The 144,179-nt window shown below is 42.3% G+C and overlaps 5 protein-coding genes and 1 long non-coding RNA gene across 13 annotated transcripts in view; 3 read left to right on the forward strand and 3 right to left on the reverse strand.

The window, feature by feature from the left end:
- LOC115208502 (peroxisome assembly factor 2) overlaps nt 1–4,361 on the forward strand; it is a 15,769-nt gene extending 11,408 nt beyond the window's left edge. Inside the window, exons 13-17 of the mRNA XM_029776615.1 lie at nt 449–557; nt 1,044–1,160; nt 1,374–1,451; nt 1,640–1,779; nt 2,680–4,361. Coding sequence (XP_029632475.1) covers nt 449–557; nt 1,044–1,160; nt 1,374–1,451; nt 1,640–1,779; nt 2,680–2,816 — 581 coding nt within the window. The 3' untranslated portion in view covers nt 2,817–4,361. The remainder of the gene's footprint in view (nt 1–448; nt 558–1,043; nt 1,161–1,373; nt 1,452–1,639; nt 1,780–2,679) is intronic.
- A 743-nt stretch (nt 4,362–5,104) lies between these two features.
- Nucleotides 5,105–12,348, reverse strand: LOC115208503 (uncharacterized). Of its 3 annotated transcripts, none has more exons than XR_003881184.1 (3): nt 12,116–12,348; nt 7,517–7,664; nt 5,105–5,332 (listed from the first exon to the last, which is right to left on the reverse strand). It is a non-coding gene; the product is annotated as an uncharacterized LOC115208503 (long non-coding RNA). The 3 variants fall into 3 exon arrangements; XR_003881186.1 differs by lacking the exon at nt 12,116–12,348 and adding an exon at nt 12,059–12,097; XR_003881185.1 differs by lacking the exon at nt 12,116–12,348 and adding an exon at nt 10,570–10,727.
- An 8,818-nt stretch (nt 12,349–21,166) lies between these two features.
- On the reverse strand, nt 21,167–87,644 carry LOC115208504 (potassium voltage-gated channel subfamily H member 1-like). The gene is made up of 12 exons (XM_029776616.1): nt 87,213–87,644; nt 84,237–84,360; nt 83,126–83,232; nt 82,877–83,005; nt 82,227–82,345; nt 80,549–80,716; nt 79,960–80,184; nt 76,492–76,921; nt 62,589–62,788; nt 55,801–56,053; nt 34,743–34,939; nt 21,167–23,619 (listed from the first exon to the last, which is right to left on the reverse strand). Exons 1-12 carry the CDS (start codon nt 87,283–87,285, stop codon nt 22,732–22,734), a joined length of 2,913 nt encoding a protein of 970 aa, XP_029632476.1. The 5' UTR covers nt 87,286–87,644; the 3' UTR covers nt 21,167–22,731.
- Nucleotides 87,645–90,034: 2,390 nt separating this feature from the next.
- On the forward strand, nt 90,035–111,828 carry LOC115208505 (REST corepressor 3). Of its 2 annotated transcripts, none has more exons than XM_029776618.1 (12): nt 90,035–90,318; nt 90,436–90,492; nt 90,886–90,963; nt 91,072–91,124; nt 91,533–91,694; nt 91,998–92,122; nt 92,207–92,285; nt 98,476–98,697; nt 103,865–103,942; nt 105,548–105,605; nt 105,710–105,777; nt 110,551–111,828. In XM_029776618.1, exons 1-12 carry the CDS (start codon nt 90,195–90,197, stop codon nt 110,920–110,922), a joined length of 1,476 nt encoding a protein of 491 aa, XP_029632478.1. In that variant the 5' UTR covers nt 90,035–90,194; the 3' UTR covers nt 110,923–111,828. The 2 variants fall into 2 exon arrangements, with proteins under 2 accessions (XP_029632478.1, XP_029632477.1); XM_029776617.1 differs by having other exon boundaries at nt 90,038–90,318; nt 105,710–105,954.
- A 3,364-nt stretch (nt 111,829–115,192) lies between these two features.
- On the forward strand, nt 115,193–127,399 carry LOC115208506 (TNF receptor-associated factor 5). 5 transcript variants are annotated; one of them, XM_029776620.1, is made up of 11 exons: nt 115,193–115,350; nt 116,871–117,164; nt 118,604–118,667; nt 118,983–119,084; nt 119,258–119,422; nt 122,004–122,081; nt 122,929–123,003; nt 124,303–124,395; nt 124,758–124,898; nt 125,396–125,567; nt 125,999–127,399. In XM_029776620.1, the coding sequence occupies exons 2-11, from the start codon at nt 116,938–116,940 to the stop codon at nt 126,598–126,600; spliced, it is 1,719 nt and encodes a 572-aa protein (XP_029632480.1). In that variant the 5' UTR covers nt 115,193–115,350; nt 116,871–116,937; the 3' UTR covers nt 126,601–127,399. The 5 variants fall into 5 exon arrangements, with proteins under 5 accessions (XP_029632480.1, XP_029632481.1, XP_029632479.1 ...); XM_029776621.1 differs by having other exon boundaries at nt 116,887–117,164; XM_029776619.1 differs by having other exon boundaries at nt 116,925–117,164.
- Nucleotides 127,400–127,600: 201 nt separating this feature from the next.
- LOC115208507 (nuclear factor 7, brain-like) lies at nt 127,601–130,397 on the reverse strand. The gene has a single exon (XM_029776625.1). It carries the CDS (start codon nt 130,178–130,180, stop codon nt 128,816–128,818), a length of 1,365 nt encoding a protein of 454 aa, XP_029632485.1. The 5' UTR covers nt 130,181–130,397; the 3' UTR covers nt 127,601–128,815.
- Between the last annotated feature and the right edge of the window lie 13,782 nt (nt 130,398–144,179).

Raw genomic sequence — 144,179 nt, forward strand, 5'->3', positions numbered from 1 at the left:
AAGGCTAATTGATCATTAGAAAACCCTTTTGCAATTATGCTAGCACAGCTGAAAACTGTTGTGCTGATTTAAAGAAGCAATAAAACTGGCTGCCTTTAGACTAGTTGAGTATCTGGAGCATCAGCATTTGTGAGTTCGATTACAGGCTCAAAATGTCCAGAAACAAACACCTTCCTTCTGAAACTCGTCAGTCTATTCTTGTTCTATATTCCATTCAAAATATTACATTCAAATTGTAGCCGTTTCCAGCTACAATAGTCATTCACAACATTAACAATGTCTACACTGTATTTCTGATCAATTTGATGTTATTTTAATGGACAACAAATGTGCTTTTCTTTTTAAAAACAAGGGCATTTCTAAGTGACCCCAAACCTTTGAACGGTAGTGTACATTTTGTGAGAGCCAATGCCCTATGATGTGACTGTTGTTCCTCTCTCTCGTTCAGTGTTCTCCAAAGCTCGAGCGGCGGCCCCTTGTATCATCTTCTTTGACGAGCTGGATTCTCTAGCTCCCAACAGAGGGCGCAGTGGAGACTCTGGTGGAGTCATGGACAGGTGGGTGGGATTGATTTTTGGACAATACACCACTGAAAATGTATCATTATGATTATTTTTTTAAAATCATTTCGACAAAGCAGTTAGATCACGTCATAAAATATTATGCGACAAACAGGTTATTTTGGAGATCCAGAGTCACCCTTGTTTGACAAACATTTTCCGTAGGCGAAACTGGGCCTTTTACATTCCATTTCTCTCATTGAGGCCAATGAAAGTGTGTGGCTATTGAATAATCTTAGTACTGACACACTGTCATTTTGTGGAGTGTTAAAATATCATGAAGGTGTTTTGCGTGTTCAGAAGATCAGTGACTGTCTTTTCTTGTAAAACCCTGCTTCCCTCCATTTTATATAGGATCAGTTTACCCTCCCCAAATTCTGACCTTAATCGTTGGGGGGAAACAACAGAAAACTGATCATAGCTCAGTGCCTAAGGACAACTTCATCCTCTTCCTTGTTTGAACCTGATCTCTGTTAACTGTAGGGTGGTCTCTCAGCTCCTGGCTGAGCTCGACGGACTTCACTCCTCTGGGGACGTGTTTGTGATTGGCGCCACCAACCGGCCAGACCTGCTCGATCAATCATTGCTCAGACCTGGCAGGTGAGATTCAAATTACGGTTTGTCTAGTCAATCAGTGTGAGTCTCCTCACAAAGCAAATGTTTATGTAGTATACACCTACAGGCATGTACCTTCTGAAAAAGTCAACATTTAGATGTTGGACAAGTCTGTACTTTATTGTTCTAAAAGCCTCTTTTTTTTCTGTCTTTTCCATTATGTTTTTGACCTTATGGTTTCCTCTGCTGCTTTTTCAGGTTTGACAAATTGGTGTATGTTGGGATCAATGAAGACAAAGAGTCTCAGCTGCAAGTTCTGAAGGCCATAGTCAGAAAGTATGTGTGTCCTGCCTGATTATCATTTACTGTCAAACATGAACAGCAAAAAGCTGGTAAAACTACTGGTGTTTTTTTCAATAGTTATCCTCGCAGAATCAAGGTTAAAGTGCAGAAGTGTGTTACAGCACAAATACCATATGTTTGAATGTGAATTGCTATGCGTGTCTGTGTTTCTGTGCTCTCAGGTTCAAGGTGGACCCCAGCGTCAGTCTCCAGGATGTAGTGGAACGCTGCCCACCTCAGCTCACAGGGGCGGACATATATGCTCTCTGCTCCGACGCCATGACGTCTGCCATTAAGAGGAAGATTGCACGTGTCACTGATGGTACGTTTGGCCGTCACAAATGGAGACATGTACATTTTCCTTGTAAAGTTTGGTTAAAAATCCTCCTTCAGGTGTAAAAACAAACGTTGGTCTTAAATACAGGAATTTGAAAGCCTGCCTGAAACAGAAGAATGGAAAACTGGGATGTATGATTGCCTCAGTACCTCACTGTTCACATGAGTGGGCTAAACAAACGGTCAAATCATTTGAAAATACAACAGTTCCACTTTTAATATTTAAATGTAAATACAATGGTGAATCTTCAATGGTATCTTTATCTTGTCCATTTATTAAAAAACATACCTTTTGGCGTTTTTAAAATAAAATCAATGTGGACAATCTACCCAAATAATGTGCTTATAAAATCCATAGTCTCATTGCTATAAACCCATTTTGTTTATCAGCTGAATTCTTGCGTTTGTCCCGTTTATCCCTACAACCTCCTCGTATCATGTACTGTAGAAACCAACCATAAAATGAATATCTTATTTTGACAACACATGGACACATTACGAGATCATTCAGAGTCATGTTCAGAAGTTTTTACTACAGTGTAGAATTTGTGGCAATTATGTTTCTCTATGAATTTTTCATTCCACAAAAACTTAAACCATTATAAATGTTGTACTGGAAAATATATAAAATACCATTCTTTCATATCATCCCTTTCTAAATAATAATCTCATTTACTGTTAATAGTATTTTAAGAGATGACCGTCTCAGTTCCTAGAGCCCTATGGCAACCTCGAGCGTTAGTAACAAGTGCATTAGGGACTTATTTATCTCTTTCACACTCTCCTTTCTCTCCACGACCCCCTTCTACTCTGCTATATTCTCTACCCCCGTTTTATTGTTTCCACTGCCCCTCCATTTCTCTCTCTCTCCCTCTTTCACTCTCAGGTCTGGACACAGAGGATACTCCTCTCATACTCTCTGCTGAAGACTTTAACCAAGCGTTGGATTGCCTCAAACCGTCCGTCTCTGAACAAGAGCTGCTCAAATATAAACTCATTCAGCAGAAACTCACTGCAAAATAACCAAGCCACCCAAGCCTAGTGCCGCTCAATTATGACGCTAAGCTATTCTCTTCTGCATGCACTACATTACCCCAAATCCTCTACCGCAAGCGTGTATTCCTCAAGAGTGTTGGCTCTGCAAAAAACTGGGGTTGTGAAATTCTCTTCCTTTTCTCTGCACTAAGAGTGAATGAGCAGTGTCGTTTAGTCCAAGGGACCAAACTAGTACACAACCTAATTAATGCACAATATTGGATGTGGACCACATTTGTACAGTTTGCAAAATCAATCTGAACAGTCAACTTAAGGTTTGTGTTGTATATTTGTAACCACTAGTTTCTGACTTGAGCTTAAGCATCTGAACTTGGCAGTGTTCATGGCAGCAACAAATGCATATGAGTTGTTCAAATGAAAACTAGTATATCCATGGACCTCCTAGGAGTAAAGTTGGGACATCACTTTCCTATATCCTCAAAGTGACACTAGTGCTGCTGTTCTGTTTAGTTTCTCTATTCTCACTGGAGTTACTAGCCATATGTTGTCCAATTTAAGTCCATTAATTGCAAAGTTCTCTCTTACTGAGTCTTGCATTTCAACAGGATGTTCCAAATTTCGAGTGGTTTATTATTCCAATGCTTCCCCAACCTGAACTATTTTGAATGCTGGTTTCTTTTACAAGCCATCCTTTCAGAGACTTGTTTGAGCAACAAAAGACCCAGCCAAGCCATCAACAGTTCAAATAAAAACAATTAATATAATGGGTTGATGGAAAACCAGCATACTCAAGTTCTCCTTGACCAAGTTTTGGGTAACACTGGTTGGTGCAGAGTTTCCCCTTCCGCCCTGTAGATAATTTGCATAAAATAAATTCAGTAATACAAAATTCACAATTATGAAACATTTTAAAAATATGAATCACTTAAGTACAGTTTAGAACAAATACATATTGAAACAAAGCTACCGCATTAATCCATGAGAATGTATCCGGTCACACTTTATATTAAGTTGGCAGTTTATTGTTTTAAGAAATAATTTGTTACAGCATGAGTAAATATGAGTAACAAAGCTGATGATCCTCTGAGTGATGCATTGTTGGAGGAATTTCAATGTGTATGGTTCAAACCAAAGTTGAGCTTGAACTAGAGTTTAGTAATTATCTACGTTAATTTTGACTATTCCAATTTTGTCATTTGAAGATTGTGTAACGGAAGTTAAAGTATTTACATGTGAAATGGGACAACTTAGTGTAAAGTGTAACCATGAAAAATGAATAATTTATAATATTCAAAGATTGCTATCAATGTGAAAAACGATACTTATATTTTTGTATGGTGAGACATTGTGCTTCCCATCTCATGGTAGCAAAAATGACAATATGATTACAAAAGTAAGACAAACAAATCTATAAATTGTTAATTGTGTTAACTATAACTTTCAAATGGTGCAAACTTTTTTTGCTAGCGAGGTTAAGTGATTGTAATGTTTATGTAATTTATGATCTGATTTAAAAAAAAAAAAAAAAAAAAGTGTATTACTTGGGATGGTAAAATAAACTTTACCAAATTATTAACTTGCTTTACTTGAAACCTTGCCAATACATTGCAGTGTCATATATATTTTAAGTGCTTTGTTATTTCATGATACCTGATTTTGTGAAAGCTTGCCATTCACCTAAATACAATAGGCAATATTAGATAATGTAGTAAAAAAATAAACAAAATGTTAATTGCCAAACAGATTTTCTGTCTTGTCCATGGCACTGTAAAAGTAGACTTTATGATTTGAGTGTGAAAGTGTTGCCTAGAATTGTTACCTATTTGTAAAGGAATACAAGCATTTCGCCCCACCTGCAATAACATCTGCAAAATATGTGTATGTGACCCATACAATTTGATCAGATTTTTGAATGTTTACCTCAAGGTTTAACCTCTTCTCGCTCTGTTTTTCCCCTTTCAAGCCACTTGGATGGTTTATGTAAAATAAGGAAAAATGATGGGTCAGATTGTTAATGGCGACTCTTTCACTGGCCCAGAGTTGCATTAATCGTGTGTACCTACTGTGGTTTAGATATTTGCACCTGCTTGCCATGGAGAGGCACTATTTTCTTATTCACCCACTCAAACACAAATTTGTTTATGTGAAACAACAAATCATTCTCTGACTGGAAAATATCTATCCTAAGAACACAGCGATAGTCAGTTCTGTTAAACTAAATGTATGCCACTGGATGTAAATAATGTACAAGTCACACTCATTATACTATAATGAACCATAACAAATTTGGATTTGAAGAGATATACAAATGGGCGTGTAGGAGAAGATCTCGATTTAATCAGGGGGTCTAGATCTCTGTTGCAGATCCCTTGTTTTCACAAAAGACGCTAAACCCCTTTTCTGTTTGCTTTGGCTTTTAGTTCGTTGCTTCGACAAAGATTCAAAACGTAGTTCTTCCATGTCTTCGTCTTTCATATCTAACTCCGGTGGGGAGATCCTCTTTGCCAAGACCTCAAGTGAAATGCGGCATTCGATTGCAGGTTCTATAAGACAAAGAACATGTGTTTTTCAATTTGATCATCATTTGTATTTTGACAAATGAACTGACTAATTGCTACAACAGGCCTATATAGTTCAATATTAATTTAGATATGGCAACGATAATATATCAAGATAATGGAAAAAAACAAAAGGCACACTTTGGTTACTTAGGCAATTGTAAAGTATACAATTGATCCAGGTTGAAATATGCTGACTGCTTCCAATGGGAAATGATGAATACAGAGGCAAGATGCCCACTAGGAAACAGGCCAGAGCATTAGCATGCCACTAGCATCGGAGGTTATGCTGCTGGTGGGAATTTAGTTTTTAAGAGGCTGATTTGGTCCTGTATATTAGATCTTATTGCCAACCAGAAGTCTGACATGTAGGTTGAGGGGGTACTGACCTTTTTGAAGCCTTCAAATTGATTTTACTTAACTTCTACACCCCATCTTCATTATGCAAGTGCATGTAGTGTTATCCTATCCTAGAGACTATGGCTGTAGAATGAGACTATGGCTCAGAATTACATAGTATGTTTAGCTGCAGTGTACAAAGTATGCAGGGTAGTATGTTTGTTTAAGTATGGTTGACAGACCAGGATGTCATACAACATTTGCCCCAAAATTGAATAACAGCAAGGAATGTCTGATTTTTATGTAAGAATTACAGCTCTCAAAATTAGATATATTTTCTACCACTGAGGTCGCACAGATGAGTGCAGTACCAGAGACTCTAGCAGCAGAGGGCACACATCAAGAGTACAAGATGAATATGGGGATCTATGGAGTTTCTCCGATTTTTAAACGTTTTTGTAAGCGCTTACATAGTTAAGTTAAAATGTTTATGGCAACCGGGGCTCAAATGTAGATATGACACTGTAACAATGTTTAGATTTAGCCATGAATCGGTCTATTTCCCATTTGTATGTTGTAAAACTTGCCACTAGTGGGACACATCAAACGAGTGGAAAACTGAATGCGGTACAATGGAGGAAAACCTATAAAAAAAAATTTTCATGTTATGGCTAAATCAAAGTGGCTATTTTATTGTATGAGATCACTGTACACTATCACAGGAATGTTTATTTCTATCCCAGAAGGCATTACTGGAGGAAGGGGTTGTGGCTAACACCAAAGATATGCCCCTATTTGTCTCAGATCTGATTGACATATTTAGCAGCCAACACTTATCCTTTAATGAGTGATGCGATAGTTTGATTTCAAACATCAGAATACTGTCATGACAATGGGAAGGTAGCTGTAGCCCAAGCTAGCCTACTGGCAAGGTACTAACTCAAGATAACTCTATGGTAAAATGACAATATTCTTGTCAAGAGTTTGGGACCTCTAGGTGTTGGATTAGCATTTGCAATCCCGCCTAGAATACCTGCCCATATTCACTACCGGATGTAGTATGTTTAGTACAATGTGCATGCTCATGTCGTATGCAAGTATTTTAGCAAGTAGTTCCCCATTCTGAACATAGCCTATGGTCATGTTGAGTGCCATTTGGCATAGTAAACTGTGGTCTGTCGTTGGGGGTAAGATTGGAACCTCTGCTGGGTAGTCATTCTACTGAATTTTGAGGACAGGAAAGTGTGCTGTGCGCAATTGCTCTTGAGTCCTTCCTCTTTTCTTGACTGGCTTTGAAACCCGACAGGTAGGCATCACAGAACTCTAATTATTAAGCCGAATATTAACCATCAACTTTAGTGTACAGTTAATATTTTATCTAGTTACACTTTACATCAACAGGTATAACACGTTATGCAAAACTAATCAGAAGCATGTTTGGCCTCCTTATGTCTTATATAATCTAGTAATGATCCTGACTACATTTTGTCACTTTGAAGATTTGATTAGACATATTGCAAGCCTTATAATAAGACATCTCGAAGGCTCCTACCTGCTTATAACAAGTTATAAAGAATTTTCACTGTCAGCTTTAAATAAAGTGTTACTGTTTATTCCTTTACAGTAGGCATTATTCATTTATGATTAGAATTTACGGTTTCTATTAAGTGTTGGAAGACTACACACAACACACACCAATTTCCTTAGACCAATAACTGTTCCTCAATCTCAACTGTTGGGTTTGGGTGTCTCTTGTGACGGGTATAGTTATTTAAGAATCATCCGTTTTGAGGGGAGTTTATTCTTACATGCAACACTAGCCATATTTACCGCTTACGTGGCCTTTGCTACTTTTGTGCGCTTCATCCTTTTCCTCCGCATGAGGGTCACCTGAGGCCTTTTCAACCCCGCGATGAGCAAGAGCAGTCTGGGCCGGGACTTGGTGAGCCAGCTTCTCAGTAGCGTCCCCTTGGGAAACCTGGGGGAATGGTAACAGCTTAATCCACTAGTTTATACAGCACCATTTTATATAAGCACGGTGTACATTATATGACCGCTAACTTGACTGTTACTGCATGACTGACTATCTGCACAAGAGGTTGTCCATTGTTTTAGTAATTGTATATGAAGGCGAGGAAAAATAATCTCATGCAGTCATGCATGTAATTTCTCTTGGAAGCTTGTGTCTGTTACTGGTTCCACATTTAACATGAGGTCAATACTTTTAGGCTTGAGGCTTGGAGGTGAAATACTTGTTTTCTTTCTTTTAGGCAGTATTGACCTAGATAATTGCACAGATAAAATGTGCAATCATTCATAAGTACAATGTCAATAATAACTTGGCCCCAATTTGGCAATCAAATACGATATTTACTTAATCATTCATCCTGAGTAAAGGCCCTGCTGCCAGTTAATGGATTTGAAATGACCATTATTGAATCTCCTTTCACGTAATCATATTGCTGTCCTGAAAGCTTACTAATGTTGAGAAGTAACACCACTTTGTCAATTATCTGAAGCCCTTCAGGTGAGACTATACAGCAAGCAGCTAACTTGCAATTTTGATCAAGATCTGATCTCAAGCTAAATATACGGTTGGTCTGATTTAACTATATATATATATATGTGTGTATATATATATATATCCACACACACACACACTTAGGTTGGAGTCATTAAAACTCGTTTTTCAACCACAAATTTCTTGACATCTACTTTGTGCGTGACACAAGTAATTTTTCCAACAATTCTTTACAGACATATTATTTCACTTATAATTCACTGATTCACAATTCCAGTGGGTCAGAAGTTGACTGTGCCTTTTAAACAGTTTGGAAAATTCCAGAAAATTATGTCATGGCTTTAGAAGCTTCTGATAGGCTAATTGACATAATATGAGTCAATTGGAGGTGTACCTGTGGATGTATTTCAAGGCCTACCTTCAAACTCAGTGACTCTTTGCTTGACATCATGGGAAATTCAAGAAATTAGCCAAGACCTCACCAAAAAAATTATAGACCTCCACAAGTCTAGTTCATCCTTGGGAGCAATTTCCAAATGCCTGAAGGTACCACGTTCATCTGTACAAACAATAGTACGCAAGTATTAACACCATGGGACCACACAGCCGTCATACTGCTCAGGAAGGAGACGCGTTCTGTCTCCTAGAGATGAACGTACTTTGGTACGAAAAGTGCAAATCAATCCCAGAACAACAGCAAAGGACCTTGTGAAGATGCAGGAGGAAGCAGGTAAAGTTATCTATATTCACAGTAAAACGAGTCCTATATCGACAACCTGAAAGGCCGCTCAGCAAGGAAGAAGCCACTGCTCCAAAACCGCCATAAAAAAGCCAGACTAAGGTTTGCAACTGCACATGGGGACAAAGATCATACTTTTTGGAGAAATGTCCTCTGGCGAGATGAAACAAAAATATAACTTTTTGGCCATAAGGACCATCGTTATGTTTGGAGGAAAAAGGGGGAGCTTGCAAGCCGAAGAACACCATCCCAACCGTGAAGCACGGGGGTGGCAGCATCATGTTGTGGGGGTGCTTTGCTGCAGGAGGGACTGGTGCACTTCACAAAATAGATGGCATCATGAGATAGGAAAATTAGGTGGATATATTGAAGCAACATCTTAAGATATCAGTCAGGAAGTTGAAGCTTGGTCGCAAATGGGTCTTCAAAATGGACAATGACCCCAAGCATGCTTCTAAAGTTGTGGCAAAATGGCTTAAGGACAACAAAGTCAAGGCATTGGAGTGGCCATCACAAAACCCTGACTTCAATCCTGTAGAAAATTTGTGGGCAGAACTGAAAAGGCGTGTGAGCGCAAGGAGGCCTACAAACCTGACTCAGTTACACCAGCTCTGTCAGGAGGAATGGGCCAAAATTCACCCAACTTATTGTGGGAAGCTTGTGAAAGGCTACCCAAAACGTTTGACCCAAGTAAAAAAATTTAAAGGCACTGCTACCAAATACTAATTGAGTGTATGTAAACTTCTGACCCACTGGGAATGTGATGAAAGCTGAAATTAATTATTCTCTCTACTATTATTCTGATATTTCACATTCTTCAAATAAAGTGTTCATCCTAACTGACCTAAGACGGGGAATTTTTACTAGGGTTAAATGTCAGGAATTGTGAAACTGAGTTTAAATGTATTTGGCTAAGGTGTACTGTATGTAAACTTCTGACTTCAACTGTGTGTATATATAATATATGTATTTGCTAGGCTGCAAAGTTTGGGTGTCCCTTGCCCAATTCTGTGTTGTACTTGTTTAGTTGCCCTCAATTAACTTGTTTTTGCATGTGAATATGCAAAGCACATGCTAAAAACAATGTGGCTGACAACCTCAACTATTGACCTTTTATGTGACCAACACTCTTGGGTTTACCGTAAAGTTCTGGACTGCCAATGCGCACACATCAATCTCATCTCCTCTGATACCTATATCACCAGCATTTTTTCTGTATGTATTTTAGACCTAATGCAATATTCTTGCCTTGCTTATCCTTAAAGCATGCACAGTTTAAACACCTGAATACTTGGAGGAAACAATTTGTTACTATGGTTGCTGACAAGGGCACACAGCCACACGCTACTGAGAGAGCCGTACATACAGAACGTGTATGTATCTTAAAAATGTATGGCTGCAATTTCCACCCTAACCTATATGGCGTCAAACTACTGAATAAACTTCATCCACTTTGTCGCACACTCTGTCGCATGAGGATATGTGGAACGACAACTAGGCCGGGACAATGGATTACACTAACAGAAATGGCTTTGAATCACACCTAATCAAATGGCATCTAAATTGCACTCACTTGTGGCAGGCTTCCATAAAGTAAACCTGAAAAAGAAACCAGAACAGTACCTCAACCAGTAACAGTCCTCACCGAAGCACCATAGCAACCTTCTTACACCGAGCTCACATTCTTTGCTATTGCACAGCGGCAGACGTGCGAGCAGTCTGCACCACGGGCGAGCCTTTTAGCCCTTACATATGTCCGACCCCGCGCAGCCCCACCGAGTTCTGACTGCTGAGCACGATGGAAAATATAAAACCTTCAATTGTTCAACTTTTGCTGGTCGAGCGCGGCTAAACTGACCAGAGAGAAATCTAGCAATGTTTAGATGTGGTATGGCCTTGCTGAAGCCATTGTTGTCCCTCTGCGGGCTTGATGTTAAATGTACCGAGGGCAACATTGTTTGTTCAGTGCATCCATCCCCACTCCCTCTTCCCCCTCATCATTGCCATTTTTCATTAGCTTTATGGAAAGAGGTCAGGATAGATTTCCAGTTTCTCTGTCCTCTCAAGTGGTACAAGGTTAGGAGTAGGGTGTTTTCAATTCAAAATGTGTTTTATTTTGTACCTTAATCAATGTCCTAAAGCTTTAGGAGCCTCTTTAGATATCATGTTTGATTGAAGCCTAGGTGTGAACCCTCTGAATTGTTCTTGACCTCTTGCTGACCTCTTCATGACATCTAGGTTAAAGTAAGTGTCTGGTCGTTTTCAAGTAGTTGTTCAATTAATGTCATAGTCCTTGCTCATAGTGTCGGAAATCCGAAACATTTCACCAAGTGCCAAAAATATTTTCCTCTTCCATTAGTTTCTTCACTTAGAACATTCCTTGTTGATAATGGATATTTCCACACCCTTGTATTTCCACATTATACATCCAGGTTGTTCTTTTCTGCTCTGATAGTGCCCCCTCTCAACTTGCGAGAGTGAGAAGATTGCTATTATGCAGTTTACAATTCCAGCCCCCAACCTGAGAGCTGAAATCTTGCCATTTTGTTACTGACCAGTCCCCTTAGTCAGGTAAGACAGATAACAGACATTTTTCTCTCCTGTCCATCCTGCTAGTTGCTACAGGATGGACAGGAGAGAAAAATGTCTTAGCTGGCTTACCTGAGCTTAGTGTCTGTGCAAATCTTAAAGCATTTACCTAATCACCAACCAGGCATACACTCACTCATAGCAAATGTTCTTCAATAGCATTACAAATGTTCCTCATTGGTAGCTAAAGATTCCAAACACTGATAAGAGTTCAAATATAGTTATAGCCGAATGGTGGCCCTAAAATATCCATTGAGAATAACTTTTCAAAGTAGAACATACCGTAGTCTGTGTTTGGCATGAAAACTACCAAGATACCACAATTACTTTCTTACAAGTTATTAGCACTTGCCTTAAATACATCAGGAGTTGAGAGGGTCTTACTCCTGAGCAATAGTTTAGAGTTCAAGTATTAAAATGGAGGTGAGGAACTCCAATTGCTGCCATTAGTATATCCACACCCAAGCTACCCCTCTTAAAGCCACACAGTCAACTTCCACTCTTCTTTCGGCACACGACTTACAGTACTCGCCTAAAGTTCCTACCTCTGGAGGAATAACAAACGCAAAGCAGTCCTTACCAATTGACCCCACACATTTGTTAGGTTATGCCCCCCGCGTCCCTGCAAAGGCACATATATGATCCTGATCGTTTTTTTTCTTCCTTTCACACTAGAAGGTTCAACCAGGATGCAAAAACAAATCTGCTAAATAATAGGAGGCCATGAAGTCCACGGGGGAGGCAGGGAGGGGGCTTTAAAAAGGAGGGTCCACTCAGCAATTCTCACTGCAAACCGCAACGGATGATCCTGGCCAGCCAGCCAATCAGGGTGTCGACTTGCCCCGTTGCCATGACATCCGGCACTTGACCAATATAAAAAACACAACCATTGGACAATGTAGAAAGAGGTCAGCCAAACTGTCATGTCCCCACAATAAGTGGGCACATAGGTGATCCAACTAACTTAAGTTCACTTACATCCCAGTCTTTGCTTTTCTGGTGGAAGAATATCTGGCTATTAATTTCCAATACCTTTTATTATGCTGTGCCTTGCACTGTCACTACATTCTTTTAACTGCGGGAAATATTTGACTAAAATGTGCTCTACTGGCTCAAAAGCGACACAACTTGAACAGACACAGCATATTTAGAACCCACCATGCTCAGAAATGTATCATTTTCCAATCATACACTCACTATCAGCTGTGAAACCTTTGGTTAGTACACCTTGTGCATTTTGTAATAGAAGCAGCTTTAATTTTAGTGGCTACCTAGTGCTCTCTAGATGGAGCTGTGGCTTCAGCCAATACTTCATGAGATGCAGGAAATGTGTCCTCAGCCCAGGCAGGAGTGGGAGGAGTAGGACTGTAATGGCATGCTTAGTTGCCAGTCTGCACAACTCAGGATAGCCCCCCTGTTTGGGCACTGCAAAGATTGCCCAAGAAGAAAAAGGGGAAGGAGGAGGGTGGAAGGCCTGGCACTGCATTGCAGATCATCAAATGAGAGGGAGGGAGGGGATTTCCGGAGGGATGCTGTGTGATTCCCTGTTGTAAGTCTGCAGAATATCAAATATGCCAGGCTAATGGCTCCTCTTACTCACTGCAGTTTAGTGTGTTAGGGTATGAATTTCAATTTGTCTTTAATATTACAATTGATGTAATTTTATAATGATTTGTAGTAATATTTTTGATTGACTCATTTCCCTTCAATTATCCAGAGTAATTACCCTGATTTCTAATGGAACCTTGACTGCTTGGTTGCTTGAGAACCATACATTCTGATCATTATACTCTTCACACCTGGTTAAATAAAGTGTGAAACCTTTATACAGTTTATTCGGAAAGTATTCAGACCCCTTGAAATTTCACATTTTATGTTATAGCCTTATTCTAAAATGTGTAAATAAAAAAACGTATTTAAATAAGTATTCAGATCCTTTGCTTTGAGACTCAAAATTGAGCTCAGGTGCATTTTCTTTCCATTAATCGTCCTTGAGATGTTTCTACAACTTGATTGGAGTCCACCTGTGGTCAATTCAATTGATTGGACATGATTTGGAAAGATACACACCTGTCTATATAATGTCCCACAGTTGACAGTGCATATCAGCGCAAAAACCAAGCCATGAGGTCGAAGGAATTGTCCATAGAGCTCCGAGACAGGATTGTGTCGAGGCACAGATCTGGAGAAGAGTACCAAAAAATGTCTGCAGCGTTGAAGGTCCCCAAGAACACAGTGGCCTCCATCATTCTTAAATGGAAGAAGTTTGGAACCACCAAGACTCTTCCTAGAGCTGGCCGCCCGGCCAAACTGAGCAATCGGGGGAGAAGGACATTGGTCAGGGAGGTGACCAAGAACCCGATTGTCACTGACAGAGCTCCAGAGTTCCTGTGTGGAGATGAGAGAACTTTCCAGGAGGAAAACTATCTCTGCAGCACTCCAATCAGGCCTTTATGGTAGTGGCCAGACGGAAGCCACTCCTCAGTAAAAGGCACATGACAGCCCGCTTGGAGTTTTCCAAAAGGCACCTGAAGGACTCTCAGACAATGAGAAACAAGATGCTCTGATCTAATGAATCCAAGCTTGAACTCTTTGGCCTGAATGCCAAGCGTCACGTCTGGAGGAAACCTGGCAACCATCCCTATGGTGAGGAATGGTGGTGGCAGCATCATGCTGTGGGGATGTTTTCAGCGGCAGGAACTGGGAGACTAGTCAGGATCAAGGGGAAGATGAACAGAGCAAAGTACTGAGAGATCCTTGATGAAACCCTGCTTCAGAGCGCTCAGACCTCAGACTGGGGCGACAGTTCACCTTCAAACAGGACACCGACCCTAAGCACACAGCCAAGACAACGCAGGAGTGTCTTCGGGACAAGTCTCTGAATGTCCTTGAGGGGCCCGGCCAGAGCCCGGACTTGAACCCGATCAAACATCTCTGGAGAGACCTGAAAATAGCTGTGCAGCGACGCTCCCCATCCAACCTGACAGAGGTTACAGGTGTGCCAAGGTTGTAGCGCCCTACCCAAGAACACTCAAGGCTGTAATCCCTGCCAAAGGTGCTTCAACAAAGTACTGAGTAAAGGGTCTGAATACTTACGTAAATGTGATATTTCCAAAGTGTCTAAACTGTTTTTGCTTTGCCATTATGGGGTATTGTGTGTAGATTGATTGAATACATACAAAAATATCAATTTTAGAATAAGGCTGTAACGTAACAAAATGTAGGAAAGTGAATACTTTCTGAATGCACTGTGTAGTGTAGGTTTGTTACTTATGCTCTGCTGTTGTAGTTGAATGTCTGATACTAATCAAGTATCTGATGTAGAGTGCCCAAAGGACCAGAGTATCTCTACAGATCTAATCAGATTAGAGAGGCTATCAGTGAAAACAAACCAATCTAATGCCCATGGTTCAAGGGGACTCAAAGCCCCAATTGCACCATACTGAGTGTGCTGTGGGATCTGGCGATCCTGGTATTCATAGTTGGTTCAGTCCACATAAGTAGCAGATTCACAAACCACAATCTTTGCTGTGTTGCTTTTCAACTAAAGGCTTGCACACATCGCACCGACTGTGGATCTAGCATTCATCTGGTTCAGCACTCTGTTTTAGGGACCACTCGCAGTAGACGTCAGACTGCCGATTCTACATACGCACTCTGTTCGCAAATTACGTTCAGAGGTGCCAAGTACTCTCAGCCAGCAAACGCTATTGGTGTTTCTGAGCCCTAAGACTTGTTTGGGTGGGTATTTAGAGGGGTTCTAGCCTATAGTTACATATAGCTTACCATAACTATATATAGTATATTATAAATTGAGTGTACAAAACAGGAACACCTTCCAAATATTGAGTTGTACCCCCTTTTGCCCTCAGAACAGCCTCAATTCGTCAGGGCATGGACTCTACAAGGTGTCAAGCGTTCCACAGGGATGCTGGCCCATGTTGACTCCAATGCTTCCCACAGTTGTCAAGTTGGCTGGATGTCCTTTGGGTGGTGGACCATTCTTGATTCACACGGGAAACTGTTGAGCGTGGTGCTATAGGCCAAATAAGAGCTTTATAAGAGCTAATTTCAGTAGCAAACCTCCTTGGTGCTCACAGTAACGAACGAGACTTGAAATAAATGATAATCTAGTGTTTACAAGGTTATCTAGGGAAGTTATTGCAAAGGGAAATCCTTTTCCACTTGTGGTTGAATGTATTTATAAGTCCTACCAAATTCGAAAATGCATCCAAAGTACAAAATAATTTAATATGAACATTATACACTTTTTACAAATACTCATCTTTGTGACAGTATGTGAATAGAATAACATGTACAGTGCCTTTAGAAAGTATTCATACACCTTTAATCTTTCCACATTTTGTTACAAAGTGGGATTAAAATGGATTTCATTGTCATTTCTTGTCAACAATATACCCAAAATACTCTTAAGTATAAGAAAAATTCTAACATTTGTGAATAAAGATGAAACGCATATCTTGATTAAATAAGTATTCAACCACCTGAGTCAATACATGTTGAGAGCTTCAAGTTCCTTGGTGTCCACATCACCAACAAACTATCATGGTCCAAACACACCAAGACAGTCGTGAAGAGGGCACGACAAAGCCTATACCCCCTCAGCAGACTGAAAAGATTTGGCATGGGTCCTCAGATCCTCAAAATGTTCTATAGCTGCACCATCGAAAGCATCCTGACTGGTTGCATCACTGGCTGGTATGGCAACTGCTTGGCCTCCGACCACAAGGCACTACAGAGGGTAGTGCGTACGGCCCAGTACATCATTGGGGCCAAGCTTCCTACTATTCAGGACCTCTCTAGCAGGCGGTGTCAGAGGAAGGCCCTAAAAATTGTCACAGACTCCAGCCACCCTAGTCATAGACTGTTCTCTCTACTACCGCACGGCAAGCGGTACTGGAGCGCCAAGTCTAGGTCCAAAAGGCTTCTTAACAGCTTCTACCCCCAAGCCATAAGACTCCTGAACAGCTAATCAAATGGCTACCCCCAGACTATTTGCATTGCGCCCCCCCGCCCCCCCGCCCCCCCCACCCCCGTTACGCTGCTGCTACTCTGTTTATTATCTATACATAGTCACTAACTCTACCTACATGTACATTTTACCTCGACTAACCTGTGCCCCCGCACGTTGTCTCTGTACTGGTACCCCCTGTATATAGTTTCACTACTGTTATTTTACTGCTGCTCTTTAATTATTTGTTATATAAAAATTTACTTATCTATTTTTTACTTAACTGCATTGTTGGTTAAGGGCTTGTAATAAGCATTTCACTGTAAGGTCTACACCTGTTGTATTCGACATACAATTTGATTTGACGTTAGAATCACAATTTTGGCAGCGATTACAGCAGTGAGTATTTCTGGGTAAGTCTCTCAGAGCTGTCCACACCTGGATTGTGCAATTTCCCATTTTATTATTTTCAAAAATGTTCAAGTTCTGTCAAATTGGTTGTTGATTATTGCTAGACAACCATGTTCAGGTCTTGCCATAGGTTTTTCAAGCAGATTTAAGTCAAAACTGTAAATTGGCCACTCAGGAACATTCACTGGCAACTCCTCTGTAGATTTGGCCTTGTGGATTAGGTTATTGTCCTGCTGAAAGGTGAATTCATCTCCCCGTGTCTGGTGGAAAGCAGACTGAACCAGGTTTTCCTCTAGGATTTTGCCTGTGCTTAGCTCCTTCCATTTATTTCTTGTTCTGAAAAATTCCCCAGTCTTTAACGATTACACGCATACCTATATTACGATGCAGCCACCACTATGCTTGAAAATACGTAGAGTGCTACTCAGTAACACTTTGTATTCAGGACAAAATGTGCCACATTTTTTGCAGTATTACTTTTGCAATATTTACTTTACTGCATGTTTTGGAATGTTTTTTTGTTGTTGTTCTGTGCAAGCTTTTGTCTTCACTCTGTAGTTATTCCACAGTAATAACCTAATTGACAATGTTGTTGATCCATCCTCCGTTGTTTTCTCCTATCACAGCCATTAAACTCTAACTGTTTTAAAGTCACCATTGGCCTCATGGTGAAATCCCTGAGTGGTTTCCTTCCTCTCCGGCAACTGAGTTAGGAAGGACGCCTGTATCTTTGTAGTGACTGGGTGTATTGATACAACATTAAAAAAAATGTAATTAATAACTTGACCATGCTCAAAGGGATATTCATGGTCTGGTTTTTGTTTGTTTTACCCATCTACTAATAGGTGCCCTTTGCGAGGCATTGCAAAACCTCTTCTTTGTGGTTGAAATTCACAGCTTCAACTGAGTGATCTTACAGATAATTGTAAGTGTGGGGTACAGAGGTAGTCCTTCAAAAATCATGTTTAAAAACTATTATTGAACACCGTGACATAAGCACATTTTTACTCCTGAACTTTTTTAGGCGTGCCATAACAAAGGGGTTGAATACTTATTGGCTCAAGACATTTAAGCTTTTCATTTTTGTAAACATGTCTAAAAACATAATTCCACACTTTGTGTCTAGACCAGTGACAAAAAAATCTAAATATAATACATTTTAAATTCAGGCTGTAACACAAAATATGTAAAAAGGCAAGGGGTGTGAAAACTTTCCTTACTATTCATTATTAGTCCTTACAATTCATTATTAGTATTCCTCCAAATCTGACATTTTAGAACAGTGCATACATTGTCATTACAGTTTTAAGGTCAAGTACAAACATTGTGGTGCAACATGTGCACAACAAACAAGGCTGCAGGAAAGACATAGACGATGCAAATCCAGGGTTAAATGAGTTGAATCCAATTTGTTTTCTAATTTTAATTATTGGTGTTATTCCATGAATAACAAATGTGTAGAAAGGGAGTGTCAAGGGCCAGCAATGGGAGATACTGATTCATTTTCAATGTCTTTTTATAATTGCTCAAGGAAAATACAAATTCAGATGCAGTTCTCATGCATAGACTACAATGTTTCTTTAAATGGCAAAAGTGCAACTATTTCCTGATTTTATATTCCTTATACATTATATGCAAAATTATTAGCACCCTTGATAAAGATAAGCAAAAAAGACGGTATACCGTGCATTCGGAAACTATTCAGACTCTATTCCACATTTTGGATTCAGACCTTTTGCTATTAGACCCAATTGAGCTCAGGTGCATCCTGTTTCCATTGATCATCCTTGAGATGTTTCTACAACTTGATTGGTGTCCACCTGTGGTAAATTCAATTGATTGGACATGATTTGAAAAGGCACACTAATGTCTATATATAAGGTCCCACAGTTGACAGTGCATGTCAGAGCAAAAATCAAGCCATGAGGTCGAATACATTTTCGGTGGTCCTCAGAGACAGGATTGTGTCGAGGCACAGATCTGGGGAAGGGTACAAAAACATTTCTGCAGCATTGAAACTGCAGAAATGAACACGGTGGTCTCCATCATTCTTAAACGGAAGAAGTTTAGAACCCCCAAGACTCTTCCTAGAGCTGGCCGCCCGGCCAAACTGAGCAATCGGGGGAGAAGGGCGTTGGTCAGGGAGGTGACCAAGAACCCGATGGTCACTCTGACGGAGCTCCAGAGTTCCTCTGTAGAGATGGGAGAGCCTTCCAGAAGGAAAACTATCTCTGCAGCACTCTACCAATCAGGCCTTTTATGGTAGTGGCCAGACGGAAGCCACTCCTCCAGTAAAAGGTACATGACAGCCCACTTGGAGTTTTGCCAAAAGGCACCTAAAGGACTCTCAGACCATGAGAAACAAGATTCTCTGGTCTGATTAAACCAAGCTTGAACTCTTTGGCCAAATGCCAAGTGTCACGTCTGGAGGAAACCTGGCACCATCCCTATGGTGAAGCATGGTGGTGGCAGCATCATGTTGTGGGGATGTTTTTCAGCGGCAGGGACTGGGAGACTAGTCAGGATCGAGGCAAAAATGAACAGAGCAAAGTACAGAGATCCTTAATGAAAACCTGCTCCAGAGCACTCAGGACCAATCTAACATCTTGGGAGAGACCTGAAAATAGCTGTGCAGCGGTGCTACCCATCTCAGCTTGAGAGAATCTGCAGAGAAAAATGGGAGAAGACTCAAGGCAGTAATCGCTGCAAAAGGTGCTTCAACAAAGTACTGCGTTAAGGGTCTGAATACTTATGTAAATGTAATATTTCAGTTGTTGTTTTATACATTTGCAAACATTTCTAAAAACCTGTTTCTGCTTTGTCATTATGGGGTATTGTGTGTAGATTGATGAGGGGAAAAAAACAATTTAATCCATTTTAGAATAAGGTTGTAATGAAATGTAGAAAAAGTCAAAGGGTCTGAATACTTTCCGAACGCACTGTAAATACAAATGCTGAGCTATAATGTATGCTAAAATTTTTACATTATTTTATACTAATACAATTGCTCAGAGAAATAATATATCTCAAAAAGATAAATGGCACCCCGAAAGATTCTTATGAAAACAAACAATCTGCATTAACATTCTACTTTTTTAAATTAATCTCACCTTAAATAACTGTATTGTGGTCTTCCATGGCTCCCTGTTTTACTGGAGTATAAAAATTAGGTAACACGCATGTAAATGTATCATCCATCACCATGGGAAAAGGCGAAGAACTCACAATGAGTACAAAAAAATTACCACTTACCACTATTATGCCAACAATTAGGAGGTTTAAAACTTCTGGAACAGTGATAAACCTGCCTGATATTGGAAGCATGTGTATCTTGTCCCCACACACAGTAAGGAAGATGGTTTGGGATGTAAAGAAAAATCTAGAGCCAAATTTGGAGAATTACAGAACATCTTCGGGTCACCAAGTAAGTCTTCAAATCTATTAGACTCCATGCCAATAGGCTTTTTGGAAGGGTTGCCAGAAAAAAACTTAATTGAGAACAACACACAAGGGAAACGCTTGGGAGTTTGCATTGGCACTTGGATTTGAACCTGAGGATGGTCAGATTACATAAGTAGAGCTCTTTGGCCATGCACAGGAGTGGTGGGTTTGGCATCAAAAGAATGCATATGCAGAAAAGAAAATAACCTCATACCTACTTTATGGTGGTGGATCTTTTGATGTTATGAGCTATTTTGCTTCCTCTGGTCCTGGGGCCCTTGTTAATGTCAACGGCATCATGAACTTTACCAAGTACTAGGGCATTTTATCCCAAAAACCTGGTTGCCTCTCCCAAGAGGATGAAACTTGGCCGCAAGTGGCTCTTCCAGCAAGACAATAACCCCAAGCGCATATCAAAATACACAAAGGAAATGGTTAATTGACCACAAAATCAATATTTTGCAATGGCCATCTGTCTATGGACTTGAACCCCAATGAATACTGTGGTTTGAATTGAAGACGGCAGTCCATAAGCGCAGACAAAGGATATCAAGGATCTGGAAAGATTCCATATAGAGGAATGGTCTAAGATCCCTCCCAATGTGTTCTCCAATCTCATAAAACATTTCAGAAAAGGCTCAGTGCCATTATCCTCGAAAGGGGGAGGGTGCCAGAGTATTAAAAACGGGGGTGCCAATCATTTTGACCCCTATCTTTTTTTTTGTCAAACAAAATCTCTTTCTCTGAGCAATGGTATTAGTATAAAATATATAATTTTCCCAAATTTTGTTTGGCATACAATATAGCTCAGTATGTATTATTTATTTTTCCTCATCTTTATCAAGGGTTCCAATAATTCTGGACCTGTCTGTACAAGTATCTCATTTTACTCCTTTAACATTGCAATAGAAATGCTACAGACACAATATAAATGGCAATACTTTGCATATTATAATCAACAGTGATGTCCAGAAATGCACAAAGGTTTCATAGTCGAGATTTGACTTCTTCCCATGACAATTTAGGATGGACGTTGGTTGAAAAGGTGCCATGGTTTCCACCATACACTGACAGTTCACAATCCATGATTTTTCCCTCATTTTAATACAAAGAGAGAGCAATGGCGTAAATAACAAGCCACACTGCTTTCAAGGTATTTTTGTGTAAATTTGCGTTACTAAACAAGTTTGCAGTTATTGCAAATGCGTGCTTTGAGCTAGCATAGCAAACATTTGTTTGGTTGTTGACTGGACAAAACCAAATAACATAACAGTTGGATGGGGTGAAAACGCCTACTTTAGAAATGGCTCAAACATGTATTTTTGGTGTAACTTAAATTTTGCAATATACCGTATTATAATGACCAAACATGTTATCATGCGAGGACATTTAACACACACAAAAATTCTAAATATCCAGCTTTCCCAATGAAATTATACCACACATGGTACACTTTCATATTGTGCAACTGTGCTCATGTACTGTACATGTACCCGATGGATATCCAACATAACAATCTATCATTATTTACAAGATTCTACTTCATCCCAGTAATGCATTAACCGTTGACAAACTATAACGAAAGCAAATCCATTTATGGACAATGCCATTTTAGATATGTGCATCCTCGCTGTTGCTCCACACTGTTCATGTTATCATGGCCACAACACCCCCTGCAAAGTGAAGCGCTTTGAGACCTGGTGAAAAACTATATAAATGCAATAAAATATTATTGCTAATTTCAATTATGAGTGCACAGATTTTATGAAAACCTCAAGGGTTTAGTCATTTTACCATGAGAAATGTGTGACCAAGTTAAAACTAAACCGAGTCCAATTGAAAAGAAATTCGACAACAAATGTGTTATTTATGTTGTTTACAGTTTGAACCCCTACAAAAGTAGATCCATGGAATATCACACAGTATGTACCTCAAGGTGCAGAGATAATCCAGATGTGCATTTTTTAAAATCCAGATTACCCTTATATCTAATAATAATAATAATAAAAAAAGGGTAAGAAAATCCCTCATTACTCATCTGTACTAATTTGGTAACATCTTATTGCCCAAGTCTTCACAAAACCTCTTTCAGATTTTTGCGACACCGCAGCCAGCTCCTGGATGAACTCTAGGATGTATTCACTTCAAGTCCCATAGACCAATGTTTCACAACTCCAGTTTGAGTACCGCCAACAGCACACATTTTTGGTGTAGCACCGGACAAACTCACCTGATTCAACTCATTGAGGGCTTGATAATTAACAAGTTGAATCAGGTGTGCTTGTCTGGGGCTACAACAAAAAAGTGTATTGTTGGGGGTAATCAGGGACTGGAGTTGGGAAACACTGCATAGACTGCCAAAACATGCAGTGTCAAGATTGTGAGAAGCTGTCGTCCTTATCGGAATCGGGGGATGCCGGTCGTGACATCTCAAAGAAACTGGATGAGCGAGAGGGCTTTCTCGAACTAGAGGCCTTTTTCGATTTTAGCAGTTGAAGCATCTCGGCCAGCTGTGCCTCCACCACCGCCATGCGGCCATTAAGAGACCCGATGTCTCCCCTAAGTTCCTGCTTCAGCTCCAGGAAAGAGGCGTGCATGGTCTGTACGGGTATAGGACAGACAACCAGCTTCCCTTTTGACTGCACAGGGCTCCGGTCCTGTGGAGTGCGGGCGTCACCCACGTTATCTAAGCGCAGGTCGCTCTTAGTAATACCGCTGTCACAAGAGTCCGTCTTCTTGAGAGACATCTCGTTATGGGACTTAGTCCTGTCCGGCAAGGTCTCCATGGACTCGGCCTTAGAAACGCTGCTCCATGACTCTGCTTTCACAACGGACTCCTTGAAACGACCCCAGCCCTTTTTGGTCTTTGGCGCAGGCTCTGCGGACTTGCAGCCTACGAGGTTGCCATTTTGGATGGCAGGGGCATGAAGCATGACTCGGCTAGAGGGCTTGGAGGACAAAGATGACAATGTGGACGAAGCTGTGGGAGTGGCAGGGCTCTCGGTCACCATGATGATGCTGGTGGAGGCGAGGACCTCATGGATCTTGGTTTGCTCCAGGTGGATTGTGCCCTTCTCCACGTCTGGTGGCTCCCCCTGACTAGCTCGCTCTGCTGCTAGTCGCGCCTCCCTCTGCTGCCGGAAGCGCTGGAAGAGGCGACGGACAGGGTGGTCCGGAGGAAGGTTCAGAGGGGCCTCATTATTCCTCTTGAGCATCTCCTCTTCCTCACGTTTCACATCACTGATCTTCCGGAACACGATCTGTAACAAGAAATCAGAACATCAGGTTGGGATCAAGCCCATCAAATTCTTTGGGTCCAAAATGACATTTGCTGCATTACATCTAAATGCGATACCCTTTAAATATTTAACTTTAAGTATTTCTTTGGACACTTATGACTTAAACCAGGGCTGCCCAACCCTCTTCCTGGAGATCCACCGTCCTGTGGGTTTTCAGTGCAACCCTAATTTAACACACCTGATTCTATTAATTAGCTGCTCAACAAGACCTTAACTAGCTGAATCAGATATGCTAAATTAGGGTTGGACTGAAAACCTACAGGACAGTAGATCTCCAGGAAGAGGGTTGGGCAGCACTGACTTAAACGTTTCTAAACTAAAGGAAAATAGCATAATGTCCCTCAGCCTCCAAACATACACTACATGACCAAAAGTATGCTCGTCGAATATCTCATTCCAAAATCATGGGCATTAATATGGAGTTGGTCCCCCTTTGCTGCTATAACAGCCTCCACACTTTTGGGAAGGCTTTCCACTAGTTGTTGGAACATTGCTGTGGGAACTTGCTTCAATTCAGCCACACGAGCATTAGTGAGGTCGGGCACTGATGTTGGGCAATTAGGACTGGCTCGCAGTCGGCGTTCCAAAGTTTGATGGGGTCTGTGCAGGCCAGTCAAGTTCTTCCACATCGATCTCGACAAACCATTTCTGTATGGACCTCGCTTTGTGCACAGGGGCATTGTCATGCTGAAACAGGAAGGGGCCTTCCCCAAACTGTTGCCACAAAGTTGAAAGACGAATGTGAATTGATTGCCCCTCATCTATCTTCAGAGTTCGTTCTGTTAGGTGACCTAAACTGGGATATGCTTAACACCTCGGCAGTCCTACAATCTAAGCTAGATGCCCTCAATCTCACACAAATTATCAAGGAACCCACCAGGTACAACCCAAAATCTGTAAACATGGTCACCCTCATAGATATCATCCTGACTAATTTGCCCTCCAAATACACTTCTGCTGTTTTCAATCAGGATCTCAGTGATCACTGCCTCATTGCCTGCATCTGCTATGGATCCACGGTCAAACGACCACCCCTCATCACTGTCAAACACTCCCTAAAACACTTCTGCGAGCAGGCCTTTCTAATCGACCTGGCCCGGGAATCCTGGAAGGATATTGACCTCATCCCGTCAGTCGAGGATGCCTGGTCGTTCTTTAAAAGTAATTTCCTCACCATCTTAAATAAGCATGCCCCTTTCAAAAAATGTAGAACTAAGAACAGATATAGCCCTTGGTTCACTCCAGACCTGACTGCCCTCGACCAGCACAAAAACATCCAGTGGCAGACTGCAATAGCATCAAATAGTCCCCGCGATATGCAAGTGTTCAGGGAAGTCAGGAACCAATACACGCAGTCAATCAGAAAAGCAAAGGCTAGCTTTTTCAAACAGAAATTTGCATCCTGTAGCTCTTACTCCAAAAAGTTTTGGGACACTGTAAAGTCCATGGAGAACAAGAGCACCTCCTCCCAGCTGCCCACTGCACTGAGGCTAGGTAACACTGTCACTACTGATAAATCCACAATAATCGAGAATTTCAATAAGCATTTCTCTACGGCTGGCCATACTTTCCTCCTGGCTACCTCAACCTCGGCCAACAGCTCCGCACCCCCCGCAGCTACTTGCCCAAGCCTCCCCAGCTTCTCCTTCACCCAAATCCAGATAGCAGATGTTCTGACAGAGCTGCAAAACCTGGACCCGTACAAATCAGCTGGGCTAGACAATCTGGACCCTCTCTTTCTAAAATTATCCGCCGCCATTGTTGCAACCCCTATTACCAGTCTGTTCAACTTCTCTTTTGTATCGTCCGAGATTCCTAAAGATTGGAAAGCTGCCGCAGTCATCCCCCTCTTCAAAGGGGGTGACACTCTAGACCCAAACTGTCATAGACCTATATCCATCCTGCCCTGCCTTTCTAAAGTCTTCGAAAGCTAAGTTAACATACAGATCACTGACCATTTCGAATCTCACCGTACCTTCTTCGCTGTGCAATCCGGTTTCCGAGCTGGTCACCGGTGCACCTCAGCCATGCTCAAGGTACTAAACGATATCATAACTGCCATCGATAAAAGATTGTACAGTACAGTCGTCTTCATCGACCTGGCTAAGGCTTTCGACTCTGTCAATCACCGCATTCTTATCGGCATACTCAACAGCCTTGGTTTCTCAAATGACTGCCTCGCCTGGTTCACCAACTACTTCTCAGACAGAGTTCAGTGTGTCAAATCGGAGGGCCTGTTGTCCGGACCTCTGGCAGTCTCTATGGGGGTACCACAAGGTTCAATTCTCTTTTCTCTGTATATATCAACGATGTCGCTCTTGCTGCGGGTGATTCCCTGATCCACCTCTAGGCAGATACAATTCTATATACATCTGGCCCTTCTTTGGACACTGTGTTAACAAACCTTCAAACGAGCTTCAATGCCATACAACACTCCTTCCGTGGCCTCCAACTGCTCTTAAACGCTAGTAAAACTAAATGCATGCTTTTCAACCGTTCGCTGCCCGCACCCGCCCGCCCGCCCGCCCGACTAGCATCACTACTCTGGACGGTTCTGACTTAGAATATGTGGACAACTACAAATACCTAGGTGTCTGGCTAGACTGCAAACTCTCCTTCCAGACTCATATTAAACATCTTCAATCCAAAATTAAATCTAGAATCGGCTTTCTATTCAGCAACAAAGCCTCCTTGACTCATGCCGCCAAACATACCCTAGTAAAACTGACTATCCTAACGATCCTCGACTTCGGCGATGTCATTTACAAAATAGCCTCCAACACTCTACTCAGCAAACTGGATGCAGTCTGTCACAGTGCCGTTTTGTCACCAAAGCCCCATATACCACCCACCACTGCGACCTGTATGCTCTAATCGGCTGGCCCTCGCTACATATTCGTCACCAGACCCACTGGCTCCAGGTCATCTATAAGTCTTTGCTAGGTAAAGCTCCGCCTTATCTCAGCTCACTGGTCACAATAACAACACCCACCCGTGGCACGCGCTCCAGCAGGTATATCTCACTGGTCATCCCCAAAGCCAACACCTCCTTTGGCCGCCTTTCCTTCCAGTTCTCTGCTGCCAGTGACTGGAATGAATTGCAAAAATCGCTGAAGCTGGAGACTTATATTTCCCTCACTAACTTTAAACATCAGCTATCTGAGCAGCTAACTGATCACTGCAGCTGTACATAGTCCATCTGTAAATAGCCCACCCAGTCTACCTACTTCATCCCCATATTGTTTTTATTTACTTTTCTGCTCTTTTGCACACCAGTATCTCTACTTTCACATCATCATCTACTCATTTATCACTCCAGTGTTAATCTGCTAAATTGTAATAACTTCGCTACTATGGCCTATTTATTGCCTACCTCCTCACGCCATTTGCACACACTGTATATAGACTTTCTTTTTTTCTATTGTGTAATTGACTGTACGCTTGTTTATTCCATGTGTAACTCTGTGTTGTTGTTTGTGTCACACTGCTTTGCTTTATCTTGGCCAGGTCGCAGTTGTAAATGAGAACTTGTTCTCAACTAGCCTACCTGGTTAAATAAAGGTGATTTCTTTTATTTTTTATAAATAAAAGCACAGAATCATCTAAAATGTAATTGTATGCTGTAGCGTTAAGATTTCCCTTTTTACTGGAACCTAAAGGGCCTAGAGCCCGAACCATGAAAAACAGCCCCATTTTTCTATAATGTTATTTGACATGGAGGGTCAGATGGTGGTGATGTGCTAAGAAAGAGGTACAGTAATTCTTTCATGAAACAAAAGTGTTGGAACAATAAAGTGTTGGCATTTGGGAATAGTTAATGCCTCATAGGGGAAGTTGGCACTGACTAACCAGGTTTGACTGTAATTCAAATCTCAATCGTGGAGAGTTTGGAAGTGGTAATGTTTAATTAGATAAAATGTAGGTAATATTGTGCAACATCATTATTATAAATATGTAGAACTAGCACGTTATCGTCGAGGACACAACTGCTCACTGCCCTAAAAATATCAGTGCGGGTTTTGTTTGTCTCATTTATTTATTTATTACATTTTGAATTGCCAGCTGGAAGCTCACGGGAAAAAGAAGTCTGCATTGTGTTTATGTACCACAGTGGTCTTTATTTAGCTGCGCTCAGCACAAACACAAAGCAATAGCAGCAAAAAGTAAAGCAGCTTCCCCTCACCATAGTTATATATCAAGGCAGTGGAAATGCAATGTGTGGCCCCTTTTAAAATGGATGAATATATTGAACCACATTGAAATCATGGCAGGTGACACATAAAATAATACAAACGCATAAATAAGTAATGTTGGGGATAGGAAACGTAATCAAAAGGATAAATCTTATATCGGTCTGCTAATACAAGAATATTAAAGGCCCAGTGCACTAGTTTTGTAAATATCTATATAATAATAAAGATTTTTCAAGGGTTGCTGCAGCACCCCTACTTCCTGTGGCTATGAGTACATGTATGGTTTTGGGAGCATTTATTTGAAACCATGAAATTGTATTAGTTTAACCAAGTAACTGACATTAATTGGTTCTCGTCGCATCAGATATTTTAGAGTGAAGTGGGTGAGGTTAACATTGACCCAATGCCTATCTAAATGTTTTAAGCAATGCTTTTTTCCCCAAACTTGCCAGATTTAGGCAAAGCACTGGTCACAATCAAAACCCAACAACTTTCTGTCTCAAAGCCTGCAAATGCATCTTTAGCTGTCCATTCAAACAGAGGCTGTCCATGACTAATACACATTCAGACTCTTCTCCAAAGGCTGCTCCAAAAGGCAGAGACTATCCCACAGTGCAAATTACATTTATGTATTCATAAAGCACAATCCCCTGAACAGCCAATCAGATCTTTTGTATTTTCGGCAGACCAGAGAGCTGAGAATTGCTTGACCTGAGGAATGATTCAGTATGGCTAAAAGGTAGTGCTGAGCAATTAACCAACGTCGGTTCAATTATTTTAATTCCATTTCATTTTTTTTCTTCTGTGAGCTCAATGTGCACATTGCACAGTTTCTCTACAGATAAATCATATCTCGGCTGAACTGTGCGATGGCAGTAGGGAGTTATAGTTTCCAACAGGCCAATATTTGAAAATAATACATTGGCAAATATTGTACAATCCAGGTGTGCAAAGCTCTGCCAAAGGTGATTCTAACATATTGACCCAGGGGTGTGAATACTTATGGAAATTAGATTTATGTATTTCATTTTCAATAAATTTGCTCAACATGTTTTCACTTTGTCATTATGGGTTATTGTGTGTAGATTGGTGAGAAATCAATGTAATAAATGTTGAATTAAGGCTGTAACACAACACAAAATGTCAAGGGGTATGAATACTTTCTGAAGGCACTGTATCTACTTCTCCAGTATCCCTGCACATGTATTGGAACTGACCCAGTATATAGCTAGCTTACATCTCATGTTCTTATTTTGTTTGTATTAATGTTATTTTAGTACTACATTTGATATTGATTACTGCATTGTTGGGTTTAGAGCTTGCAAGAAAGGCATTTCACCGTACTTAACTTTTATTTGAAGTAACTTTTATTTTCATGACGGTCTTCATCCATAACCCTTCGGTTATACGGTAATTATGCCAGCACTACAGCTGAAGTGTTCCAGCTCCACCATCTTCAGTAAATTACACCTGTAATATGTCGTCTTATCATGGCTACAAGAAGTCGCCGCATTGCCCATAACTGTCTCCATCTTTATCCGTCTCTAGGAATGTGACAGATTCATTCAGTTAATATTAATTTGTTCATGACCATGAGACTATTTGAGATGCAGTATGGCTAACAATCAAATGTGTCCATCAATCTGTGTCTTGTGTTAGTAATAAGACCTTTCTCAGATCATGATTAAATGTGGTCATGCAGACTGCAGAGGCTTTCCCAAAATCATTCTGGCATTAACCACGTAATCAATATCTTTATTACCCTAGTCGTGGGGTTTTCATTTAGTCATTTCATCTGGTGAAATTGAATCGTGACAATGGATTAATATGTGGGTCAGGGGAATTTTAAAAGTTCTTGGTGGTCGTATAATAAAACATAGACGAAGAACAAGAGAGTAGTTAGTACAAAATGCTTTAGAGTGGATTATTGTTGCTAGTTGTTTAATGTTATATGAAACGGCTGGTCATGAAATCATGTAGATCACTGTGTTATTAGGAAATACAGCACAAATACTGTAGTCCATCACATTATTGTATTAGACTTAGATTAGATTTAGACCTTTATCCCAGACCTGTATCCCACATTTCTCACAAGATCAGTAATATGGGCTGAAACTTGTCCAGCAACCTTTCCATAGGGTTTCTTAATACAGATATCTTCGATTGGTGAAAAAGACATAAGAACCTTATAGAGTAGAGGGATTTATTTTTGTAAATCCAGATGTGTAATGTAAAAAGATCTGTCTTGTGAAGTGACTGCAGAGGATGCAGTATGGGCTATTGCAGGTGGAAGACGGGCATTGTGCCTACTCAAGCGAGTCAGGGTCATTTCTCACACAGGAGATCATTATTGCACAGTGCGGCAGAATGGGTCCCATGCAGCAGGGCTGGGTTTCAGATCGATCAGGGGAAGGGAGAGGCTGTGAGAGGGGTGGAGAGACAACAAAAGGGTAATAAAGAGAAAGAGATAATGGGAAGAAGATGGCGAGAGAGACTGGTGATGACAGACAATACCCACCTAGTGTTTAATCAGCCTAGGGTGGAGAGGTGGTACACATAGGATTCAATGGAGGCTGCTGAGGAGAGGACAGCTCATTATATTGGCTGAACGGAGCGAATGGAATGGCATCAACCATGCGTTTGATACTATTCCACTGATACTGCTCCAGCCATTACCACGAGCCTGTCCTCCCCGAATAAGGTGCCACCAACCTCCTGTGATAGGATTTGTCTTTTGATCAAAAAGTTGGTGTTACTTATCTTGTTAATAGTTATGTACTTTGTAGTAGTCATCGTAGCACAACATGGAAGTGGTGGTATGTGGTAGTAGGTACTGTATTGTAGTAGTAAAGTATTGCCCAATACTATACAATGAGGGAATATGATTGTAGTGTGTTTTATCCCTTTTGGCTGGCTTCCACCATGATGTCCTGGCAACATTGCTAGGCTCTGCTTTGACTTTGCCTTTTAGAGGATAATTGTCTGGCATTGGTGGTTAATATTATGAATCCTGAACTATCTGATCAGCCAGTCAGAGAAGTATGGGTTTACCTATCTAGGGTCTAGTTCTTCTCAAGGTTTTTCTTTACTCCAGTCGCCTTTTGCTCTTTGTGGATTTGAGGCCCATGCTTTTTTTCCCCGACCACTTCATTTGTAAAAAGTGATATACACATGAAAATTAATTGATTGAATGACTGATTACGAATTGAAATTCTTGGCACATGGACAGTGATCGAACTAGTGACTGTCTCTCTGTAACATTATATTCCCAGAGCTCGTGCGTTAATCTATTAATCACTTTTTGTGCAAAGCCCCTTGCTGCTGTACTCAACTGCAATACTGGAGGTCTTTCACACTTCCTGTTTCTAACCTTGACCTTCTGAATTCTGGTACAGAAGGGAATAATTTAAAAACAAATCTGTTTCATGGTAAAGCCGAAGAGGATCTGACCATTGCCCTGAAGGAGTCCCCCCCACTCACCTCCTAGGTTACTTCCCCTTCTGAAATGTCATGTTTTTTTACTTTATGCAAATCTCAAGGGCCTTGGTTTGTGCAATGAGATTTGGAAACAATTAACATCAGTAAGGGGCAGTATTTCTAACTTTAGATCTGTGGGTTTGACAAACATTTTCCTGCAAGTCTCCCATTCACATCAATGAATGATTCACGTGAAAGTAATGCATGCTTTCCCATACTTGGAATGGGACCCCAACTATCTAGATAAAGCATTTATGAATTGGTAAGTTGATAGGACTGCGAAACGTTACAGGGGCGAGGAGTGGGGTTGAATGAGTCATCCATAACTATTTAATTAATATGATGTAACAGTTAAATAAAGGTGATATCAAAGATTCATACATATTTGACATCCATCTTGCAGGCACTCTAAGACAAGTTGAAAGCAGCTCTCTTGTCAAATGTAGAAAATGTATGCACTCACTGTACTGTATGTCGCTTTGGATAAAAGTGACATTTATATATACTATGCATTTCCACTTCTCTCACCTCAGATTATGCTGCAATGTCAATAGTTGCATTGCCATTTACTTTTTAAAACTAGTAATCGACAGCCTTGGAGACATTTGATCATGTGTCATTTAATTTGGTTTAGAAACTGGCATGAAATTAAGTTTCCAAAATAAATTCAGATTGCATATCTCAGTAGCTCTGCTAAGAAAGAGCTCATTTCATTTTGTAAAGATAGATCCACAATGGATATGTTCCTAATTATTCCCTTTTCACAACCGATCTGAGTAAACCACCCAACAAAAATAAACTACACAAGTAGGAAGCTATTTAAATTCTTGTTGGTGAATCTGGTCCAGTCTCTCCAGAGTGTATGGTTCATTCATTAAACATAAACCACGTTTCCAACCACGGTTTCTATGCAAGTCATACTGTGTAAAAAAAAACACAAAAAAAACATGAGAGCTGTGATGGAAACAGGAAGTTTCGGTACAATTTTATACATGGCAACAGATAATTTGTTTGTTTGACATGGTTGGATCTTTTTGTGTTAGTAAAATTAATTATGCGAGAAATGGCTGTGGAAATGCTTTTATGCGCAAATATTGATATAATAACCATATCAAAGTAAACTTGGAGTCGCGATGACATGGTGTGTGGTCCTCCCACTACAACTTAAATGCGATGGAAACACATTAGACATATTTTTATTCATTACATCTAAACTTAAGTGAAGAGTACATTTTGTGTGCACTACGTCATCACACACACATTTTTATCTGCAACAAGTCACTTTGGTGGAAAATTTGCATATTTTTGAATATTCTCATGAAAATCTGTCACCAATTAGATGGAAACCTATCTACTGTGTCAATTATGCAATCAATTTATTTCTGAAATCAATATGACTTATTATACTCATCAATATTTGACCTTATCGACATTCACTGTCTAAATGCCTAATCAGCTCGCGTTAATGCAAAAGGACTATGAAAAATGGCGCTTGTCGACAGACATCAAAAGCTATCATAATGGTTCTCCAGAATTGGCCCATCAACTGGTGTGTTACTGATTTCCATGGGCATAACCTACAGAAATGGGCCTCACGACCCTATGGCGGAACCAGGGTCGTGTTCATTAGGGCACACGATAGAAAACAACAATGAGCGTTTCTAATTGGACAGGTCCAGGTAGTTCTTCAATTTGGTGCCTAATGATCACTGCCCTGTATCATACCTAACAGCAGGTTATAGCATTAGCCAAATCAATCCCTCTGGTTGCCTAAACTGAAAAGGACGGTGGATCAGTGGTTGCCTAAAGAGGCTTATGCACCTGAAAGCTTTTCTAGACTAAACAAAGCAATAACCTTGATGACAGCGAGAAACCGCATGCACCACGGCTAAGGGTGCAGATTGTGACTAACCATAATAGGATATGCTGTAAAAGTGAGCCATCGTATTAGTCAACATGACCTCTATTGCCTCTATACTCAAGTTTGAATTGGATGATGACGTCAAGGACAGAGGATTGCATCTTGATGAAGCAACAGCACCTTCTGATGAATAAGTTATGTCCTCCTCGTGAATATGCTGTGTTTTCTCCAGCGAAGTTGAATCAATTTCAGTACTTGATTTTTTTTTATAGAAAATGCTGTGGGTTTTCAGTGATGTTCTTGGTTTACAAGTTTGAGGTTCTGAGTGTTTGAGTGGGTGTAAAGAGTCAATGAAGAAACGCTCTCATTGCTACCATGGTTAAAGTCTAGAAGCTTAAGACATAGCGGGCCATTTGTTAAAAAATGCAACATTGAAAAATGATCTATGAATCTGCATCATTAATAATAATCTGTCAAATTATGCATTTGTAATATACTATTCAAACACCATGATGATTGTCATATTGTAACGATCCTCGCTAATGAGCCCACCTTACAAGTCCCCCTAAGTGAGCTAACCCTATTGGAGCAATGCGTAGCGTGTCTTTAATACAAGCGACCTGGGTTCTATAATACTTTGACAAGGCTGATGGAGCATAGTGTAGTTGATACTTTGTTTAGAGGCCTTGTATTTTTACAGGTAAGGAACAAGTCAGTAACAGGTTAAATTACAGACAAACAAAAGAGAGACAAGGACATTTTGATAAAAATGGAGGACAAGGTGAATCCATTATTAAGAAATTATTCAACATTTGTCAAATATCACTTTGTGCAATTACTTGTCCCTGGAAGGAAATATTAAGACCGGGAACTGGCCACTTCCTCTTGGTCCAAGAAAGTTCTTTTAAGACACATTCCACAGAGAATCAATTATGGTTTAACCTCGTCCCCAGATATTGCGAGCATTGGCCGGATGTGTCTGGGAAAGAGATTAACTATGGTGAAACAGCAAGCCCAGCGTCACAAATGAAGCGTGGAACACCCAGTACAACTGACTCGGCATGATGAAGGTACACTCAGCAATGACATCAGTTTTGGCAGATTGTTGTTGTTTATGCCTGTAAGGCAGAAGTCATTTCATTTATGCTGCTGTTGATGTCTAGACAAAAGTTACCCCACTCTGTTTGATGATGAAATATTGCTGAGTCTATCTTTTAAGCAGTTCCCATAAAGATAAGGTGCCACACCCACCAAAAAAGCAATCTTTGAGAAAGATCAATTGAGGTTGACGCGTCAGCTTTTTTTATATAAATAAGAGCACTATTCATTGAGGGAGATGCCATCACCTTTCCTTTTATTAACTACAGGACACAGAGAGATCTCTGTCCCAATATTCTTAAATAGTTCTCGTTTCCCTCCAGACCACTGTTCGGAAAGGACTGGATAGGTGAAAAATAAATAACTTAGGAGTCTATCCAATCTTTTTTGCCAATCAATAAGCTATTGGAGACTATTGAGACACAGAGAGAGAGCAATGCTCCCGGGCAGCTTACCCTCTTTCTGAGGTTATAGGTGAGCAGCAGGTTGCGGGAGAAGTGGTTGGAGAAGGCCGTGTAGAACTCCAGAACTTTCTGCAGAGCTTCACGCTTGATGACGTGGAGGTCGCAGTAAGTCAAGGCCCGAACGTTGGCGCAAGCCTGGGCTAGGGTCACCTCCTTCCAGAAGACGTCCCCAAACACATCTCCCTTTCCTGTGAAGATACAAAATGGGGGATAGAACGGGGAGAGATAAGTAGTGAGGTGAATGATAACAAGGGAAACCCCATCCACAATGATATGAATCTAACTGCCATGAAGCTAATCTTGCAGCCTTTCATGGTAATACAAAGTCAAAAGCCCAAGGTCATACTTCTATGCTGAAATGTTCTTCAATGCAAACTGCCTGTACAATGTGAACACACACAAAAAAAAGAACATTGTAAATGTTGTAAATGAGTGCGTTACGTAACTGGTATTTAAAAAATATCTAGTTTGAGACCAACAGGGGAAAATGATACACAGTGCATTTGCGATACCAATTGTAGAAGCCTTGTCACCTACAAGGCAAACAGACGCTGTACTGAATTGTAAACAACATATTCCAGCTCTTACTAATGAAAAGTTGCATCCCTCACTTCACTGAGCTTCTACTTTTCTGGAAACAGATCTAAAAAATATTAGCTAAGACTCCATAAGCCATGGTTATTAACACATATGCAGACTTTTTGGTTTTCACACATGAAAATGCAAATCTGTCCCTTTCCAGTGTCCAAATTGGATTGATGAAATGCATCAGACAGCTTATGGGAGCTTTTGGAGTTACAGTGCAGCTTTGTGAATAAAATAGACTGGGGGGGAAAAAATATACTGAACAAAAATATAAATGCAACATGTAAAGTGTTGGTCCCATGTTTCATAAGCTGAGATAAAAGATCCCAGAAATTTTCCATACACACAAAAAGCTTATTTCTATCAAATGTTGTGCACACATTTGTTTATATACCTATTAATGAGCATTTCTCCTTTGCCAAGATAGTCCATACACCTGACAGGTGCAACTTGTGGTGGACAATAAAAGGCCACTATAAAATGTGCAGTTCTGTCACACAACACAATGTCACAAATGTCTCAAGTTTTGAGGGAGTGTGCAATTTGCATGCTGACTGCAGGAATGTCCACCAGAGCTGTTGCAAGATAATTGAATGTTTATTTCTCTACCATAAGCCGCCTCCAACATTGTTTGAGAATTTGTCAGTACATTCAACCAGCCACACAACTACAGGCCACGTGTAACCACGCCAGCCTAGGACATCCACATCCAACTTCTTCACCTGCGGGATCGTCTGAGACCAGCCACTCGGATAGCTGATAAAACGGAGGAGTATTGCTGTCTGTAAAACGGCCCTTTTGTGGGGGAAAACTCAATCTGATTGGCTGATGGTAATGGCTCACATCCACACCATTATCCCAGAAACCCTAGACCCACTCCAATTTGCATACCGCCCAAACAGATCCACAGATGATGCAATCTCTATCGCACCCCACACTGCTCTTTCCCACCTGGACAAAAGGAACACTTATGTGAGAATGCTATTCATTGACTAAAGCTCAGCGTTCAACACCATAGTACCCTCAAAGCTCATCACTAAGCTAAGGATCCTGGGACTAAACACCTCCCTCTGCAACTGGATCCTGGACTTCCTGACAGGCCGCCCCCAGATGGGTAGGTAGCAACACATCTGCCACGCTGATCCTCAACACTGAAGCTCCCCAGGGGTGCGTGCTCAGTCCCCTTCTGTATTCCCTGTTCACCCAGGACTGCATGGCCAGGCACGACTCCAACACCATCATTAAGTTTGCAGACGACACAACAGTGGTAGGCCTGATCACCGACAATGACGAGACAGCCTATAGGGAGGAGGTCAGAGACCTGGCCGGGTGGTGCCAGAATAACAACATATCCCTCAACATAACCAAGACTAAGGAGATGATTGTGGACTACAGGAAAAGGAGGACCAAGCACGCCCCCATTCTCATCGACGGGCAGTAGTGGAGCAGGTTGAGAGCTTCAAGTTCCTTGGTGTCCACATCAACAACAAACTAGAATGGTCCAAACACACCAAGACAGTTGTGAAGAGGGCACGACAAAGCCTATTCCTCCTCAGGAAACTAAAAAGATTTGGCATTGGTCCTGAGATCCTCAAAAGATTCTACAGCTGCAACATCGAGAGCATCCTAACTGGTTGCATCACTGCCTGGTACGGCAATTGCTTGGCCTCTGACCGCAAGGCACTACAGAGGGTAGTGCGTACGGCCCAGTACATCACTGGGGATAAGCTGCCTGCCATCCAGGACCTCTACACCAGGTGGTGTCAGAGGAAGGCCCTAAAAATTGTCAAAGACCCCAGCCACCCCAGTCATAGACTGTTCTCTCTACTACCGCATGGGAAGCGGTGCCGGAGTGCCAAGTCTAGGACAAAAAGGCTTCTCAACAGTTTTTACCCCCAAGCCATAAGACTCCGGAACAGGTAATCAAATGGCTACCCGGACTATTTGCATTGTGTGCCCCCCAACCCCTCTTTTTTACGCTGCTGGTACTCTCTGTTTATCATATATGCATAGTCACTTTAACTATACATTCATGTACATACTACCTCAATTGGGCCGACCAACCAGTGCTCCCGCACATTGGCTAACCGGGCTATCTGCATTGTGTCCCACCCTCCACCCGCCAATCCCCTCTTTTACGCTACTGCTACTCTCTGTTCATCATATATGCATAGTCACTTTAACCATATCTACATGTACATACTACCTCAATCAGCCCGACTAACCGGTGTCTGTATGTAGCCTCGCTACTGTATATAGCCTGACTTTTTACTGTTGTTTTATTTCTTTACCTACCTATTGTTCACCTAATACCTTTTTTGCATTATTGGTTAGAGCCTGTAAGTAAGAATTTCACTGTAAGGTCTACACCTGTTGTATTCGGCGCACGTGACAAACTTTGATTTGATCTACCCGCTCCAAAGTGGGTAGGCCTGTGCAAACCATACATTAGGGCCTTATGCATTTATTTCAATTGACTGATTTCCTTATATTAACTAACAGTAAAAATCATTTAAATTGTTGCATGTTGTGTTTATATTTTTGTTCAGTATAGATAGTACTTTTTATTTTAAAAACATGATATTTATGATTGAAGTTTACTGTTTGGGACCAACCGGTCACTCACTCACCACAAACTGTATACAGCTTTCAACGATGTTTGAACATTAAGGGTTATTTGCATGTGGAAATGTTGCTTAATGCCTGCTAGTTGTATGTATTTTGGTGCTTCTACACCTCCATTGCTTGCTGTTTGGGTTTTTAGGCTGGGTTTCTGTACAGCACTTTGAGATATCAGCTGATGTAAGAAGGGCTATTTAAATAAATTTGATTTGATGTAGATTTCCGCCTAAATAAATAATTACTTTTGGGTAAGTCCTTCATGAGATGGCCAAAAACAATAAGTAGTAATGCTCCAAGAAAGATCAAAATCTCACCTTTTCTAGTAAAAATGTATTGCTGAGGTGTACTCACTTTTGAAGACACAAGCTCAATTACATGAAAATATGGAATATTATATGATTTAGTTCCTATTCAACAAACTTAATGAATAGGGCTTGAAATGACTTACATGCTTTCTTAATATAGTAACAACCAATTTAGAAAAACGACTACTAAGAGTTCACCTTATAACTGTTAAATGGATATGATCATATTTAGTGACACCATTTGGAACCATTTCATAGAACTGGCGACAGAAAATGTTCTGCCCTGTGTCCTCTGAGAGACGCAGAGAGACGCCATTCACACACCAGCCGACTCGTTACAACTTTAGCTTTAATATTTAGTCTGTCTGTGATGAACACAAAGTGGGTATGTTTCACATCTACAAGTAATGTTTGTTTTTCATTAAACACGAAATAGAACCATTTGTGTTTGTCGAAGAGCAATTGGAATACTTTCTTTCAGCACGGAATCTTCTTAGCTCTCCAGTGGTATATGGCATGTCAGAGTGCGACGGCACGGTACTTATACTCCCGCCACCGCAAGAAGCAGGCCTTTAGCCGAGTGTATGGTGTCTACAGGTAGATTTATAAGTGAAAATGGCGGTCGGAAGCAGTACCAGAACCACGATACTCCCAACTTTAGGGGAGTTTACATCCAAGAGTTAACGCGTCAATCAGCTGTAGAAACAATAACAAAGTGACCTCCCCTCCCGTTTCGGTAAAAATCTGAGAGATGGGGCTGGAGAAATGTTACCACTCAAATTCATAGACAAGCTATGGATGCAAGGACTGACCATCCATGATATAACACGTATAGTTTTAACCATGGTTAGAGGCTATATAGTGTTTGTTTGGATTTACTTTGTTTACAAACATTGAACTTAAACAAGCTTATATTTTGGGCGTGACAGTTGAACTAAGCTCATGAAGCATTTCTAAGTTATATTCTTCAAGAATAAATGGGTACATATCATTGATTTATAAGTCCAAAACTGAATGTAGCAACTTCTGATTGTTCCATTAAAGGGACATTTCACTCATAAATTAAAGTTGTCAGATGTTTTCAGGCCTTGAAAGTAATGTCAAGATGAAATAACCCACAATATCGGTTAATGGAAAAGATAAGCACTGTCTCATTTCCTGGTTTCATTCGGTGCTTGACTTTTCCATTCATTTGGGGTGGAGGAATACAGCTGGATGTACACACCCGACGTTGTCACGTGGTTTCATCTTGACATTAGATTACTTTAGAGGTCTGAAAACATTTCACAAACTTTGATTTGAAAATGACATTCATGTTCCTTTTAGATTAATTAACAGACAAACAGTTTGTAATTATATCACCATGGCTTGCTTTTTGGGAGACTTTCTGTCCTTGGATGATATTTGAGGGGATATGTAGAAAAATGAGTATGACAAGTCAAATTTAATCGACTCAAGCCATATCTGGCACAAATTGCTTTAATGACAGGTTACTCATCTTTCGCCAATCCGCTCCTCAGACTCTCCATCTCTCGTAGTGGGAATAGGACTAGTGTTAATATTCACAGTGTCAATAAGACTATGTTAATCTCCTCTTCCCATTGGGTTAGTATATCTACGTTTCAATTCACATTACATCCTTGCCTTACCTTTCGTTGTGGCTGGCAATGCAACATTCTTGGTCGACAGCTCAAATATACCGTAAATATCACAGTAGCACTTGCCAGTAAGCACAAACTATTTAACAATCAGAGCAACTTTTCTTCTAAAACAAACTGCAATGTTGAATAATGCTACAATCCACAAGCATGTGCGGACAAAGGATTTATTTTCTCATCCGTACACATTAAATTAGCTGACAATACAGAGCGAACTCCTGCTAACTAACATTAACATGCTCCATGATCAAGTAACGTTAGCATTAGAATAATGAAAGTTTACCCCTCCCAAACGAATATAAAAGTAAAGTAACGTTATCATACAGTGTCATTCATATTATAATATAGGCTACACAGCTAGATAACATTAGCTAAGTAAACAAAATAATTTCTGCACTCTTACAAACGTGCTGGCAATAGCGGAACGCTGACGTTTAGCTGAACCATAGCTAGATAGGAGCTCTTAGGCTTACACTAGCTACCATATTAAAAATACCTTAGAACAAACCAGGCTTAATTTGATCAATATTATGGAAGTCATTATATTAGGTGTTTGGCCGAAGCCGAAAAAACGTGAACTTTATCAATCCCTGTTGAGGGATGATCAGATTATTTTGTATATGACCGTAAAACATTTTTATGATGACTATAACATTTGTTGGCACCTTCAATTCTTGCATATTTTCTCAAATGAAGTATATTTCACCATTCTGTCTGCTCAGGCAAATTTGCCGAAATGCTAAACATGGAACCAAATCAGAACTCCCGTACATACCCCTTGTGATGACGGCAGCCAATGGCCTGCATCTATCTACGATGTAAACACAGCCTCTGGTGAAAACACGAGCTGCTGTCTGACGAAGAGGAACATAGCTCCCAAATACTGAAATAAGATAAATATCTATTTAAGTGCACTTGAAATATGCAAAATGCAATATGAGTTGTCTTGATCGTATAAAGAGGTAACTCCGTTGACCATTTAGCCAATTTATTGAAAGCTAGCCAGTGTTACAGTTTGACTAGCCTAGCCAGCTACTGTAAATTCCCATTTGTGTTTCATTAGCTATCTCTCTGTCAGTGAATTCAATTTTTCAATCAAGGTTTGGCCTGATTATATGTCTAATTTCATATTACTAGCTGCATGCTCAAAGAAACATTTACTGTGCGTAGAAACCCAAATAAAAGCATGCAGATAGAAAGATGTGTGTGTGTGTGTGTAACGGCTTGTCTGTGGTGTGGCGGAAAGAAGCGCAGGAAGCAGCGAACACTGTGTGGTAATTTTAATAAAACCACATGTACAAAATAAAAGGTCTCCCAACAACAGGGAAAATACAATCGACAAGCGCAGTCGACACACAGAAGGACAATCCCGCACAATAGGGAGCGGGCCAGCTGAACTAAATAGCCCTCTTAATTGACTAACTCAGGGCAGGTGAGAAAACATAAAAAAAGGGAAAAACAAAAAGGGAATCGGTGGTAGCTAATAGGCCGGTGACGACGACCGCCGAGCGCCACCCGAGCAGGAGGGGGCGCCACCGTCGGTAGGAATCGTGACAGTGTGTCATGTATGCTAGAATGGAGATTTTAAAAAAGGACAGCTGCATATGCATATTAACCAAATACATATAGCATAGCCTACACACATAGCATACCTTGCAATACAATCTTCTCTAAAAACAGTTGTGCTCTGCAATAATATTCCTTAAACCAGACGAGTTCTCAAATAGCTGCTGCCCAATACCATGGTGGGCATGCATAATGTTGGATGCATTGGAATAATATAAGGTATGAACAATGATTTGTTTTAAATGTTTTTTATTTAACATTTATTTAACTAGGCAAGTCAGTTAAGAACAAATTCTGATTCACAATGAAGGCCTACCTGATAAAGAGCCTATAGGCTTATAGGAAATGAATGTTTGTTTCAAATACTAAAATGTCATGTGAACATCAGTATATTTAGGTGGTTTAAAGTATTAACTTTTCTACTAACCTTCTAAAGGTTGACCATGCCAAAATCTCCCCAATCCATCCATTATTCTACTAACTATGAGTGTGAGACATGTTTTCCATTATCTAAGTTTCATGCATATACTGTACATATGAACAAAGACTACCATTACAAATAGTGTTTCACCATTTATTGAGTACGGAGACAAATAGCAAATGTGTCTCAGGCCATATTTGAAGTATCTAAATATAGTGTAACCTACCAATCAAGTGACGTAGAGGTAACAGTCTTACAATGTTGCAGTCCAAAAATTAAAGCTTTACCATCTATGCCAAAAGTCTGGACCTCTGATGGAGACCATAGAACTGTCATCATGGCATGCTTCAGTATTCCCCCTTCTCTCTAGGAGCATTTGTTCGCCCAGGCCCCATAGGCGTATCGAAAGGATCCCACCCTGTCACCAATGTACAGTTGAAGTCGAAAGTTTACATACACCTTAGCCAAAAACATTTCATCTCAGTTTTTCACAATTCCTAACATTTAATCCTAGTAAAAATTACCTGTCTTAGGTCAGTTAGGATCACCACTTTATTTTAACAATGTCAAATGTCAGAATAATAGTAGAGCGAATTATTTATTTCAGATTTAATTTCTTTCATCACAATCCCAGTGGGTCAGAAGTTTACATACACTCAATTAGTATTTGGTAGCATTGCGTTTAACTTGGGTCAAACGTTTCAGGTAGCCTTCCACAAGCTTCCCACAATAAGTTGGGTGAATTTTGGCCCATTCCTCCTGACAGAGCTGGTGTAACTGAGTCAGATTTGTAGGCCTCCTTGCTCGCAAACGCTTTTTCAGTTCTGCCAACACAATTTCTATAGGATTGAGGTCAGGGCTTTGTGATGGCCTCTCCAATACCTTGACTTTGTTGTCCTTAAGCCATTTTGCCACAACTTTGGAAATATGCTTGGGGTCATTGTCCATTTGGAAGAACCATTTCCAACCAAGCTTTAACTTCCTGACCGATGTCTTGAGATGTTTCTTCAATATATCCACATAATTTTCTCTCCTCATGATGCCATCTATTTTGTGAAGTGCACCAGTCCCTCCTGCAGCAAAGCACCCCCACAACATGATGCAGCCACCCCCGTGCTTCACGGTTGGGATGGTGTTCTTCGGCTTGCAAGCATCCCCTTTTTCCTCCATAACGTAACGATAACATAACATAACGATGGTCCTTATGGCCAAACAGTTCTATTTTTGTTTTATCAGACCAGAGGACATTTGTCCCAAAAGTATGATCTTTGTCCCCATGTGCAGTTGCAAACCGTAGTCTGGCTTTTTATGGCGGTTTTGGAGCAGTGGCTTCTTCCTTGCTGAGCGACCTTTCAGGTTATGTTGATATAGGACTCATTTTACTGTGGATATAGATACTTTGTACCTGTTTCCTCCAGCATCTTCACAAGGTCCTTTTCTGTTGTTCTGGGATTGATTTGCACTTTTCGCACCAAAGTACGTTCATCTCTAGGAGACAGAATGCGTCTCCTTCCTGAGCGGTATCACGGCTGCGTGGTCCCATGGTGTTTATACTTGCGTACTCTTGTTTGTACGGACAAACGTGGTACCTTCAGGCGTTTGGAAATTGCTCCCAAGGATAAACCAGACTTGTGGAGGTCTACAATTAGTTTTTCTGAGGTCTTGGCTGATTTCTTTTGAGTTTCCCATGATGTCAAGCAAAGAGGCACTGAGTTTGAAGGTAGGCCTTGAAATACATCCACAGGTACACCTCCAATTGACTGAAATGATGTCAATTAGCCTATCAGAAGCTTATAATGCACAAAGTAGATGTCCTAACCGACTTGCCAAAACTATAGTTTGTTAACAAGAAATTTGTGGAGTGGCTGAAAAACAAGTTTTAATGACACCAACCTAAATGTATGTAAACTTCTGACTTCAACTGTAGCTGACGGATGTAGAGAGAGACAAGTGCCTTAGCAGAATGCACTCTAAAGCTTGTGTGGTCCAGAGACGAGAACTCTACCATCTATGGGGAAAGCCTGGGCTCCTGACTGGGGAAATAGAATTCTCCCCACTGCATGTTACAATATTAATCTATTTGTCACCTGTTAAACTGAATCTAAACTGAGATGTTCTAACAAGCACGTGTATCTGTAGTTGGTGTTCTTTAACTCTGAAATGCACTACACTGTGTAAGACAAAACCCACAAAGTAAAGACAACAGGCAAATGCATATGCGGTCTCAATGTCTAAATAGTGACAGCAAGGCTAGTTCAAACTGCAGTAGGATAGTTCTCCTCACAGGTGAGTGAATCCGCCCATGCTTGGTGAATGGCACGTGGTTGATCTCTTAGAGCAGGAAACAGGATAGCTGAGTAAATCATGTGAGACAAAAGTGAGAGACAAGAATGAATAAAACAAATCACAGCAAAGGAATGTAGTTTGTGAGCTAGAAAATAAACATCTTGACAGTCTGAGGCAGGGTGCTCTGCATTCATCCTCCAACTATTGACAGGGATAATGTGGCATTTCTTATTAATCAGTATGAATTAAATTAGTGGGTCCTGCCTTGATGACTGTATTAAATTTACACTACTAGTCCTATAGATTTTTGTAGTCTTAAATTATTACTTGAAATAAACTGATAGCTAAAATGCTCCTCATCTCAGAATGACATGCTAGCTAGTGATACAGCTATCTGCTTCTGCTAGCTAGCAACATATCTACTTGTTGTAACTAGCTAGCTAACTAGCAAGCTAGCTACATTACTAATGTTTCTGTGTTCTAAATTGGGAGTAATTTTACAGCTTGCATTGATGGTATCGTGTTTCTATAACTAAATAGTTCGATTTCAAAAAACACTTTACCTGATAGCAGTTTGTCGGACAGCGATCTCCCTCGAGCATTCACCATCCTTGGGTCAAGATGGTTTTCCAAGATGGCGTAGCAGTTCAGACGTCCTTTGTCCTCCTCTTGTCGTGTCCAGTGTATATATATTTACATATTTTCTTCTCATGTCTTTTTACATTTTTTTTTTTCTTCTAAAACCTCAACCTCAAAACACTCTCCTGCAACCCGCCTCACCAATTATTTAAAAAAATATATTATTTACCTCAATTCTGAAATCCACAACAGAAGCTAGCCAGAGGTTAGCCAGTTTTTGTACAGCGCGACTCAAACCAGAGCATACCGGACCTATTCTCTCTCCATATCCCCGGATTTCTACCGCTGGCTCTGGACATTTACACCTGGATCTTGCAGCTAGCTAGCTACCTGAGTGACTATTGGCAACGTCGGTCCTGGAGTTAACATAAATTATTCCGGAGCTAGCCAGCTGAAGCGTTCCATCAGCCACTCCTCCACTCCTGGGCTATTCCGGAGCTAGCCAGCTGAAGAGTTCCATCAGCCTCTCCTGGGCTACAATCACCTATCCGGACCCGTTTTACTGCCGATGCGGAGCCCCATCAGGCCTTCACGACTGGACCACCGACGTTATCTGCCCGAGAGAGTTATCCAACTGGCCCCTCCGTCGCAACATAACCTGAATGCCCATCTGCGGCCCGCTAATTGTTAGCTGTCTTATCGGCTGCTACCGGAATAGGTCTATCGGACAATTTTCTTGGGCCACTATAACTAACTATTTTGCCAATTGGACTGGTCCCCCCTACCACACGGAACCCCACTAATCTACAGACGGAGACGCACGAGGTGGCTAAAAACAGACCTCTCTCCATCTTCTACCAGCTTGCTACCTATGGCTCGGCTAGCTATCTAATTCTCACTGGACCCTTTGATCACTCGGCTAAGCATGCCTCTCCTTAATGTCAATATGCCTTGTCCATTGCTGTTCTGGTTAGTGTTTATTGGCTTATTTCACTGTAGAGCCTCTAGCCCTGCTCATTATACCTTATCCAACCTCTCAGTTCCTCCACCCACACATGCTATGACATCTTCTGGTTTCAATTATGTTTCTAGAGACAATATCTCTCTCATCATCACTAAATGCCTAGGTTTACCTCCACTGTATTCACATCCTACCATACCTTTGTCTGTACATTATACCTTGAAGCTATTTTATCGCCCCCAGAAACCTGCTCCTTTTTCTCTCTATTCCGGACGTCACAGACGACCAATTGTTATAGCTTTTAGCCGTAACCTTATCCTCATCCTTCTCTGTTCCCATGGTGATGTAGAGGTGAATCCAGGCCCTGCAGTGCCAAGCTCCACTCCTACTCCCCAGGCGCTCTCTTTTGATGACTTCTGTAACCGTAATAGCCTTGGTTTCATGCATGTTAACATTAGAAGCCTCCTCCCTAATTTTGTTTTATTCACTGCTTTAGCACACTCTGCCAACCCGGATGTCCTAGCCGTGTCTGAATCCTGGCTTAGGAAGTCCACCAAAAACTCTGAAATCTTCATCCCTAACTACAACGTTTTCAGACAAGATAGAACGGCCAAAGGGGGCGGTGTTGCAATCTACTGCAGAGATAGCCTGCAGAGTTCTGTCCTACTATCCAGGTCTGTACCCAAACAATTTGAACTTCTACTTTTAAAAATCCATCTCTCTAAAAACAAGTCTCTCACCGTTGCCGCCTGCTATAGACCACCCTCGGCCCCCAGCTGTGCTCTGGACACCATATGTGAACTGATTGCCCCCCATCTATCTTCAGAGCTCATGCTACTAGGTGACCTAAACTGGGACATGCTTAACACCCCAGCCATCCTACAATCCAAGCTTGACGCCCTCAATCTCACACAAATTATTAATGAACCCACCAGGTACCACCCCAAAGCCGTAAACACTGGCACCCTCATAGATATCCTAACCAACTTGCCCTCTAAATACACCTCTGCTGTTTTCAACCAAGATCTCAGCGATCACTGCCTCATTGCCTGCATCCGTAATGGGTCAGCGGTCAAACGACCTCCACTCATCACTGTCAAACGCTCCCTGAAACATTTCAGCAAGCAAGCCTTTCTAATCGACCTGGCCCTGGTATCCTGGAAGGATATTGACCTCATCCCGTCAGTAGAGGATGCCTGGTTATTTAAAAAAAAAAAGCCTTCCTCACCATCTGTAACGCCCTGGCCATAGAGAGGGGTTTTTGTTCTTTATTTTGGTTAGGCCAGGGTGTTACATTGGGTGGGCGTTCTATGTACATTTTTCTATGTTGGTTTGTTTAATTGATTTTGGCCGTGTGGCTTCCAATCAGGCACAGCTGTAGAGTGTTGTTGCTGATTGGGAGTCACACATAAGTGCCTGTTTTTCCGTTGGGGTTTTGTGGGTAATTGTTTCTGTTTAGTGTTTTGCACCTGACAGGACTGTTTGGCTGTCGGTTTTCTTGTTTTGTTTTGTATAGTGTTCTTTCTGTTATTAAATTCAATGATGAACACTAACTCCGCTGCGCCTTGGTCTACTCTCTCTCCCGACAGCCATTACACCATCTTAAATAAGCATGCCCCATTCAAGAAATTTAGAACCAGGAACAGATATAGCCCTTGGTTCTCCCCAGACCTGACTGCCCTTAACCAACACAAAAACATCCTATGACGTTCTGCATTAGCATCGAACAGCCCCCGTGATATGCAACTTTTAGGGAAGTTACAAACCAATATACACAGGCAGTTAGAAAAGCCAAGGCTAGCTTTTTCAAGCAGAAATTTCCTTCCTGCAACCCAAACTCAAAAAAGTTCTGGGACATTGTAAAGTCCATGGAGTATAAGAACACCTCCTCCCAACTGCCCACTGCACTGAGGATAGGAAACTCTGTCACCACCGATAAACCCACTATAATTGAGAATTTCAAGAAGCATTTTTCTACGGCTGGCCATGCTTTCCACCTGGCTACCCCTATTGCAGTCAACAGCACTGCACCCCCCACAGCTACTCGCCCAAGCCTTCCCCATTTCTCCTTCTCCCAAATCCATTCAGCTGATGTTCTGAAAGAGCTGCAAAATCTGGACCCCTACAAATCAGCCGGGCTAGACAATCTGGACCCTTTCTTTCTAAAATTATCTGCCGAAATTATTGCAACCCCTATTACTAGCCTGTTCAACCTCTCTTTCGTGTCGTCTGAGATTCCCATAGATTGGAAAGCAGCTGCTGTCATCCCCCTCTTCAAAGGAGGGGACACTCTTGACCCAAATTGCTACAGACCTATATCCATCCTACCCTGCCTTTCTAAGGTCTTCGAAAGTCAAGTCAACAAACAGATTACCGACCATTTCAAATCCCACCGCACCTTCTCCGCTATGCAATCTGGTTTCAGAGCTGGTCATGGGTGCACCTCAGCCACGCTCAAGGTCCTAAACGATATCGTAACCGCCATCGATAAGAAACAATACTGTGCTGCCGTATTCATTGACCTGGCCAAAGCTTTCGACTCTGTCAATCACCACATCCTCATTGGCAGACTCAACAGCCTTGGTTTCTCTAATGATTGCATCGCCTGGTTCACCAACTACTTCTCTGATAGAGTTCAGTGTGTCAAATCGGAGGGCCTGTTGTCCGGACCTCTGGCAGTCTCTATGGGGGTGCCACAGGGTTCAATTCTTGGACCAACTCTTTTCTCTGGATACATCAATGATGTCGCTCTTGCTGCTGGTGAGTCTCTGATCCACCTCTACGCAGACGACACCATTCTGTATACTTCTGGCCCTTCTTTGGACACTGTGTTAACTAACCTCCAGACGAGCTTCAATGCCATACAACTCTCCTTCCGTGGCCTCCAACTGCTCCTAAATACAAGTAAAACTAAATGCATGCTCTTCAACAGATCGCTGCCTGCACCTGCCCGCCTGTCCAGCATCACTACTCTGGACGGTTCTGACTTAGAATATGTGGACAACTACAAATACCTAGGTGTCTGGTTAGACTGTAAACTCTTCTTCCAGACTCACATCAAACATATCCAATCCAAAGTTAAATCTAGAATTGGCTTCCTATTTCGCAACAAAGCATCCTTCACTCATGCTGCCAAACATACCCTCGTAAAACTGACCATCCTACCGATCCTCGACTTCGGCGATGTCATTTACAAAATAGCCTCCAATACCCTACTCAACAAACTGGATGCAGCCTATTACAGTGCCATCCGTTTTGTCACCAAAGCCCCATATACTACCCACCACTGCGACCTGTACGCTCTCGTTGGCTGGCCTTCGCTACATAATCGTCGTCAAACCCACTGGCTCCAGGTCATCTACAAGACCCTGCTAGGTAAAGTCCCCCCTTATCTCCGCTCACTGGTCACCATAGCAGCACCCACCTGTAGCACGCACTCCAGCAGGTATATCTCTCTGGTCACCCCCAAAGCCAATTCCTCCTTTGGCCGTCTCTCCTTCCAGTTCTCTGCTGCCTATGACTGGAACGAACTACAAAAATCTCTGAAACTGGAAACACTTATCTCCCTCACTAGCTTTAAGCACCAGCTGTCAGAGCAGCTCACAGATCACTGCACCTGTACATAGGCCATCTATAATTTAGCCCAAACAACTACCTCTTCTACTACTGTATATATTTATTTTATTTATTTTTGCTCCTTTGCACCCCGTTATTTCTATTTCTACTTTGCACTTTCTTCTACTACAAATCTACCATTCCAGTGTTTTTACTTGCTATATTGTATTTACTTTGCCAGCATGACCATTTTTGCCTTTACCTCCCTTATCTCACCTCATTTGCTCACATTGTACATAGACTTATTTTTCTACTGTATTATTGACTGTATGTTTGTTTTACTCCATGTGTAACTGTGTTGTTGTATGTTGACGAACTGCTTTGCTTTATCTTGGCCAGGTCTCAATTGTAAATGAGAACTTGTTCTCAACTTGCCTACCTGTTTAAATAAAGGGGAAATAAAAATAAAATAAATAAAATCAGTTTACTACCTTTAGATACGGACAACGTGATTGGCTGACATGATCAGCAGAGAGAGTACACAAGTTTTCATTCGTTTACAGTTTAGTACTCGTGATGTTTGCCTATCCAGCTAGCGAACATAAAAGTATTTTTTTTTTTAAATGTGCAAGAATTTACATTACCAACCAACAGAATATATAAAAACCAGCTCCTGCCTCAACAGTTTCGATCATTTCGAAAACTAAATCATAGCTTGCTACAGCCCACCACCTATATGAGGTAAAAGAAAATTGCGACTGAAAACGATAATTCCCTGGGGAGTTACTTCTTGCCTGGACCTCGGTGCAGTCAAGCAAAAAAACAAAACACTTGAGATTTAAAGGCACGGCTGTTCCTACAATTTCAATTTCAGGTAAAAAAAAAAATAGATAAAACAAGTGTAAAAAAAAGAAGGAAATTGTATGTACATTTCAGCCGTTTCAAAAACATTGCTATTACAATTTTGCTGTAAGAGTGTTGGCTCAACGAGACAATTCTGTTTACATTACAGTGCTTAGAGCAGTCGAAACGTGACAAGCTCGCAAGTTTACATTCCGGTATACGTGTAGCTGAGTGTATTACTGCAAAAAGTCTAGTGAAAAGTCTAGTGAAGACCCTCTTAGTGCGGGATATTCTCCTGCTCATTTCTTGATGGTTAAGTCCCAGCTAGAGGGAGAGAGCAATCCAAATATTTATCCCTCGCGTAAATATGAGCTCCATCGTGATAACCAGTCTTCTCGCTTGACGATTTGGAGGAAAAAACAATCACCGAAAGGATGCAGAGAGCAGCCCTAGAGTATTGTAAATTCATCATCCCACTTCCTACCAGCGTTTTTCTGTCACAGTGACACAGCTAATCTCTGTGAGGATGAGTTATCAGACCATCATGCGTCTGACAGAGGTCTGACTCAAGAGTCCCCCTTCTCCTCCCCCACTTTGTCTGAAGGAACCAAGAAAAAGGTTCTCTGTGTTGTAAGTCTATTTGGAAGACACTACATGAACACAGCATAACACCTGCAAAAGCAATTTATATATTTTTTAAATGCTTATATCACACAAGCATTTGAAAATAATATCAACCACTACAGGTTGACACAAATATGGCATGTTTGTTCCTATATAGTGGGCGGCTAAGCTGAAAAACTTTGACTCAATGGTAATAGAGCAGGGGTTTCAAATCTGGTCCGGGACCTCCCTAAACTGAAACTATTTTTCCTAGCCCAAAACTATAATACCTGATTTACCTAATCAACTAGTCATCGAGCCCTTGTGGTTGGGATTTGGTGCGGTAGTGTTGGGATAGAACAAAACCTGTGCAGCCAGTCTGGGATGACCCAAGTAGCTAAATTGAAAGCAAAGTGAAAATGAGTGCAAAGCTGCCTGTTATGAGTGCAATGAGTTCCAACGCAACCTATCATAAACATAAAGCCCCCAGCTACTATCCAATCAAAGCCACATTGACCTTATCCCACCCCTGGTTACCCAATATTGGCTTAAAAGGCCAAACGTAACACAATATCTCCAATTCATTTCCAGCGATTTTACCCGTCTGTCTGTTTGATGCGCACGTTTGTCTATCACTCCATAGTAGTGATGGGTCGTTCACGAACGAGTCGGCTCTAAGAGCCGGCTCTTGTAGGTGAACGTTGGGAGCCGGCTCGCATATCAGAAGAGCCGAATCTATTTATTAAAAAAAATAAAAAATTAAGATATGAATAATCAAAAGATTTAAATGAATAGAATTAACTAATTCAAAGAACGAAAAAAGAAATAAAATAATATAGGCCTAAATGCTCAAGCGCACACATTCGTTCTGACTGTCTGCTCAGACTAACAGCCTCACCTGTTGTTCCTGTCAATCAGACACGCAGTGTCAACCAATGAACCAAAGATGCGTGAGGGAGGGCCAAGCCACCTCACTCACAGTCACACACTTAGCAGCCGAGGAGAGAGAGGAAGGACAGCTGTGAAAACAACAGCTGGAAAATTAGTCAGAAGCACAGTAGCATTTGGATGCATTTTAATAATGTAGACAATGTTAGAGCACAGTGTAGAATTTGCCAAAACAAAATCTCATATAAAGCCGGTTCTACGCACAACCTACACCGGCATATTCAAACTGTGCACCCAACTGTGACGCTAGCTGTAGCGGAGCTTGGAGAAACTAGCGGGCCTACTAGTGATAGTGGTGGAGCCAGCACCTCCACACGTGGAGATGTATCCACTCAGTCAAGTAGGCCTACTCCGCGACCCACAGCAACGCAGTCTTCTATGGACCAGTTTATGCCAAAGTCTATGTCTGTAGCAAAACAAGGCCAAATTGATATGGCATTGGTTAAAATGATTGCCACCGATTTCCAGCCATTTTCGATTACGGAGGACAGAGGTTTTAGAAATTATAGCAATAGTCTAAATCCAATGTACACAATTCCAAGTAGGAAAACCCTTTCAAAATCACTTATTCCTAAACTGTACGAGAGCACACAGGCTTCAGTGCGGGAAAGAGTTCAAAAAGCTACTGCAGTTTGCCTTACCACTGACTGCTGGACATCAAGGGTAACCACTTCTTACATGTCGGTAACACGCCACTTCAATGAAGATTTTTTTTAAATGTCTAGCTGTCTTCTGGACTGCTTTGAGTTCAGCGACAGATACACCTCAGAGAACTTGGTAGAGGAACTGTTGAGAGTGGCCAGAGAATGGCAAGTAGATTGAAAAGTGGTCTGTTTTGTTAACGACAATGCAGCTAACATAACCAATGCCATGAACATTTTAAAATGGACCCATCATCCATGTCTTGCCCACACAATCAACCTTATTGTAAGAGATGCTCTGAAGGTGATGAAGCCCACTGTGGACAAAGAGAAAGCAGCTGTGGAATACTTCCACAGGAGCACAGTAGGTGCTGAAAAACTAGTCTACACAATGCCAGATGGGGATGCCTGAGCTGAGGCCTAAACAAGACTGCACTACAAGGTGGAATTCAACATTTTATATGTTGAAGCGGTTTCTTGAGTCAAAGGATGCCATCATCTCTACCCTGGCCGTTGTCAATGCACCTGTTGATGCTCTGACCCAAGAGGAATGGGAGGTGGTGGAGGAGGTGTGCAGTCATGGAACCCTTTGAGCAGGTCACTGTGGAGTTCAGTGGAGAGAGGTACAGTAAGCAGTTATTACTACATCATTATTTAATCCAGTATTATATAGGTATATGAGCAGTAGATGAGAATGTAGTATCAGTAGACAAAACATGAACCTGAACTAATAAGTTACTGTTCTCTCTTTTCAGCTATGTGACAGCCTCAAAAATGACACTACTGTGTAAGGGTCTGCAGCGAATCACAGCCAACTACCAGAGAGAAGCAAATGTAACCACAGGACATGTGACAGAGTTGATGGACACCCTATGTTCATCAATGGACAGAACGTTCCACAGAATGGAATATAATCACGTGCTATCAGAAACCGCTGCAATTACACAGTAGTGTGCTAGAGCGATTGATGCCAGAGCGATTGATGTGGCTCTTCAAAGAATAACCTCATCAAAAGGGAGGGACAGCCCCAGCAGTCAGCTGGCTCAGGTACCAGGGCAACAAGAAGAAGAGGGATCAGATGGAGCAGAAGCACCAGCAGTAGTGCCACAAACGTCTGCTGTTTGACGAGAGAGCAACTGGGGATGCAGCACGAAGGAATCCCTCAGCAGATGCCATAATGGAGGTCCGATCCTGTTTGGAGGAGCCCCTCAAAGATCTGCAGATCCTCTGAGCTGGTGGAAGAACAAGGCCTCTGTCTACCCACGGCTTACTAAAGTCATGACAGGGAGACTGCATATTGGCCACATCCGTTCTCAAAAACGGGACAAATAATTACTGAGAGAAGAAACCGCATCAGCCCCTCAAAAGTGAGGCAGCTTGCATTTCTGAATGCAAATCTCTCATAAAAGCAAAATATGGTCAGCATTGCTGTGTGCTGCTGGTTATAACATGGCAATAAAGAACAAAAAAACAGACCCGGAAGTGTTTAAAGTATCAAAACATATGTCATTTTCTTAACCCATTTAGTGACTAAATGACAGCATAGGTTTCAAGTATCATGCTAGCTAGACTTGCGTTTTAGCCCGGGAGAAGTTACAGGAGAGACAGGTGGGACGAAAGTAACACAATGTAAACTGATGAGCACATGCCATGGTCTCCTCTAGTTCATATTGCTTTTATAGTGTTAGCAAAGTACAGTATAAACAAGTGACCATATAATTATATATGACATTAGAATTATGCCTTAATCAATTGACTTGATGTATCAGTTAAAAACAGTGGTCAAAAATATCTTTATGATTCTGGTGGTCAATTACCTTATGTCAAGCCATGGAAATGCATGATGAATTTGCAGTTTGTGAAGAGAATAAAGACATTTATTCTATCACGAGGAGCGTGCATGACAAGGATTACTGGAGCGCACCTGATTGGAAGGGCTAATTTTGAACATGTATAAACAATTGTGAAAATTGTGAAAAAAATCATTTTAAAGTGAGATGAGAAAATATGGTTAATATAGCTATTATGTAATCAATTTTTGTCCAATTTAATATTGTAAGGCAAAATATTGTGGTGGCGCAAAATTGCGATGTTGTTTTTTCATTTATTTCCATTTTGATGTAATAAAAAACAAAAAAGTAGTTCTCATGCTAGAAAAGGTTGGAGAATCCTGCTGTACACCTACAGTGCCTTTTAAATGAAAATGTGACCAAGTTCTCTTCACATCAGGTTCCAGTCTCAAAGTATCATTTCAGAAAGTGTCCTTTTGTCTTCATTTGACTTCTCATGTGGTTGAACATAACACATATAGGATCTTAATTATTATTATTTGTTTTATTGTTACATACTGTACACCGGAGAGGTGCAGTGAAATGTGTTGTTTTTACAGGGTCAGACATAGTAGTACGGTGCCCCTGGTGCAAATTATGTTTAAGTGCATTGCTCAAGGGCACCTCAACTGTTTTTTTTAACTTTTCAGTTACTGGCCCAACGCTCTAACCACTAAGCTACCCGCCGCCCTGTTTGACCACCCTGTTGCAGGAGAACTTTCCTGCAATGCGGATATTTTTTACTTGTAGCATATGAGGTTTAAAAAAGGCTTCTGAAGTTTGTAAATTCCACTTTCAAATTTCAGACTCAATTTTCAGACTGGATTACATCATAATCTACATAATAATTCACATTTCCTGTTGCTGCAGGATTATTTTCCTGCTGTAGCAAATTGAAACTGGCTCAAATTAAGATCCTACATCTGTACGTCACCTCCCAAGATTCACACAAAGCTGATTTTGTTTATTACAGTTAGGACTACTACTGTTTGCTTGGACACTGCTAATTTTCACAACATTTGTTTCCGCATAATAACGGATTCACGAGAATCGCCCTAAGGGGTTGCATAGATATTGTCATGGCTCTTATCAAAAAATGACTTCATGCATAAAAATAGAGTTTGCTCCAATATAGGCCCTTGAGCATACTTCCTGAACAGATTGTATAGAGAATAGGAACGCTTTTATTCACTTTTCATTAAAAAGAAGCACAGATGTAATTTGCTACTTTGAGGCTGGTTTACACTTTAAAGCAGCAGACGTGAACCCACATCAAGGGGTGGATCTCGGCAGTCAGAGTCTCCAGTGTCGTCTTGAATACTAATGTGATGCAATACCTTACAGCCAGGTGTACACAAACAGGAAACAAATGTTTTTCAGCACAATCCACTTTACTCTGACCTCAATTTCACCAAATGAGCAATAATCCAGGTCCATCAATGCTCTATGCATTTAAAGGTCACTAAGCGTAATATGGACATGAAAACATACCATTTTAGTATGCAATTGTTTTCGAGTGTCAGATTTTGACTATACATACAGATACCAAAGATGGCCTCTTGGCCATGTCTCCCTCTTGTCTTCTGGCCTCAATGGCACTTCCTGGATAAATTAAGGTTTAAAAATTAAGAATAAATAAACCCTCACCTAATATGGCCACAACCTCATCGTCCTGGATGACCTCCAAGGACCCGGACACCACAAAGCAGAGGCTGTCTACGCTTTCGCCCGCGTGGTAGATGAGGTCTCCGGGGGCACTGTGGATGGTCTGGAACTCCATGGCCAGGGCCCGTAGGCACCCGTCACTCGCCAGTCGGAAGGCTGGGTGCTCCTTGAACACCTTTCTGTTAAGATGGACGCAAATGTCCGCCCGCATGTCCTTGGGGCAGATCTGCAACACCTGCGCAATACAAAGTTTACTTATACATATTCACGAATTGGTTGTGGTATTTTCCTCATGGAGTTGATTAACCTCAACAAATAGGGCACTGACAGCTGTCAGTGTAGCTAGTTAGCATGCTAAACTTATCTAGCTATCTTGCTAACCTTGTCTAACTAGCTAATGTTATTGTGTTGCATTTTATTTTATTGAATTTTTTTACTACATCATATTCAAAAGATTACCCAGCTGGCTCTATGGCTGGTTCTGGAGCTGGATTTGTCATAAGCATTTATTTAGGGAAAAGTTTGCCACAGATGGAAGCCACTGCCCTATCTTTGACTTCGCCATATATTGTTATCTACAAAGTTTTGGCATCGTTCATAAATTGCGGCCGCAAATCCACCTTATAAATAGATGAAATGATAAGGTGACGCTCCAGTAATATGGTTAACTATTGAAAGATAGCTGATATGCGTTTTTATACATTGTAATGGACATGGTGCAATCTTTGGCAGGAAGGTTTCTCGCAGGCTTTGCCTGCGGTACAGCAAAGCCAAGTCAGCCTGGGCTCACAGGGGAAGTGAAATTATAGCCTACAATGACTGCTCATGATCATGCACGCCGCAACGACATGTTCAGTTGAAGTCGGAAGTTTAAATACACTTAGGTTGGAGTCATTAAAACAAATTTTTCAACCACTCCACAAATTTGTTGTTCATTAACAAACTATAGTTTTGGCAAGTCGGTTAGGACATCTACTTTGTGCATAACACAAGTAATTTTTCCAACAATTGTTTACAGACAGATTATTTTACTTATAATTCACTGTATCACAATTCCAGTCGGTCAGAAGTTTACATACACTAAGTTGACTGTGCCTTTAAACAGTTTGGAAAATTCCAGAAAATGATGTCATGGCTTTAGAAGCTTCTGTTAGGCTAATTGACATAATTTGAGTCAATTGGAGGTGTACCTGTGGATGTATTTCAAGGTCTACATTCAAACTCAGTGCCTCTTTGCTTGACATCATGGGAAAATCAAAAGAAATCAGCCAAGACCTCAGAAGAAAATGTAGACCTCCACAAGTCTGGTTCATCCTTGGGAGCAATTTCCAAATGCCTGAAAGTACCACGTTCAGCTGCACAAACAATAGTACGCAAGTATAAACACCATGGGACCATGCAGCCGACATACCGCTCAGGAAGGAGACGCGTTCTGTCTCCTAGAGATGAACGTACTTTGGTGCGAAAAGTGCAAATCAATCCCAGAACAACAGCAAAGGAACTTGTGAAGATGCTGGAGGAAACAGGTACAAAAGTATCTATATCCATAGTAAAATGAGTCCTATATCAACATAACCTGAAAGTCTGCTCAACAAGGAAGAAGCCACTGCTCCAAAACCGCCATTAAAAAGCCAGACTACGGTTTACAACTACACATGGGGACAAAGATCGTACTTTTTGGAGAAATGTCCTCTGGTTTGATGAAACAAAAATAGAACTGTTTGACCATAATGACCATCGTTATTTTTGGAGGAAAAAGGGGGAGGCTTGCAAGCCAAAGAACACCATGCCATCCGTGAAGCACGGGGGTGGCAGCATCATGTTGTGGGGGTGCTTTGCTGCAAGGGGACTGGTGCACTTCACAAAATAGATGGCATCATGAGGAAAGAAAATTATGTGGACAGATTGAAGCAACATCTCAAGACATCAGTCAGGAAGTTAAAGCTTGGTCGCAAATGGGTCTTCCAAATGGACAATGACAACAAGCATACTTCCAAAGTTGTGGCAAAATGGCTTAAGGACAACAACGTCAAGGCATTGAAGTGGCCATCACAAAGCCCTGACCTCAATGCCATAGAAAATTTGTGGGCAGAACTGAAAAAGCGTATGCGAGCAAGGAAGCTTATAAACCTGACTCAGTTACACCAGCTCTGTCAGGAGGAATGGGCCAAAATTCACCCAACTTATTGTGGGAAGCTACCCAAAACGTTTGACCCAAGTTAAACAATTTAAAGGCAATGCTACCAAATACTAATTGAGTGTATGTTAACTTCTGACCCACTGGGAATGTGATGAAAGAAATAAAAGCTGAAATAAATCACATTTCACATTCTTAAAATAAAGTGGTGATCCTAACTGACCTAAGACAGCGATTTTTTACTAGGATTAAATGTCAGGAATTGTGAAAAACTGAGTTTAAATGTATTTGGCTAAGGTGTATGTAAACTTCCGACTTCAGCTGTAACTATAAGTTCCTCAAATTTTCTTTTGCGGGTGCCTTTTCATTATCTGGATAGAAACGTGTGGTTTCTAGCTAACGCTACACCGATCAAAGCAGTGGAGCGTGTAGTAAAGCAAAACTTTAGTGGTCAAAAACATTGATCTTGGGGCAACAGGGGGAGCGGGTTTGCAAAATGCTATCATACAGTATCATGCAATTACACTGTTTTTATAAAATGGTCCCGTATATATTTTTTTAATACAGACTAGCTAAATAAAAAGTGGAGGTGAAAAAACAGAAGTTTGCACCCCCTGTTTTAATTTGCTCCATGGCTCAGGCAGCCAATTGGTCACAAGACTGTTTGGATCATCTCAGTAGCGAAGAGTAATAACTTTGCAGCTGTTTCTGATTAATAAACAATGTCATGTTGGTGGGTGGTAACATTAAAATAAAATCCAGCCCTGAAACATAGGCTGACAATAATGTTTATGTCATATCATAGGAAAAGACACCGCATTCACACAGATGGGCAGTTCGAATTTGTCACTTCAAGCCCAAAGATATCATACTTTGACCGAAATTATGACTTATTGACTTAAATCGTTGTGCAACATAATGGGTAAGCTCTGGCCATAGTATTTCAGCTCAAAAAAGTGGATTTCTACTGGTGTGGGCATTTAAAAAAGGTTTGAATGAAACGACAACAAGTCGAAAATAAGCTAAAACTTCCCCCCAAGAAGAATGATCCATTTAACATCAACTTCAAAGGGGTGAATCTTTGCAAATGTCTCTCCCTGTTCTGGGAATAGGGGGCCAATTGCACATGATTACCTCTGCACCTCTTATTGTGTCAAATGTTAAGAGGTCATACCCAACAGGCGTTTGCAGGACCAGGTCAGGAATAATTATAATTTAGGATGAGCGAGAAGACAATTAGGACCGGTAATGTTGAAATATGACAGTAGATGACAGAACATCAGATTGTATTTGTAGTTCAGTATGAATCTATTCCCTTTTGATATAATAGAATAATAATAATACATTCTAGCAATGTGCATCATTCCCTTTCAAGACGATTCGATGCGTATCTAGATGCGTGGGCTCTGATATGATACAGGAACACTAAGTTTTATTTTGAAACGATTTGGTGCGATTCGGGTGAATTAGAGAATGAATCGATGCGATATGATTCGATGCACTAATATTTGTTGCATAAACACATTCATTTTCCATTCTAAATTAAAATCTGCTGCTGATGGAGCTCTTGAGCTGGATCTGTCTGAGTTGATGTGTACATGTGGGTGTGGAAATGATGCTATGGTGTATACCAGGGCTGCCCAACCCTCTTCCTGGAGATCTACCGTCCTGTGGGTTTACAGTCCAACCCTAATTTAACACACCCGATTCTACTAATTAGCTGCTCAACAAGACCTTAACTAGCTGAATCAGATATTCTAAATTAGGGTTGGACTGAAAACCTACAGGACAGTAGATCTCCAGGAAGAGGGTTGGGCAGCCCTGGTGTATACTATGTAGGCACCTAATCTGAGCCATAAAGGAGACTTGCCATCTACCACCCCACTATCAGATTATCACCCACTAATTAACTTGTCATTTTTGCAGATTAAGTGTTTGAGCTAGTAATGTAAATGTATCAATATTTATCATTTACAAATTAGCTATGACATAGCCAATGAATATATAGCACAATTTTGGATCATACCATCTCAAAATTGAATGGTTTTGACCGTTTGGAAGTGTAGTGAGTTTATTTTCTCCTCCCACTTTAGCCATGCTTAGTGCACCTCCCAAAAGTGATTCCTCGTTATGAAATGATGAACTTTAACCTGTATGTCTAAAAATGACCATATACACTGATTGTTTAAAGTAAAACTAACCACACTATTGCTGATGGGTTTTGTGCAGCAAAACTATTGCTAAACAATCTAAATCAAATCTATTGTAAACCCCGCTCAGCGGGTACAGTGGCTTGCGAAAGTATTCACGCCCCTTGGCATTTTTCCTATTTTGTTGCCTTACAACCTGGAATTAAAATGTATTTTTTGGGGGGTTGTATCATTTGATTTACACAACATGCCTACCACTTTGAAGATGCAAAATATTTTTTTGTGAAACAAACAAGAAATAAGACAAAAAAACAGAAAACTTGAGCGTGCATAACTATTCACCCTTCCCAAAGTCAATACTTTTTGCAGCAATTACAGCTGCAAGTCCGTATGTCTCTATAAGCTTGGCACATCTAGCCACTGGGATTTTTGCCCATTCTTCAAGGCAAAACTGCTCCAGCTCCTTCAAGTTGGATGGGTTCCGCTGGTGTACAGCAATCTTTAAGTCATACCACAGATTCTCAATTGGATTGAGATCTAGGATTTGACTAGGCCATTCCAAGACATTTAAATGTTTCCCCTTAAACCACTCGAGTATTGCTTTAGCAGTATGCTTATGGTCATTGTCCTGCTGGAAGGTGAACCTCTGTCCCTGTTTCAAATCTCTGGAAGACTGAAACAGGTTTCCCTCAAGAATTTCCCTGTATTTAGCGCCATCCATCATTCCTTCAATTCTGACCAGTTTCCTAGTCCCTGCCAATGAAAAATATCCCCACAGCATGTTGCTGCCACCACCATGCTTCACTGTGGGGATGGTGTTCTCGGGTTGATGAGAAATGTTGGGTTTGCGCCAGACATTTTCCTTGATGGCCAAAAAGCTTATTTTTAGTCTCATTTGACCAGAGCACCTCCCACATGACTTTTGGCGAACACCAAACGTGTTTGCTTATTTTTTTTTTAAGCAATGGATTTTTTTCTGGCCACTCTTCCGTATATCCCAGCTCTGTGGAGTCTACGGCTTCAAGTGGTCCTATGGACAGATACTCCAATCTCCACTGTGGAACGTTGCAGCTCCTTCAGGGTTATCTTTGGTCTCTTTGTTGCCTCTCTGATTAATGCCCTCCTTGCCTGGTCCGTGAGTTTTGGTGGGCGGCCCTCTCTTGGCAGGTTTGTTGTGGTGCCATAGTCTTTCTATTTTTTTTATAATAAATTGAATGGTACTCCGTGGGATGTTCAAAGTTTCGGATATTTTTTTTATAAACCAACCCTGATCTGTACTTCTCCACAACTTTGTCCCTGTTTGGAGAGCTCCTTGGTCTTCATGGTGCCGCTTGCTTGGTGGTGCCCCTTGCTTAGTGGTGTTGCAGACTCTGGGGCCTTTCAGAACTGATGTATATATACTGAGATCATGTGACAGATCATGTGACACTTAGATTGCACACAGGTGGACTTTATTTAACTAATTATGTGACTTCTGAAGGAAATTGGTTGTGCCAGATCTTATTTAGGGGCTTCATAGCAAAGGGGGTGAATACATATGCACGCACCACCTTTCCGTTTTAAATTTTTTAGAATTTTTGGAACGTTTTTTTTATTTATTTCACTTCACCAATTTGGACTATTTACATGAAATCCAAATAAAAATCTATTGAAATTACAGGTTATAATGCAACAAAATAGGAAAAACGCCAAGTGGGATGAATACTTTTGCAAGGCACTGTATACCTAGATGAGAGTTGTGTTTCTGGTAGCTTACTTTTATTCTGGTTAAAACACAATTTTCAACAGTGCATTGATCACAATAACCTAGCAAATGACATAGGTTGTCACTCAACTAATAAACCCTAATTTCACCCAAACCATTTTAGCATTCGAACACAGATGTGCAAGATCAGGAACAGGCCTTCTACCTCGCTTTGGTCAGCGCACGAAGCTGGGCACAGTGTGCAGTTTGACTACGCTACTGATATTCCCTGGGGTTGTTCGGCATGCAAAATGACTTGTAGATCAATGACTGTCAACAGTTACATGCTTTTATTTTGACACTGAAGGAGAGGACACATCAGTTGTCACAAAATATGAGGTCGTTTTGGAAGGTAAAAAGAAAGTAATATGAGAAAAAAATGTTAGGGAATCGGGAATCGTAACGTTTGAATTGATTTTCTGACCAATGCATGATACATTTGGATCGGTATGGGGTCCGAGGACTGATGCAGTCATATCTTAAACATTTGAATCGGGGCCGATGAGTATCGGTAAATTGTTTCATCCCTAATAAATTATATCAATATAATAATCATTATAATAAATGTATAATAATGGTATAACAACGATATTATAATACCACCAACACATACTAGTAATATCCATGGTGATGCATAACTTTTGCTTCCTCTCACAGACCAACTTAGCCATAAAATAAAGATGCATACTGTGAGATGGTAACAAAATGGTATGGAAGATTTGTGCAACGTTTGCGTTACCTTGTCTGTATCGATGCCTCTAGACATGGACCATGTGGAGACAATGTAGTCCATGACGCGTTCGCTGAGGCCCTTGGGCACCTGGTAGAGCTTGAGGAAGTCGCGGACGCTGTTGAGCATCTCGTGGTAGCGGTTGGTGTTGGCGTACATCTGCTGGAAGATGGTAGTCACGTTACCGAAGATGGTGGCGTACAGGAGTGCTGGAAAAAAAACAAGAAAGAGTGTGGTCAATGTACTGGCAAATATGGCATACTGTAGATGTGTCAACAAAAGGATTCTAGCAAACGCTCCAAGGGACCCTTAAAATGATGAGCTGGTGAGAATAATGGTTCGAGTTTATTAGCATTTTTCCACTGACAAGACTGTTCAGTGTATTATTAATTGTGAAAGAACAGAGCACTAGAGACCCAAAGGAACCATCCTTGATGTTTTCTTTTGGCAGACAACAGTCTGTAAATCTATCACAATAATATCCCCATATTCACAGTCATTGGAAACATCATTATGCGCCCTTGCAAATGCAGCGATGTGTGTAACAAAACAATAGTGGCATGTTACATTCATCATATCTTCTTTTCCATGGACATTATCCCTCCATTGGTCATAATGGGCTTTTGGAGATGGTCTGTAAACACAAATGGTGTCATGCTCTCTCTCACTTCCCACTGACTGCTAACCAATCAGCAATCGCTCATTCTGTGTCTCAATCCCGCAGCTAGCCAATCAATATTGGCTCTCACAATTCATACCCAAGTCAGCACTTTGCCTGAGAATGTGTCACCCTATTCCCCTTCCAGTGTCCCACTCCTCCACAGCAGGGTCAGAGAAATCGATAGAGGTTCTGTCAACAATTAGTGATGACACTGGTGGCATCCATTTTCAAGGGAAGTGAAACATAGTGCTTGTTTTCATTCGTTCAGGTGGCACACCATAATCACTGGCTTTATTATAACCAAGGGGTCATCATAATCGTTATAGGGGATATTGTGCAACCTTGCAAAGGACGTTTTAGAAGGTGGATGACATGACTATATTATTGAAGCTGCGGTGTTGTTGTTGACGCAATCGGTCCTCACAGAGGCGGCGAGCGAGCACAACAGGTAAACAGTCAGGGGGACGAGAGAGGGCCTGTCAGATACACAATGGGGCAACGCTCAGAACCATTAGGCTGGGCTAAAAACGTCTGTGTAATTTTTCCAGCACAGCAGTCATGAGTGACGGGCCAAATAGACCTGTCTGATCAAGTCACACAACTGAATTATGGGTAGCAGCCTGGGATAAAAATGCAACAGTATACTGTTGACTCCTGTTACATGCAACAGCTTGGGACTGTCTTGGCAACCTACACTAAGCTGGATCATTCAGTTATCAGAAGCAATGTCAAGGATCTCTCTGTACTTTGCTCCATTCCTCTTTCCCTCGATCCTGACTATTGTCCCTGCCGCTGAAAAACATCCCCACAGCATGATGCTGCCACCACCATGCTTCACCATACGGATTGTATTGGTCAGGTAATGAGCAGTGCCTGGTTTCATCCAGACGTGACGTTTGGCATTCAGGCCAAAGTGTTCCATCTTGGTTTCATCAGACCAAAGAATCTTGTTTCTCATGGTCAGAGTCCTTTAGGTGCCTTTTGGCAAACTCCAAGTGGGCTGTCATGTGCTTTTTACTGAGAAGTGGCTTCCGAGTGCTGCAGAGGAACTCTGGAGCTCTACCAGAGTGACCATCGGGTACTTGGTCACCTCCCTGACCAAGGCCCTTCTCCCCCGATTGCTCAGTTTGGCCGGGCAGCCAGCTCTAGGAAGAGTGGTTCTTGTGGTTCCAAACTTCTTCCATTTGAGAATGATGGAGGCCACTGTGTTCTTGGGGACCTTCAATGCTGCAGAATGTTTTTCATACGCTTCTCCAGATCTGTGCCTCGACACAATCATGTCTTGGAGCTCTACGGACAATTCCTTCGACCTCATGGCTTTATTTTTGCTCTGATATGCACTGTCAACTGTGAGATCTTATATAGACAAGTGTGTACCTTTCCAAATAATTTTCAACACATTGAATTTCCCACAGGACTCCAATCAAGTTGTAGAAACATCTGAAGGATGATCAGTGGAAACAGGATGCATCTGAGCTCAATTTCGAAACTCATAGCAAAGGGTCTGAATACTTAAATAAGGTATGTTTTTTATTTTTTATAAATTTGCAAAATATTGTAAAAACCTGTTTTCACTTTGTGGTATTGTATTGTGTGTAGATTGATGCGAAAAAATTATAATTAAATACATTTTTTAATAAGGCTGTAACGTAACAAAATGTGGAAAAAGGGAAGAGGTCTGAATACTTTCCAAATGCACAGTATGTATGTATGTAGATATATGTGTGTGTGTCTGTATATATATATATATATATATATATATATATATATATATATATATATATATATATATATATATATGTCACAAGCGTTGATGAAAGGTGACCAAAACGCAGCGGGTATAGTGCTCATCTTCTTTTATTATTAATAAAGTGAACACTTAAACGAAAACAATAAACCGACAATCAACAGTTCTGCAAGGTACACAGACTATACAGAAAGCAACCACCCACAAAAACACAGGAAAAACAGGCTGCCTAAGTATGGCTTCCAATCAGAGACAACGAAAGACACCTGCCTCTGATTGGAAGACATACCTGGCCACACATAGAAAAAGAAACATAGAAATAGAAAACTAGAACCAAAATCCCCTAGAACCAAAAAACCCCAAAACACACAAAACAAACACCCCCTACCACGCCCTGACCATACTACAATTACAAATGACCCCTTTACTGGTCAGGACGTGACAATATGTATGTATATATACAGTTGAAGTCAGAAGTTTACATACACCTTAGACAAATACATTTAATCTCAGTTTTTCACAATTCCTGACATTTAATCCTAGTAAAGATTATCTGTCTTAGGTCAGTTAGGATAACCACTTAATTTTAAGAATGAGAAATGTCATAATAATAGTAGAGAGAATAATTTATTTCAGCTTTTATTTCTTTCATCACATTCCCAGTGGGTCAGAAGTTTACATACACTCAATTAGTATTTGGTAGCATTGCCTTTAAATTGTTTAACTTGGGTCAAACGTTTTGGGTAGCCTTCCACAAGCTTCCCACAATAACTTGGGTGAATTTTGGCCCATTCCTCCTGACAGAGCTGGTGTAACTGAGTCAGGTTTGTAGGCCTCCTTGCTCACACACACTTTTTCAGTTCTGCCCACACATTTTCTATAGGCTTGAGGTCAGGGCTTTGTGATGGCCATTCCAATACCTTGACTTTGTTGTCCTTAAGCTATTTTGCCACAACTTTGGAAGTATGCCTGAGGTCATTGTCCATTTGGAAGACCCATTTGCGACCAAGCTTTAACTTCCTGACTGATGTCTTGAGATGTTGCTTCAATCTATCCACATAATTGTCTTTCTTCATGATGCCATCTATTTTGTGAAGTGCACCAGTCCCTCCTGCAGCAAAGCACCCCCACAACATGATGCTGCCACCCCCATGCTTCACGGTTGGGATGGTGTTCTTCGGCTTGCAAGCCTCCCCCTTTTTCCTCCAAACATAACGATGGTCATTATGGCCAAACAGTTCTATTTTTGTTTCATCAAACCAGAGGACATTTCTCCAGAAAGTATGATCTTTGTCCCCATGTGCAGTTGCAAACCCTAGTCTGGCTTTTTTATGGAGGTTTTGGAGCAGTGGCTTCTTCCTTGCTGAGCGGCCTTTCAGGTTATGTCGATATAGGACTCGTTTTACTGTGGATATAGATACTTTTGTACCTGTTTCCTCCAGCATCTTCACAAGGTCCTTTGCTGTTGTTCTGGGATTGATTTGAACTTTTCGCACAAAAGTATGTTCATCTCTAGGAGACAGAGGTCCCATGGTGTTTATACTTGCGTACTATTGTTTGTACAGATGAACGTGATACCTTCAGGCGTTTGGAAATTGCTCCCAAGGATGAACCAGACTTGTGGAGGTCTACAATATTTTTCTAAGGTTTTGGCTGATTTCTTTTGATTTTCCCATGATGTCAAGCAAAGAAGCACTGAGTTTGAATCTAGGCCTTGAAATACATCCACAGGTACACCTCCAATTGACTCAAATTATGTCAATTAACAGAAGCTTCTAAAGCCATGACATAATTTTCTGGAAGTAACCTGTTGGGGCTAGGGGGCAGTATTGAGAATTTTGAAAAAAATTTGTGCCCATTTTTAACTACCTCCTACACATACTCAGAAGCTAGGATATGCATATTATTAATAGATTTGGATAGAAAACACTCTGAATTTTCTAAAACTGTTTGAATGGTGTCTGTAAGTATAACAGAACTCATATGGCAGTCAAAACCCTGAGACAAATTCTAACAGGAAGTGGATATCTGATGTGTTGAATTACTTTTAAGCCTATGCCATTGAAACACACAGGGACTTATTAATCATTTAGCACTTCCTACGCCATCCACTAGATGTCGACAGTCTTTACAAAGTGGTTTGAGTCTTCTACTGTGAAAACTGACCGAACGAGAGGCCTGGTAAGTTGGTCATAAGTGGATGGCCTATACTGCTATGGTGCGCGAGTGCATGTTTGGGTACTCTCGTTCCAATACGTTTTAAAAGAGAATGCAATCGTCCGCCTTGAATATTATTGAAGTTCTGATTGAAAAAGGCCCTAATGATTTATGCTATACAACGTTTGACATGTTTGAACGAACGTAAATATATTTTTCCCCCTCTTTGGTGAAGACAAGTCCGGCGGGCGACGTTCATGTTTTTGAGTAGCCTACAGGACGCGCTAACAACACGGAGCTTTTTGGACATAAGTTATGAGCTTTTTCGAACAAAACTACATTTGTTATGGACCTGGGATTCCTGGAAGTGCCTTCTGATGAAGATAATCAAAGGTAAGGGAATATTTACATAGTATTTTTGATTTTAGATCTCTCCAACATGGCGCCTAGTCTGTATCGCCAAGCCTTTTTTTCTGAGCACAGCACCTCGTTTATTGCAAAGTGTGATTTCCCAGTAAAGTTATTTTTAAATCTGGCAATGCGGTTGCGTTCACGAGATGTTAATCTATAATTCTTTGAATGACAATATAATATTTTACCAATGGTTTCGAATAGTAATTATTTAATTTGTCGTGCTGATTGACTGGCGGTATTGGAGGGAAAATATTTTCTCAACATCAACGCCATTGTAAAATGCTGTTTTTGGATATAAATATGAACTTGATAGAACAAAAAATGCATGTATTGTCTAACATAATGTCCTAGGAGTGTCATCTGATGAAGATTGTCAAAGGTTAGTGCATAATTTTAGCTGGTTTTCTGCTTTTGGTGACGCCTGTCTTTGCATTGACAAAACATTACACACAGCTATTTTCAATGTACTGTCCTAACATAATCTAACTTTATGCTTTCGCCGTAAAGCCTTTTTGAAATCGGACAACGTGGTTAGATTAAGGAGATGTTTATCTTTCAAAGGGTGTAAAATAGTTGTATGTTTGAGAAATTTGAATTATGACATTTAATTGTTTTCAAATTTGGCGCCCTTGATATTTCACCTGCTATTGATAGGGTGTACCAGGGGTGGGATGCACCTAGCCCATAGAAGTTAAAGCACAGGAATTGACGAGCTTGGAGGGTATTATGGTGTTGAAGGCACCATAGTACACTGGAATTGTGATACAGTGAGTTATAAGTGAAATAATCTGTAAACAATTGTTGGAAAAATTACTTGTGTCATGCACAAAGTAGATGTCTTAACCGACTTGCCAAAACTATAGTTTGTTAACAAGAAATGTGTGGAGTGGTTGAAAAACGAGTTTAAATGACTCCAACCTAAGTGTATGTAAACTTCTGACTTCAACTGTATATATATGTATTGAGATGGTTTGGGATGAGTTGGACCACAGAGTGATGGAAAATCAGCCAACAAGTGCTCAGCATATGTGGGAACGCCTTCAAGACTGTTGGAAAAGCATTCCAGGTGACTACCTGAAAAAGCTGGTTGAGACAATGCCAAGCGTGTGCAAAGCTGTCATCATGGCCAAGGGTGGCTACTTTGAAGAATATAAAATGATAAAATATATATACTTTTTTGGTTACTACATGATTCCATATGTGTTATTTCATGGTTTTGATGTCTTCACTATTATTCGACAATGTAGAAAATAGTACAAATAAAGAAAACCCCTTGAAAGAATAGGTGTGCGCAAACTTGTGACTGGTACTGTATACTGGAAAATTAAAGCAGGCAATGGTCTCACTTAGGATCTGAGATTCTGAGGTCAATTCGAGTTCTTATTTTACGGTAGTGGAACCCTCTACATGTGACATTCTTCACATTAACGAGTGGAAATGTAACCAGGCTTTGGGGCTAGGAGAAACTGGGGTAGTGAAACTATGCTGTGTGTGGTCTGCCGAACTGGATCATCTATTTTTACCATTGGATTCTTGAGCCGACTCAAGAAGTAGTTTCAGGCACTCAGTGCATCAATAAAAAGATCAGTCCAAGTAATAAGGCACAGCAGATTTAGAGTAATTTTAGATTGTTAAAATATTCACAAATTACTACGCTAATGGTCCACCTGGACATTGGTTGCCATGGCAACGATTTCCCACAAATCTATTACCATGCAGTGATCCTAACACTCAGTGTGTTTGATTGTCCGTGCAACACATTAAGTGTGACTCCTAAATCTAAATTAAACCCAGAGCTGGCTGACAAGCCACTTAGCTCATGTCTGGGGCTTATTCCAGGTTGGCTCGCACACAGTCATTCCTCAGAGTGTAATCACCTTGCCCTGAAGGCACAAACTCTCCCTACTTCTCAACTCCAAATGTTGCCTCATGGGGGGAGTGATCACCATTAGGGCTTGCCGCCAAGCACAGGGTCTCTCTTTGGTGACACTTGGATAAGGCAGCAAGCTGGGCTTTAGCTGCAGGTAGCTAACTGTCAGAGTGAGGAGTGTGTGTGTGTGCGCGTGTGTGCTAGTGTTGGAATTGCATGTTGCCCAGAGCTTTTGTCCTATATCATTGACACCGAATGTGTCTGCTGGTTGTGTGAGACAATACGAGTCCAAAACACCCCCTGTGATCGTATATTCCCCAGGATCCTGTGTTAGGCTTGAACCATTGCCATCGCACTGCACACTGCCCTATCCCATCTGGACAAGAGGAATACCTATGTAAGAATGCTGTTCATTGACTATAGCTCAGCCTTCAACACCATAGTACCCTCCAAGCTCGTCATTAAGCTCGGGGCCCTGGGTCTGAACCCTGCCCTGTGCAACTGGGTCCTGGACTTCCTGACGGGCCGCCCCCAAGTTAGGAAACAATACCTCCACTTTGCTGATCCTCAACACAGGGGCCCCACAAAGGTGTGTTCTCAGGCCCCTCCTGTACTCCCTGTTCACCCATGACTGTGTGGCCAAGCACGCCTCCAACTCAATCATCAAGTTTGCAGACGACACAACGTTAATAGGCCTGATTACCAACAATGACAAGACAGCCTACAGGGAGGTGAGGGCCCTGGCGGAGTGGTGCCAGCAAAATAACCTCTCCCTTAACGTCAACAAAACAAAGGTGCTAATCGTGGACTTCAGGAAACAGCAGAGGGAGCACGCCCATATCCACATTGATGGGGCCGCAGTGGAGAAGGTGAAAAGCTTCAAGTTCTTCGGTGTATACGTCACTGACAATCTGAAATGATCCACCCACACAGACAGTGTGGTGAAGAAGGCGCAACAGCGCCTCTTCAACCTCAGGAGGCTGAAGAAATTCGGCTTGGCCCCTAAGACCCTCACAAACTTTTACAGATGCACAATTGAGAGCATCCTGTCGGGCTGTATCACCGCCGGGTATGGCAACTGCACCGCGAGCAACCGCAGGGCTCTCCAGAGGGTGGTGCGGTCTACCCAACGCATCACCGGGGGCAAACTACCTGCCCTCCAGGATACCTACAGCACCAGATGTCACAGGAAGGCCAAAAGGATCATCAAGGACATCAACCACTCGAACCAGGGCCTGTTCACCCCACTATCATCCAGAAGGCGAGGTCAGTACAGGTGCATCAAACCTGGGACCGAGAGACTGAAAAACAGCTTCTATCTCAAGGCCATCACTGTTAAATAGCCATCACTAGCCGGGCACCACCCGGTTACTCAACCTTACACCTTAGAGGCTGCTGCCCTATATACATAGACATGGAACTGATCACTTAATGGAACACTAGTCACTTTAATAATGTTTACTTACTGCTTTGATCAGTTCATATGTATATACTGTTTTCCATTCTACTGTATCAATGCCACTCCGACATTGCTCATCCTAATATTTCTATATTTGTTAATTCCATTATTTTACTTTTTGATTTGTGTGCATTGTTGTGAATTGTTAGATACTACTCCAATAGTATTGGAGCTAGGAACACAAGCATTTCCATGGTCTTTAGCCAAGTCTACCTGATTTAGCTCATATTTCTTTTCAGTAGATACTACTGAAAAGTAGTATACTCCAATAGTGCAGTAGATACTACTGCACTAGTGGAGCTAGGAACACAAGCATTTCGCTACACCCGCAATAACATCTGCTAAATATGTGTATGTGACCAGGTCAAAATCTTTAGTGCCTATAGTGGCAGTTGCATGAATCAGAATCTCCATTGAAACATATTTTTAGGGGTAGGCAGGATGTCAGTCAACCTACCTAAGTGGTCCCCTGTCATCCTGTACTGGCACTGGGTGCCAATTTTTCAATTGCTGACAACTCAGAATCAGTATAAACTGGCACTAGGATTTTATCAGTGGGTCATATGGGCTCATAAAATGTATTTCAATGCACTACATTGGCATCATTATTCTGATGCATAATACCCATGGTCTTTAGCCAAGTCTACCTGATTTAGCTCATATTTTTCAGAATGGGTTGAGTCCTGTACACCCCCCCCAACCCCCCCCCCCCCCCCCCCCCCCCCCCCCACCAGCACTCCCACTGAACAAGCAATGAGCCAAAGAAGGGAAAATGTGTAGTATGACAAAATAGGCAGTTTACTATTCAAAGCAATTGGTTAACATTTTGAAAAGACAAATACCTGGCAGCATCTGCATATACAATAGGGTATCGTTTGAAAGCATGACACTTCAAATATACAGTACCAGTCAAAAGTTTGGACAGCTTTGCACACTCTTGGTATTCTCTAAACCAGTTTCACCTGGAATGCTTTTCCAACAGTCTTGAAGGAGTTCCCACATGGTGGGCACTTGATGTCTGCTTTTCCTTCACCCTGTGGTCCAACTCATCCCAAACTATCTCAACTGGGTTGAGGTCGGGTGATTGTGGAGGCCAGGTCATCGGATGTAGCACTCCATCACTCTTCTTCTTTGTCAAATAGCCCTTAAACAGCCTGGAGGTGTGTTGGGTCATTGTCCTGTTGAAAAACAAATGATAGTCCCACTAAGCGCAAACCAGATGGGATGGCGTATCGCTGCAGAATGCTGTGGTAACCATGCTGGTTAAGTATGCCTTGAATTCTAAATAAATCACCGACAGTGTCACCAGCAAAGCACCCCTGCACCATACACCACCTCCTCCATGCTTCACGGTGGGAACCACACACCAAAAATCTCAAATGTAGACTCATCAGACCAAAGGACAGATTTCCACTGGTCTAATGTCCATTGCTCGTGTTTCTTGGCCCAAGCAAGTCTCTTCTTCTTATTGGTGTCCTTTAGTAGTGGTTTCTTTGCAGTAATTAGACCATGAAGGCCTGATTAACGCAGTCTGCTCTGAACAGTTGATGATGAGATGTGTCTGTTACTTTAACTCTGTGAAGCATTTATTTGGGCTGCAATTTCTGAGGCTGGTAACTCTAATGAACTTATCATCTGCAGCACAGGTAATTCTGGTTCTTCCTTTCCTGTGGTGGTCCTCATGAGAGCCAGTTTCATCTTAGCGCTTGATGGTTTTTGCGGCTGCACAAATCTTCCCGGATTGACTGACCTTAATTTCTTAAAGTAATGATGGACTGTCGTTTCTCTTTGCTTATTTGAGCTGTTCTTGCCATAATATGGACTTGGTCTTTTACCAAATAGGGCTATCTTCTGTATACCACCCCTACCTTGTCACAACACAACTGATTGGCTCAAACGCATTTAGAAGTTAAGAAATTCCACAAATTAACTTTTAACATGGCACACCTGTTAATTGAAATGCATTCCAGGTGACTACCTCACGAAGCTGGTTGAGAGAATGCCAAGAGTGTGCAAAGTTTTCATCAAGGCAAAGGATGGCTACTTTGAAGAATTTCAAATATAAAATATATTTGGATTTGTTTAACACTTTTTTGGTTACTGCATAATTCCATATGTGTTATTTCATAGTTTTGATGTCTTCACTATTATTCTAAAATGTAGAAAATAGTCAAAATAAAGAAATACCCTGGAATAAGTAGGTGTGTCCAAACTTTTGACTGGTACTGTATATGAAGTGAATTTTCTCATTTTAGTCAATTCCTCTTTTGAGAACATCTCCATAATGTATTCTATTTGGGGATGACAACTGCTATGTTGAATTTGAGTTCAAACAAGTCATCAACACTGGCCCAAAAAAAGAGAACATGACTTTATCAACTCGAAAAGGAGAAATGATTAGTATTAGCTAACTCTCAGCTTACGTCAAATGGCAGAGCTATTTCCTTTTAAAAGACCTGGGCAGAAATCCTAAAACCAGACTTATTAAAGCAGTTCAAATTCACAAAAAGACTACCGCTGCTACTATATTTCAAGTAGAAGCTATTGCGTCAAAGTACAGTCCAGTACATCCACCTGTAGATAAGAACACTCCTCTCCATCAGTGTACTTTGGAATGGAAATCATGGCAGATGACCCTCTGGCAGTTACACTGAGTATACTGAACATTTGGAACACCTTCCTAATATTGGGTTGTGCCCCCCCCCCCCCCCTTGCCCTCAGAACAGCCTCAATTCGTTGGTACTCACAGGAAACTGTTGAGCATGAAAAACCCAGCAGCGTTGCAGTTCTTGACACAAACCTACTACCATACCCCGTTAAAATTCCACCCAAAAACTACATTTTGGTATTTGTTTCATTAGTCCATTGTTGATATAGTCCCAAAATGTTGTGCTTGTCAGCAATCAGGTTTTCAAAATGTGTAACTTTCAAAGTACAGAAATCATCCCTGTATGATGCATTTTCCTTTAAATACTTTGTCTTGCCCATTCACCCGCTGAATGGCACACATACACAATCCATGTCTCAATTGTCTCTTGGCTTTAAAAATCCTCCTTTAACCTGTCTCCTCTCCTTCATCTCCACTGATTGAAGTGGATTTAACATCAATAAGGGATCATAGCTTTTACCTGGATCGCCTGGTCAGTCTGTCGTGGAAAGAGCAGGTGTTCTTAATGTTTACTCTGTGTAAATAATCAGTTAACAAGCCTTGTGGGAGAGAGAGAAGCGGGAGAGGAGGGTTGGCATGCGTATGAGGACACAGAAGGGTGTGACACGGCTGGCTGCACTGAGACAAGACCACCGTGACAGCCAGGAACAACAGTCGTGTCATAAGCTCTGGACACCGGCAAAATGCAACGGGGTGAGCGGATCTCTGTGTTTTACACAATTGTTGGGGTTTACCCTGGGGGTCGGGTGTTAGCCTACACCAATGCCATGATTACTGTATATTTGTGACAACTTTTGTATGCTTGCAATGTGCAATGATGGAAAAGTACTGGGTAAATGGAGATGTACTGCTTTAGTTCTCAGACTGAGAATTGTCTGCACCTGCTGATAGTCACACAGGCTCAAGGCCGAGATAGCAGAGTGAGAAACCACAGTCTAGCCATGTTTTTCTCATCTTAGATACTTTGTATTTAATCCAATGCAACAATGTTAATATATGATTGACATTAGGTTGTATAAAGAATGTTGTCTCCTGTTTCGCCACACAGATCATTACTATAGACTACTGAGGTATTCTGTATGTGAATCTCTGTCTGCATTTGCATTTTATTACTAAAGAGTTTTATACCAAGGTTCCTGTGTCTGTGTCATCTATCTGGACGTTAAAGGAAACTTACATCACCCCATGCAAAGGACCACCCAACACAATTATGACTGCTCAAACACACATACAAAAAATACACTACACACTTCCTCACAAACAGACCAAGACGCAAACCAAATCCAACCCATAACACACACGCACACACACACTGGCAGGCGACTCATCTGGCAACATATTGCATGACTAAGCTTCTGTCCAGCTTCCAGGCTGTGGGTGGCAGACTGTCTTCCCACCACTGAGGAATAGCAGCATGACCCCCCCCCCATGCCCCCCTGTCACTCTCCCTTCCACTATCACCTGCCACCCTGCATCACCGTCACCCCTGGGCAGTGCCAGTCTCTCCCCGAGGTGCTGAGCAAACCTCTGTATACTCCCCCTCATCTGCTGCTGCAACACCAACACAACAATGCTGTGTGACATGAAAAAAAATCCCAAAACCGCTTCACTTAGTTATTCAGGTTGTACCATGTATGTTATAATTTAAATACATAACATTGCATTGTTGTTTTTTACTCAAATTGATTTCCTGAGCTGGATAACTCCCCCCCCCCCCCCCCCCCCCAAGTTTCAACAACCCTTACAGTGTACAGTATGTATTACAATATTGAAGCTAATAAAATGAGGGTCTGTTGGTTGGAGTGTGATGCTTCGAACACCAGGCTTGTGGTTTTGATTCACACTCAGAAATTGATACCAAGTCACAAGTCAGTATGGATCATAATGTATACTAAATGGTCAGCAATGCATTCTGGGGTGGAATCGTAGTTGAAAGGTGCAGATCACGCTTGCCTCATTATTTCGCAACTGTGCTACGTCACAGGGATGTTGAAGTTTACTGGTCTATACATAGTCATGTGAAACAAACTTTTTATACTGGCAAACTTCAAGCATGACACTAGCACGCAAACTGATGATGCCTGCCGCAGTTTTCCCAGTCCTATTACATGTCATGTCTATTTCCAGGTAGATAATGAAGGTCTCAACTTGACCTAAAAAGATAAAACAGAACTCTTTTTCATTTCTGCAATCCATCATGTTCCTCAATCTTGAGGCCTGCGTTGCAATTGAGAATGCAATTTAAAATCGCAACAGGGTTCTATGAAAAGCCAATGCGATGTCCCACAATAGGACCCGGGACAAAACTGTGTCAATAGCATCTCCAGTAGAAGGAGTAATCCTGTAACAATGGGCACGTGATGAATCACTCAGTTGCCAGCTCAAAATGGATGAAATGATTTGAAAATGATGTACAATCTTCACAGCACAAAATGAAACAAATTGGCTTATTCATAATAAACCTTAAGCACCATGTGAAATTAGGCACCTGTGTCTTTTTGGGAACTGATTTGAACCGTCACACTGTACATAAATGCTTCAGTCAAGCATTTATCTGTAATAACATAATGGTACATTTAGCTGTGAATGAGTTGTATAGTAAGTACATTAAACAGTATGCTATCTTCTACTGAATTCATCAAGGATTCAGAGACATACTGGCCTGTTAACAATACTTCTCCCTGAAGAAGCAAGGGACACATATGGCATGGTATTTCTTATTGAAACATCAATTGTGTTGTATTTTTCATAAAGATAATACGGCAGTCAGAGGAGGCTGGTGGGCGGAGATATAATCGTAATGGCTGGAATCGGTGACAAGGTATCGGTGACAATTTATTCCATTCCAGCCATTACAATGAGCCCGTCCTCCTATGTCTCCACCTACCAACCTCCTTTGATGACAGTAAAATGTCATGGGTAGGGTTCTTACTCACATCCGATCATCATCATTGCCACAGCGAAGAGTTTTTCTCCGTCGGTGGTGGGGGCGATGTTGCCGAAGCCGATGCTGGTCAGGCTGGTCATGGTGAAGTAGAGGGAAGTGATGTAGACCGAGTCCTTGCTAGGCCCGCCCTCCCACCTCCCGGAGCCACTGGCGTTGAAGCGGTACGGTGTCCCCACCGATTCGCTCAATATGTAGAGCCAGCTGTCCATCCTCACACTGTTGGTGTTCTCGTCGATGACCTCGTAGTCGCCGATGCTGTACCAGATGCAGGCCAACCAGTGGGCAGCCAGGCCAAAGACGCACACCAGCAGGACCAGGACAGCGGCCCCGTACTCAATGTAGTGGTCCAGTTTACGGGCCACCCGGCCCAAGCGGAGCAGACGGACCACTTTGAGGGAGCTGAAGAGACTGCTGATGCCCTGATGGGTAGAAAAGAAGAGGGGCATGGTTAGGCTAAGAGAGAGAATGAAAAGTAGAGCTTTACTAACATTCCAATTATCCATTGTTCATGGTTCTAACTATTTTACTAACTGTTCATTCATTGATAAAACATAAACTGGAAGGGTCCCAACAGTGAACCCTGTGGAACTCAACTCCCTAAAGCACTGTACAGTATAACCTGCATATGGATTTGGTACCATGGTGCAGTTCCCTGTTGTGTTGATGATAATGAATACAATGCCATTAGCTATAAAATAAAATAATAGCTGGAGGGTATGCTTTACAACATGCTACTTCTACAAAACATAACTTTGCTACAGAAGCTTGATTAGTGAAGAATTCCACACTGCCATGTGACAGAATAACGGTTATTTGGGTCCTGGACCAACCTCTGGAAAGTACAGTATCGGAATTAATTTAGCCCGGGGTTACTTTTGTTTTCATAGATGGACACGGAGCAGGCACCCACAATTAATGTTCCAGGATCTTACTCTGATAATGGTATGTGAATGAGTACTAGGGAGGACAGGTTTCTGAACCATTTGGAGATTTAATTCCAGAATTTGAATGAGTCCCTCGTATGTGGCTTTATAAAAAATCCCATTACCCTCTTTTGCATGCTCAATTTGAATCAAGCTCTTGGTGTCTTCAAACGTCAAAATGTGATGTGATGTGAAATCAACTGCTCATCGAATCTAGATTCCCTAAAACATTTAAGACTTAGTGTGGCATACTGTACAGCGAGGCTGAGATGCAAAATGCATGGGCCTGGCGCTTCCCGAAAGGGTGAATCTACATTTAGTACTTAAGGCAAACATAATGCAGTGTGGTTTATGTAAGCTCACTAGCCTCTGCTCACGTTTGCCTCCATGACGTGTGCGAACCTACTGCATCAAGCAATTTTCAGCTCACCAGGGACACATTCATAATGCAATTACGTTCAACTACAATAAACACATCTCCTCAATGAAAGGGAGAGAGGAAGCTCTGCTAAAAGCTCAAATGTGTCCCTGTGGCAACTTGAATGTCTCCCTACAATTGTCATTGAATACAAAACAAGGCCAAAACAAAGCCTTCTCTTCAGAGGAGCAGAATGGTTGCTAGCTGCGCAGTGCTTGTATATGAGGCACAGCACCGAATGAAAAGGAAGGATAACTGGCGTTGACAAGTGCAGCAAAGGCACATGCAGCGCCCACAGGCTTTGTGGGAGCTCACTGTGTGGGTGCTATAATCTTTCGGCACACCACCCTTCGCACAACAACAGGCAGACAACACAACAGTACATAACACTGGAGATGTGGAGAGGAAAGATGGGGGTTTCTGCACTTTTGTTTTGGTTCTAAGTTACAATGCCCAAAGTTTAAGGCCAAAAGCAGTGTTTTGACTTGTTAATTAAGCTATAATTGGCTAACTATGTTTGTTTGACCTTTGAAGCACTTGTTTGTTCATTATTTAAATGCAATATTGACCTTTATCTGTGCCTTCTGTAGTACAGAGTTATTTTTATGCTGATAATACTGTACTTGGGCGTAGGTTAGAATGGTATTACTTGCAGCATCTATTGATTACTTTAAGGTTATCAAGACTAGCGCGTGAATCAAGACGATCTGGACCATCCTACAAAGGCCTCTGTGCCAAGTCTGCTTCCAGTGAGTTTTACTACAGAATCTCTCGAAGAGGCATCAGAAAAATGTGCTGTTTTACCAGCCTGTGTTCTTTTTAATATGTTAGAGGGATCTTTGACTTTTTAGCCTCTATTCACAGTATTCCCCAGCAACCCTGTTGTCTGATGGTGTTTAAATCTTTGACTATCTGGCAACTCTAAGGCAACCATTAGGCAACTGCGGGGATAACATTTCTACTGCTGAGAAGTTGTATTAGAATAACATTCAGAAAGCGGAGTCATCCACGTCATTGTTTTGAACCAAAACATGCACATTTCTAGTGTTATTCAGTCATATCTATTTTCTGTTTCAATTTGATATGACTCAGCTGGCTGTGGGTAGGACTGTATTGTAGAGTGATTAATGGTGAACACAGAGGTTAAAGGTATACTCGGCAATATGACATCATACACAGTGGGGCAACTTCCTGCTTACAGAGATTAACAACAGGATTAAAAGTAATAGTACGTTTTTACAGTACCCAAAACCAGTCTGGGATTTCAACTGACAATGGGTTAAAAAAAAAAGCTTCTGCAAAAATAACTGTCAAAAATCTGTGATCTGTGATTATTTGAATCCAGGCCCTATAGTCAAGAAGCCATTTCTAAAGAATCTGGTAGTATGACAGAGCATTTAGTCCCATTATTGCTCGAAAGCTTGGCCGAAAATGCCAGCAGTCCCTATGGATGGACGTGAAATCCCTAGAGACATTTCAAGTCACAAATAATTCAAACTGACTTATAGTGACTCTCCCTATGTGAGCTTTCATCAGTGCAGATGAAGATTCCCGGCGCTGAAGCGACACTTGAAGTCTGCTGTAAATTAAGATTAACGCTTGAGTTAACCTATCTGAGGAGAGGCGGTTCGCTTCAGTAAACCGAGGTTAAATGACTGGGGTTGTGTTGTTGAACCAAAACCCAAACTAGTTGTGAATAGCGATCATAGTCAATTCCACAGTCTGTGTCAAATCAAATCAAATCTTATGGGTCACATACACGTGTTTAGCAGATGTTATTGCGGGTGTAGCGAAATGCTTGTGTTTCTAGCTCCGACAGTGCAGTAATATCTAACAAGTAATATCTAACAATTTCACAACATATACCCAAATCTAAGTAAAGGAATGATGAATTAAGAACATATAAATATATGACGAGCAATGTCAAAGCGGCATAGACTGAGATACAGTAGAATAGAATACAGTATATACATATGTATTACACTACAACGATGTGGTGAGCTTTCCAGATCCATAAAACAATGTGTGTGTCTGTCTGTGTGTCTGTCTGTGTGTCTTCATCCATATCCATCCATCCACAAACACACAGACCCCAGTTAACAAACAAACCACTGACCTCGTCAACGTTCTCGAAGGCATTGATGACGTCGTACGGCAGGCAGGAGAGCAGGTCGATGACGAACCACGTCTTGACATAGTTCATCCGGATCAGTTTGGGGTCCGAGATGACCTCTCCGGCTGGCCCCACAAATGTGGTATGGAAGTTGAGCACGATGTCCACCAGAAAGATGACATCCACGATGCTGTCCACCACCAGCCAGGTGACGTTGTTCTGCTTGGTCTGGAGGATTAGAGTAGAGAATCTGTATTACTTAAGTAGTAGAGTAGAGAATCTGTATTACTTAAGTAGTAGAGTAGAGAATCTTTATTACTTAAGTAGTAGAGTAGAGAATCTGTATTACTTAAGTAGTAGAGTAGAGAATCTTTAAGTAGTAAAGTAGAGAATCCCTGAGTGGCACATAGTACATAGTACATAGTCAATAAAAGTACACACAAACAGAGTAAAAATAAAAAATAAACAGTTTGCTAAGGTTCGGTTTGGAGTTTAGAGTAAGGGTTAAGGTTAGGGTAAGGGTTAAGGTTAGGGTAAGGGTTAAGGTAACCTTTAAGGTTAGGGTTAGTTAGTAGTTGAATAGAGTTTAGACCTTGAATGAGACGTTGTAGGGCACCATGATGGCTGTGTAGAAGGTCAGGATGAGGATTACCCAGTCCCAGGTGGTCTTGAAGGCGCAGTAGTGGAGAATGATGTGGGGAGGAGTTTTGGGCGTCTCCTGTTTGTACTGCGGGAGGATGTCTGAGCCCAGCTGGAGGACCTAAGTTTGGTTAAGAAACGGTTGGTAACGAGTCATGAATGAGTCAGTGTTTTGGCAGCTAGCTACCTTTAATTAGCCTGGTGGAACCAGCCTGATCGCTGCGTAGAATAGTGACCGCGATCAGACTGGTTCCACAAGGCTAACACTGAATTGGACCAGTGTGTAATTTGATTCTCCTGCTATTCACCATTCCAGGTGTGCGTTTTTACCTAGTGTACACAAAAATATGACAACATTTTAGTTTGTTATGACAGTGTCTCTTATTGTATGAGAGCGATAACTTTGACATAACACTCATAATAGAAAATACTAAGTCATGGCAATATAATGACCACATTCTGTAGTCTTTTGGACCACACAAAGACAGTTCAGTGTTGCCTTGATTTCATCTCTCGGTATCTCTTGGATAGTGTGACATAACTCTCTATCCCAATCAATATAACATACACAATAAGAGTGGAATTCCTCCCTCTCTCCCTCATATATTTTTTTGTATAAATTGATGGAACTTTCCAGGATAAACAAATGGTAGCCATTTTGTTTTACCTAAGCTAGCAATCACATCTCCCCATTAGTAAACAGAGCACCTTATCTGACCATCTAAACACAATTAGCTTTTCCACCATTTTTCAAGAACAGGATGTTGCTAGAAGATGGTGGTGGTAAGACATCTTGGACTAGTCCCAGAAGATGTCAGAGGAGATATCTACCCAAACAGTCAGTCCCCTTGGGATATCAGAGGACTAGAGACTTTATTCTAGCCTTGCGATTTTCAGAGGACTAAGGACTATTCAATCAAACCAGCATTGCAGTATGCTATATACACTGTAGACAGTAGCATAGACGGCTCCATTATTCAGAGTAAAAAAAGTGTACAGTAATAATCAAGTCCGTAAACAAGTCAAACATTGCTGAGGCAGATTTAATTGGATCCTGCTCTTGTCGACATCTCTGACCTTTTATGCACTGATTATAAGTCACTCCGGATGAGAGAGTCTGCTAAATGAGTAATGTAAATGTACATTTAGGTTACACAACTCCACAGAAAAAGTCATAGGACAGGGTTCCCCAGTGGGCGGCCCATGGGACAAATTCTTTGTCAAATACTATATCTGTTTCCGCTTCTTGCGGTCAATTTGCAGTGTACAAATTATTTATAATTATGTTCCTGCCCCCCGACCATGTGCTCAAGCCCACAGCTGAATGTAATTGGGGACTTCTGCCATAAGGGTTTATGGTCAGGACTATATATAGAGTGATCCTTCATATTAGAGTTGTGTCTGTCTGCAGAGTTACAGTTGCCCAGGTGGCCAAGGGCTTGCGGTCTACTGCTTTGGTAACAGAAAGACACACTTCATTTATCTCAGAAGTAGCGAGTGAGTTTGGGGATAGGTTTAGGCATTTCATCTGAAGCTAAACAGAAGCGGGCTTGGAAATATGAGACGGTTGCTCCTTCCAGAAACACTTAGGCGGATGAGTGCTTATCAACAGGGACAGAGGCACACACTACCTCAGCCAGACGAGAGTGCTTGTGGACGTTCTCGCCCTTGTGGACGGTGGGCGCCAGCTGCTGCAACACTCCCCGGCTGCTCGTCAGAGCCCGTGTGAGCCGAGCGAATTTACCCCATCCTGAATGACAGAGTCAAAGAAATGTGGAATACCAAATCAACCCATATCCACTCCCTTTAGCCTTGAAATCAAGACTGAATCATGCTGCATTTCAATAAATGTGACACAGAGCTAAATTCAGCCTGAATTTTCAGGCTACTACTCCCTAGGCATATCTGTAAATCTGAAAAGATTTGATAGGTGTATTCAGTATTGCGGAAATTCTTCATAGCTTATTAGATGGCAAATGGAACTATTACCATATGCGTATACCTATCCATTTCTTTCAGATCTACATGAACTGCCTAAAGACAAGGGCTAGCTAGTGGTTGATTCGGAATTCTGAGAAAGTCCAACATTACTGGCTCAAATTATCAGACAAAAATGTAAGTCGTAATGTGAAATGCTGCACTGTGGTTTTTCTCTCAATAATGTCAGCAACACACATTTGTAGCTCTCTAAAACCAATTGTAGCTACAATCCTCAGCTTGATCATGTCCTCATTAAAACAGAATCTTCCTTAGATTATCTGAAATTCAGTGTCACGCCAACCTTTCACAGAGTCATCCTCAATGGGCTGTTTGAATGCAGTGATGTCACTGAAGGTGCACAGAAACAACACCACCTTGTCCTGCTCATTCCTGATAGGAGCGATCTTTACAAAGAACCACACCGGCATCCCTGTAGGAAACACAAAATGATGTTATGATATCTGTTCATATTCTAATGTATCTCATAAGTAATTGATGTAGCAATTAAATTTGACATGGTTCAATCAACAGAGAGCAAAGAAACACTTACGATTCTTCTTATACATGAGAATTTCGAACGAATTCATCTCATAATTCTCAAAGGTCTGTTGCACTTTCTCACCCGTCTCCTTGTCTGTGAGCTCCCCATACATGAAACTGAAAATTGCATTGTTGGTGCTAATTTACATACAAAACAAATAAAACTGGATAATACATTCAGATTCTTGAAACGAATTATCCAAGCTACAAAGGCCTCACGAAAAACATTGCGGCTCACAAATAACATGGTGAAGCCATCTGCATAAGCACTGGTCACAGCGAATGTCATGTTGAATTGACATAAATACAAAGTATGTGTGCTACTTCAGAGGCACATTTGAATTCCTTAGAGCCTACATCATTTTCTCCCATTTCAAAACACTTGACTGCTGTAGACTGAAATAACCTGAATTTGCATGGAACAAACATTGTCATCTTATGTCTTATTTGTATTGGAGTAATAATATGATTACTAATGTATAGAATGTACTGTATGTTTATATGTTTATGGGCCAGTCTCCCGAACCCAGATTAAGCCTATTCCTGGACTAAAAATCCCTTTTATTATATATTTTCCATTGAGTATGCCTTTAAATTGGGCAATCTGCAGTTCAGACAATAAAGCGGGCACCCTGCCATTGTTTTTGGTTAACAAGCTGTGGGATGGGGCTGGAGAAATGTTACCGCTCTCAAATTCATGGACAGCGCTATGGATACAAGGATTGACCATCTGTGATATTAAAAGGATTGCTTTAACCATGTTTTGAGGCTATACAGTGTTTGTTTACAATAACAATCTTTACAAACAAAGGAGTAAAACAAACTTTTGTTTTGGCTTCTGATGGGGTATGACAGCTGAACAGCTAATGAAGCATCTATAAGTTATATTCAAGAATCAATGGGTATATATTATAATTTCAATCTAAAAATGGATGTAGCAAATGCAGATTGCCCCTTCAAATCCAGGTGTAGGTTTAATCTGGGTCCAGGAAACCAGACCGATATGGTTATATGTTAATGTAGATATACTGTATTTATATACTCTACTGTATAGTATTGCTGTCAGTGAAACAAAATGCTGACCCACAAAATCAGTGGTGCCATAATGCAGTCATAAGTACCTGCAGGTGCTACTTTTCTGCATGACCTCAGCACGGTGGTAACCGGAGAGCTTGCAGAAGCCGTCGTTGCTGTACACAATGGGCCAGTCCACAATCTGGGCATTGCCCAGAACAAAGTTGGTATCTGCCCAGGGAGGGAAAACAACATGAAACCTGGTTCAGAAAGAACTGATAGAAACTACTACAGCACTATTAACTGTCTGTAACTCATTATTTGACTTGGAAGTTATAAGGTAACTGGATGTAGGCCTACTTGTCTTTATTTCATGAAATCATTATTGTACTTTTACATTTAAATTGAAAACATGGCTCAAATCTATCCAAACCTGTACACTTAAGTTATCTGTGGTTCCTCGTGTGTAAGGTGACAGTTGATGATAGTTTTGTTATTACAAATATGTTGTTGTTGTTAGAATGATATATTATTGGATGTAATGTATTTGTATTTTGTATTGTTTTAGTGAGTATGTGTATTGTGGCTGTGTAACTGCCCTTACTTACCTGCCCTGGGACAACAGGTGCAAATTAGCTTTTGGCAAATCCCGGTACATTTACATAGATGTTGCATTATTGTAATATTGATGTTGATTGTGTTTTGTACCCTATATTATAAAAATAAATATATAAAAATAAACGTTTCATCAAAATTGGTAGTCAGCTAACAAGTTAGAGTTAGGTAAAACCAAGTATTACTGTAATGCCGAGCATTACGGCATATTGCTGAGTAATAACTTACCATCTACAGTACATCTATTTATCTATCTAGATACATATCAGGCAGACAAATTAGCGCATTGTAAAATAAAGTGCAACCCAAAACACGGCTGAGGACACAGCTATTGCAAATGTGAGGTATTTTAGTTAGTTTGAAGCATACTTAATATAGTACCATACTTTTAAATATGGACTGCCAACTATAGTATGCGAATGTTGAATTTATTGGACATGAAATACATGTCGAACTCCACTTTAGAAACAGGTGAAAGGAAGCATCTGAAGCTTTGCCATGATGATATACAGCATATTGGCACAGATGTTTTACTTATTGTGGAAACTGAATCCGAGGCTACTGCAACAAGGTTGAGAGAAGACGGAAAACGTGACAGTGAAATCAATATGCTGTACACAAAATCCAACACTTACTTTCACTGTTGTCTTACAAATGATAGTTCTATTATGGCTAGAGCCCAGCCGATATGACTTATACATCATCTGCCAATATTATTGGTCAATATTAACCTGATTATTGCATACTTTTTCATTTGCATAAATCTACTACATCGAACCAGTTGAATCTTAGACAGTGTTTAAAGGGGTTATGATACGACACCATATATCCCTCTTGTGTAGTATTGGACAGATTCAGGTGCCGGTATCCATTGTACCACAACTTTAAGCCTGGTAAATGGGGTCTTGTCTGTTTCAGTGCAACCTGACTAACATTATCATTGGCTGGGGCAGTGGTGCCAATCATTATAACATTGTCTATCATTGGCTCGGTAGGCAGTGATATAGCAGTAGCAGTGACCTCAGAAGGTGCTGTGTTGAATCGCCAGGCATCACTTGTAAGACTACATTTATTACAGTGTCATTAAATGTCCCAGTTCTAGGTGATGAGCCAGCACATTTCAAGCAGCTGGGTGTTTTGCCCTTCAACCTTAGCTGCCCCATTCCAAGAAACTCTGAGCAAACTATGAGCGGGGACTACCCCATTTGTGAAGTGGTCATGGTACCATTATACATAACCTATGTGTCTATAATGGGGTGGGGGTAGAGAAATCATAAGATGTTTTCCTCTCTTGTCTTGCACGCTCAGGGGATGGATGTTTCAAGCGTTTCAGATCAGGAGTGCTGATCTAGGATCAGGTCCACCCTGTCATCTTATTCATTGTGATCGAAAAGGCAATAAATGCGGATCCTAAATCCCCTATTACAGTATACTTAATCTCGCTCTTATCTTAAGAAAATATGTATTCTTCATACATATTGACAACACAGACCGACATGAGACCATCACAGACATTGGGTATGTCAAACATAATGTTTCACAAGACTGACACAACGCCTTGAAAACATGGGGAGTAGTAGGGAAACTGGAGGGAGTTGATCTACTAGAGTATATTCCACATAGGATAGTATCAGGAATGAAAACTGGGGAAGCAAGCGCAGGGAATATTTGAGGGTGAAGCTATTCACCATAAGTGAGGTATATGTGATTAAAAGAAAAATGGGTCTACAGAACACAAACAAGTCTATGGTGGATGATTTGGGGAAGAACATAAAGGGGAAGTGACACTACTTTAAAACATTGTTTATACCTGTCTGTCTATGTGATAATGTCCAAACTGAAAAGTTAAAAAGAAAAGTGGTTAAAGCAAGAGGCAAAAAACAGTGTTAAAAACAGATAAATTAATGAACCAAAACAAAAGCTCCCGTGGCAAGCATGTCACTTTCTGAATAAGTCAACGGATTCATTTTGCCCAACAAGTCTGGGTGCCTCCACAAAACAACAAATTCTAGACTATCTGAAAAACACTTGTAATTTGGGTTTAAAACATGAATCGAATAAGTATGTCAAGAGGAAAATGTTAATCTACTAATTTAGTTATTTAATGCACAAATCATGTGGAATACAGTGGATGTTTTGGTTTATTTTTAGGTGCAGTAAAGGTGACTGGTAAGGAATACCAATGGTAGACACAGCTATTCATTCGAGTTGTTTGTTGTAAAGACAACATCCATTAAATGCAATTAGTTTGAATTGTTTAATCATTATTTTCATAGCATGCTGGATGTATAAATGTATAAATCAAATAGGCTAATAAAAAATAAACGGTTTCAAATGACTAGTGTCAATTGACGGTTAGTTGTCCTGAGAGTTTTGGCTATAATTAAATGCATGTTTTTCAATGATTGGCTAATAGGCTATCATCCACAGTGTTTCTTCCTACAAAATAAAAACGAACACATTCCTACCATTGGATCGTCGGACGATGTTCTCGAGAAAAGTGTTTTGTGGGGCCACAAGTCCTCGACGTCCACCTGCCATTCCGCCTTGTCATTCAACGTCGGTAAGAAGAGAACGCTTTTAGAGTGAAGGGATGCCTGAAGTATCCGTAGGACGATACAGCTGCTCAAATCTCCGCTCTGCTGCTTTCATGGTCCCTGTTCTGCTTAGATATGATGAGCGGAAGAATCCCTCACCTCATGCTGTTCGACCGCACGTTCCGTGGCTGTGCTCCCCCTGTTGAAGACGGGATGCATGCAGAGAGCGCATCACCTGTCTCTCGTCTGACATCTTTGCACATGGGTACCCCAACCGGGTACCCTCACCCCCACAATCGTGTGAAGGAATACCGAGTAGGCTACTAACAGCCCTGCGTTTAGGCAATGAAGCACAGGTTAGGCCTTCACCTGGAACCCAAAAATTGATAACTGACTGGAAATTAGATTTTTTTGGCGCAGTGGAAAAGAACACAGCTATAGCTTGCACTTCACACTGGTTGGTTGTGCGTCCTCCTCGCCTTCTTTTGACGCATGAACATGGGCTTATGTGGGGAATTCGAGGAGGTTGCCCGTATTCAGAAGTGCAAGGACTGGCATCCCAAGGACGCCACACATTTAGACACAACACACACACACACACACACAGAGGGAACAGGGTTGGGTTGGGTAGGTTAGGATACTTTCTAAATGTAATGTGTTAGTTACAAGTTACCTGTCCAGAATGTCAATCAGTGACGTCATCTATTGTAAAGTGGTTGTTCCACTGGATATCTTAAGGTGAATGCACCAATTTGTAAGTCGCTCTGGATAAGAGCGTCTGCTAAATGACTTAAATGTAATGTAAATGTAATTTTTGGATTACACCAAACTCAGTAACGTAATCTGATTATTTTCAGTTACTCTTGGATTACTTTCCATTTAAAGGAACACTCCACCCAAAAACTCTCGGTATTTGTTTCATTAGTCCATTGTTGATATAGTCCCAAAATGTTTTGCATCATACCAGCTGTATTTCTCTATTTTGAATGTTATAGATCATGAAAACTTGATTGCTGATATGCAAAACATTTTGGGACTATATGAACAATGTACTAATGAAACAAATACCAAAATAGTTTTAGAAGAAGACAAAAAGGATCCATCAAACTCATTTGGTGTGTCATCATAGTGGTCGTTGACTTGTGGTCAGACTTGCTAAGGTGGAACAAGCTTAAAAACGTTTTCCAATACTGCCTTGAATGTCATTGAGACAACAAAGGTGTTAGTGGTTTTTTTTTCTCCCACAAACATCCTTTCTGAATTTAAAAGTAGTTCCTGAATTTAAAAAAGTATCTGTAATCTAATTCCAATATTTTTTGCTGGTAACATGTAATCAGTTACTCAAAGAGAGACAGAGAGAGAGGATAGTTGCAGATAGTGGTTTCCCGCCGAGTTCAAAATGGCACCATCGATTATCTTGTTCTATAGGGCTTATTCAGATTGAAGAGAGTTGTAGCATAGTGACGAAATTACATAAATGATCTTATGTGGCAAAAGACCCCTGATCTTGGGTAAACAGTTTCTCTTTATGTAATTGTACTATGACCTCTGCTAAGAGGTCTGCACCCTTATGGCAAGGGTGGTATAGTGCACTTACCCCCCCCACAATTTTTTTTTTAAATGTTTTTGCCATTGAATAGATGTAAGCCTACATTACAGGAAAGTACATGTAAGCAAGACTGTTTTGTACAGAAATGCAGCTCATATGTGGTACACTACAGTGGCCTGCATAATAAGTTGAACAAAAATAGACATTTCTTTAGCCATATACTTATCTTTATTCATATCCAGCTTGCCTCCTTCATGTTAAACTGCTGGGGTCTATCTTCATTGACCATCTAAAGGGCTTTGTGTTTAATACCAACAATTGCATCCATAGTTTAGTTTATAGACTGGGCAGATGATAATGGAATGAGGTCTACCAATGTGGATTGAGAGACATAGCCTACTGACATGTTCAGTTAATTAGGCCCTTATACCCATTTTGGATACCCAAATGGTCAAAACCATCTCCAAACTCTCTCAAATTCACCGCTCATCACTCACACAGACATAAGTAGGTTACATAGGCCTAGTAAACAGTAAATAACTTACATTCGAAAATCAAATAAACAATTCATTAATAGTGGGATCTCTCGAAATAGGTTAGTGGTCTTTTGTCTCCATCTGCTGGCAAACCAAGGACAATATTCAGAATAAAAAGAGGCTACCCAAACGACTGGTTATTTTATTTCGCATTTTATTTTGTACAGTTTGGCTATATTCCTCTACTTCTCATTCGCCGACTATGGGCCATCGTTGCAGACGTAGAGTTGTTTATATTTGCATAACATTTAAGTAAAAAATAGCCTACGTTGAAATGCTGAAAAGCTGTGTAGACGCTTCTGTGAATAAAGGCTTTAAATAAGAGCATCCGGTTCTATATTGGCTTTACAAAATCCAATGTATCCAAAACAGACGTAGCCTATATTATGTGTAATAAATTGTAACAAATGATATTCTTGTTGTAGCCTATTCGTCTACGGAGTGTGACTGTAAACAACTCCATTTTCACCGGCGCACGCAGAGCCGCAGTTTGGCTTCATATAACCAAGTGCGTAAAAGTCCTTCCGCTAGACGAATTAGTTCCTTCTGATTTTGAATATTCAATTGCTGCATGTCTGAACAGATACAAGCCGTGAATTACACTAAAAACAACCAATATCAGACTCTGGAACAGGCTTGAAAAATATTGTTGTATATATCTGCGTTAAACCGTAATATACAAAACAATGTGGAGTAATACTGGACTGTGGCACAGTGTCACAGCTGCGTAGCTGTGGGAGTTATTGAAAAAGACAGGCTGTGAAAAAATATACATTGCATGTTTTTTTTAGGTATTCTCCTAAGGAGAACGCACAAAGATACGAAAAAATGCCTGGAATGATGGATAAAGGGTCGGAGTATCTAGGAAAGGGACGCTCAAACGGAACAAAAAACCCTTCAAATGCATCGAATGGACATTTTTCTGATGAGAGTGGCAGTGACGACGAGCACGGTATAGCCTCGAACACCCCGTTTGCATGTCACACTGTACATGTATTATTTTGAACGCGAAAAACTGAAGAAAAAAAATTGTCTATTAATGTGCTATACACATTTTTCCTTATTGCAGATGTCGGAATGCGTGTGGGATCCGATTATCAAGCCAATATACCCGAATTTGATCATGGTAAGGTTATGCTTGATCTACCTGACTGTATTCTGGTGGTAGCCTCGGTATAGGTTATGATAGTATATTTACATTCATCTTCTTACTTTACAACCCATAGTCAGCAATCTTTTATTTCTGAATTCAGCCAGATGTGTAGAGAATTATGGGCCCATTGAAATATGTTTGGTTTATAGAAGCGTTTTGAAACACATTTCTATTCCGAGGCTACTATTGGTTTCCTTCAACTGAATTGGCTTTTTGTTGCTATCTAAACAATATTTTAACAACAATAAAGCAGAATCTTTAGTCCTGCATGTAATTGCTTTAATTAGGCAGTTAAAATGACATTAAATATCACTATATGAAAATTATGTGTTTTTTTTAAATGATGTGTTATATATTTTTCTGTAGGTTCTACCAAGTACAGTGATAAAGATAGTGGGGGAATGTTGGTGTGGTCTCCATATCACACCATTGTCGACCCAAAATGTAAGTCAGTTTGGTTTTCACAAGCATCTTATTTCTAAAGACAGCCAAAAGTTGATTTTACTAAAATATTTACAAGTAGTTTAATTAAACTATGATTTTTCCCCACAGTGGATGAATATATTGCCATTGCAAAAGAGAAGCATGGATATAATGTTGAGCAGGTATGTCTGCTTTTTAGGATTATTAGACAAGTACATAGGGCCACAGTTACTAAGCTTTTTCACCAATGCAGAGAATCCACCTTATTTTTCAAAATCATATGAAAAACTTTCAACAGAATTTCCAACGCTATTGAAGCATATTCCCAATTTTAACATTTGTATTACATTTTCCAAGCCCCTGGACAGGCCTAAAATTTACACCGGTGTGAAAGCTCAGTAAATTTGACCCACAATGTATTAATAAACTACCACGACACGCTTAAAAATAACATATTCAAATGTTATTTAGGGGAATACCTACTCTATATATTCTAGTTCTGTTGCTTAAGCATTTCTGGCTCAGTGAAGCCCCATAGACCTGCCTGGTGTCCATTCTCAGTGGATTCCACTCATTGCTGTCCCCCACAGGCATTGGGCATGCTGTTCTGGCACAAGCACAACATCGAGAAGTCCCTGGCAGACCTTCCCAACTTTACCCCCTTCCCCGACGAGTGGACCGTGGAGGATAAGGTGCTGTTCGAACAAGCCTTCAGCTTCCACGGAAAAAGCTTCCACAGGATTCAACAAATGGTAACATACATATATTAATATACAGTAGCTTTTATCTTTTACTTTAATGTGTGTCTGTATACTGTTCATACAAACATACACAAGCAGTCTGGATGAATATTGCAGTTGACTTTAAGGTAATTTACGCTTTAGCCAACATCCGCATTCACCTTGAATGCAATCTCTGCAAACGTTGGGGTGATTGCCTTTAAAAGGCACATTGTCGACAGTGCAGTGCGCTTGTCGACAATGCGCCTTTGATTGAATCCCGGCTTTAATGTAAGTATAAACGGTCGATTGGCACCATTTTCTCATCTGTTGTAGTTACCAGACAAATCCATATCCAGTCTTGTGAAGTATTACTACTCCTGGAAGAAGACCCGGTCCAGAACCAGCCTGATGGACCGCCAGGCCAGAAAGCTGGCAAACCGAAACGCCCAAGATGAAAGGTAAGACTTGTAGCTCGCCTTACTACTATCTGTGAAATTCCAAGTGTTCGGAGTCCAAGAATGATTGGCTTTTCTTGACATTAGTGATGAAGAAATGGAGGAGGCCAACCCCATCGAAGCAAATGATAGTGATTATGACCCAACTAAGGAGACGAAAAAAGAGGTACGTTATCTAAACTTTAGAATTTAAACTGATGGAATGGCAGTTGGGATATATCAAAAAGTAATAGCGGATGCGTTTTTAATCAGTGACCAGCATTCACTTACAATGAGTAGTAGAGTAGACAGATGCCAAAGAAAATAGTGAAATAAAATGCAAGGTGTTATGATGTGAGGGGAAGTTGTGTTACGACATAAAGTAGACAAACACACTATCCAGGATACACTTCCACACTCCATCCCCCAGGGGGCAGCAGAAACCTTGTCCAGATGTTGAGCCTGCTTGATAAGCACATCAGGTGCTGCCAATTAGGGTGATCATCAGTCAGTGTCCCAGCTTGAAAGCTGTGAGGCGGCTAGTTGGTTTGGTGGCCATAAGGCCTTTCATTTAGTTTTAAATCATTAGTTTAGTCATGCTTGTTTGTGGTTTCCTTTTTGTATTCATTTATTTTCGTCACCATCTGGACAAATACAAATGCACACATTCAGGCTACAGACCATGTAACTAGGCCTAGGACCGCTAGATAAAGCGAGTGTAACAATATCCGCAGGCAAGTTAATGGGTTAGTAACAAAGGTCACACTTAAAAGGTACAGTAAGCGATGCATAAAGTAAACCGCAACATAGGGTGTCGATTTCGGCAACAACTAAGAGCGTTTGAAGCACAAGGCTAAACTTGTACATAGTTTTGGTTCCATAGCTATCACATTGTAGCAGTGGGAAGCGCACCCATGCACTAGAGTCCTGCATCGGGTTGGATATCAAATCAAACTTTATTCGTCACATACGCCGAATACAACAAGTGCAGACCTTACCGTGAAATGCTTACTTACAAGCCCTGAACCAACAGTGCAGTTCAAGAAGAGTTAAGAAAATATCTACCAAATAAACTCAAGTAAAAAATAATTAAAAGTAACACAATAACATAACAATAACGAGGCTATATACAGGGGATATCGGTACCCGAGTCAGTGTGTGGGGGTACAGGTTAGAGGTAATTTGTACATGTACGTAGGGGAGAAGTGATTATGCATAGATAATAAACAGCGAGTAGCAGCAGTGTATAAAACAAATGGGGGGGGGGGTGGTCAATGTAATAGTCCGGTGGCCATTTGATTAATTGTTCAGCTGTCTTATGGCTTGGGGGTAGAAGCTGTTAAGGAGCCTTTTGGTCCGAGACGTCATGCTCCGGTACCGCTTGCCGTGCGAGAGCAGAGAAAACAGTCTATGACTTGGGTGACTGGAATCTCTGATAATTTTATGGGTTTCCTCTGACACTGCCTATTATATAGGTCCTGGATTGCAGGAAGCTTGGCCCCAGTGATGTACTGGGCCGTACACACTACCCTCTGTAGCGCCTTATGGTCAGATGCCGAGCAGCTGCCATACCAGGCGGTGATGCAACCAGTCAGGATGCTCACAATGGTGCAGCTGTAGAACTTTTCGAGGATCTGGGGACCCATGCCTAATCTTTTCAGTCTCCTAAGGGGGAAAAGGTTTTGTCGTGCCCTCTTCATGACTGTCTTGGTGTGTTTTGACCGTGATAGTTCATTGGTGATGTGGACTAAAAGGAACTTGGAACTCTCGACCCGCTCCATTACAGCCCCGTTGATGTTAATGGGGGCCAGTTCGGCCTGCCTTTTCCTGTAGTCCATGATCAGCTCCTTTGTCTTGCTCACATTGAGGGAGAGGTTGTTGTCCTGGCACCACACTTCCAGTTCTCTGACCTCCTCCCTATAGGCTGTCTCATCGCTGTCGGTGATCAGGCCTACCACTGTTGTCGTCAGCAAACTTAATGATGGAGCTGGAGTCGTGTTTGTTCACACAGTCGTGGGTGAACAGGCAGTACAGGAGGGGACTAAGAACACACCCCTGAGGGGCCCCAGTGTTGAGGATCAGTGTGGAAAATGTGTTGTTGCCTACCCTTACCACCTGGGGGTGGCTCTTCAGGAAGTGCAGGATCCAGTTGCAGAGGGAGGTGTTTAGTCCCAGGGTCCCTAAGCTAGTGATGAGCTTCGTGGGCACTATGGTGTTGAACGCTTGAACGCTGAGCTGTAGTCGATGAACAGCATTCTTACATAGGTGTTCCTTTTGTCCAGGTGGGAAAGGGCAGTGTGGAGTGCGATTGAGATTGCGTCATCTGTGGATCTGTTGGGGCGTTATGCGAATTGGAATTGGTCTAGGGTATCCGGGAGGATGCTGTTGATGTGAGCCATGACCAGCCTTTCAAAGCACTTCATGGCTACCGACGTGAGTACTATGGGGCGGTAATCGTTTAGGCAGGTTACCTTCGCTTCCTTGGGCACAGGGACTATGGTGGTCTGCTTGAAACATGTAGATATTACAGACTCAGTCAGGGAGAGGTTGAAAATGTCAGTGAAGACAGTTGGTCCTCGCATGCTTTGAGTACAGTCGTGGCCAAAAGTTTTGAGAATGACACAAATATTAATTTCCAAAAAGTTTGCTGCTTCAGTGTCTTTAGATATTTTTGTCAGATGTTACTATGGAATAGTGAAGTATAATTACAAGCATTTCATAAGTGTCAAAGGCTTTTATTGACAATTACATTAAGTTGATGCAAAGAGTCAATATTTGCAGTGTTGACCCTTCTTTTTCAAGACCTCTGCAATCCGCCCTGGCATGCTGTCAATTAACTTCTGGGCCACATCCTGACTGATGGCAGCCCATTCTTGCATAATCAATGCTTGGAGTTTGTCAGAATTTATGGGTTTTTATTTGTCCACCCACCTCTTGAGGATTGACCACAAGTTCTCAATGGGCTTAAGGTCTGGGGAGTTTCCTGGCCATGGCCCAAATATCGATGTTTTGTTCCCCGAGCCACTTAGTTATCACTTTTGCCTTATGGCAAGGTGCTCCATCATGCTGGAAAAGGCATTGTTCGTCACCAAACTGTTCCTGGATGGTTGGGAGAAGTTGCTCTCGGAGGATGTGTTGGTACCATTCTTTATTCATGGCTGTGTTCTTAGGCAAAATTGTGAGTGAGCCCACTCCCTTGGCTGAGAAGCAACCCCACACATGAATGGTCGCAGGATGCTTTACTGTTGGCATGACACAGGACTGATGGTAGCGCTCACCTTGTCTTCTCCGGACAAGCTTTTTTCCGGATGCCCCAAACAATCGGAAAGGGGATTCATCAGAGAAAATGACTTTACCCCAGTCCTCAGCAGTCAAATCCCTGTACCTTTTGCAGAATATCAGTCTGTCCCTGATGTTTTTCCTGGAGAGAAGTGGCTTCTTTGCTGCCCTTCTTGACACCAGGCCATCCTCCAAAAGTCTTCGTCTCACTGTGCGTGCAGATGCACTCACACCTGCCTGCTGACATTCCTGAGCAAGCTCTGTACTGGTGGTGCCCCGATCCCGCAGCTGAATCAACTTTAAGAGACGGTCCTGCCGCTTGCTGGACTTTCTTGGGCACCCTGAAGCCTTCGACACAACAATTGAACCGCTCTCCTTGAAGTTCTTGATGATCTGATAAATGGTTGATTTAGGTGCAATCTTACTGGCAGCCATATCCTTGCCTGTGAAGCCCTTTTTGTGCAAAGCAATGATGACGGCACGTGTTTCCTTGCAGGTAACCATGGTTGACAGAGGAAGAACAATGATTCCAAGCACCACCCTCCTTTTGAAGCTTCCAGTATGTTATTCGAACTCAAACAGCATGACAGAGTGATCTCCAGCCTTGTCCTCGTCAACACTCACACCTGTGTTAACGAGAGAATCACTGACATGATGTCAGCTGGTCCATTTGTGGCAGGGCTGAAATGCAGTGGAAATGTTTTTTGGGGATTCAGTTAATTTGCATGGTAAAGAGGAACTTTGCAATTAATTGCAATTCATCTGATGACTCTTCATAACATTCTGGAGTATTTGCAAATTGCCATCATACAAACTGAGGCAGCAGAATTTGTCAAAGTTAATATTTGTGTCATTCTCAAAACTTTTGGCCACGACTGTACACGTCCTGGTAATCCATCTGGCCCCACGGCTTTGTGAACGTTGACCTGTTTAAAGGTCTTGCTCACATCGGCTACTGAGAGCATTATCACAGTCATCCAGAACAGCTGGTGCTCTCATTCATGCTTCAGTGTTGCTTGCCTCGAAGCGAGCATAAAAGGCATTTAGCTCGTCTGGTAGGCTCGTGTCACTGGGCAGCTCGCGTCTGGGTTTCACTTTGTCGTTCATAATAGTTTTCAAGCCCTGCCACATCCGACGAGCGTCAGAGCCGGTGTAGTAGGATTCAATCTTAATCCTGTATTGACGCATTGCTTGTTTGATGGTTCGTCTGAGGGCATAGTGGGATTTCTTATAGCCATCCGGATTAGTGTCCCGCTCCTTGAAAGCGGCAGCTCTAGCCTTTAGCTCGATGTGGATGTTGCCTGTAATCCATGGCTTCTGGTTGGGATATGTACGTACGGTCACTGTGGGGACGACGTCGTCAATGCACTTATTGATGAAGCCGATGACTGAGGTGGTATACTCGATGCCATTGGATGAATCCCAGAACATATTCCAGTCTGTGCTAGCAAAACAGTCCAGTAGCGTAGCATCGGTTTCATCTGACCACTTCCATATTGAGCGAGTCACTGGTACTTCCTGCTTTAATTTTTGCTTGTAAGCAGGAATTGGGAGGATAGAATTATGGTCAGATTTGCCAAGTGAAGGGCGGGGGAGAGCTTTGTACGCATCTCTGTGTGTGGAGTAAAGGTGGTCTAGAGTTTTTTTCCCTCTGGTTGCACATGTGACATGTGACCCACTGTTGATAAAAAAAAATCAGCTGGCAGGTGTAATGAAAAGTCTTTCAACCCGTGGGTCGGATCGCAGTTCAGAACAATTATATTGCAGGTCAAACGTTTTATTTCAAGATTTCTTTTACAAACCCAGGAGCTTGTTGAATTATTGCGAATTCCATTATGTGAGCAGTGAGCCAGACAGCCTAGGGTAGCAGCAACACAGCGAGAGTGGAGCAGGGAACTGTCCATTATTTGTGTGGTGTTGAAACGTTCCTAATTTGTTCACATGCAGAGCTTACGTTTCCTTGCACCACACAACAATACGTTGCCAAGTTTATTTTCCCTGACTCCTAGCTCACATAAAAATGGCTAACGTAACAGGAGAAATGGAAAGAAAGGTTATGAGGGTGGATTACACCATGGTGGAAACAGGTGCTCCGTGAATGAAAGGATTTGGAAGGATTTTGTAGTCATTGTGGACAAGGAGGACAACAACCCAGTAGATGGATACACAGCCTGCAAAAGTGCAAGCAGGTATTTGTTTATGATAATTCAGTTATTTATCAATGAATTATTACATTAATTCAGGCTTTTGTTCATTTAGACCATACGCAAGCTACATAAAGTCTAAACCTACTAAAAACATGTAGCCTATTTTTGCAGCCTGTAGCATATTCGATTCTGGGAATTGTTTCTTTCAATTAAACTATTTGATTATCTAAACAATATTGAATGTAAAGGTATTGTTTTTTATGCTGCCTATAGGCTTTAATTAGGTCAGAAGGTTAATTAGAAGGCTTTTTTCCCCAAAGCTATTTCAATTGTCAATGTGCGCTGCATCGCATTATGAATAATTCATGGCATGGTTTCCTTTTATCCAAATGTTGAATAGATATGCAGACAAATTATTTCATGCAGGGAAGGGAAAAAACGTAATACTCTGGTCATGATTTTTGTAAAATAAATTGATGTTATTTGGAGGGTCACAGATCATCTCTTGGAACAATTCTATGCTGGTGGTTCGTGATGCGGAGATAATATCTGGTGGGGCTCGGAATTGATGTGGCCGGCGCGGGCGGGTTCGGGTCCAAAGAATGTAGCTGTGCAGGACTCTACCATGCACATGTGCAGATACTCTTGTACTGTGAGAGCAAAGTCTTGCATTGCACTCATCTGAATATCAGTGGTGCTGCTCGTGGCAACATCATATCGCTGAGTCTGCTGTTCATGCTCCCAGGGGATTTTTCATGGATGCCTGATAAAGACCTAAGGGTCAAAACGTATCTATATAATCACCTGGGAGCATGAACAGCATTGTGCAGCGTTTCGTTTTTATTAAACCTCTTAAAACATGCTCCCAGGTGCCATAATGTCTTAACAATGACACAATTGATGTTACTAACATTATGACAGCTAATAGAAAGTGTACCCGCGCCTATCCAGAGCCACACGGAGCCCCAGCACCTGAGCTCCTCCAAGATTGGGCTCGGCCGACGGGAGCACCTGACGCTCATGCATCGGCACCACTCGCAGCGTTCCAAGTGCCGGCCGCCCAAGGGCATGTACCTGACCCAGGAGGATGTGGTGGCAGTGTCGTGCAGCTCCAGCGCTGCCAACACCGTCCTTCGGCAGCTGGACATGGAGCTTGTGGGCCTCAAAAGACAGGTGAGCTTTGGGGATTCTGGTTTGTCTCATTGCAGGGCAACCTGGGTCCTCAAGGTGCTTGAGTTGAGGCTTTTTCACAGTACATTTTAGTCATTTAGCAGATGCTCTTATCCAGAGCGACTTATAGGAGCCGCCTTAGTGCTTGAGAATCTTTGGCTGTATCCTGAAAGTAAAAGATAAATACACAATAAATATATATATATACAAACACAGTACCAGTCAAAAGTTTGGACAGACCTACTCATTCAAGGGTTTTTCTTTATTTTTACTATTTTCTACATTGTAGACCAATAGTGAAGACATCAACTATGAAAAAACACATATGAAATCATGTAGTAACAACTAAATAAAATATATTTTATATTGAGATTCTTCAAAGTAGCCACACTTTGCCTTGATGACAGCGTTGCACACTATTGGCATTCTCTCAACCAGCTTCATGAGGAATGCTTTTCCAACAGTCTTGAAGGAGTTCCCACATATGCTGAGCACTTGTTGGCTGCTTTTCCTTCACACTGCGGTCCAACTCATCTCAAACCATCTCAATTGGGTTGAGGTCGGTTGATTGTGGAGGCCATCTGATGCAGCACTCCATCACTCTCCTTGGTCAAATTGTCCCTACACAGCCTGTAGGTGTGTTTTGGGTCATTCTCCTGTTGAAAAACAAATAATAGTCCCACTAAGCGCAAACCAGATGGGATGGCGAATCGCTGCAGAATGCTGTGGTAGCCATGCTGGTTAAGTGTGCCTTGAATTTTAAATAAATCACCTACAGTGTCACCAGCAAAGCACCCCAACACCATCACATTTCCTCTCCTCCATGCTTCATGCAGAGATCATCTGTTCACCTAATCTGCATCTCACAAAGACACTGCAGTTGGAACCAGAAATCTCAAATTTGTACTAAAAAAGGACAGATATCCACCGATCTAATGTCAATTGCTCGTGTTTCTTGGCCCAAGAAAATCTCTTCTTGTTATTGTTGTCCTTTAGTAGTGGTTTCTTTGCAGAAATTTGACCATGAAGGCCTGATTCACACAATCTCCTCTGTTGATGTTTATCTGTTACTTGAACTGTGTGAAGCATTTATTTGGGCTGCAATATTTGAGGCTGGTAACTCTAATGAACTTATCCTCTGACCTTCATGTCTTTAAGTAATGATGGACTGTTGTTTCTTTGCTTATTTGAGCTGTTCTTGCCATAATATGGACTTGGTCTTTTACCAAATAGGGCTATCTTCTATATTTTACATTTACATTTAAGTCATTTAGCAGACGCTCTTATCCAGAGCGACTTATATACCACCCCTACCTTGTCACAACACAACTGATTGGCTCAAACGCATTAAGAAGGAAAGAAAATCCACAAATGAACGTTTAACAAGGCACACCTGTAAATTGAAATTCATTCCAGGTTGGAAAAGCATTCCTCATGAAGCTGGTTGATAGAATACCAAGAGTATGCAAATCTGTCATCAAGGCAAAGGGTCGCTACTTCGAAGAATCTCAAATATAAAATATATTTTGAGTTTAACACTTTTTTGTTTACTACATGATTCCATATGTGTTATTTAATAGTACAATATATACACCAAATATTTAATTGGGCGGCAGGTAGCCTAGTGGTTAGAGCATTGGACTAGTAACTGAAAGGTTGCAAGATCAAATCCCTGAGCTGACAAGGTAAAAATATGTTGTTCTGCTCCTGAACAAGGCAGTTAACCCACTGTTCCTAGGCTGTCATTGAAAATAAGAATTTGTTCTCAACTGACTTGCCTAGTTAAAAAAAGGTGTGATTGTGATGTTTTCACTGAACTACAATGTAGAAAATAGTACAAATAAAGAAACCCATGAATGAGTAGGTGTGTCCAAACTTTTGACTGGTACTGTATTTATACACAAGTATGTGGACACCCCTTCAATTTAGTAGATTTGGCTATTTCAGACACATCTGTTGCTGACGGGTGTATAAAATCAGCTATGCAATCTCCATAGGAAAACATTTACAGTAGAATGGCCTTACCGAAGAGCTCAGTAACTTTCAACGAGGCACCGTCATAGGATGCCACCTTTCCAATAAGTCAGTTTATCAAATTTCTGCCCTGCTAGAGCTGCCCTCGTCAACTAAGTGTTATTGTGACGTGGAAACGTCTAGGAGCAACAACGGCTCAGCTGCGAAATGGTAGGCCAAACAAGCTCACAGAATGTGACCACTGAAGCATGTAGCATGTAAAAAAGCCTAAGATCACCATGCGCAATGCCAAGCGTCGGCTGGAGTGGTGGAAAGCTCGCAGCCATTGGTCTCTGGAGCAGTGGAAACGTGTTCTCTGGAGTGATTAATCACGCTTCACCATTGAAGTCCGACGGACGAATCTGGGTTTGGCTTATTCCAGGAGCTACCTGCCCCAATGCATAGTGCCAACTAAAGTTTGGTGGAGGAATAATGGGGTTGTTTTTCATGGTTCGGGCTTTAGGCCCATTAGTTCCAGTGAAGGGAAATCTTAACGCTACAGCATACAATTACATTCTAGATGATTCTGTGCTTCCAACTTTGTAGCAACAGTTTGGGGAAGGCCCATTCCTGTTTCAGCATGACAACGCCCCCCTGCACAAAGCGAGGTCCATACAGAAATGGTTTGTCAAGATCAGTGTGGAATAACTATTTTTTTTATTTAGCTAGTAAAGTCAGTTAAGAACAAATTCTTATTTACAATGAAAGCCTACAGGGGAACAGTGGGTTAACTGTCTTGTTCAGGGGCCGAACGACAAATGTTTACCTTGTCAGCTCGGGGATTTCGATCCAGCAACCTTTCGGTTACTGGCCCAACGCTCTAACCACTAGGCTACCTATCGCCTCAATTGACTGGCATGCATAGAGCCCATCAAACAACTTTAGGATGAGTTGGAACACCGACTGCATGCCTGGCCTAATCGGCCAACATCAGTGCCCATTAATGCTCTTGTGGCTGAATGGAAGCAAATCACCACAGAAATGCTTCAACCACTAGTGGAAAGCCTTCCCAGACGAGTGGAGGCTATTATAGCAGAAAAGGGGGACCAACTCCATATTAATGCCCATGATTTTGGAATGAGATGTTCGACGAGAAGGTGTCCACATACTTTTGATTCATGTAGTGTATCAGCACTATTTAGTGCATTGTGTTCTAAGCATATGTACGGTGCCTTCAAAAAGGATTCACACCACTTGCCTTTTTTCCATATTTTGTGTTACAAGGTGTGATTTCAAATGGATTTGTATTTTTTTTGTCAATGATTCACACAAAATACTAATGTCAAAGTGGAAGAAAGTTTTTGTATTTTTGTTAAATTCTAACAATCTTGAATACGTGTATTCAACCTCCTGAGTCAATACATGTTAATCACCTTTGGCAGCGATTTAAAGCTGACTCTTTCTGGGTAAGTCCAAGAGCTTTGCACACCTACAGTAGATTGCACATTATTTTATACATTTTTGCCATAGATTTAAGTAAACTAACTACACCACTCAGGATCTTTCAATATAATCTTGGTAAGCAACTCCAGTGTATATGTGGCCTTGTGTTTTAGGTTGTTAATCTGCTAAAAGGTGAATTTGTCTTCCAGTGTCTGTTGGAAAGTTGACTGAACCAGGTTTTCCTCTAGGACTTTGCATTCCTCTAGGACTTAGCTCTATTCTGTTTATTCCCCCCCCCCCCCCCCAAAAAAAAGTATTTGCACATGACAACCATACCCAAAACATGATGCTGCCACCACCATGGTTGAAAATATGAAGTGTGGTACTCAGTGATGTGTTGGATTTGCTCCAAGCATAGCGCTTTGTATTCAGGACAAAGTTAATTTGTAAATTTTTTTTGCTGTTTTATTTTAATGCCTATTGCAAACAGGATGCATGTTTTGGAGAAACTAATTCTGTACAGGCTTCCTTCTCACTCTGACATTTAGGTTAGTATTGTGGAGTAACTACAATGTTGTTGATCCATCTGCAGTTTTCTCCTATCACAGCCATTTAAACAAACTGTTTTAAAGTCACAATTGGACCCATGGTGAAATCATTGGCCTCAAGTTTTCTTTCCTCTCTGGAAACTGAGTTAGGAAGAACACTTGCATCTTTGTAGTGACTGAGTGTATTAATACACCATTCAAAGTGTAATTAATAACTTAACCATGCTCAAAGGGATATTCAAGGTTTGCTTTTTATTTGTATTTATTTTATGTACCAATAGGTGACCTTCGCGAGGCATTGGAAAACCTCTCTGGTCTTTGTGGTTGAATCTGTGTTTGAAATTCACTGCTCGACTGAACGACTTTACAGATAATTGTATATGTGTGGGGTACTGTCGTGGAAATTCAGTACTGAGAGAGACTTGGTAATTTCTTCAAACAATCATCTTTATTTAATATCGATTAATTATTGCAATAATAAAACCGTCGACCCAACATTCTTGACTGTTAGGCTGAGAGCCTCCCCTTTACAGACAATGCACAGTTTATATAGCGGATACCCAGAATGCTTGGTTCCACCCCTCCCATATAGATTGTAGGGCACCATAAGCCACTTTGGGTTCATCCGCCTCTGGTGCTTTCTCCCAGATGCCAGGATAATTAGGAATAGGGAGGCCTTTAGCCTGGAGGAACAGAACATCTCTATCTCGGTGACACACACCACATCTATGGAATGCCAGCTGTAGGTTTTTACCAAGCCATCATTTAATCAGTTGCCAACCCCAGCTTCAAACAACTCTTCACTACAGTATTAGTTAAGTAAATAATTGTGAAATATCCAACAAATCAGGTAAATATGTCATTTTTCTATCACGGTACAGAGATAAGGTAGAACATAAACATCAAAAAACATGTTAAACACTTATTGCACACAGGGATTCCATGCAACTTATTATGTCACTTGTTAAGCACATTTTTACTCCTGAACTTATTTAGGCTTGCCATATAAGGGGTTGAATACTTGGACTCAAGACAGCTCAACTTAATAATTTTTTAATAATTTGTAAACATTTTCAAAAACATAATTCCGCTTTGACATTATGGGGTATTGTGTGTAGGCCAGTGACAAAGAAATCTCAATTTTAATCCACTTTAAATTCAGGCTGTAACACAACAAAATGTGGGATGTGAGTACTTTCTGAAGGCACTATGAATTTATCACACAGGTTCAAAATGCAAAGCAACTGAACAGTGGTCTGAAACACAGGATGGAAGCGGGCATTGATGACTTCAGGCTGCCGGAGGTATGTGCCAAATGTTTAGATTTCAGTGAGAAAGGGACCTAGCAATGTGACATAAGTGGTCATAAGCTGTCATGACATTCACATCACTAAGACCTTACAAATGAAGTGCTACCAAAGAGATGAAGTCATTAGTTATGGATGTTTCTTTATTATGATTACTTAAATGAAGTGAGTGACCTGTTGACTTGACATGTATTGTCACGTAGCTTCTACACTGAAAAAATATATAAAACGCAACAAGTAAAGTGTTGGTCCCATGTTTCATGATCTAAAATAAAAGTTCCCAGAAATTGTTCATACTCACGAAAAGCTTCTTGCTCTCAAATGGTGTGAACATGTTTGTTTATATCCCTGTTAGTTAGCATTTCTCCTTTGCCAAGATAATCCATCCACCTGACAGGTGTGGCATATAAAGAAGCTTATTAAACATGATAATTACACAGGTGCACCTTGTGCTGGGGACAAAAGGTGCAGTTGTCACAAAACACAATGCCACAGGTGTCTCAAGTTTTGAGGTAGTGTGCAATTGGCATGCTGACTGCAGGAATGTCCACCAGAGCTGTTGCCAGGTAATTTAATGTTCATTTCTGTACCATAAGCGGCCTTCAACGTTGTTTTATAGAATTTGACAGTAAGTCCAACCAGCCTCAACCGCGGACTTGTGTAACCACACCAGGCCAGGACCGCCACATCCGGCTTCTTCACCTGCGGAAATGTCTAAGACCAGCCACCTGGACAGCTGATGAAACTCATCGTCCACACCAGGGTCTTGACCTGACTGCAGTTTGGCATCGTAACTGACTTCAGTGGGGAAATACTCACCTTCGATTGCGGCTGGAACACTGAAGATGTGTGCTCTTCACGGATGAATCCCAGTTTCATCTGTACCGGGCAGATGGCAGATAGCATATTTGGCGTCATGTGGGCGAGCTGTTTGCTGATGTCAACGTTGTGAACATCGCCCCATGGTGGGGGGGGGGGGGGGGGGGGGGGGTTATGTTAAGGGCAGGCATAAGCTACGGACAATTGCATTTTATCTATGGCCATTTGAATGCACAGAGATACCGTGAAGAGATCCTGAGGCCCATTGTCTTGCCATTCATCTGCCACTATCACCTCATGTTTCAGAATAATGCACGCAAAGATGTCGCAAAGATCTGTAAACAATTCCTGGAAGCTGAAAATGGCCCAGTTCTTCCATGACCTGCATACTCACCAGACATGTCACCCACGACAGCATGTTCCAGTTCCCGCCAACATCCAGCAACTTCACACAGCCATCGAAGAGGAGTGGGACAACATTCCACAGGCCACAATCAACAGTCTGATCAACTATATGCGGAGATGTTGCGCTGCATGAGGCAAATGGTGGTCACACCCGATACTGACTGGTTTTCTGATCCAAGCCCCTACTTTTATTTTTAAGGTATCTGAGACCAACAGATGTCTGTATTCCCAGTCATGTGAAATTCATAGATTAGGCCCTAATTAATTAATTTAAATGTCCTGATATCCTTAGGAACTGTAACTCAGTAAAATCTTTGAAATTGTTACATTTATGTTTTTGTTCAGTGTATAATATCAGGTGTTCTTTGTCTGTTCTAGTGCAACCAAAAAGTTAATGCTCGCTGGACAACAGATGAACAGCTTCTGGCAGTTCAAGGTAAACCTACGTTCTTTGTGGGTTTGTTGTCGGCTCATGTTCTTGTCCATGGCCCGCCAGTCTGTTTACCTCGTGCAATTTCAGAATATTTGTTGTTTCTACAGGTGTCCGGAAGTACGGGAAAGACTTCCAGGCCATTGCCGACGTTATCGGTAATAAGACAGTAGGGCAGGTAAAGAACTTCTTTGTGAACTACCGCCGCCGTTTTAACCTGGAGGAGGTGCTGCAGGAGTGGGAGGCGGAGCAGGGAACTGGCACCCCCAACGGTGACACTGCCACCTCTGGCGAGGAGGGGAAGAACAGCTCCAACACCCCTTCTGGGAAGAGTACGGACGAAGAGGAGGAGGAGGTGGTGGAGCGTTCCTTTATTCCCCTAAAACCAAAAAAATTAACCTTCCCATAAACCCCTTCTGTGATTTCGTTATAGTTTGCTATGGGAGTTGGCCTCCCACAAGCCCCCTCTGCATGCAGGTTTTTACTCCAACAAATTTCGAACATTTCTAACATAACATAATTATTACAATGTTAGTTGCATCTGGACATTCCAACCCTGGGGGGGGGGGGCAAAATGCAAAAAAAAAACTACATTTCCAATACGCATGTGTATAATACACACAATTTATTATTCTACAAATTTACCATTGACTTGATAACTTGAAGAAATATCTGAATGTGGTTGATGTCAACGAATGGTCTTTTACTCCTTGCATGACGTGTAGCTTTAAGTATTATTTAACATATCATAAGCAGTTGTAGATGACCTTACTATACAGTATTGAAAATAATGTAATACTAATATATTTTAAACGAATACACTACATGACCAAAAGTATGGACAACTACTCATCGAACATCTCATTCCAAAATCATGGGCATTGATATGGAGTTATAACAGCCTCCACTTTTCTGGGAAGGCTTTCCACTAGATGTTGGAACATTGCTGCGGGGATTTGCTTCCATTCAGTCAAAAGAGCATTAGTGAGGTCGGGCTCTGATGTTGGGCGATTAGGCATGGCTCACAGTTGGCTTTCCAATTCATCCCAAAGGTGTTCGATGGGGATGAGGTCAGGGCTCTGTGCAGGCCAGTCAAGTTCTTCCACACCGATCTCGACAAACCATTTCGGTATGGACCTCGCTTTGTGCATGGGGGCATTGTCATTCTGAAACAGGAAAGGGCCTTCCCCAAACTGTTGCTACAAAGTTGGAAGCACAGAATCTTGTAGAATGTCATTGTATGCTGTAGCATTAAGATTTCCCTTCACTGGAACTAAGAGGCTTAGCCCGAACCATGGAAAAACAGCCCCAGACCATTATTCCTCCTCCATGGCTGTGTGCTCGATTTTATACACCTGTCAGCAACGGTGTGGCTGAAATAGCCGAATCAACTAATTTGAAGGGGTGTCCACATAGTTTTGTATAGATAGTGTATATGCCTTTATGGCTACGTTGTCAATTAGCTAAGTAGGAAACACAATAGAACAGGTGCCAGGCTTATTTTCATAACCTGATATCTGTTTTGACTGCTAATGACATTTGTTAAACTGATCTTAAATCTGGTATTCCAACATGTCATTCAATGTCAAGACCAGTCAAGTGGCTATCCCTTCTGGAGAGCTACTGTACTTTTTCCATATTTTGTTACGTTACAGCCTTATTCTAAAATCAATTAAATAGTTTTTTTCCCCCTCAATCTACACACAATAGCCCATAATGACAAATCAAAAACAGGTTTAGGAATGTTTGCTAATTTATTAAAAATAAAAAACATATCACATTTACATAAGTATTCAGACCCTTTACTCAGTACTTTGTTGAAGCACCTTTGGTAGCAATTACAGCCTTGAGTCTTCTTGGGTATGACGCTACAAGCTTGGCACACCTGTATTTGGGGAGTTTCTCCCATTGTTCTCTGCAGATCCTCTCAAGCTCTGTCAGGTTGGATGGGGAGCGTTCCTGCTCAGCTATTTTCAGGTCTCTCCAGAGATGTTCGATCGGGTTCAAGTCCGGGCTATGGCTGGGCCACTCAAGGACATCCAGAGACTTGTCCCAAAGCAACTCCTGCATTGTCTTGGCTGTGTGCTTAGGTCTTTGTCCTGTTGGAAGGTGAAACTTCGCCCCAGACTGAGGTCCTCAGCGCTCTGGAGCAGGTTTTCATCAAGGATCTCGCTGTACTTTGCTCCGTTCATCTTTCCCTCGATCCTGACTAGTTTCCCATTCCTTGGTGCTGAAAAACATCCCCACAGCATGATGCTGCCACCATGCTTCACCATAGGCATGGTGCCAGGTTTCCTCCAGACATGGCGCTTGGCATTCAGGCCAAAGAGTTTAATCTTGGTTTCATTAGACCAGAGAATCTCATTTCTCATGGTCAGAGTCCTCTAGGTGCCTTTTTGGAAAATTCCAAGGGAGCTGTCATGTGCCTTTTACTGAGGAGTGGCTTCCGTCTGGCCACTCTACCATAAAGGCCTGATTTGTGAAGTGCTGCAGAGATGGTTGTCCTTCTGGAAGGTTCTCCCATCTCCACAGAGGAACTCTGAAGCTCTGTCAGAGTGACCATGGGGTACTTGGTCACCTCCCTCCCTTCCCCCACGATTGCTCAGTTTGGCCGGCCAGCCAGCTCTAGGAAGCGTCTTGGTGGTTCCAAACATCTTCCATTTAAGAATGATGAGGCCACTGTGTTCTTGGGGACCTTTAATGCTGCAGAAATGTTTGTGTACCCTTCCCTAGATCTGTGCCTAGACACAATCCTGTCTCGGAGCTCTACGGACAATTCTTTCGACCTCATGGCTTGGTTTTTCCTCTGACATGCACTGTTAACTGTGGGACCTTATATAGACAGGTGTGTGTGCGCATTTCCAAATCATGATCAATCAGTTGAATTTACCACAGGTGGACATCAATCAAGTTGTAAAAACATCTCAAGGCTGATCAATGGAAACAGGATGCACCTGAGCTCAATCTCGATTCTCATAGCAAAGGGTCTGAATACTTATGTAAATAAAGTATTTCTGTAAAACATCCTAGAGACCCGTTTTTCGCTTTGTCATTATGGGTATTGTGCGTAGATAGATGAGGGGGAAAAAATATATTTAATCCATTTTAGAATAGCTAACGTTGGCTAGCTTGTAAATAAGAATTTGTTCTTAACTTACTTGCCTAGTTAAATAAAGTTTAAAATAAAACAATTGCTTGCTAGCTACTTCCAGACACAAATGAGACCACTCTGACCATTTTACTCACCCTAGCAGAGCTGGTTAGGCAGTTTCAAATCAAATCAAATTGTATTTGTCACATGCGCTGAAAACAACAGGTGTATACCTTACCGTGAAATGCTTACTTACAAGTCCTTAAACAGCAATGCTTTAAGAAATTAAGAAAAAAATACAAATAAATGTTAAGTAAAAAATAGATAAGTAGAAAATAAAAGTAACATAATTTAAACAGCAGCAGTAAAATAACAAGCGAGGCTATATACAGGGGGTACCAGTACAGAGTCAATGTGCAGGGTTAGTTGAGGTAATATGTACATGTAGGTAGAATTTTTAGGGCGTTCCTCTAACACCGGCTGATATAGAGGTCCTGGATGGCAGGAAGCTTGGCCCCAGTGATGTACTGGGCCGTACGCACTACCCTCTGTAATGCCTTGCAGTAAGAGGCCGAGCAGTTGCCATACCAGGCGGTGATGCGACCAGTCAGGATGCTCTCGATGGTGCAGCTGTAGAACCTTTTGAGGATCTGAGGACCCATGCCAAATCTTTTCAGTCTCATGAGTGGGAATCAGCTTTGTCGTGCCCTCTTCACGACTGTCTTGGTGTGCTTGGACCATGATAGTTTGTTGGTGATGTGGACACCAAGGAACTTGAAGCTCTCAACCTGCTCCACTACAGCCCCGTTGATGAGAATGGGGGCGTGCTCGGTCCTCCTTTTCCTGTAGTCCACAATCATCTCCTTTGTCTTGATCACGTTGATCACTCTGACCTCCCTATTGGCTGTCTCATCGCTGTTGGTGATCAGGCCTACCACTGTTGTGTCATCGGCAAACTAGCATGTTATCCAGAGCATTGGTGACTAACTGTGCTGCTGGCAACAATTTAATTGCGCTTTTTTGCCGACATTTACTGACACCGGCCATATTCAATGGGTGTTGAGCGCTCGTAAATTCATTATTCTGCACTCTGGTACACTCAGACGAGAGTGCTCTGAAATCGGAGTAGATAGCCAGAGCGAATTTACGAAAGCACCCGAATGTCCAGCTAAGCATGACGGTAATAATCAAGTCAATAGACGTTCGGTAGTTATAGTTAGATAGCCTATAGTTAATATACTGGAAAGTTTGATGTATAAGTAGCCAACTAACGTTAGGTAGCTACCTAACAGCATACCCGTACATACTGTTGTAATGATAAGCTATGTGGTTCGTAAGGACAGCTTACCTAACAAATTGCCAGCCAATATAAAGGGTAAGGTAACTTATTTGAAAAGTCATTACTTTATTACATTGCTCAATATTTTCTTATCATTTGTCATAATTAGTTAAAGCAATGAATATGTATCCGCTCTCGTTGTACTTCGACTGCATATTTTCTGCCATTTCCTTCAAATCTGGAAATGATGTGAAGCCACGGCCATTTCCTGAAGAATTGCATTATGGGCCCTAAAGTACGGAAATAGTGTCCTCTTCATATTTTGTGTATACTTCATATTTTGGCGAATTTAGTACGACATCCGGCAACTTTTGGCATACTAACTATACCCATACTATGACCAATAAGCATACTATATACTCAATTCACGTCACAAATAGTGCGGTTAGTATGAGCATTCGAACACAGCTAATGTGTAAAAAGTCAAGGGGTCTGAATACTTTCCGAATGCACTGTATGCTGTAATGTATTGCCCATCTGTGTTTTGGTCTGAAATCCCAACTCACGCCTCTCTCTTCCAGGGCCAGGTGACCCCCTCGTCAGGCCCTTCTCCCGCTGCCACTTCCTCTTCAACTTTCCAAACCCTGGTGACATCGTCGGCAACCTCGCTCAACCAGCCGCCCCCGCTCCTACGGCCCTCCCTGCCGGCCACCCCGGCCCTCCACAGGCAGCCACCCCCTCTCCAGCAGCAGGCCCGCTTCCTACAGCCCCGGCCCGCACTCAACCAGCCCCCCCCACTCATCCGGCCCTCCAACCCCCCGCCCCCGCGCCTCAATCCCCGGCCGCTTGCCCCGACCTCAGCCCCCACCTCCACAGGGTGCCCAGGCTCCAGCCAGCCGCCCCCCACCCTGGTGGGCATCCCATCGGAGACGCCGTCCTCCTCGCTGCACTAAGTGTGTGCAATGGCGAAGGAAGAAAACGGAAAAGTTGGTGGTCGTTTTTTTTTTACTTGGACGTTTGTTTCCTTGTATTTTTCTTGACAATGATCCGTTGTGTTCCTGAAAGTCGTCAATCGTTGGTTGTTTATGAGGAGATGATGTATATTAATGAGAAACGTAAAGCCGTTGTGAAGTTTTTAAAGTTTATGTATATTAGGTTAGGTCTTCGTTTTATTTATTTGAAATCACATAGTTTTTTTTATTCACTCATCTTTGGATGGACTTGCTTAGATGTTATGTATTGGTGATGTTAAAGATTTACTAGAAGTATTGGTCCTGTTTGAAAGTGTTCTTGGCTTCTGGTTAATGTATATTTTACAAACTGGCAAAATTTGCAAGTGGTATATAAACAAGGTATATTGAAGACACTATAATGGACAATACACCACTACTAATGAACAGGTGGCGTTGCCATATTTCAGTTCAATTGTTTGATTTGCTGTAATGCGTATTTGTTCTTTGAGCGAATATAGACTTATCTTTTATATAAGCATTATTTATTTTTCTACTCGGTGCTATGGACTCTAGACCGTCCAGTATAATAATAACCATTGTGTAAGTGCTCTTACGCTTCTAGGCCAACTGTATTTACGTGATTGAATTGATCTAAACTGGAAGAAACTGATTGAAAAAAATGATGAACCGGTTAATAAAATGAACTTGTTTAATGTAATATTAAGCTACGAGGAAGTCAATGTCAGTGAATCGATTGTTGTAGTCAGTGAGCCACATTTTCAGGAATTTGATATGTTTCAATGATTTTCATTTAAGATATATTGAAGAACAAAATGTTTGACTTCTGTACAGTTGTGTGTAATAATTTGTTTGCTTAATTTTAAACTGTCAAGATCATACCTAAAACTACGCTTTTTGATTTTGTTTTAACGGTCGCCCATCAGTAATTCCCAGTGTAAGATGAGGCATAGTATCTAACATATCCATTCAAATAATTGGAACATTTTGTTTTGTGTGTCCAGTTATGATCATTCGTTTTTTACCAAGTTTTGGAATTAATTAGTGCCGCTTCATGTTCAGGGTTTGAAAGATTCTGTAAAATGTATACAGTTGAAGTCGGAAGTTTACATACACCTTAGCCAAATACATTTAAACTCCGTTTTTCATCATTCCTGACATTTAATCCTAGTAAAAATTCCCTGTCTTAGGTCAGTTAGGATCACGACTTTATTTTAAGAATGCGAAATGTCAGAATAATAGTAGAGAGAATGATTTATTTTATTTCTTTCATCACATTCCCAGTGGGTCAGAAGTTTACATACACTCAATTAGTATTTGGTAGCATTGCCTTTAAATTGTTTAACTTGGGTCAAACGTTTTGGCTAGCCTTCCACAAGCTTCCCACAATTAGTTGGGTGAATTTTGGCCCATTCCTCCTGACAGAGCTGGTGTAACTGAGTCAGGTTTGTATGCCTCCTTGCTCGCACACGCTTTTTCAGTTCTGCCCACAAATGTTCTATTGGATTGAGGTCAGGGCTTTGTGATGGCCACTCCAATACCTTGACTTTGTTGTCCTTAATCCATTTTGCCACAACTTTGGAAGTATGCTTGGGGTCATTGTCCATTCGGAAAACCCATTTGCGACCAAGCTTTAACTTCCTGACTTATGTCTTGAGATATTGCTTCAATATATCCACATAATTTTCCTGCCTCATGATGCCATCTCTTTGGTGAAGTGCACCAGTCCCTCCTGCAGCAAAGCACCCCCACAACATGATGCTGCCACCCCCATGCTTCACGGTTGGGATGGTGTTCTTTGGCTTGCAAGTCTCCTCCTTTTTCCTCCAAACGTAACGATGGTCATTAGGGCCAAACAGTTCTATTTTTGTTTCATCAGACCAGAGGACATTTCTCCAAAAAGTACGATCTTTGTCCCCATGTGCAGTTGCAAACCGTAGTCTGGCTTTTTTATGGCGGTTTTGGAGCAGTGGCTTCTTCCTTGCTGAGCGGCCTTTCAGGTTATCTCGATATAGGACTTGTTTTACTGTGGATATAGATACTTTTGTACCTGTTTCCTCCAGCATCTTCACAAGGTCCTTTGCTGTTGTTCTGGGATTGATTTGCACTTTTCGCACCAAAGTACGTTCATCTCTAGAAGACAGAATGCGTCTCCTTCTTGAGCGGCATGACGGGTGTGTGGTCCCATGGTGTTTATACTTGCGTACTATTGTTTGTACAGATGAATGTTGTACCTTCAGGCATTTGGAAATTGCTCCCAAGGATGAACCAAACTTGTGGAGGTCTACAATTTTTTTCTGAGGTCTTGGCTGATTTCTTTAGATTTTCCCATGATGTCAAGTAAAGAGGCACTGAGTTTGAAGGTAGGCCTTGAAATACATCCACAGGTACACCTCCAATTGATTCAAAGGATGTCAACAAGCCTATCAGAAGCTTCCAAAGCCATGACATAATTTTCTGGAATTTTCCAAGCTGTTTAAAGGCACAGTCAACTTAGTGCATGTAAACTTCTGACCCATTGGAATTGTGATACAGTGAATTATAAGTGAAATAATCTGTCTGTAAACAGTTGTTGGAAAAATTACTTGTGTCATGTACAAAGTAGATGTCCTAACCGACTTGCCAAAAGTATAGTTTGTTAACAAGAAATTTGTGGAGTGGTTGAAAAACAAGTTTTAATGACTCCAACCTAAGTGTATGTAAACTTCCGACTTCAACTGTACGTTCTGGTTGGATGATTTCCGGAACTTTGGGAACGTTTCTCAAATTTTGCCTAATCACTGCTAAGGAATGGAGGAAGAAATAGGCTAATTCACTACTGTACATGGTGACAAGCTTAAAATATGTTGAAATGTAAACCTAAATTACCTTTAAACCACTAATATACACTGACTCAATCTTTTCCTGTGGAAATAATGTGGCCAGAAGTAAGTATAATCATGAACATTGAGGACTTGCATTTTGCCATAAAAATACATGACATTTGCATGTTACCGTATGTTGTGTTTACTAGGCTACTGGCTTGCCATTATTTCAGGCTCTCGTTGCACTTGCATTTCATTCAAGTGTCTTTCAAACATTTTTAATTTCCATGTCCCTTCTCGCACATTTATTTGGTTTGTCTTTGTCCTACTATATTGTTGATTTAAATTATTATGTTTTCCAGCCTGCTTAAATTGAAATGAATATTGCCCCAAAAATATAGCATACTAGTGAAATCCCAAATATACAACTATAAATGTAGCACATAAATAAAAAAAATACATTTGGAATTGTTGCATAGTTTCCCTTTAATTGATTTGTCTACTTTAGCCTAAATCATTTTATCAGCATTCAGCATTGTTTCTGCTTTTTGATATGCCTAATTGACCATAATGTAATGGTTTTCCCATAATCATCAAGCCTCAATGTAACTGCTGTGAAATAATTCTAAACAAATGCTATGAAGTAGTAAAGAGCTAAATAGAATAGGTATATGTAAATAATACCTCACACTGGGCACAAACGTCAGTTCGTCTAGTTTTGATTTACATTTGGTTTATTAGTCAAAATGTGAATGTAACTTTAAATCAAATGTTACTATGCCATTGGATTTAGGTTAAAGGGTGAAAAAAAATGCCCTTACATTGACTTTTTGCAAATCCAATCAGTTTCACGTTGATTCATCATGGCATAGATTTATATTGGTTTAAATTACCTGGAAACAACGTTGATTCAACCAGTTTGGCCAATGAGTCGATTTCGCCATGCATGTAAAAACATCAGCTGTGCTTCTTGGTGGTCTTGACTTATTAGGCCTAGTGCCTACATGATTCTGTTATAGATTTGTTGTATTAAAAAGCAGTACCAATGTGCTCAACATTTCCAAATGTATGCATGTTATTTTCGACCACATCACATTGCCATATTCTAAAACCTTTAATATAGCAGTATTATAAGCACCACTCTGACGTTTGGGTTTGATAGAACTACTAGCCCCGTGAATTGTAGCCTATAGTTGTTATTTTCAAATACATTGTGATAATTTAAGAAACTTCTCAAATTGTTTCAACTCTCAATTTTCAGCAAATGCAATTTTAAACCTATGGATGCATAAAAATGGGACAATTTCTTCAGCATCCTGTCCCCGAAACGCTTCAGGGAGGCTATGCAAATTGCAAACCATACATTTTATTTTATCGCGTTTTAGGATACGATCATTTTTCAAGGGTGTGAACTTTGAACACAACATTAGTGCCATTACATTCACTTCCTGAAACATTTTCCGCTCATATAGAATTCGCGGCACGCCGAGTTGTGACGTATAGCCTGGGCTACATGCTCCGTACTGTGCAGAAGTTTTTGCCATGTGGATGTAAATTACAAATGTAAATTAAGAATATCGTCGCACATTCCGTTTTTAAAGACACGGTAAGAACGCACCGTATGCCTGCTCAGATCTTCAATGAAACAGTTGTTTATTTAGGCTCTGAAAACGAAAGCAAACAACTAATTTCAGTGTGCCTTTTTGACTTAACAATATAAATACACAACTCCCTTGGATATTGTCTTCAGATTTTTTTTTAAATAATCATGATGTTTTCATCTATTGGAATCATAGTGAATTGCGCTGTTCTTCAGCAGTGGGGATTCCCCGACATTGTAGTGCGGCAAAGAGTGCATAATTCCGTCGCGTCTTTTTGTCTTTCTCAATATAACGTCAATTAATAGCCTACTCGTACTGTTAATGTAATACAACATAATCCATGTTTATCTTAATTGTCCATTGTCTCATAAAGAATTTGCCGCGCACCCTTAGCATGTGCTGCGAGGCGGAAGAATCGCTGGTTTCATCAGCACTAAGGCACTAGGCTAGGGGGATTTCTGAAAGGGAGATTCTGATGAGACAATGCGCCGACCACCCACGGTCCTTCTTGGGTGCTTATTGAGAATCATAGGAATATTTGCTTGATTTAATATTAAACATGTTAGATACCTGCACCAGAGTTGGCTAGATGGAAACGAATGCCTTAATGAACATCCCGACAAGCATGGCTGTAGCCAGGGTCTGAGTTTTAGTGAGGTCTAGAAGCCCCCCCTTCCCATTTCAATAAATGTTAAGACGGGTGAAGCTCATTTACTGCATTTCTATACTATTTAAAAACACAAAAATGCTATTTGGAGAACCCCAAAAAGAATTAAAAATGACCCCAGCCGCCATTATCACATTGACTGCTGTAGCTTCATTCACCTCAGTCGATCTACAAACATAGCCACTACACCTTAACTCACATCAACTCAGCATCGGAATTCAAAACTATAAATGTATATGTACAGAGGGATCTGTTGGCAGAAAAAGTATTTTATTAACAAAAGGTCAACATATAAGTTTGCTTTACAGATTTGCTGCAGTTTTACAGCCAATTTCCTGCAAATCTACACATTTTGGCATGCCCTGCTTATATGATGAGTTAGAGTGACTACCAGAATTAATGAGGGCCCCTTGGAGGTCAGGACCCCTGGGCACATGCTTTGCGTTCCGGGTCGGTAATTCAGCCATGAAGGTTTAGCTAGCTAGACTAACAACTAATTTACCAATCTATGTTTAACTGTCATGTTCTAATTGAGTGACTGCCAGTCAGTGACAATGTATTTGTATTCAAAAGAATGACAGCGGTCCAGACCTCTGTGTTATCATATGTAGCTACGGCCCTGGTTATAAGTCCATGTGAATAAACTCCTTAAAAAGATAGGTTTGTTTTAAAATGTGGGGACTTTACTAATAAACCCCTCCCCCTTTTTACTAAACACTTTCATGTACAAATGTTTGGCATATATCTCATTATGGAGTGCTTTGAATGGGTTTTTCTGAATGTCAAAGTCATGCACGTATGCAGTCAATTGCAGAACTCCGGGAATAGGACCTTTTAATGTTAACAGACTCTTTGTAGATGTACATTTGCACAGGTCTACAAACTGTCCAACATCTACCACACACCTGTCAGTCTACAGGTTGCCATGGCAACAAAGGAGAGTGACCTGAGTGGATCCGGAGGAATCTCCAGGCAGAATTCGGGAGTGGGGGGACAATGGGAATCGGACTTGACTGCGGTGCAGCACAGTTTGAAGTTTGTGAAGAACCTGGAAGAGCACTATGTTTGTCCCACCTGTAAAGCAGTAGTTCTCAACCCACACCAAACCGGCTGCGGACACATCTTCTGCTACCGCTGCATCCAAGGGCTCCTGTAAGAATAGTAGTGAAAACAAAACAGCCATTTACTGCATGTTATGTGTTCATATACACAGTGAGACTTTTTGGGGGGGTATGACTTTGCGTCAATTCCATTTCAATTCCAGTCAATCTAGGAGTTGAATCGAAATTCTATTTGTTTTTTGAAAATGGTCCTTTCCCCTCTGAAGATTGTATTATTGTTTTTTAAGTTAATTTCCCAGAGCTGACTGAAATCGAACTGGAATCAGCCCTATGACAAATTACCAGCCCTCAATTGTGCAAATCTAACTGGTCTGGTGTCAGACCAGCACAATTTAAAGTGGAAGTTCAGGATTTTACAATTTGAAGTGGTCACGTGTGGCTCAGTTGGTCCAACGCGAAGGTTGTGGATTCAATTCCCATGGGGAAAATGTATGCAGTCGCTCTGGATAACAGTGTCTACTAAATTACTTAAATGTAAGGTAGGTGGTTCCTCACCCTGAAATTAGTCCATGGGCCAGGATAAATAACTCCGTGGTTTGGTTCTTCTTTAAACAGCTACTGCAAACTTCAGCTAACTTTAGCCACCACAAGATTGGAAATGGAAACTGAGCGTTTTTTTTTTAATTGCCACATCACCATCAACATCAAACCAAATATGGAGTTGATTTGTAGTTGATTCAGCCTTTAAATATCAATATATTTCAAATGCTCAAGTTAGCTGAAGTTTGCAGTGGCCGTTTGATCTGCACTCGGGGCAGGGGTATAGAAGAAGCCCATGCAGTCCTTGCCCAGGCAAGCAGCCAGCTTTTGTACACTGCTCTTCGCCCCCATGGTTGATTTGATTAGGATCTATTTTAGCCCACCATGGGCTAGTCTTCCAAGAGTCCTTAAAGCTACAATATGTAACTTTTTGGGCAATCTGACCAAATGTGAGATATAGATCTGTCATCCTCATTGAAAGAAAGTTTAATTAGCGGTAGATCTGTTATACGTTTCGTTTCTGCATCTTTTACTTTCGGTTTTGTAGACCAGCAAACAGCTGAATATACAATATTTTTGGTTATCAAAAAGATAATTCACAGCGTTTTAAATGGTACAATGATTCTCTACACTATACATAGCTCGTTTTGTCAAACTGAAATTAGGTGAACTATGAGAACCAGGAAATGTAAAACATACAGAAATGTGGAAAAAACTACAAAAGCAAAGTTAAAAACAAAACAGATCCACATTCCTATTACGAGTTACACCTGCCAAGAGTCATGTGCACATAATCATTTAAATTCAACTTTACATATTATTATTAGAATCTCTTACCGATTCGAATTGTTCAAGAGGCTTTGTGAGTTAATCAAGTTGTACAATTCTGAATTGACTCTTTTAGCCCATTCAGCTAAAGGGCTGTTAGTTGATACTGTAGGTAGCATATGTCAGCAATCATATTGAAATGTGATGCTCTCTTTTGTGCAGGGAAAACTCCCCAGCCACCACCCCGACATGTCCTTTGGATAGAGGTTTGATCAAATCTGATGAGGTGAGATTAAGAAACCATCGGTTGATTTGGAAAATAAAAAACGAAATATATGAAGAAATACTTTAGGCGTACTTTATTCAGAATTACTTCTGCAGAGTACGTTTTTACTGCTAACACAACTGATGTCTACAATGTATTTTCATTAGTACACAAAAATATTTTGGGGTTTTACTTGTCATGAAACTTTAAGGCACCCAACCTACTTCATTTGTAAGACAAAAACGACTGTATTAAAAGTCTGACAGAAATGAAATATGAATCATGAGCTTCTTGGAATGTAAAACAATGCTACACAATAGTTCCCATTTCCTGCAGGTTTTCCAAGACAACTGCTGCAAAAGGGAGATATCAAATTTAGAAGTCTACTGCACAAACTCCCCCAACTGCTCCCACAGAATGACATTATGTCGGTTGCAGGTAAATCCCACAAGACACCACAAGTACCCAATGTTACCCATTGCTGTAGTAAATGCAAGAGAAACGCCAGATAAAACAGGACTGTAACGTATTTCATTAACAAATGCTCAGACAGCAACGTGATCAAACATTTGATACGTGACAGGCTCTCCCCTTCACTCTCTCTTTCTCAGGAGCATCTACAGGCATGTCAGTTTGAGTCATTGCGGTGTTCCAATACAGGCTGCAGTGAGATCTTGCAACGCAAGGATTTGCAGGAGCACCTCAGAATCAGCTGCTCCTATCGTATGGAGCCCTGTCACTACTGCAAGCATCCTTACACATGCTGCCAACTCGAGGTGAATGCCAGAGAAATTGACTGTTTTATAACCTAGTCTGTTTTAATTTGATCTTAAATTTGTTTTCTCTTGCAGAGGTCAGGGTTTAAGTTTTATGATATGAGGACTTTCGATTTGCCATTGTACCCGGTGGTTTATTTGGGATCTTCTAAAATGGTTGAACTGTCCTCAGGCTCAACATAGTATTTTTACTCTGTTACGAAAAACACAACTAGCCTACTGATTTTGCTGCACCCGCTATGTCTAGGGGTATTAGGCCTAGTTAGGTGGTGTGTAACCTGATTTAAGATGTGCATATACAGTATGTGAGAAATCACTGTATGCACCTAGGTGTTGAATGCATGGACCCGGGACACTGCTACATTAACTTACAGTGAGGGAAGAAAATATTTGATCCCCTGCTGATTTTGTACTTTTGCCCACTGACAAAGAAATGATCAGTCTATATTGTTAATGGTAGGTTTATTTGAACAGTGAGAGACAGAATAACAACAACAAAAATCCAGAAAAGCACATGTCAAAAATTTTATAAATTGATTTGCATTTTAATGAGGGAAATAAGTATTTGACCCCTCTGCAAAACATGACTTAGTACTTGGTGGCAAAACACTTGTTGGCAATCACAGAGGTCAGACGTTTCTTGTAGTTGGCCACCAGGTTTGCACGCATTTCAGGAGGGATTTTGTCCCACTCCTCTTTGCAGATCTTCTCCAAGTCATTAAGGTTTCGAGGCTGACGTTTGGCAACTCGAACCTTTAGCTCCCTCCACAGATTTTCTATGGGATTAAGGTCTGGAGACTGGCTAGGCCACTCCAGGACCTTAATGTGCTTCTTCTTGAGCCACTCCTTTGTTGCCTTGGCCGTGTGTTTTGGGTCATTGTCTTGCTGGAATACCCATCCACGACCCATTTTCAATGCCCTGGCTGAGGGAAGGAGGTTCTCACCCAAGATTTGACAGTACATGGCCCCGTCCATCGTCCCTTTGATGTGGTGAAGTTGTCCTGTCCCCTTAGCAGAAAGACACCCCCAAAGCATAATGTTTCCACCTCCATGTTTGACGGTGAGGATGGTGTTCTTGGGGTCATAGGCAGCATTCCTCCTCCTCCTCCAAACACGGCAAGTTGAGTTGATGCCAAAGAGCTCCATTTTGGTCTCATCTGACCACAATGCTTTCACCCAGTTGTCCTCTGAATCATTCAGATGTTCATTGGCAAACTTCAGACGGGCATGTATATGTGCTTTCTTGAGCAGGGGGACCATGCGGGCGCTGCAGGATTTCAGTCCTTCACGGCGTAGTGTGTTACCAATTGTTTTCTTGGTGACTATGGTCCCAGCTGCCTTGAGATCATTGACAAGATCCTCCCGTGTAGTTCTGGGCTGATTCCTCACCGTTCTCATGATCATTGCAACTCCACGAGGTGAGATCTTGCATGGAGCCCCAGGCCGAGGGAGATTGACAGTTCTTTTGTGTTTTTTCCATTTGCGAATAATCGCACCAACTGTTGTCACCTTCTCACCAAGCTGCTTGGCGAATGTCTTGTAGCCCATTCCAGCCTTGTGTAGGTCTACAATCTTGTCCCTGACATCCTTGGAGAGCTCTTTGGTCTTGGTCATGGTGGAGAGTTTGGAATCTGATTGATTGATTGCTTCTGTGGACAGGTGTCTTTTATACAGGTAACAAGCTAAGATTAGGAGCACTCCCTTTAAGAGTGTGGGAGCCAGAAATCTTTCTGATTGAGAGGGGGTCAAATACTTATTTCCCTCATTAAAATGCAAATCAATTTATAACATTTTTGACATGCGTTTTTCTGGATTTTGTTATTCTGTCTCTCACTGTTCAAATAAACATACCATTCAAATTATAGACTGATCATTTCTTTGTCAGTGGGCAAATGTACAAAATCAGCAGGGGATCAAATACTTTTTTCCCTCACTGTAGGTCTAAGGCCAGCTCCAGCTTGACCTCTTGGTCAGCCAGTCCAAGCAATTATTATTTGTTCAGATGATGACAAATTAAATATGTACAAAAGCCAAACCACAAACAAACAAAAGGGTGACCGGGGGGCTTCTGGCCTCCTCTCTTTCTCTCGGACTCTCTTTCTCTCGGACTGACAATCACTTTAATTGGCTGCACCTGATGTGTTTATCAAGGCTTATCTCACCTTCTAGACCCGGTTGCTGCCAGCTGGGAATGGAGTGTGGAAGTGTATCCTGGAAATGTGTTTCCTAACTCTGCTAACTCTATGCTACCCCCCTATCACAAGTCATATTAAGGAAGTGGATTGTCCTTAAACTGTGTTCCCCCTCTAACCCTTGTACTACATTTAGCCAAAGATTATTTTTACATAGTCTGGGAATTACATACAGTAATTCTCCCAACAGATGGCGCAATTGACTTGAATAGATGTTTGAATTCCTCACCCTTACTGCAGTCTCTTAACAGTTCACAAAACTACAATAAGTGCCTTTGACAACACTAGAATGAAGCTCTTTTCAGTCTATTATGATAAGATACTGTAAATCATGAAGAAGGAAAACCCTCCTTAATAATCACTTATTATTTCTGTTCGGACACCACCAGGAACATGAGAGGTATACATGCCCAGAGGTTGAAATCAAGTGCCCCAACAAATGCTCCCAGATGATTAAAAGATGCATGGTAAATATTCAGATATTACCAAAATATTTGTTTTATTTGCTAAATGTGTTGTTTGAAGATACTCATTTGTTGTTTGAAGAAAGATGTTCTATATTCCTTGACATTCGACAACAACCACATACACTGATTGTACAAAACATTAAGGACACCTGCTCTTTCCATGATATAGACTGACCAGGTGAATCCAGGTGAAAGCTATGATCCTTTATTGATGTCACTTGTTAAATCCACTTCAATCAGTGTAGATGAAAGAGAGGAGACAGGTTAAAGAAGGATTTTTAAGACATAGATTGTGCATGTGTGCCATTCGGATGGTGAATGGGCAAGACAGAATATGTAAGTGCCTTTGAATGGAGTATGGTAGTAGGTTCCAGGCACACCGGTTTGAGTGTGTCAAGAACTGCAATGCTGCTGGGTTTTTCACGCTCAACAGTTTGTGTGTATCAAGAATGGTCCACCACCCAAAGGACATCCAGCCAACCTGACACAACTGTGGGAAGCATTGGAGTCAGCATAGGCCAGCATCCCTGTGGAACACATTCAACACCATGTGGAGCCCCGACGAATTGAGTGCAAAAGTTGCACCCCACAACTCAACAATAGAAAGGTGATCCTAATGTTTTGTACACTCAGTGTATAATACACTGTACAGGAGTTTGTAGCACTGTATGAGTGTGTAGAACTAATTTGGTTCCTGTTTCTACCTCTCACCCAATCTCTCATGTATCCTTCTCCGTCTGACTTCTCTTCTCCCCTCTCTCCTTTTCACCTTTTTACACCCTCCCCTCACTTTCCCTCTCTGACTAACACCTCTTTGCTTGTAATGTACTCTCTTTCTATCACACAGCTTGAAGACCATGCTGACCAGTGTCCTGAGGTGCAGACGGACTGTGTTTATAAGAAATATGGCTGCTCTGTCCGGGTTGGTGGACATATTCTCCCATTCTCTGTGCTTTGGAATCCAATTCTACGCACAAGGAAATCTAGTTTTAGTCAGACAATCTCAAAGTCGCAATGATTGCATTATCTCAATGAGTCAAAGTCCTTATGCGACCCTCTTGGATGGGTAGTGGCTGCCACAGATGTTGTGTGGTGATAAAACAATGGCCTTGTAACAATTTACTACAATAAGAACTGTCTATACGTTCTCAAGAATGTCTGTATGAAAGCGTCAGAATGAACAAAAATATAAACGCAACATCAACAATTTAAATGATTTTACTGAGTTACAGTTCATATAAGGAAATCAATCAATTGAAATAAATGAATTAGGCCCTAATCTAAGGATTTCACATGACTGGGCAGGGGAGCAGACATGGGTGGGCATGGGAGGTCATAGGCCCACCCACTTGGGACCCAGGCCCAGCCAATCAGAATGAGTTTATCCCCACAAAAGAGCTTTATTAAAGATAGAAATGTTCCATCAGCTGTCCGGGTGGCTGGTCTCAGACAATCCCGCATGTAAAGAAGCTGGATGTGGAAGTCCTGTGCTGGCGAGGTTACACATGGTCTGAGGTTCTGAGGCCGGTTGGACGTACTGCCAAATTCTCTAAAACAACGTTGGAGGTGGCTTATGGTAGATAAATTAACAATAAATTCTCTGGCAATAGTTCTGGTGGACATTCCTGCAGTCAGCATGCCAATTGCACGCTCCCTCAAAACTTGAGACATCTGTGGCATTGTGTTGTGTGACAAAACTACACATTTTAGAGTGGCATTTTTATTGTCCCCCGCACAAGGTGCACCTGTGTAATGATCATGCTGTTTAATCAACTTCTTGATATGCCACACCTGAATGGAGGTGGATAGATTATTTTGGCAAAAGAGAAATGCTCACTAACAGGGATGTAAAGAAATGTTTACACAACATTTGAGAGAAATAAGCTTTTTGTGCATATGGAACATTTCTGGGATCTTTTATTTCAGCTCATGAAACATGAGACCAACACTTTACATGTTGCGTTTATATTTTTGTTCAGTAATAGTGATGGGTGTTTATATGAACTAGTCCTATACATTACAACCAAAAGAAAACAGATATGAATTTGTTTTGGTTCAACAACAGCCTTACCCATCGGGACAAGTTAATGTCAAAACAGTATGTATAATGAGTGTTATAATTTGTATGTCATTGTTTGGCATGTCATTCTTAAACATGTCAAGACATGATAGGCAGTTCTATTGCCATACAACTAATTGTTATTTCTCTCTGTGTGGACAGGAGAGGAGAGCCCAAGTTCAAGTTCACGAGAAAACCGCTCTCAATCACCACATCCTCCTGGTTCTGGGGAGCAACACCAAGCTGGAGACACTGGTAGGACCAATTACTACCCAAAACATTTCTGTTTATGGACCAGGGTGCATTCAGAATGAAGAAAGCGTAGCAAATGTTTAGTTGGTGCTGTTTTGAACGAGCAAGATAATAACAGTCATCATAAGGACAATGCATGGTCACAAAACTTTCAAAAGGGCCAAATCCTAACTTGAGATTTGCACACCGAACACACACTTATGTCCTTTCCTTTGGAGACTTGCGCCAAACATGAGTTTCTTGCACACATCTCAAGTTAGGATTCAGCCCTTATAGTGCCTAGATCAGTGTGCCAAAGGGCAAGTTGTACCTAGAGCCAGTACGGTGGCAACGGTTGAACTTTGACCATTCCTCTGACCTGCCAGATGGAAATCCTCCAGCAGGAGGTGCTGCTGAGGCACAAGGAGCTCCAGGAGAGGAGCCGCCAGGTCAGCGGTCTGGAGGAGGTGGTCCGCCCGCTGGCCCAGCAGGTCAGCCGATGTGACAACACCCTGTCTGCAGTACAGGTAAGAAGCAGGACAGGTAAGAAGCAGTACTGTAGCATGTAACCAATACAACCCCCAGAGGTCTGGCTGGTCTAGCGGTAATGCTGCAGAATCCAGCACGTCTACAGTGTAGGTATGAATCTGGCCTACTGCCCTTTGACACAATCTCTCTCCATCTTTCCCCATCTTCCCTCTGTTCAATAAAATCTAAAAATACTTTAAAAATGTTTATGGAACACTGCAGGTAAGAAACACTGCTGTTACTGCATATGAAACCAAAGCAGGAATAATTAATTCACACAACACTGCACTTAATAGAATCCATTGGTCATAGGAATCAAAACGTTAAGATTCTCATAAGAGGAGAGACTACCTTGATTGTGTTTATTAAGGCATGCAACAGAAAACGTTTTAAAACATTAAACATTCTGTTTGGTGACTAATGATTATGAACGCTACCCAGGTAAATAGCAGTACTGCAAATAAAGTGTTACGGTTTTCTGGACGTCCCTGTACAGCGGTCTCTGGAGGACCAGAGGGACCACATCTCCAGCGTCCAGCTCCAGCTCGAGGAGCTGTCCAGCGTGTTTGGCCCTGGTGTGGCCCGGGAGGAACTGGGCCAAATCAGAGCGTCCCTGGATGCCCTCAGACAGCAGGTGTCCGTCACGGAGGGGCTCAAAGACCACCTGGGTGAGTGGAGGGTGTCCTAAATGGTCTGAGTGAACTAAAGGTGGATTGGAGGTCATTATAATGGCTTCCACCGAAAGTAAGCCCATGACGTGTGAAAAGTGGGTCTTGTGAAATGTAACTGCCACTGGGTTATTTGAATTATGGTAAAACTGCCTCTGTCTTTGGCAGCATATTCCACAGAATTCAAGTAACTCAGTAGTTACCAATCCCGGGTTACTGGAAAGATGCTAGACTTTTAGGGCAATAAGCTAAAGTCTCCCAAGGCTTGTAACAGATTATGGAAAGACTCAAGACTGTGTTAGGCCAATGATCTTAAATCACTTACAAGCCTTAGAGACTATGAGCAAATAATTAACATTGTACTGACATTTTCAATCACCAGTAGATTAATTAAAGTATAAAAAAATTCCATCGCCCATCTTTCCCCCCAGGGGAGTTGAAGGAGACCTACATGCGCCACTCGCGCCTCCTCAGCATCCACACGGCGCAGCTGGAGTGCAACGAGGAGCACTTCAGAGAGCTCGAGTCCACCTCATACGACGGCAAGCTCATCTGGAAGCTCCGCGACTACCGCAAGAGGAAGGAGGCCGGGGCACGAGGCCAGGGACCGTGCCTGAGCAGCACGCCCTTCCACACGGGCCGCAGCGGCTACAAAATGGCCGCCAGGGCCTACCTGAATGGCGACGGGGCAGGCCGGGACACCCACCTGTCTCTCTACGTGGTCCTCATGAGGGGCGACTTCGACCCCCTCCTGCCCTGGCCCTTCAGACAGCCTGTGTCATTGTCAGTGCTGGATCAGAGCGGCACCAACAACCACCTAACTATGAGTTTCAAACCCGACCCTGAAAACACTAGCTTCCACCGGCCCGGCTCGGCCGCTGCAACCGCCAGCGCCCCCACCAACGTGGCCTCTGGTTTCCAGTGCTTTGCCTCGCATGCCCAGCTGGAGACGCCCAAGAACGCCATCTACGTGAGAGACGATACGCTCTTTGTTAAGGTCAAAGTGGACACGAGCGGTTTGGAGGACTTGTAGAGGGGCCGTAAAGAACTGGTTCGAGATCATTTCAAAAACAGTTAGCTAATGTTACAAAGCTCAGTGCAGGCCAATGCCTCAGCTGTACTCCAAATTTAGACAAGTAAGCTTGCAGAAATAGTGTCAGCACGTCCATGCATTTTCCCCCAAATACTTAAACAATGAAGCAATACAGAAATTGCAGTGAAGTATTTACATTTTGTACTGAGGATTCAAGTGTTAATGTTGCCCACAGATATTATATTGAATAATATTTTGGGGTTAAAGTCTTACAATCAGAGAGCACGCGATCTATTAATTGTTAATTAATGACAACTCAGGGATTTTAATGGACAGCTGTTAAAAAGTTATTAATGTAATTAAAATACACTTTATAATACCTTTACTGAATAAGCCAATATACAGTACATGTTGAACGTTTATTTCAATTCTTATACATTTAGAAATTGAAATGTTAAAAGTAAAAAAAGAATGCTTATTCCTGAAAGTTATTATAAAGTGTTACCATTGATGAATGAATTGTTACACGCGTTTTTCCTTCAATTTTGTGGTACATGCATAACAACAATTATGTGCATCACATGTCATATCCAGTCAGTAAATATGTAGACTGTGGTTGTGAGATAACATTACTTTTTGGTGGGGAACAATCTTTAGCGACATTTTCCTACGTACTGTATCTTATGACTGTACTGTATGTGTTAACCTTAAAGCAACATTATGTGATGTTTCATGTAAAAACATTATGGGATACCAATGCATAATAAAGGATACTTCAGATACAAGTATGCATTATACATTTCTATGGGAATGCAGTGGTCTTTTTGGGTAAATACTGAAATACCAAGACTGGGATTCAATCCGAGGCACGTTATAGGGCAGCGCACTAAGCGAAAGAAAATTCATATGATCTATGCGAAAGAAATTGCCTTTATATGGTGCATTGGCGGCTGTCTAAGGGAAGAGTAACAACACACACTAATGGACCACAACAACCCTATTTATGAATCCACGGTGCTAGTTTATTAAAAAAGATGACACGTTTTGACAGTAGTCTTGTCAAAATGACACTTTCTTTTTGCAGCCTTGTCATTCTGTCTGACTACAGAAACACGGGGTTCTACTTTAAAGAAGAAAAATATAGAAAAAACATGTATGTAAACCCCTTACATCTCATACAGAAAGTTCAGCACAGCAGATTGCAACATTTGGGGAAAAAATGATGACAGACACATCCAGTAACTTTCAACAGGCGCTGGAAGTCAAAGTAAATGTTTAGTAAAAAGTACAAGTAGACATGGCACACAGATCTTGTGGTTTAATAAAACAAAATGTTGAACTATCAACGTATACCTAATGAAAACTTAAAAGGGGCAATCTGCAGTTGCTACATCCAATTTGGAATTATATTGTAAGTGATATTTACCTATTGATTCTTGAAGAATATAACTTATAAATGCCATGAGCTTATAGTTAAACTGTCGTACCCCATCAGAACCCAAAATATAAGCTTGTATTTGGGTTCTGATGGGGTACAACAGTTTATCCAAGCTCATGGCATTTATACGTTATATTCTTCAAGAATCAACATGTATATATCACTAATATAGAAGTCCTCCAATGTTTTGTTATCTTGGATGATCCGTCCTTGCATCCATAGCTCTGTCTAAGAATTTGAGTGGTTACGTTTTCTCCAGGCCCAGGGGAGACTGCTTTGTTATTGTTTCAGCTGTGGATTTCCCCTTTAAAGGGATAGTTGAAACTAATTATAGATTTCCTTATCTTTTAAGCAGTCTACAGACAATGTATGACAGCAATCCTGCTTTGGTTTAGTTTCCCTGGCCACTGTCTCCAAATGCTAACTTTTTAGCATTTGTGACACAACACTAATACAAGGCAATATCCCTCATATTAGCATCTTAAAGTATAACTTAATTGATCTACATTAGGAATTTCAGACACTTTAAGATGATCTGGACATGAAACGTGAACAATTATTAAACTACAACAATATTTGAAATGTAACAGGGCAGACATCTTATACAGAACAATAATAGTTTGGAATGGTTTACAGAAAAGTCGTATAAGCCTTTTGAAATCTACACTTTAATACATAAATACACATGCCTTTCTGAGTTTATCACTATTGGAGCAGATACACCTGTGAAGATCAGAGAGGATTGGATCGATACACCCACCAACACGCGCACATACCTCACTGATATGATTTTACTGTCACAGACACCTCTGATGGGCAGATCTGTATATCACGGTTGCTGGCGTCTTTTATCTTCCAAACAGAGATGTATGGGTAGACAGTCTCAGTAAACCTATGTTTATAAGTGTAGATGTGTGTATTGTCTTTGGGGTCATAGAAAGCCACTTCACCCCTGTCGTAGTTCAGCTGAACTCTGATCCTCTGGGGTATCCTCTTCAGAGTGAGCGTTTTACCAATTCCATTTGTATACTTGCGCCCCCTTTTCAGTATAGCCCAGATTCCGTATTCTGGTGACGCGAGAAGATTTTCTCCCTTCCGATTGACGGACTCTGCAGCCACGCCTAGATTCCACTCAGGTTGGTCGCCCACCTCCACCTCCCAGCTATGCTCTGAACCCTTCACTAAGCCTGCGGAGCCAAGGACCTTTGCCCACTGTGTGAACCGCTCTGGGTTGTCCGGAATCTGCTGCTTCTCTATGGCTGTGTGTCGCACGCTGGTAAGGTCATCAGAGAGAGTCATAGTAGAGGGAGCCGTGTTGGGGTCCAAAATCACGGGCGAGTGTTTGACTATCGCCTGCATCTGCTCCCAGACTTGGAACTGCAGGTTGCCTAGGTGTTTGGCGATGTCGATCAGCGCTCCGGAGACAAGCTGTGGATCCGGAAGTTTACATTGGGCTGTGGCTCTGCTCTGGGTGAGTTTATAACTCTCAAGGAATCTTTCACTGCCTTTCATCAGGTCCTCTTTCACAGCCTCAATGGCATCTGTGAGAGAGATGATCTGCTCCTCAATGCTGTCCTTGCCTCTCTCAATTAACATTCCCTTTTCCTTCTCCTCCTCCCTCAGAGCAGCCAGTCTGGCCTCCTCTTCCTCTCTCAGGAACTGGTGGAGCTTCTCAAACTCTTCCCTGATCCTCCTCGTTGTGTCCACCTGCTGGTCCTTGGTGTGCTGAGTCATGCTATCGTAACTCTCTAGGGCGTTTTCACATTTCTCCAGCTTTTCCTCCAGATGTGTTAAGTCAGATCTCAGGTTGTCCTTCAGCACACTCACCGGTTCCCCGTCTTCCCTTCTTTTTATCTGTGCTGGTTCCTCTTCTGGAAGATCTCTCTTTAAAGACATAGCAAGTTTGTTAAGGTCCATGTTGCTTAGGATCATGTTTGTGACGTTCACAGCTCCCTCATCGCAGTAGGTCTCCACCATCCTATCCACAGTGGCATGTCTTGTAACATTCTCCAGGTGAGCCTTTGAAATGTTGGGAAAATCTTTCAGATTGCTATTGCACAGCTCCCAGTTAAATCTCTCCAGCTCTTTTGTGTCCAGTTTCTCCAGAATGGCCAGCAACAACTCAGAGACAGATGCTGCCATTGTAGAACACTAGATACACTGCACTAGGTAGTGAAACGTAAAACTTTGTTTAACTTTCACGTTTAACAGCTGCCCTTGGAAGTCACAGTTTTGGTAGAAACAATCCTTTTGTTTCTACCAATAATTCCTGTGTTGCTTTTTCAGTCAGATGGAGAGAGAGTGAAGATTACAAGCAGCCCTAAACAAATTTCAGAGTTTTTCTGGGTGTTGACAGGAAACCGTTAGAATGTGTGTGTGTGTGTGTGTGTGTGTGTGAGTGAGAGTGTGTGAACTGTATGATAGGTCTGTCAAACTCCCTGCTGTTGGCTGATTGCCCAGAAGCAGCTGACCTTGTCATTGTGCACATCCAATGTAGTCTTTGCAGTTGTGTACACACACGTACATGTCCACAGACCTCATGCATTTCTTGCAAATCGTCTGACTTCCTTTCAGATGTTATAACAAATATATGGACAAAAGGTATAACAATGGTAAATATAAGGGGGAGACTATTTAGCAACATCCAGTCCGTTTCTGCTATACTGTCTCGTAGAGTTTCATTATTGTGATTATAAAGACATTAATGTTAAGTATTTCGCAAGAGCTCATATCATCTGTGCAGAATTGACCATAAACTAACAATGGGTCTGTCACGGCTGTCTGTAAGAGGGAACCAAGGTGCAGCAGAGGATGTGCTCATCATTAGAATTTTAATTCAAATAAACAAGAGAACACTACAAAATGACCAAAACGACAGCAAACAGTCCTGTTAGGAAAATACTCAAACAGAAACAATTACCCACAAAACCCAAAGGAAAAACATGCTCCTTATGTGTGACTCCCAATCAGCAGCAACGAGCTTCAGCTGTGCCTGATTGGGAGCCACACACACACGGCCCAAAACAAAGAAATACCAAAACATAGAAAAAGGAACATAGAACGCCCACCCAATGTAACACCCTGGCCTAACCAAAATAAAGAACAAAAAACCCCTCTCTATGGCCAGGGCGTTACAGTACCCCCCCCCAAAGGTGCGGACTCCGGCCGCAAAACCTGACTCTGAAGGGGAGGGTCCGGGTGGGCCTTCTTACGGCGGCGGCTCAGGTGCGGGACGTGGCCTCTGCTCCACCCTTGACGTCGCCCTCTTAGGTGGCGCACCTGGCCGCGCCGAAGGTCTGGTGGGCGACGCTGACTGCGCCCGGCTGGCGGGCGGCGATGGTTGCGCCCGGCTGGCGGGCGACCCTTGTTGCGCCCGGCTGGCGGCCGGCGATGGTTGCGCCCGGCTGGCGGGCGACCCTGGCTGCGCCCGGCTGGCGGGCGGCGATGGTTGCGCCCGGCTGGCGGGCGGCGATGGTTGCGCCCGGCTGGCGGCCGGCGATGGTTGCGCCCGGCTGGCGGGCGACCCTGGCTGCGCCCGGCTGGCGGGCGACCCTGGCTGCGCCCGGCTGGCGGGCGACCCTGGCTGCGCCCGGCTGGCGGGCGACCCTGGCTGCTCCGACGGCACTGACCCAGGATTCACCAGGCTGGGGAGACATGACAGAGGCCTGGCCCTAGGCGTAGGCACAGGACTCACCGGGCTGGCGGGCGTCCCTGGCCACTCTGGCAGTTCAGGACAGTTGAGACCCACTGGAGGCCTAGTCCTGGGAGGTGGCACAGGACGGACCAGGATGGGGAGACCCACTGGAGGCCTAGTCCTGGGAGGTGGCACAGGATGGACCAGGATGGGGAGACCCACTGGAGGCCTGGTCCTGGGAGGTGGCACAGGATGGACCAGGATGGGGAGACCCACTGGAGGCCTGGTCCGAGGAGGAGGCACAGGATAAACCGGGCTGTGGGGGAGCACTGGAGTTCTGGTACGGACACTCTTTACCCACACTCCAGGCTGAAAGCCCACTTTGGCCCGGCACAGGCGGAGAGCAGGCATTGGGGGAACTGGACCCTCCCAGCGCTCTGGAGACACAGTGCGCAACGCCGGCGCAGGATAACCTGGACCGAGGAGGCGCACTGGAGACCAGACGCGCTGAGCTGGCACCATCCGCCCTGGCTCGATGCCTGCACTCGCATGGCACTTGCGGGGGGCTGGTATGTAGCGCACCGGGCTTTGAACGCGCACTGGGGACACCTTGCGCTCCATAGCATAACACGGTGTCCTACCAGTACCACGCTGCTTCCGGTAAGCACGGGGAGTTGGCTTAGGTCTACCACCTGACTCTGCCAATCTCCCCGTGTGCCCCCCCCCAAAAAAATTGTGGGGCTGCCTCCCGTGTCCGTTGAGCTCCCTTGCCTCGTACCAGCGCCTCTCAGCTCTCGCCGCCTCGATCTCCCACTGCGGGCGGCGATAATCCCCAGCTTGAGCCCATGGTCCTTTCCCATCCAGGATTTCCTCCCAAGTCCATGACTCCAGATAGCTTTTCTCCTGGTGCCTCTCCTTGTGCTGCTCCTTCCTCTGCTGCTTGGTCCGTTGTTGGTGGGTAATTCTGTCACGGCTGTCTGTAAGAGGGAACCAAGGTGCAGCAGAGGATGTGCTCATCATTAGAATTTTAATTCAAATAAACAAGAGAACACTACAAAATGACCAAAACGACAGCAAACAGTCCTGTTAGGAAAATACTCAAACAGAAACAATTACCCACAAAACCCAAAGGAAAAACATGCTCCTTATGTGTGACTCCCAATCAGCAGCAACGAGCTTCAGCTGTGCCTGATTGGGAGCCACACACACACGGCCCAAAACAAAGAAATACCAAAACATAGAAAAAGGAACATAGAACGCCCACCCAATGTAACACCCTGGCCTAACCAAAATAAAGAACAAAAAACCCCTCTCTATGGCCAGGGCGTTACAGGGTCTCATATCTACTTGTAGCATCCTGACATTGTGGGTAGGTGTCTTTGGAAGTGCTAGTATAAGTACTGTGTCAGGGCTTAGCTGGTGTCACCTGGGGGACAATATAAGATACTGTAGGAATGTTCTCCATAAGTTATTATAGTAATTTAGTGGTTCATTCATTTAAAAGGTACATCTCTCCAGGTACATCTCAAACAGACTGTGGATTTCTTATGCTCCTCACGAACTAACGGTCAGAAAATAAAATAATATTCATTACATTGTCTTTTCCACTTCTACAGAATAACGTTTTGGCAAGTCAATGAAATAAATGTGTTAATTTATAGATTCCAAGAGAGCACAGAAATTCTACTTTGCGGAGATAAGGACTGAGATCTCCATTCAACAACAAACAGCAAGTAAAACCGGGATTAAATCCGAGGTGCGTTGTAGAGCAGTGCACTGGACATTAGACAAAGCGCATTTTAAAGGCATTTTCCACGACATTCACAGATATCGCATTCGAATCATTGTTGAATTGCAGCGGCATGTGCGTAGCTTCGTAATTATCGGACTGATTACTGCTGGAATCCGTGTAGCGAAACAGAACGTAAACTGGCGAGACTTCTGGGTGGTTGTATTTTTAAATGTTTTAATTTAAACTTTATTTAACTAGGCAAGTCAGTTAAGAACAAATTCTTATTTTCAATAACGGCCTAGGAACAGTGGGTTGGTTAACTGCCTTGTTCAGGGGCAGAACTACAGATTTTTACGCGTTTGCAACAATTGAAAAACTGTTGTTACACATCATCCACGTTTTTTGCTTATATTGAACTGTTTATCAATAATGAAACATAATGCAAGTCATTTATTGCGCAAAATCCATATTTTGAAGGCCAAGTCTGCAGATCTGAAGGTAACCACCCTGTCAGCTCCCCTGGGAAAATGCATTAGATCTTCTTGAATTATGTACAGTGTTGTTTTGAAGTACACTGTTTTATTTGAATTATGTACAGGGAGTGAATTTTAGAGCAGATGGTGTTTTGACTAGTGGCGCGCTGTTGAGTTTTGACCACCTGGGAGAAAAATGCTACCATTCTCACAATCATCCTAAATCTCATAAGAAATGAGGTGGTGTTTTTTGTCTTACAGTAGTAACGTTAAACCATGCTATTATATTCGGTTCTGTTATATATAATACTGTAACGACCCGGTATTGTGTTCTGTGTTTGTGGGTGTGTTATGGTTCTCATGGCTACTAGCAGGGGTTAAATATGTCAGGACAGAGGGAAAGGTTGGGGGGGTATGATGGGTAATCCCGCGGGATTTGGAAATGCATAAATAGGGATTACTGTCTCATCTTTCCCTCTCTTTCTGTTCGGGCCTTGATCTGTTCCTATGGGAGTGACCCTTAACTCGACATGGTATAATTGTGTACGTTCGGTATTTAGCGGCGTGGGCTGTGGCCAGAACAATAGCCCAGTTTAGGAATAAACCTGTGTTCTGACCTGCACACCTAGAGTCCGTCTCTTTTCCTTTTATGACCCAGCCAGGTCATTACATTGGTGTCAGAAGTGCTTTTGAACTACGGGATCGAGACTAGGCGAGTTAGCTGTTCAGTATAGGCCGGGTTGGCATTAGCGTGACTCGCATCTACGGTCATGATGCTTGGGGCGAGGCGGGAAATTAAGGAAGACTCGGACAAAGTGTCCGTTGTGGGCTCGGGGGTACCCGATCGGGAGGGTCGGGCGGCGACTGCCGTAGATGAGCTGGAGGGCCACATGGCGGGAGTTAAATTGTCAGTCAGCAAGATGGCAGAACTGGCGGGTTTTCCTTCACACCGCTCGAGAGCAGACGTCACGGCGACGGGGATATCGACGTCACCGGGTGCGGAAATGGCGGGGCCTGCGTATGTAAACAGAGATGGCAGCGGCCTATTGCCATTAGCCACGGTAGCGGCTAAACTACCAAATTCAATGGACAAGGTAAATGGGAAGTTTTTTTCACTCAATTCGAGTTGTTGGCTAGAGCCGGGAGGTGGTCTGACGAGACGAAAGCGTTACAGCTTGCCCTGAGCCTGGCAGAGGAGGCGTCGGAATGCCTGTTAACGCTAGCCCCGGACGAGAGGGGCGACTACGGTGCGCTAGTGGAGGCATTGGGGGGCCGTTTCGGCAGCGACGCGCAGCCCAACATGCTGCGGATTGAACTGAGTAACAAAAAGAGACTTCAGGGGGAATCATTAAAGGCGTTGGCAAGCGGTATTCTGAGCCTGACCAGGCGGGCTTATGCAACTATGCCGATTGGGGTGCAAGACGAGCTGGCACGGGACAGTTTTATTAGAGCGCTCTCTTCCACCGAACTGGGTAAGCATGTTCAGATGGCGGACCCACCATCTCTGCGGGCTGCAGTGGAGATAGCCAGGAAGAGGGAGCTGATCTGGGGTGAGGGAGTGAGAGTGGAAGTCGCCAGTCAACCAGAGGTGAGAGCAGCGGTGGCTGGGGTGCCAGGGGTCACGAAACCAGAGTGGGTCGACGAGTTGGGCGGGCTAGTCAAGACTGCTTCGCTTATCATGGAGAGGGGTTCCAGGCAGCGTCGCAGTGTCAGCTCAACTCCTATTGTCTGCTGGGGTTGTGGCCAGCCTGGCCACATTCAGCGGGAGTGTGGCAGATTCCCCCGTCACCAGGGAAACGACGGCGGGTTCTCGCGCAGGGGGCAGCGCGGACCCACACCCCCGCCCCCGAACCCACTGTAAGCAAAAGAGGTACCCAGCAGCGCAGACAAGAGGGTGGGGACCTGCTCCCCCAGGGTGTAGCTGCCGCCGTGTTTCCTAGTCCGGTAGTTGTGGTGGGACGTACCACCGTTGGGGACTTCTGCAATGTCATCGTCAAGGTAGAGGGGGTGGAATGTTTGGCCCTGGTCGACACGGGCTCTACAGTAACCCTGGTGAGACCAGACATACTACCTGTTGGGGTGCGGGTGGAGCCGACCCTTGTCCAGCTACGAACTGTCACGGGGGAGCTAGCCCCCATGTTAGGGAAGTGTCAGCTATCTGTGACTGTGGGGGGGAGAACTGTGGGGTGTCCGGCGTGGGTAGCAGCGGTGCAGGACCCCTGTATACTGGGAATGGACTTTTTGAAAAACTGTGGGGCTCAGTTGGACTTAGCGTCGGGCACTTTGAGGCTGTCGGGGGGGCCCACAGTGGGAATGTCGACTTCGGGAGGGCCAGCAGGGGGCAGGGCTGTCCCTCCGTCTTCCTCCAAGCTTGCAGAAACTCCACCGGTCATCCCGGCTGCTCCCTTGGTCGTTGTGCCATTCCAGCAGCTGTCTCCGGCGGCGACGGCCTTCACTCCCCATCATGGTGCAAGCACAGGCAGCTCAGTAGCCCAAAACACACTGGCTCCTTCACCCCATCAGCCCGACGGGGGGAAGGAGGAAGCTATCGATGCCGTCGAGGCTGTGTGGCTGAAGAACTGTCAGGGTCTGGATGAGAGACAACAGAGACAGTTAAAGCAGCTGCTGTTGGACTTTAAAGATAGCTTCGCTTGGGGGGAAGATGAGGTAGGACAAACGCACCTAGTTCAGCACGAAATAGACACTGGGGACGCCCGATCCATTAAAATTCGGCCCCGTCATATTCCCCTTGCCAGGAGGGAAGCAGCAGACACAGCTATTGTTGACATGTTGTGGGCTGATTTCATTGAGCCATCAGATAGCCCATGGTCTGCGCCGGTCGTCATGGTGCCTAAGAAAGGGGGTAAACTTAGGTTTTGTGTTGACTACAGGGGCCTAAATTCTGTCACCACTAAAGACTCTTATCCCCTACCGAGGATTGATGAGTCGCTAGACCACGTGAGAGGGTCCTCGTGGTTCTCCTCCCTTGATCTGCGCAGTGGCTACTGGCAGGTGCCCCTCTCGCCAGGGGCACATGAAAAAACGGCCTTCTCCACAGATAGGGGCCATTGGCAGTTCAAGGTGCTGTGCTTCGGGCTCTGTAATGCTCCTGCCACCTTTGAGAGGCTCATGGACAGAGTGCTGGCGGGGGTTCCGAGAGACGAGTGTGTTGTGTACCTAGACGACATATTGGTGCACGGCACATCGTTTGAGGGGGCACTGGGGGCAATTAGGCGAGTGTTGGAGAGGATCTCGGGGGCGGGGCTAAAATTACATCCGGGAAAGTGCCATTTCATGCAAAGGGAGGTGGCGTTCCTGGGGCATCAGCTGGGTGGTGAGGGCATCAGCACGATGCCAGACAAAGTAGAGGCTGTGAGGGGGTGGCCAGTTCCAGAGGGAAAAAAAAAGGTTAAGAGCTTCCTGGGGTTGGCATCCTACTATCGTAGGTTTGTGAAGGGGTTTGCAGGGGTAGCGGCTCCTTTGAACCACCTTCTCAAGGAGGACACTGTTTTTCAGTGGACCGAAGAGCACCAGCGGGCGTTTGAGGCCCTCAAACGTGCCCTGATGGAGGCCCCTGTCCTGGCCTCACCAGACCCAAACCGTCCGTTCATCCTGGACACCGACGCAAGCAATGAGGGTTTGGGGGCTGTGCTGGCTCAGCGTGGTCCTGATGGGGAACACGTAGTAGCTTATTACAGCAGAACTTTTGATAAGGCTGAAAAACGCTACTGCGTGACAAGGAGAGAGCTTTTGGCTGTCGTGGCAGCAGTACGCCATTTCAAGTACTACCTGGGGGGCCGGCCGTTTGTGGTCCGGACGGATCACTCCGCCCTGCAGTGGCTTCTCTCCTTCAAGGAGCCAGAAGGTCAGATTGCCCGCTGGCTGGAGGAGCTGCAACCCTACGACTTCCAGGTGGAGCACAGAGCCGGCCTTCGCCACAGCAATGCAGACGCCTTGTCCCGCCGCCCGTGTGCTGAGGATGGCTGTGGGTACTGCGCCAAACGGGTGGAGCGAGAGAGAGAACTGTGCAGGGAGGAGGGAGTCACCGCCATGGTGAGTCAGCTGAGGGTGACAGAGTGCCGGGAGCTTGAGGCTGTGGACGTTGGGGAGTGGAGGCGTCGCCAGGAGGAGGACGCAGAGCTGCGTCCTGTGCTGCGGTGGGTGGAAGAGAGAAGACGACCGCCGTGGGGGGAAGTAGCCCCTCTATCACCAGTCACCAAGGGACTGTGGGCTAAATTCACAGTCCTTAGAGTGGCTGAGGGAGTGCTCCAGAGGGGGTGGAAAAAGCCAGCGACTGGAGAAATTACGTGGCAGGTAGTGGTGCCCAAAAGGCTGCAGGGGAGCGTGTTACAGCAGCTTCATGGGGGAGTTGGCGCAGGGCATTTTGGGGTCTCCAAAACGTTAAAGCGCGTGCGTAAAGGCTTCTATTGGGCCAGGCACAGGAGGGATGTTGAGGACTTTTGTAGGCAGTGCGACGAGTGTGCTGCTAAAAAAGGACCTCCAGGTCAGTCACACGCCCTCCTACAACAATTCCCAGTAGGGGAGCCCATGGAGAGACTGGGGGTAGACATAGTGGGGCCGTTTCCAACCACAGACAGCGGTAACAGGTGGATTCTAACCGCTATGGACTACTTCACCAAGTGGCCGGAGGCTTACGCTCTCCCAGACCAGGAGGCAGCGACAGTAGCTGATGCGTTGGTGGGGGGAATAATCAGTCGGTTTGGGGTGCCACAGTCTATTCACAGCGACCAGGGGAGAAACTTCGAGTCACGGGTGTTCTCAGAGTTGTGTAGACGGTTAGGCGCGGAGAAGACGCGCACTACTCCGCTTCACCCCCAGAGTGATGAGCTGGTGGAAAGATTTAACAGAACATTAGCACAGCAGCTGGCCATCGTTACCTCAAAACACCAGAGAGATTGGGACACCCACTTATCGTTTATTCTTATGGCATGTAGGTCGGCTGTTTAAGAATCGACTGCGTGCTCCCCAGCGCTACTAATGTTAGGTCGTGAGTTGCGCACCCCAGCCGAACTGACGTTTGGCCACCCTCCTGATAATGACGACGGGGTTTTGCCTGGCCCGAACTATGTGTGTCGTCTGCAGAACCGGTTAGAAGCGGCTCACACCTTCGCAAGAGAGCAACTCGAGAACGCAGGGGTGCGCCAAAAGCGCCACTACGACTCGCGCGCTAGGGGGAGGCACTTTGGAGCGGGAGAATGTGTGTGGCTTCACAACCCCACGCGCAAGAAGGGGCGGTGCCCAAAGCTGGACAGTGCATGGGTGGGGCCGTGTCTGGTGATAGAGAGAGTGGGGGAGGTGACGTACCGGGTGGAGGTCCCCCCACGGAGCAGGAAGGTGGTGGTCCACCGGGACCGATTGGCACCCTACAGAGGGAGGAAAACGGTAGGAAATGGGAGTGAGGTCTCTGATGTGAGCCCACGGGAACAGTCTAACGAGGAGACTCTAGCACAACCTGAGCCTGGGATGGGGGCTGCTTCTTCGGAGGGCGCTGGAAATGACATTGGGGCAGATGAGTGTTCTGGGGGTTCACCGGTGAGAGCCACGGGGAGGCCCAAGAGACTGATGCGACCTCCGGGTCGTTTTAAGGATTTTGTTGTGTAACCCTAAGGGCTAGGGTTTAGAAAGGGGGGGGCTATGTAACGACCCGGTATTGTGTTCTGTGTTTGTGGGTGTGTTATGGTTCTCATGGCTACTAGCAGGGGTTAAATATGTCAGGACAGAGGGAAAGGTTGGGGGGGTATGATGGGTAATCCCGCGGGATTTGGAAATGCATAAATAGGGATTACTGTCTCATCTTTCCCTCACTTGATCTGTTCCTATGGGAGTGACCCTTAACTCGACATGGTATAATTGTGTACGTTCGGTATTTAGCGGCGTGGGCTGTGGCCAGAACAATAGCCCAGTTTAGGAATAAACCTGTGTTCTGACCTGCACACCTAGAGTCCGTCTCTTTTCCTTTTATGACCCAGCCGGGTCATTACAATACTATCATTATGTGATCTTGCTGACACAGATTCAGTCTTGATTGAACTTAAACAAGCATCATTCTCTATTTATCACCGAAATTTGCCAAAGTAGCCTGTTCTTCTGGGCTACTAAACAAGTAAAGCAGAGACTGTGCGTAAAGTAGAGAATCCCACACATGCGCAGAAGCTTTGGATTTAGCTGTCGGAAAATGGTTATAGAGAATTCGGATCCGCAGCCACTCTGTATTTTCAAACTTCTCTTAACTGTCTCAAGGGTACAATCCTTGATTCTGTTTCATTTTGTTCCCCCAGCTAAATGGCAGCTCTGCTTTTTGGTTTGCTAAAAAGCTGAAGGACGTGGCTGGAGAAATGTAATAAGTGGGTAACATTCATTGAAATTACCATTGAACAGCTGTACATATTGCAGATTTCACCTTTAAAAAATGATTTACACTTTCTTTAGAAATATATGAAATGTACCATACCAGTCGTATGAACACCCATCCACCAACCACCACATGCTAGCAATGCTAATTCACATTGAGTTATAAAAAGACTGACATTGTTAGGGACACGCAACATGACACCAGCGACCATCGCACCACTTTGTAAAGATGAGCGTGTCAGGTGGGACTTGGACAGTCAAAACTGGGGATGATGAGACTACACTGCTATTCTTAGCTCTTTTGTTCAGTGTTGAGAGAAGAAGAGTTGTGACCCTACTATCACCTCCACTACCACCCTATACACAGGCCACGAACTCCAGACTTCCAGCCATCGAGATGTGGAAGATCAAACGTAAGTGGCGCCACCATTTTGTGGCATGCATGCATGCTCTTTCACATTCAGTCAAAACGAAAGTAACAAAATGACTGCATATGGCAAGTTGTTTTTCCCTACACACACAGGCTACAGTTCAGCATGGCTGAGAGACATTTCCAGCCAGGCAACTAATAGAACTTGGTAGAACTCACACCTTAAATTCCTTTGCTTTACGATTTTGATTAGAGATTAACCATATAAAATGCCACTGTACTACATTCCTGATGTAAAACTTCTCTTACAGCCCCCATCACATACGCTTTGGAAGCAAAGTACAGGCCCTATCTTGAGGTAATAGTTTTGCGAACCATTTTGATCCAATCAAAATCACTGCATAGCAGGGATTGATGTTCTATATTCCTACTATGCAGGGTAACTAAGGACTAAGCTATGTGGACAGAAGCTATCGCAGCCTTGAAATGTTTTCAAATATCTGGTCGAACAACAAGGCCAGCGTTGTGTTCATTAGGCACCGAATGGAACACAATGGACTGGAACAGGGAGGGATTTCCTGGCCTTGCCCCCCCCCCCCCCCAAAAAAAATGCTCATTAGGTACCGAATGGAACACAATGGACTGAAACAGGGAGGGATTTCCTGGCCTTGCCCCCCCCCTTGTGCCCTCTTGAAACCGACCAAGGGTCAGCGTCAATTCCGTTTGGAGTCCATTTAAAATATGAACTGAATTAGAATTAAATTCATGAACTGAAAATCCACCAGGAAAATCCCAAGATACTGTATGGTGTCATTATAAAACACATATTTAAAAAATAGAGGACTTTATATCTGTGCCATTAGCAGCATGGGCAGCGCCAGAGGCAACAACCCATAGGAATCCCCACCCAGATGACTACTTTCAATACTTTAAAATGGCGCTGCCCATACCACTATGGTGGAGAGTTAAAGGCGTCAGCATACTTCCCAGCCAAAACAGTTCAGAAGTTTGTGCATATATTATGATGACTTTTTGTGACGTTTATGTTCGTTTTGGACTTCGGTGAGTGTTTTTCTGCTGTTCGGACACACAAAATGTTTTCTCGAGGCAAGCCGAAGTCCAAAATGAACATAAACATCACAAAATGTCATCATAATATACAGAAGCTCTTCTGAACTTTTTCAGTGCCTTCAGAAAGTGTTCATACCCCTTAACTTACTCCACATTTGGAATATGGGAAAAAATCCTACCTTGCCTATCACAAGCAAGCTGAAGCTATTACCATATCAAATCTTCCCAGAGCAACATACATGCCAAGAGGTCAATTTGGAAATACACTTTATGACCGAAAGTATGGACACCTGCTCGTCGAACATCTCATTCCAAAATCGTGGAAATAAATATGGAGATACTCCCCGCTTTGCTGCTATAACAGCCTCCACACGTCTGGGAAGGCTTTCCACTAGATGTTGGAACATTGCTGTGGGGACTTGCTTCCATTCAGCCACAAGAGCATTAGTGAGGTCGGACACTAATGTTGGGCGATTAGAGCTGGCTCGCAGTCGGCGTTCCATTTCATCCCAAAGGTGTTCGATGGTATTGAGGTAAGGGCTCTGTCCAGGCCAGCCAAGTTCTTCCACACCGATCTCGACAAACCATTTCTGTATGGACCTCGCTTTGTGCACAGGGGCATTGACATGCTGAAACAGGAAAGCGCTTTCCCCAAACTGTTGTGTTGGGGTAGGTTCCTTGTTCCTTGTCAATCATTTGCTAATTGGTGAAATCAGCAATCAGACAATATTTTAAGCAAATCAATCAAAAACCTTTATTAATGCAATTGAAGACAGAAGTTGACAACGGGAACATAGCACGCATGTTTCTGAGTAAGTTCTGCAAAATAGGAAAGGGTCCAAGTTGCTTTAATATGCTTGCAGTCAACCCCTAGTGATGTAACTGCCTACGTCAACACCTTCTACTCATGAGATCAAGCCCATGCATATACAGTTATACAAACTTGCAGGAGAGAACAATAGTTCCAGTGTTTTCTAAGGGCTCAGCAGTAACTTTTCACTCCCCAAGTTGCTTTATAGTAGTATGTCTGACTTGTCTCTTATCTCTTTCACTCCACTGCAGGGTTCTGTGTCTATGAATCTCTTTTAGCCTTGAGGCGCTTTCTCACAGACACCCTGTTTTGACTGCAATAACTCACACATCTCTCAGGCCGTTTCTGATAAGAAGCAGAGACTAGAAAAGAACTGTGGAACAATATTACACCTTATAATGTATATATATATTGCTACTCTTTAGTCCAGGACCCTATATATGTAATGGGGGTGGGGTCTTATAGCCCTTCCCCTTCTATTAATACAACATAAGCATAATCAATTAGTATAATACATCAATCATTTGGTGCAGCCCCTATCATGACCCCAAGGTGAACCCCATCATTCCCCTCTTTGAGGCTAATTAGTCTCACAGCTTCAATCTTAATATTCTCCTCTGAAATCAAACAGATTAGGCAAATCCCCCGGATCCGTTTGATCCCAGGGATGGCCTGCTAAAGGGAGAAACAACTCCTGAGGTTCCTGGAATGCTGGTGGAGTGGGGTGAGTCTGTCTATACCCCCATTTCGCCTGAGTCCTGGGAAGAACCATACGAGTTGGATAGACAATGGGATTAAGAGAAACCAGAAATGCACCATTCTCACCTTCAGCACGATTTGTATCAGCTTCCACCAACACCATCACTCCAGCATGTTCAAGAGCAGGGAGTAATTTTCTTACAAATATAAACAGTAGCCAAAATCACCAAACCTCCCACAAGTATAGGAGTAAACAATGAAAACAAGGTTAACATTACTTTCCCCAGAACATTTCCAAATTTAGCATTAAACCAGACACCAATTTTGTCAGCCAATCGGCAAATAGTAGAGATCATGGTTGATGGTAAACAGGGCATGCCAGACAAAAGATGTAGCCATAAGCCAGACCTATTAGTAAACCCTATTGCTCTCCAAACCCCACACCATGACAAACAAACCCCAATAGCATATGCTGAGTCTGAGTAGGCAGTAAGGGCCTTCCCTTCCCCCAATTCACGAGCTGTGTTCAGAGCTAATAAATCTGCCTGTTGCGCTGATAAATGTTCTGGTAGGGGCTGTATAACCTCAATATCACCTTCCACATCTACTACAGCAAATCCTACATGTTTCTTCACTGTGCTTGGATCTATATAAGCAGAACCATCAACGAACAGCACCATGTCAAAGTCAAGGAGAGGTTCATCAAACAAGTCTTTGTCCAGTACACATTCCTGGGCTGTCCCGATGCAACTGTTATTGTCATTAACTTGTCCTCCTTGTTCATAGGCATAGGTGGCCCCGGGGAACATTTTCAGCTCCGGGCGAGTGGTACGGTGGCTGAGGAGCATATTGTTTCCATGGTACACTCCAGGATGTGTATTAGCAAAGTTCTCTCTTCCTCGGCCAGGCCCAACATTGCCTCTGCTCCTGTTGTAACCTCTTCCTCTTTCATTTTCCCCACACTGCGAACTCACATGCC

Source organism: Salmo trutta, chromosome 14 (assembly GCF_901001165.1).
Source record: "Salmo trutta chromosome 14, fSalTru1.1, whole genome shotgun sequence".
Lineage (NCBI taxonomy): Eukaryota > Metazoa > Chordata > Actinopteri > Salmoniformes > Salmonidae > Salmo > Salmo trutta.

What these genes read in the sequence shown, in the direction of transcription:
- LOC115208505 (XM_029776617.1), top strand. Translation starts at nt 90,195, where the DNA reads ATGCCTGGAATGATGGATAAAGGGTCGGAGTATCTAGGAAAGGGACGC. An exon ending in ATGGATATAATGTTGAGCAG is followed by an intron (nt 91,125 to 91,532) that starts GTATGTCTGCTT and finishes TGTCCCCCACAG; the next exon opens with GCATTGGGCATGCTGTTCTG. An exon ending in TCCACAGGATTCAACAAATG is followed by an intron (nt 91,695 to 91,997) that starts GTAACATACATA and finishes CATCTGTTGTAG; the next exon opens with TTACCAGACAAATCCATATC.
- LOC115208506 (XM_029776620.1), top strand. Translation starts at nt 116,938, where the DNA reads ATGGCAACAAAGGAGAGTGACCTGAGTGGATCCGGAGGAATCTCCAGG. An exon ending in ACACCCTGTCTGCAGTACAG is followed by an intron (nt 124,899 to 125,395) that starts GTAAGAAGCAGG and finishes GTCCCTGTACAG; the next exon opens with CGGTCTCTGGAGGACCAGAG. An exon ending in GGGGCTCAAAGACCACCTGG is followed by an intron (nt 125,568 to 125,998) that starts GTGAGTGGAGGG and finishes CTTTCCCCCCAG; the next exon opens with GGGAGTTGAAGGAGACCTAC.
- LOC115208507 (XM_029776625.1), bottom strand. Translation starts at nt 130,180, where the DNA reads ATGGCAGCATCTGTCTCTGAGTTGTTGCTGGCCATTCTGGAGAAACTG.
- LOC115208504 (XM_029776616.1), bottom strand. Translation starts at nt 87,285, where the DNA reads ATGGCAGGTGGACGTCGAGGACTTGTGGCCCCACAAAACACTTTTCTC. An exon ending in TGAGGATGACTCTGTGAAAG is followed by an intron (nt 82,346 to 82,876) that starts GTTGGCGTGACA and finishes TCTGTCATTCAG; the next exon opens with GATGGGGTAAATTCGCTCGG. An exon ending in TGAGGTTGTGGCCATATTAG is followed by an intron (nt 34,940 to 55,800) that starts GTGAGGGTTTAT and finishes GTATCTTCACAG; the next exon opens with GAAAGGGAGATGTGTTTGGG.